Source organism: Phocoena phocoena, chromosome 3 (genome assembly GCF_963924675.1).
Source record: "Phocoena phocoena chromosome 3, mPhoPho1.1, whole genome shotgun sequence".
NCBI lineage: Eukaryota > Metazoa > Chordata > Mammalia > Artiodactyla > Phocoenidae > Phocoena > Phocoena phocoena.
Genome location: NC_089221.1, coordinates 167,739,678 through 167,863,110, shown reverse-complemented (window position 1 = coordinate 167,863,110; position 123,433 = coordinate 167,739,678). Strand labels below are relative to the sequence as shown.

General features: G+C 53.3%; 6 protein-coding genes across 10 annotated transcripts; 5 read left to right on the top strand and 1 right to left on the bottom strand.

Moving 5' to 3' along the window:
- Nucleotides 1-6,063: 6,063 nt before the first annotated feature.
- ARHGEF18 (Rho/Rac guanine nucleotide exchange factor 18) lies at nt 6,064-30,941 on the top strand. Its single transcript, XM_065874555.1, has 19 exons — nt 6,064-6,584; nt 8,108-8,220; nt 8,379-8,519; nt 9,846-10,096; nt 10,830-10,955; nt 12,636-12,753; nt 13,630-13,878; nt 15,149-15,225; nt 16,579-16,757; nt 17,551-17,642; nt 25,623-25,805; nt 26,892-27,029; nt 27,437-27,561; nt 28,305-28,361; nt 28,455-28,502; nt 28,624-29,103; nt 29,472-29,805; nt 30,584-30,700; nt 30,787-30,941. The coding sequence occupies exons 1-19, from the start codon at nt 6,205-6,207 to the stop codon at nt 30,939-30,941; spliced, it is 3,363 nt and encodes a 1,120-aa protein (XP_065730627.1). The 5' UTR covers nt 6,064-6,204.
- A 4,049-nt stretch (nt 30,942-34,990) lies between these two features.
- On the bottom strand, nt 34,991-42,669 carry PEX11G (peroxisomal biogenesis factor 11 gamma). The gene is made up of 5 exons (XM_065875259.1): nt 42,584-42,669; nt 41,031-41,219; nt 38,449-38,627; nt 36,007-36,069; nt 34,991-35,390 (listed from the first exon to the last, which is right to left on the bottom strand). Exons 1-5 carry the CDS (start codon nt 42,641-42,643, stop codon nt 35,084-35,086), a joined length of 798 nt encoding a protein of 265 aa, XP_065731331.1. The 5' UTR covers nt 42,644-42,669; the 3' UTR covers nt 34,991-35,083.
- Nucleotides 42,670-50,630: 7,961 nt separating this feature from the next.
- On the top strand, nt 50,631-55,068 carry SAXO5 (stabilizer of axonemal microtubules 5). Its single transcript, XM_065875349.1, is given in 9 exon segments — nt 50,631-51,205; nt 51,624-51,639; nt 52,236-52,318; nt 52,411-52,515; nt 52,779-52,891; nt 52,973-53,082; nt 53,429-53,630; nt 54,224-54,309; nt 54,841-55,068. Coding segments are annotated over 9 exon segments (1,518 nt in total).
- An 8,378-nt stretch (nt 55,069-63,446) lies between these two features.
- On the top strand, nt 63,447-65,211 carry ZNF358 (zinc finger protein 358). The gene has a single exon (XM_065875425.1). The coding sequence runs from the start codon at nt 63,447-63,449 to the stop codon at nt 65,139-65,141; it is 1,695 nt and encodes a 564-aa protein (XP_065731497.1). The 3' UTR covers nt 65,142-65,211.
- Nucleotides 65,212-66,844: 1,633 nt separating this feature from the next.
- MCOLN1 (mucolipin TRP cation channel 1) lies at nt 66,845-74,702 on the top strand. Of its 2 annotated transcripts, XM_065873272.1 has the most exons (14): nt 66,845-66,983; nt 68,472-68,677; nt 69,220-69,387; nt 69,474-69,639; nt 70,118-70,226; nt 70,471-70,567; nt 70,791-70,890; nt 71,077-71,183; nt 71,288-71,437; nt 71,584-71,685; nt 72,096-72,218; nt 72,597-72,812; nt 74,250-74,380; nt 74,484-74,702. In XM_065873272.1, the coding sequence occupies exons 1-14, from the start codon at nt 66,953-66,955 to the stop codon at nt 74,518-74,520; spliced, it is 1,743 nt and encodes a 580-aa protein (XP_065729344.1). In that variant the 5' UTR covers nt 66,845-66,952; the 3' UTR covers nt 74,521-74,702. The 2 variants fall into 2 exon arrangements, with proteins under 2 accessions (XP_065729344.1, XP_065729345.1); XM_065873273.1 differs by lacking the exon at nt 72,597-72,812.
- A 1,492-nt stretch (nt 74,703-76,194) lies between these two features.
- Nucleotides 76,195-96,882, top strand: PNPLA6 (patatin like phospholipase domain containing 6). Of its 4 annotated transcripts, none has more exons than XM_065874607.1 (33): nt 76,195-76,221; nt 76,558-76,645; nt 76,816-76,898; nt 77,086-77,183; nt 78,951-79,091; nt 79,180-79,339; nt 79,832-79,912; nt 80,134-80,262; nt 80,616-80,696; nt 80,783-80,945; nt 81,290-81,373; nt 81,681-81,790; nt 81,920-82,087; nt 82,174-82,251; nt 86,654-86,859; nt 87,079-87,210; nt 87,305-87,428; nt 87,874-87,987; nt 88,257-88,332; nt 90,051-90,194; nt 90,412-90,475; nt 90,761-90,929; nt 91,131-91,313; nt 91,482-91,600; nt 91,788-91,944; nt 92,233-92,349; nt 92,437-92,506; nt 92,941-93,057; nt 94,629-94,930; nt 95,928-96,044; nt 96,168-96,270; nt 96,375-96,484; nt 96,589-96,882. In XM_065874607.1, the coding sequence occupies exons 1-33, from the start codon at nt 76,195-76,197 to the stop codon at nt 96,658-96,660; spliced, it is 3,987 nt and encodes a 1,328-aa protein (XP_065730679.1). In that variant the 3' UTR covers nt 96,661-96,882. The 4 variants fall into 4 exon arrangements, with proteins under 4 accessions (XP_065730679.1, XP_065730678.1, XP_065730681.1 ...); XM_065874606.1 differs by having other exon boundaries at nt 76,417-76,645; XM_065874609.1 differs by lacking the exon at nt 82,174-82,251 and having other exon boundaries at nt 90,054-90,194.
- The last annotated feature ends 26,551 nt before the right edge of the window (nt 96,883-123,433 follow it).

The following is a 123,433-nucleotide window of genomic DNA, read 5'->3' as shown; positions in this document are numbered from 1 at the left end:
CGCCAAAAATATATATTTGCTACCATATTATCCTTTTGCTATACATGAGGGATTTTTCAACACAGATCTCTAGATCACTCATTATTAAACATTAATTCTCAACGTATAAATCTTCATTCCAGAAGCAATTAACTGTGGGTGGTAGCAGTACAGGTTATTTCTACTTTTATACTGTTTTGTGATTTTTAAGTCTTCTGCACACACAGTCAGGAAGATCCCACAATTCTTTTTTAAGTGGTGTTTGCTGGGTTTGACGTAATTTGGGAGTGGGCGGGGGGCTTGTGTATTTTTTTAATTTCAGGTTCACAAAGAGTATTCTTTCTGGCTCACACTTCTAAGCCCCAATATGCCTTTTTTTTTTCTTTTCATCTTTTTTTTTTTCTCTCTTTGTCCTCTGAGGCATGGGGTTAAGGTTTGGGGTTTGGGGTTTTTTTTTTTCCCCCTCCTGTATTTTTCTTTTTTTTCTTTTTTATGCTGTCTTGCTTTTGTAACATCCAACTGAAGCAGGGCAGAGAAATCAATGAGTTGTCTTGGCATTGATTTAGTCTATTCCCAGGTGGCTGCCAAGCTGGGAACTGTGAACTGAAAACTTCATTTGGTATCAGATTTTCTTAATTGTCTCTCGAACACTCGCCCGCAGCCCGTGCTTGCTAGAACTCTCCAGAGACAGGTGGCACTCGCAGCCTGAGAGAAAAGTCTTCGAAGACACAAAGAATGGGGGCAGGGAGGGGGGCCTAGGACCTCACCAAATATGAGAAAAGGGGCAGCTGTTTCGAAGCCAAGCCTTTGAAACTGCCGGGCGGCTGGTGGTTTTTTCGTTTGTTTTTTTGTTTTTAATATTTATTTATTTATTTGTTTGTTTATTCTGGCTGCTCCGGGTCTTAGTTGCGGCATGCGGACTTCTTAGTTGTGGCATGCGGGATCTTTAGTTGTGGCACGCAGTATCTAGTTCCCCAACCAGGGATCGAACCCAGGCCGCCTGCATTGGGAGCACTGGACCGCCAGGGAAGTCCCCTGCGTGGCCTTTTGCAGAAAACTGCAGGGACCTCTGTGCCCGGGCCCAGCTGCCTCCCAAAGATGTTTCCAGTTACTTTCCCATCGAGCAGCAGGAGGAATCTGCCATTTAGAATATAGAATTCTTTTTTTTAAAATTGAAGTACAGTTGATTGACAGTGTTGTGTTAGTCTCAGGTGTATAGCAAAGTGATTCAGTTATACGTATATATATCTATATGTTCTTTTTCAGATTTTTTTTCCATTACTGGTTATTATAAGATATTGAGTATAGTTCCCTGTGCTATGCAGTAGGTCCTTGTTGGTTAGAATATAAAATTCTTGCTTGGAAGTTGGTGTTCCTAGAAGCCAGTATGCTTCTAGATTATAAAGGACAGTTTAAGCCCAATTAAGATGGTCACTTGATATGTCATAATGAGTTTCCTTGAAAAATGACTTTCAACAGGTTCTTAACTATCAAGTCTTGTTCATGGACTTCCCTCGTGGGTCCTTAGGTTCCCCCAAGGGCTGATGGGGTCGTGCTTGTGTATCAGAGGATTTATAGACTGCAGGTCACTCGGGAGCCTAAGTACGCTAGAAATTAGCCCCTATTAACCTGAACTTTGTGGCGTGGGGTCTGTTGTCCAAGTAAAATCCCAAAGTGGGATCATTGTAGCTGTCACACCAGCTTAGTCATCTGATTTGCTCACAGAGACCACTCTTCAAGAAACCGAGGCAAAACAGGTTTAAAAAATATATATATATCATGAGAACAGGCTGCTGTCTGTGGCTGAGAACGGGTGTGTTTTTTCCTCTGGGCCAAGAACATTTTCCATTTTCACCGTTCACTTCTCATTGTCATTCCTGGCTCTCCTCTGGGTCCCCTCTGTGGTGGACCGGTTGCCGCAGCGGGCCAGGAGCATGCCGATCGATGGCACCTCTCAGCGGTGGGCAGACGGTGCTAATTAAGCTCCGAATCGGGTTCGATGGCTGTGCGCACAGCACAGCCCAGATCCCAGCGACCCCCCACCCACTGTCTGCCCCACCATGGCTGTCTGGTTTAGGAGAACACGAGAGCAGGATAAATACAGATTCCTGTCTGTCTCAGAGCCAGGCGCAGCATGACTAAATCATACTGGGTGTGAAACCTACAAATCACTGGGCTTGTTCTCCTGCAGAAAGGCAGCCCTCCTTCACAGGAGTTTACCCGCTGAGCAGCCTTAACTGAGTTATAAGGGAGCGTGTTTCAGCATCTCATTTCTTCTTTAGATGAGCGCTATTCCATTGTATGGATACAGGATTCTGTCTCTGCAAGTTCACCTACTGGCTAAAATGTATTTGTAACCCTCCAATCAGTACTTGTGGGGTGTTTTCACAGTCACGTGCAGAGACACTTGCGGTGAAAAATGTGAATCACGAAGGCGCACGTTCCCAGCTGAGGTTGAACAGGCCGTGCCCTGCATTCTTGCTTCAGTTCATACTGCAAACACGTGTCCTTTTTGCAGTGTATTTGGTGCCACATGTTTTGCCCTTTTTTTTGGTGGGGAGGGGAGCTTTTTGTTGGTGATTTGGCAAAGGGGCCCCCAAGCATAGCGCTGAAGTGCTGTCTAGTGGTCTTAAGCGCAAGAAGGCTACAGTGGGCCTTACAGAGAAAATCTGTGTTAGACCAGCTTCATTCAGACACACGTTCAATGTCAATGAATCAACAGTATATGTTAACTAACGCGTTTTTCAATAGAAACACACATAAAAACAAGGTTACAGGATGAATGGTTGGCAAAAGTGCAGCCAGAAGCTCCCATAGGAGCCGTGGTTCCGTATTAGCTAATTCAGTCCCTACCACGAATAACAAGAATTGACTGTAACTTTTTATTCCGGAGTGGTTCAAGACTTACAAGAAGTTGTAAAACTAGACTTCCTGTGTACCCTCCACCAGGCATCCCCCACTCCTGACATCTCACGTAACCATAGTCCAGTGGCAAAACCAAGACATTGATACAATGTTATCAGCTCAGGGACAGACCCTATTTGGGTTTTGCTCATTGTTACCTGCATTCTTGTGAGGGAAAGGGGAGTGTATATATCTATGAAATGTTTTCCAGGTGTAGATGTGAGGAACCAGTGCCACAGTCAAGAGGCAGGACTATTCCATCACCCTAAATAAACAATGATTTCTTTTTTAAAAAACGGTGGTAGGGCTTCCCTGGTGGTGCAGTGGTTGAGAATCTGCCTGCTAGTGCAGGGGACACGGGTTCGAGCCCTGGTCTGGGAGGATCCCACATGCCGCGGGGCAACTGGGCCCGTGAGCCACAACTACTGAGCCTGCGCGTCTAGAGCCTGTGCTCCTCAACAAGAGAGGCCGCGATAGTGAGAGGCCCGCGCACCGCGATGAAGAGCGGCCCCCGCTTGCCACAACTAGAGAAAGCCCTCGCACAGGAATGAAGACCCAACACAGCCAAAAATAAATAACTAAACACATGTGGGGTTTTGATTCAGCAAAAAAAAAAAAACAAAAACGGTAAAATAGACATAAACATAAAACTGACCAGTTTAACCAGAGTACAATCCAGTGGCATTAAGTACATTCACAGTGTTGGGCAACCACTACCACCATCCAGCTTCAAAACTCTCTTCATTTTCCCCAATTGATACTCTGTCCATGTTAAACAAAACTCCCCATTCCCCTTCCTCAGCGCCTGGGAACCCCCCATTCTAATTTTTCTCTCTATGAACCTGACTCCTTTTGGGACCTCCTAGAAGTGGAATCCGAGGGTATTTGTCTTTTTTGTGTCTGACTTCTTTCACGGAGCACCATGTCCTCACATTTCGTGCATGTTGTAGCAAGTGTCAGAATTTCGTTCCTTTTTATGGCTAAATAAAATCCCGTGAAACAGTGATTTCTTGGCACGTGTGTTGTGGGAGGCACTGTCCTCTATTCTACTGGGGAGGCAGACAGTGATCAGAATAAGTAAATTATATCATACGTTTAGTTCATCATTCTTTTAGCTGGAATTTTACCCCTTGTACCCTTTTGAGTCCAGTTGTACCTGGGGCCCCTAATCATGACCCCCAAGACATGAAAACCTCAAAGTGTCTTAATCACCCAAGGAAGATCTAATTCCATTTCTCGTAGATTTAGCATTACCAATCATTTTCGAAAAATTCTCTGGAACCAGTGATTCTTAGAGGGTGTTTAGGGTGACTTTTCCTCCCGTGGGCTGTTTGATTAAAGCAGAATCCATCCGACTTCAGGCAGGACCTCGGATCACAGGAACAGTCTGTCAGCCGCGCCAGGATGCCGGGCAAAGTCTTCATTTTAGCATTTGTCCCATATTTGTACCTCCAGATCATAATTGCCTGGGTGGAGTTCACTGGGCGTAGAAATGCCAGGAAGTGCCTGCCCTGGACCGTGGAGGCCTCGATTTATGGTTTTCACCGTTGCAAACGAGTGTTGGTATGTGAACGAACAGCCTTGTCACCTTTGTCTACTATGATAATAGCCGTTGTTAGCTATTTATGATCATGACGTCAGGATGTTTGAGGGCACTGACCAAATGGCATCACATAGTCTCTGTGCTGCTCAGAACCAGAATCCCAACTACTTTCCTTGTGTGACATAGAGAAACTGGTGGGTGGGTGCATCGGGGACCCAGGAGCCGGGTCAGGAAGGCCACTGGACAGATTTCTTCTTTTTTTTTTTTTTTTTTTTTTTTTGGCCATGCTGCTCAGCATGCGGGATCTTAGTTCCCTGACCAGGGATGGAACCCATGTCCTCTGCATTGGGAGCGCGGAGTCTTAACCACTGGACCACCAGGGACGTCCCCAGATTTCTTTTCAAGGTTGCTGTTTGTCTTAGAGCAAAGCTTTCAGATGTGGCTTTCACCCTGAGAATAAATAAATTAGCCAAGCGGCCCGTCACAACTAGGCTCGACTTAAATGGTCAACTTGTCAAATAGGAGGAGGGAAAAAAAAAAAACAGCTTCATTAATGACAGCCTGGCTTTCAAAGAGCTGCATCTTTCCATCGATGGGGAAGGATCAGTGGGTACAATACATCTGAACATTCCAACTCTTTTTTTTCTTTTCAATACATATTTTTTAATTTAAAAAGGTAAAAATTACATTTACGTTCTTTAAACACTTATTCTAATATCACATTATTTTTTAAAATAATTTGACTCTTTGTCTCTTACTTGTGTTCAACATCCTTTCTATTCAATATCCAATCTGATGCTAGATTTCTGTTTTTGTTGTTGTTTGTTTTTGTTATGTGTGTGTATGTATGTGTTTGGTTGTATGTGTCCAAAATCCAGTACAGTCATGTACTTCAAGTATAATTATAATAGATGAATACTTGTCTGTAGATTATGACCTTAATAGAACATACAAATTCTTGCTAGTACCGAGTATGAAAAAAATTGCAGATTTGAATCAGGTAGTCCTGTGAGTGATGTCATGGGCTTTCATTTATCAAATATAAGTGGCACTGGACATTATACATATCTTAATTCTCACTGTCCTTATTTATCAAGGTGAAGATAAGATTGCATACCTTGATATTTATTGAGAGGATCGAATGAATTAACATATAACATATGGGAAGAACATATTCAAGTATATGATCTACTGGAGGTAGTTGGCATCAACAGTAATATCCCAACTCTTAACTAGCAGATGAGGGCAGACAACCCTTCGGGGCTCCTGTTGTGTGTTAGGTTGGTTTATGATCACCTTATAATATAGGATCAGGGCCTCTCATCAACCTTGGGAGTCAAATTCTATCAGAGCAATTAGGAACAGTGGCGCGTGCGGCCAAACACCAGAGACCCCATGGTCTCAGCATCTCAGAATCATCCTGACAGCCGGTCTCAGATTAATTACAATCTGAGATGTGTGTGATGTCGGCACAAGCTCCCAATCCGTGATCTTAAGACTCTTTGCGGTGGATGTAAACCGCTCTTTGCTTTTTACCCCCTACCAAGATGGAGGGGTACAGGGTGGAGGAGTTGTCGTGTTGTTCCTTTTTTACCTGAGGAGAAAATACTGTGCGATTTCCACACTAAACGGTCACAGCGGGGACCAACTTCCTGCCATCCATACCCGAGGCTTCAGCCAATACAGTACGAGAAGCAGCTTTCCATTTCTAGAAGGATCACCCCCGGGGCTATAAAAACGGCAAAGCCTGGCCGGGTCTCGGCGCCCCCAGCGTGACCATGGGGAACGCACACTCCAAGAGCAGCGACGGGGCCAGCTCGCTCCACGGCCGCCCCGAGCTCTCGTTCTACAGCTCTTTTCCCAGGAAGTGGAGCGAGAACGTCTTTCTGGATAACGAGCTGCTGACCTCCAAGATTCTGTCCGTGCTGCGGCCCCAGTCAGAGCGGGGCCTCCGGACGGGCCACCTCCGCTACCCTGCCCACTTCCTCAGCACCAACTCTGTCTTTGCCTCCGTCGCAGCATCCCTGAAGGAGCACCCGAGGGCCACCCTCCTGTCCGATGGCAGCCCGGGCCTGGCCAGGAATGTCGGCATGACGGTCTCGCAGAAGGGGGGTCCACAGCCAGTACCCAGCCCGGCGGGAACGGGGACGAGACTTGGGTGAGTCGGGTAGCCCCTCAGGGGCTGGCGAAGGGAGGGAGCAGAGGTGGCGTTCCTCAGGGACCCCGAGGGTAGCCTCTCCGGAAGAAGACCCTCGGTGGCGGGGGTGGGGGGTGTGTTGGGGAGAGCCCCACCAAGCGGCAAGATTGCTGTTAACACCTGCTTTGGAGATTCACTCCTTTTCCTTTTTCAAAAATGATGTGTTCTGGGGGTCCTCGGCCATTTGGAGCCAGTTTGCTTCCTGCTCTTGAAGGACCCTTGGACAGGGCTCCTCTGTGTCCTCCAGACGAGGCTGGAAGTCCACTGAGGTTGCTGCGAAGTTTGTGTCCTGTTATTCATGGCTTAATCCGATTTTCCTAGGACTTTGAGGTGGTTCTTGTAATATTGCATTCAACAGCGTTCAGGTAGAAAACCTCATGTAAAAAAGAAAAAAAAAATGTCACTGCAGTGATCCTTGGATGAGTCGGTGGGGAAAGGAGCTGATTTTCTTTTTCCTCTAGAAAGGATTCTCCCTCCAATCTCAAGTGGCAATGAGGCTGTGTCCACCCTACTCTGGCCAGAAAGAATTCCAGGGGTTCCTGAGGGCTCCGGTGGCCAGGAAAGGAAGCATATAATGAATGCGCCCTTAGAATGTACTTGAACATTAGATTAAAGTTAGTTTTGATGGCAGGTATAGGGAACAAATAGTGGTTGCCAGTGAGGAGAGGGAAGGGGAGAGGGGCAAGATAGCGGCAGGGGATTAAGAGGCACAAACTACTATGTATAAAATAGATAGGGATTCCCTGGTGGCACAGTGGTTAAGAATCTGCCTGCCAGTGCAGGGGACATGGGTTCGAGCCCTGGTCCGGGAAGATCCCTCATGCTGTGGAGCAACTGAGCCCGTGTGCCGCAACTACTGAGCCTGCGCTCTAGAGCCCATGAGCCACAACTGCTGAGCCCGCGTGCCACAACTACTGAAGCCCTCATGTCTAGAGCCCGTGCTTTGCAACAGAGAAGCCACCACAGTGAGAAGCCCAAGCACTGCAACGAAGAGTAGCCCCTGCTCGCCACAACTAGAGAAAGCCCGTGCGCAGCAACAGACTCAACGCAGCCAAAAACAAATAAATTAAATAAATAAATTTATTTAAAAAAATAAAATAGATAAACTACACGGGTATATTATACAACACGGAATATCACCAGTGTTTTTTAATAAGTGTAAATGGAGTATAACCTTTAAAAATTGTGAATCACTATGTTATACACCTGTAACTAATATAACATTGTACATCAACTGTACTCCCCCCAAAAACAGGCAGTTTTGATGGAAGACCTGATGTCACATTGACAGATAGTCTCCTAATTTTCAGAATGATCTGTGAGTTAAGGCTTACGTTGATAGCCAGAAAGTTCTCAAATAGTATCTAATCAGATTGAGTAATAACGTGAGTTGCCTTTGTAGAATGTGTGTGTGTGTGTGTGTGTGTGTGTGTGTGTGTGTAATGCAGTTTTTTTAAATGAGTGGTTTTATGATTTCCATTTAGACCAGTCACAGGAGAGATGGATGAAACCGACACAGTGTCTCTGAAGTTCAAGCAGGCAGCCGATGACTCTCTTTCACTTACATCTTTGAACGCTGACTCCATCTTTATAGAAGGTACCGTCACCTCGATTCTTTCTCGGGTGTCAGGTGGTCTCCATTCAGTGGGAGGCGCCGGGACCCACATCCGGGCGTCCAGGCGGCACGGGCAGGGGCAGCCCCAAGCCTGCCAAGGCCCCGGGCCCCTGAGCAGCGGCCTCCTATCCTTCCCTCAGACCCCTACACTGCCTCGCTGAGGCGTGAGATCGAAGCAGATGCCCACGAGTTCGAGGCTGAGTCCTGGAGCCTCTCCGTGGACCCCGCATATGTGAAGAAACAGAAGAGGGAGGTGGTGAAAAGGCAGGATGTGCTCTATGGTAAGGAGGCCTGCCACGCCAGCCCTTCACTTCCTACCCCTCCTCCCTCTTCTTCTTGATTTTTTTTTTTAATTTATTAATTCCATCTGGGAGCCAGGGCTCCACTGCTGACCCTCCCTGAGACCGTGTGGCCCACTCCACCTACTGCCCCAGGGTAGCCCTGCCTTCCGGGCCGGGAAGGAGGTGGCCAGACGGGGCTTTGTGAGAACCAGTCCCCAAGGACAGGAATGGCCGAATGCCCAGTCCTGACTCGTCCTTACTTTGCTGGTGACCCCGGGAGAGAAGACCTCCTGGGCCCATCCCAGCCATCCCTGGTGACCACAGACAGGCCCGGGCGTGGTGGAGGTTTTGGAGGCAGGTCCCTCTCGCATGTGACTGTAGCGCTGCTCCGGGGTGGGCGCCCCTTCCCACTGGCTGTTGGAAAACCTGGCCGTGGGCAGCCGCTGTCCTTAGATGGGATGTTGCAGTCACCATGGAAACCACATCTCCCAGGCACCGCCCATCCCTGGGCTGGGTGCCCCCCTTGGGTCCCTCCAGGCCCCCAGCACTGCTCAGTGGTGTCCACTCACCAGTGGACACTCAACTGCCTTCCATGTTTTGCACACTGAGCTCCCTGCCAGGGCCAGAGCAGGTTGGGGTGTGGGTGGAGAGGAGAGCCTGAGCCCAGCCAGGAGTCCTGCCTAGAGTGGGGGGGGGGCAGTGCAGTCCGTCGCTTCCCTCTGGGCAGCCCTGTGTCATGCTGTCTCCGCTGCTGGGCAAGTGCAGAGTCCTTCCAGCCCTGTGGCTGGCGACCCTGGCCCCCGCCGGCGCCACTGACTTCTGTTTCATCTCTAGCAACTTCAAGGCCTTGACTTAAACGGCAGAGGAGCTCCATCACAAAATCGAATCTTTCTTTGCCTTTAACAGTGAATTAAAATCCTCCCTGGAGCTCCACTTTTCCCATCAGTTATAGTCTGGGGCAGGTCTCTGACATGCAGGTTTCACATCCCAGGGAGGGGTGTTGGTCAGAACAGTCTTCTTGTTTCAAAGAACCTAGAAACATCTTCGGTTAATATTAGGCAGGAACCCCTCCTGTGCATTTGAGGTCCCAGCGCACATCGGGTCCTCTCTTTCCTGATATCCTTCCACCCCTCGCTGTCCCCTTAAGCTGGGCCCCCAGCACTGCTGGGTCAGGGAGGACAGGAAGCCTGGCCCCTGGGCTGTGAGACCACCAGGGCGAGGGCTTCGCGGAAACCTGAGAAGCGGCCTGGCCCATCGCGGGACAAGGGAGAACCGAGCCGGGGTGTTGGCCCCACACCACTAAGTCCCGCATCCCTGTCCCTGCAGAGCTGATGCAGACGGAGGCCCACCACGTGCGGACGCTCAAGATCATGCTGAAGGTCTACTCCAGGGCCCTGCGGGAGGAGCTGCAGTTCAGCCCCAAGGCCGTCAGCCTCCTCTTCCCGGGCGCAGACGACCTGCTGGAGGTGCACGGCCACTTCCTTTCTCGGCTGAAGGAGCGCCGTCAGGAGTCCCTGGAGGAGGGCAGTGACCGCAACTACATCGTCCAGAAGATCGGGGACCTCCTGGTACAGCAGGTGGGCGCGGCCAGGGCGGCTCAGGGCCTGGACCAGCCCCTGCCCCGTCTCTTTCCTTCCAATGCAGAAAGAACATGCCCCCCACTTACTGGGAGCCCCAGCCCCCGAGGACTTCAGTCCCGGCCCCTTAACAGCCACGCGTCCTGCCACCAGCCTAGAAACACAGAGACCTAAACGGCGAACGCACTGGTCTAGACACTATCCAGTGGGTGTTCTGGGCTTTTGTTTGGTTGGTTGGCTGGCTTTCATTTTTTTTGGTCTCGACGGCTGTTTGGTTTTTGGACCAGAGCCATCCATGGTAGGGCCGTTGACTCTGAGCTGACTTCTGAGTGGACTTCTGGGCCAAGACCAAGATTGACAGAGGGGACGCAGGACCCCTCGTCTGCCCTCGGAGTGCCTGGAGCATCCCAAGGATTCATGAGAAGAAGACGCCATTCGCTTTTGAATTTTTCTAACATTCTTCCACTTAAATTTCTTTTTCCTTCTCGGATTTCGGGATGTTTTACAAGCACCTGTGACGTGTAGACGTTTTCTCCTTTTCCCTCTCGGTACCTTGTGCCGAGACACCACGTACTGAAGCATTTCTCTGTTTGGGTGCCAGCGAGCCAGACAAGAAAGTGAAATCCCAAGTCAAGTCAATCTGCGTTTTAGCAGAGTCAGGCGAATGAGGTGAAAACATTCCCTGGTGGTTTTTGTGTTTCCTTCTGGTAACGCCTCCACGCCCTCTCTTCAGTTTTCAGGTGAAAACGGGGAGAGAATGAAAGAAAAATACGGCGTCTTCTGTAGCGGCCACAACGAAGCCGTCAGTCACTACAAGTTGCTGTTGCAGCAAAACAAGAAATTTCAGAACTTGATCAAGGTAAAAAAAAAAAAAAAAAAAAAAAGGTATTTATTTTTAATTAAAAACATATCCTCCGGACTTGCCCGGCAGTCCAGTGGTTAAGCATCCACGCTTCCAATGCAGGGGGCACGGATTTGATCCCTGATCAGGGAACTGAGATACTGCGTGCTGTACGGTACGGCCAAAAAATTTTTAAATTAAAAAAAAAAAAGAAGTATCCTCTTTGCAAGGTTGTTCCCCTCCCCCTCCTCCCCCTCCCCCCCCGCCCCCCCCCCCCCCCCCCCGCCGAACTGTAGGCTTTTGGAGAGGTTGGGATTATAAACAACTTGTTATGAGGCAGTGATTTTTCAAGGTTCTGTCTCATTTTTAACCACAAACTCAATTCAGAGCACAGTGGTGAAAGCTCTGGAGAGTCCCCGGGTGTAAAGCAAAGCAGGCCTAGGGTTTTGTTCCTGCCGCAGCAGGGTGGCCCCTGAGATGCCCCTCAATGGATGACCATGGGTCCTCAGACCGTTGAGCGGACACGAGCGTCCTCGCAAGGGGCTGCCCTGCCCCGGGAACCGGCCCTCCAGAGCCACCCGCTCTGCCTCGGATTCTCCAGCAGATGCAAGGCCTGCCTTCTTCTAAGCCTGTGTCCTTTCATCACCTCCTCCCCTGTCTGGTCCCCGTGCATCCCCCGCAGCCCGTGGAATGACCCACACCTGTCTTCTTTCTGCCCAGCAGTGTGCAAGTGCTCAGGGCCCAGGAGCTGAGTCAGTAGTCGGGCAAGACCCCGTCCCCCCGCATCCTGGGAGGCACTCCTGGGTCAAGGCTGCCGGGCGCCTGCACCCCACAACAGCTCCACACCTGCAGCCTGTACCCCAAGGACTCTACCCTGAAGTGATGTCCAGCAACTAAAGGTCTAGAGTTAAGGATGCAGGGTTGTTAAATTTCACCCCAGGGAACTTCCCTGGCGGTCCAGTGGTTAAGACCCCGCGCTTCCACTGCAGGGGGCACGGGTTCCATCCCTGGTCGGGGAACTAAGATCCCGCACGCCACGAGGTGTGGCCAAAAAAAAAAAAATTTTTTTTTAACTTTCACTGCATTATCCTGGCAGTGGATAGATGTGAAAAGGAGAGGGTCGTTTGGGGGCCTGAGTCCAGTGGTTAGGACTTGGCACTTTCACTGCCGCGGGCCCAGGTTCAATCCCTGGTCAGGGAACTAAGATCCCACAAGCCACATGACGTGGCTGGGAAAAAAAAGTGACTTCAGGTGACCACTTCTTAGGCTCTTAGCCAGAAGCGTGCACCAGCAGCCACCAGGGAGCCAGTTCAGAGAGCACCAGCCCAGCCGCGTCTGGAGGGTCCCGACGGCCGTCAGCAGGGTTAGGGTCTGCGCATGTGCGTGTGCACGTGGACAGCTCTCCAGGCGACTCCCACAACCACCCCCCACTCACTCCCCCGGCCCCCGGCTGGTTTCTTCCTAATGGGTTCTGTGGGGGCCCACATTTTATAGCAGGTGAGGCTGCCTCTGCCTTTGTGGCCTTTCTGTATACAGCAGGCAGTCCCTGCTTTCAAGTACCTGCAAAGCGGCCAGGAAAAGGTCCCCATAAGCCGAAAAGGGACCGTGAACTGGATATCACTCGCTATCTGACTGTGAACTGATGTGGCGGGAGATTAGACACCCACGCAGCATGCCTTTGTTTTCTCCATTTCATAGAGAATCGGCAACTTCTCCATCGTGAGGCGGCTCGGCGTGCAGGAGTGTATCCTTCTGGTCACGCAGCGTATAACTAAGTACCCCGTGCTGGTGGAGCGTATTATTCAGAACACGGAAGGTATGGTAGTTCTCCCGTCTTGCCCTTAGGTGCTTGGTGGCGAGGAGGGTCTGTGTCTCCCCACCACCTATTCTAATAGCGGGTTAGATAATCCACTCTGCGATCTGTCCCTGGTTCTCTGGATTCAGCTGGGCTCGGCAGTCACTAACTGAGCTGCCACCTTGCAGAATCCACTGTGCTGGGTGCTAGGGTGCCTGGTCTCGCCTGCCGTTACCCCCCCAGTCCCCGCACAGTCTGGGCTGGAGCAGCCCTCAGTCAGTATTGGAGAGTGGATGAAAAGACAGGCAGTGCCCTTGCTAAGGTCACCCCGGGTGACCCACACAGGCCCAGAGGTGACCTCCGTGTCACGTGCCTGGTGCCGTGGAGGGCAGAGAGGAAGGGCATGTAGCCCAGCCGGGGGTTCCCGGAGGCCAGGGCAGTGCTGACCGCACCTCCCTTACCTCCAGGGGATTTGGGTGGTGGGAGAATGCACAAAGTTCCCCTGCCGTGAAAGCAGAGCCCCTGGAGTGGGAGGAGCCAGCCCTTGGTAATGGCCAGAGGTGGAGGGAGTCTTTTATGGAGAGCTGGAGGGCAGGGGGGAGTCTGTTTACCGAGGAATGGCCGGCGGAGTTATGCAGGGGCCGTTCTTGCCACTTGATTTGCACCTCAGCTTCTGCATTCGACAGAAGCTCTGTCTTGGTGAAAACCAAACGCTGGGCTGTCACGTTTACTTTGGAGAAGCGTTTACATCTCAGGAAATTCGAGTTGGAAGGTGATTCTCGAGGGTCCTCTGAGCAGTGGCCTCGGGACACACCTCCTCGACCCCATAGCCTGTCCGCCTCCATCGTGTTCGTGGACGCAGACCAAGGAAAGCGCTAATTCTGCTGTGTGTGGCAGCTGACTCCGAGGACCACAAAGACCTGACCCAGGCCCTGAACCTCATCAAAGGCATCATCTCGCAAGTGGACGCCAGGGTCAGCGAGTGTGAGAAAGGCCAGCGCCTCAGGGAGATCGCGGGGAAGATGGACCTCAAGTCCTCCAGCAAGCTCAAGAATGGGCTGACCTTCCGCAAGGAGGACATGCTACAGCGGCAGCTCCACCTGGAGGGCACGCTGTGCTGGAAGACCACGTCCGGGCGCCTAAAAGGTAAAGTCCCGCTCCAGTCACCTCTGCTGGATGCCATCCTGGGTTGATGGCACCACCTTGGAGTCTTGGGCACCTTCCTGGATGAGTGAGCACCATTTTGGATTGATGGGCACCAGCTGGCACAGAGCCACTGCAGCCTGGCTGCTTCGCGGCTGAAGGGAGGTTACCTGCTGAGTCAGGTCGAGCACAGAAGTAGAGCAGGAACGAGGTGGAGGTGGTCCTACCAGCACGCTCTGTGTCCGGTGGTTGAGATGGTGTGGTGCACACAGGGAAGGCCACCGGGTGAAGAGGGCACACTGAGTCCTTGACTCCTGAACAGAAAGCCGGGGTATCAGGACACCCCAGATTTAGCAGAGGCCCCAGGGTTCTAAACAACAGTCCCAGGCCCCAGTCAGGGTAGAGGATGCCACCTGGGCCACGGACCTCTGTGGCCCCCAGCGTCCCGGCCGCTGTTCGGGGTGAGCTCCACGCCCTACTTTCAAGATCCGTGGTGTGGTTCCAGACCAGAGAGCGCCCGGGGCTCATCCCTGAGTTTCCTGTGCGTTTCATGAGCCTCTAGAAACATCCTAACCTGTCCACTGGCATCAGCCCCTTTAAAGATCTTTGGGGGGTGTCGCAGGTAGCCACGCAACCACCTAGCACACCCACACGGCTAGGATGTGCTTGTTCTTAATTTGAGCAGGCGAGCAGCCAAAAGATAGTCTACAGTTGAGCACCCCCTGCGTGCCAGGCACCGAGGCGGGTGGCAGAGGCCCCTGCCCACGTGGGGCTCCAGTCGGTGGGCAGAAGGAGAGAAGTAAACACAAAAACAGTGAAAAGCACAGTAAGTGCTTTAGAGGATCCCAGCAGGCTGCAGCGCGAGAGAGTTCCGTGAGGAGAGGTGGTCTCGTTGGGATGGGGTGTCTGAACAAGCTCCCCGAGGAGGAGGTATCTTCGCTTCCCGCAGCGCGAGCGCTCCTGTTGGAAACACAGCTCAGGATGTGCACCCACGTGCACCAGCTCTGCCGGGCGGGTCACCGCACCATGTCCCTACAGGGACAAGGCTCCGAGCCTGCCGCCACCAGGAAGCTCGGGCATGCGGGCACGAGAGTTTTGCTACGGCAGGGAGCAGGACGCGAGCGTCCAGGGGCTCGGCGTTAAAAGCTGAAACCAGGAGGGTGATGGGGTGGGGTCAGGTTGAAGGGCGCCCGCGGGCTGTGGCGCCGGCCTGGGATTCCACGTCTGCCCGGCGGGACCCTGTAAGATGTGTCCTTCTGCGTTCTCCCCTTAGATGTCCTTGCTGTCCTGTTGACGGACGTGCTTCTCCTGCTACAAGAAAAGGATCAAAAATACGTCTTTGCTTCCGTGGTACGTGTCCCGTCCCTTCGCAGAAAGGGCTGCTTGAAAGCTGCCTGCACGGGCTGGGGACGGGGGGACTGAATGGGCTCCTGTCCAGTGGCCTGAGGCGGCTTCAGGGTCATGCCAAAATCTTGCCCAGTTCCGCCCGGGCTCTGTGCTTCCGTGGCCCTTCCCCTCGCAGGCGCCTGGGCCCTCACAGGCCCGGGCAACCTCGCCGGAAGAGCCTGTCCCTCCTTCCCGGGGAGCTAGTGCATCGCTGAGGATGCACACGCAGGCAGCCACTGCCCTGGGAGCTATGACCACGTCGGCCCCACGGCATGCTGGTCCCAGCACAGCCGCGTCACGGGAGCCAAGCTGGCCGGGAGCTCCGTGCGGACGGAGGGCTCGGAGTCAGGCTGGGATTCCGCCCATCCCACCCGGCCCACGTCCACCGGGGACACGGCCTCCGCCCCTGCTCGCCTGGGTGACCCGTGGGTGCCTGCCGTGGGGGGGCTCCGCGAACCCATTTGCCTCTGGGTTCACCTGGAGAGGAAGGTGGCCTTTGTCACTCAACTCCAGAGTCTCGCCCCTTTCCCAGGAACTGAAACTAGCTTCTCAAGAAGTTTCCAGAAATAGGGCACGCTGTCTTGCCCAACGGTGGTCTCACCCTGACGCCAGCCCACCTTGTGTGTGCTGTGTGTTCGCTCACGGGGGTGATGCAACATCTATGACCTGCTGTGCCATCTGCTCCCCATGGCCTCCCCTGCTTGCCCTCTGTGTGTGTGTCTGTGTGTCTGTGTCCTGACTGCCTCTCCTCAGAAAGACACCAGTCCTTTTGGGTCAGACCTCCTGACCTCATGACCTCGCTTTAACTTAATCACCTTTTTAAAGACCCTGTCTCCAAATCCCGTCACATTAGGACCTCGGCATCTGGATTTAGTGGGGCATGGGGGGTGCAGTGTAGCCCATAACAGCCAGTTAGAATTGCGCCTTTTACTGGTCGGTCAGGGCATTGTCTCTTGTCAGGCACCCCACAGATCGGGAATACGGGCTGGTTTGGGCGCACGGCCGGGAGGGAGATGTATTTGTCATCACAGACTGCCTGCCCTTGTATCTTCTGAGCTTACACAGTGTACGTGCGTTAGCAATTATAAAACATTCTCTAAGCACGTTGAACGAGCACATGAAAAGGATGTGAGGGTATCATCGCGGTAGTGGCCGTCTCCCCCAGGTGGCAAAATCTTTCTGCTTTGAATTGTTGGAGGATAAGCAGGGTACACGCCTCCCCCGTTCCCCCCCAAGTCCCCTTCCCCGCCGACTCACGGCTCCACGGCTGTAGGCCAGGTACAGAGTGACCCTCCCCGCCCCGTCCCACCTGTGCAGGACTCCAAGCGCCCCATCATCTCGCTGCAAAAGCTCATCGTGAGGGAGGTGGCCAACGAGGAGAAAGCCATGTTTCTGATCAGCGCCTCCCTGCACGGGCCCGAGATGTACGAGATCTACACCAGCTCCAAGGAGGACAGGAACACCTGGATGGCTCACATCCGAAGGGCCGTGGAGAGGTGAGAGGGGCCTGGGTGGGCCTTCCCTCCACTGACGGCTGTGCCCATGGCTTTGGTGGCTGGCTTAATCAGCAGAGACCTTGGAGCGCCTGCGAGGGTGCCGGGGGTCGCAGGCGGAAGACCCCTTCGCTTTTCCCCTCCCTGTCATTCCACCTCGGTGCTCTGTCCGTCCCCTCATCTAAGGGCAGACAGAAGACGCCATTCAGCCCCTTCCGACAACGGCTAAAAAGGCCCAGATGTCTGTGGCTGGAGGATGCGGGGCCTGCAGCTCTGTATTGGTGGGCTGTCCACCTGACACGGGGGGCTGTCCTTCCTCCTCAGGCCAGGGGACACCTCAGGATCCCAGCCCTGTGGCTTTGAGTGATGCCTGGCTCCTGCCACCGACAGACGGTGGTCCAGCCCCCACCCCCAGCCTGCTGCTCCCTCCCTTTATGCCCAGAAGCTTCTCAAAGCTTTCATCTTCTTCGAGCCCCCTCAGTCCTCAACTTCGGCTCTGCTGGCCTTGCAGCGTCCTGTAGCTGGGAGGTCCCCAGGGAAGGAACTGCTCTGTCTCCTCCACCCCCCACACCCTGCAAGACATTTGAAACCTGTGGCCGGTTACGTCCTGACACTTTGAGACTGGATGCTTGCCGACGGCTGTGTTTCTGTCCTGCACGGTTGACCATTAACAAACTAAATCTCTCAGCACATCAGAGATGCTCTTTGCAGCCGGGCCTGCAGGCAGACCTCAGTGCTGTTTCAGAGGCAGCCAGTCCATGGAGCGTGCTTGCCCATCTGTCCTCTCTCCCTGCAGCTGCCCGGACGAGGAGGAGGGCCCCTACAGCGAGGCCGAGGAGGAGAGGAAGGTGGTTGAGGCCCGCGCCATGAGGCTGAGGGACTTCCAAGGTAAGGGCGGGGTGGGAGGGATGGGGTCAGTGTGACTTCATCTGGTGACTTGGCCCCGAGAGCCCTCCTGGGCCCGGCAGTGGCCTTTCTGTTCTATCCCATAAGAACTGGCCATGGAGCGAACCGCCGCCCAAGTGACCAGGAGTTTGGCTGTGGGCTATCCCATGTCCTGCGGTTCTCTGGGCCATTTGCCCTGGGGTAGCGCTCTTCCCGAAGGCGTGTGGGAAAGGGGAGTGGGGCGCTAGGGTTGCTCCCTCGGTCCTCGCTCAAGAAGGGCTCAATAATTCACATACCTTACCAGTCACCCATATAAAGTGTGCCATGCAGTGGATTTTAGTGTATACCAAAAGGATGTGCAACCATCACAGTCAATTTTAGGCTGTTTTCATTACCCCAGAAAGAAACGCCATCCCCATTAGCAGTCACTCCCGTTCTTTCCCCGTCTCCAGCAGCTGGGAACTTCTGTCCTACTGTCTTTCTGTCTATGAACTTACTTATTCCAGACACCTCGTGTAAATGGGGATAGTTGTCGCTTTGTGACTGTCTTAGTTTACCAAGCGTGATGTTTTCAAGGTTCATCCCTGTGGCAGAATCTCTTTCCTTTGTAAGGCTGAATAATATTCCATTGTATGGATGGGCCACATCGTGCTTATTCTGCTCCCCGGTTTTAACAGATTCCTGTGAGATTTCAGCGAGGTCATTGCCAAGAATCCATCTCAGTACTTTATGGTCTCAGGCAACTCCCCTCCTCTCTCTCACTCACTGTGATATTTATGTTTAACATAGGTAACATTTGAGCAGTAAGCGCATAAAATTAGGCAGTATGTATTTTGTTTCTTTTTGTGGGGAGAGGTGCAAGTTTGAAGGTATTAAGGAATAAAAATGTCCAAAAGAAATCAGAGAAATCCCACTGACCCCTGAAAGTATAACGTTAACATAGTATTCATTTCGTCCTGTTCTAAATTTGTTTTTTAACATCTTCATTGGAGTATAATTGCTTTACAATGTTGTGTTAGTTTCTGCTGTACAACAAAGTGAATCAGCTATACGTATACATATATCCCCATATCCCCTCCCTCTTGCATCTCCCTCCCACCCTCCCTATCCCACCCCTCTAGGTGGTCACAAAGCACCGAGCTAATCTCCCTGTGCTATGCACCTGCTTCCCACTAGCTATCCATTTTACATTTGGTAGTTTTATATATGTCAATGCCACTCTCTGACTTCGTCCCAGCTTACCCTTCCCCCTCCCCGTGTCCTCAAGTCCATTCTGTGCGTCTGCGTCTTTATTCCTGTCCTGCCCCTAGGTTCATCAGAACCTTTTTTTTTTTTTAGATTCCGTATGTATGTGTTAGCATATGGTATTTGTTTTTCTCTTTCTGACTTACTTCACTCTGTACGACAGACTCTAGGTCCATCCACCTCACTACAAATAACTCAATTTCGTTTCTTTTTATGGCTGAGTAATATTCCATTGTATATATGTGCCAATCTTCTTTATCCATTCATCTGTCAATGGACACTTAGGTTGCTTCCATGTCCTGGCTATTGTAAATAGAGCTGCAATGAACATTGTGGTACAGGACTCTTTTTGAATTATGGTTTTCTCAGGGTATATGCCCAGTAGTGGGATTGCAGGGTCGTATGGTAGTTCTATTTTTAGCTTTTTAAGGAACCTCCATACTGTTCTCCATAGTGACTCTATCAATTTACATTCCCATCAACAGTGCAAGAGGGTTCCCTTTTCTCCACACCCTCTCCAGCATTTATTGTTTGTAGATTTTTTGATGATGGCCATTCTGACAGGTGTGAGGTGATACCTCATTGTAGTTTCAATTTGCGTTTCTTTAATGATTAGTGATGTTGAGCATGCTTTCATGTGTTTGTTGGCAGTCTGTATATCTTCTTTGGAGAAATGTCTAATTAGGTCTTCTGCCCATTTTTGGATTGGGTTGTTTGGTTTTTTTTTGATATTGAGCTGCATGAGCTGCTTGTAAACTTTGGAGATTAATCCTTTGTCATTTGCTTCGTTTGCAAATATTTTCTCCCATTCTGAGGGTTGTCTTTTCATCTTGTTTATGGTTTCCTTTGCTGTGCAAAAGCTTTTAAGTTTCATTAGGTCCCATTTGTTTATTTTTGTTTTTGTTTCCATTACTCTAGGAGGTGGGTCAAAAAGGATCTTGCTGTGATTTATGTCATAGAGTGTTCTGCTTATGTTTTCCTCTAAGAGTTTTATAGTGTCTGGCCTTACATTTAGGTCTGTAATCCATTTTGTGTTTATTTTTGTGTATGGTGTTAGGAGGTGTTCTAATTTCATTCTTTTACATGTAGCTGTCCAGTTTTCCCAGCACCACTTATTGAAGAGGCTGTCTTTTCTCCACTGTATATTCTTATCACCCTATCACCTTATCAAAGATAAGGTGACCATTTGTGTGGGGGTTTATCTCTGGGCTTTCTATCCTGTTCCATTGATCTATAGTTCTGTTTTTGTGCCAGTACCATACTGTCTTGATTACTGTAGCTTTGTAGTATAGTCTGAAGTCAGGGAGCCTGATTCCTCTATCTCCATTTTTCTTTCTCAAGATTACTTTGGCTATTCGGGGTATTTTGTGTTTCCGTACAAATTGTGAAATTTTTTGTTCTAGTTCTGTGAAAAATGCCATTGGTAGTTTGATAGGGATTTCATTGACTCTGTAGATTGCTTTGGGTAATATAGTCATTTTCACAGTGTTGATTCTTCCAGTCCAAGAATATGGTGTGTCTCTCCATCTGTTTGTATCATCTTTAATTTCTTTCATCAGTATCGTATAGTTTACTGCAAACAGGCCTTTTGTCTCCTTAGGTAGGTTTATTCCTAGGTATTTTATTCTGTTTGCTGCAGTGGTAAATGGGAGTGTTTCCTTAATTTCTCTTTCGGATTTTTCATCATTAGTGTATAGGAATGCAAGAGATTTCTGTGCATTAATTTTGTATCCTGCTACTTTACCGAATTCATTGATTAGCTCTAGTAGTTTTCTAGTAGCATCTTTAGGACTCTCTATGTATAGTATCATGTCAGTGGCAAACAGTGACAGTTTTACTTTTTCTTTTCGATTTGGATTCTTTTTATTTCTTTTTCTTTGATTGCTGTGGCCAAAACTTCCAAAACTACATTGAATAATCATCATGAAAGTGGGCAACCTTGTCTTGTTCCTGATCTTAGAGGAAATGGTTTCAGTTTTTCACCATTGAGAACGATGTTGGCTGTGGGTTTGTCATATATAGCCTTTATTTTGTTGAGGTAGGTTCCCTCTTTGCCTACTTTATGGAGAGTTTTTATCATAAATGGGTACTGAATTTTGTCGAAAGCTTTCTCTGCATCCATTGAGATAATCATATGGTTTTTCTCCTTCAGTTTGTTAATATGGTGTATCACAATGATTGTTTTGCATATATTGAAGAATCCTTGCATTCCTGGGATAAATCCCACTTGATCATGAGTTAATGTGCTGTTGGATTCTGTTTGCTAGTATTTTGTTGAGGATTTTTGCATCTATGTTCATCAGTGATATTGGCCTATAGTTTTCTTTCTTTGTGACATCTTTGTCTGGTTTTGGTATCAGGGTGATGGTGGCCTCGTAGAATGAGTTGGGGAGTGTTCCTCCCTCTGCTGTATTTTGGAAGAGTTTGAGAAGGATAGGTGTTAGCTCTTCTGTAATTGTTTGATAGAATTCGCCTGTGGAGCCATCTGGTCCTGGGCTTTTGTTTGTTGGAAGATTTTTAATCACAGTTTCAATTTCAGTGCTTGTGATTTGTCTGTTTATATTTTCTATTTCTTCCTGGTTCAGTCTGGAAGGTTGTGCTTTTCTAAGAATTTGTCTGTTTCTTCCAGGTTGTGCATTTTATTTGCATATAGTTGCTTGTAGTAATCTCTCATGATCCTTTGTATTTCTGCAATGTCAGTTGTTTCATGTCCTTTTTCATTTCTAATTCTATTGATTTGAGTCTTCTCTTTTTTCTTGATGAATCTGGCTAACGGTTTGTCAATTTTGTTTATCTTCTCAATGAACCAGGTTTTAGTCTTATTGATCTTTGCTATTGTTTCCTTAATTTCTTTTTCATTTATTTCCTATCTGATCTTTATGATTTCTTTCCTTCTGCTAACTTTGGGGGTTTTTTTGTTCTTCTTTGTCTAATTGCTTTAGGTATAAGGTTAGGTTGTTTATCTGAGATTTTTCTTGTTTCTTGACGTAGGATTGTATTGCTATAAACTTCCCTCTTAGAACTGCTTTTGCTGTGTCCCATAGGTTTTGGGTCATCGTGTTTTCATTGTCATTTGTTTCTAGGTATTTTTTGATTTCCTCTTTGATTTCTTCAGTGATCTCTTGGTTATTATTTTTTTTTCTCTTGGTTATTTAGTAGTGTATTGTTTAGCCTCCATGTGTTTGTATTTTTTTAGAGTTTTTTTCCTGTAATTGATATCTAGTCTCATAGCATTGTGGTTGGAAAAGATACCTAATACAATTTCAATTTTCTTAAATTTACCAAGTCTTGATTTGTGATCCAAGATATGATCTATCCTGGAGAATGTTCCATGAGCACTTGAGAAGAAAGTGTTTTCTGTTGTTTTTGGATGGAATGCCCTATAAATATCAATTAAGTCCATCTTGTCTAATGTTTCATTATTAAAACATCTTGTGTTTCCTTATTTATTTTCATTTTGGATGATCTGTCCATTGGTGAAAGTGGGGTGCTAAAGTCCTCTACTATGATTGTGTTACTGTCAATTTCCCTTTTTATGGCTGTTAGCATTGTCCTTATGTATTGACGTGCTCCTATGTTGGGTGCCTAAATATTTATAATTGTTATATCTTCTTCTTGGATTGATCCCTTGATCATTATGTAGTGTCCTTCTTTGTCTCTTGTAATAGTCCTTATTTTAAAGTCTATTTTGTCTGACATGAGAATTGCTACTCCAGCTTTCTTTTGGTTTCCATTTGTATGGAATATCTTTTTCCATCCCCTCACTTTCAGTCTGTATGTGTCCCTAGGTCTGAAGTGGGTCTCTTCTGGACAGCATATATACAGGTCTTGTTTTTGTATCCATTCAGCCAGTCTGTGTCTTTTGGTTGGCACATTTAATCCATTTACATTTAAGGTGATTATCGATATGTATGTTCCTATTACCATTTTCTTAATTGTTTTGGTTTGTTTTTGTAGGTCTTTTCCTTCTCTTATGTTTCCTGCCTAGAGAAGTTCCTTTAGCATTTGTTGTAAAGCTGGTTTGGTGGCGCTGAATTCTCTTAACTTTTGCTTGTCTGTAAAGGTTTTAATTTCTCCGTCGAACCTGAATGAGATCCTTGTTGGGTAGAGTAATCTTGGTTGCAGGTTTTTCCCTTTCATCACTTTAAATATGTCCTGCCACTCCCTTTTGGCTTGCAGAGTTTCTGCTGAAAGATCAGCTGTTAACCTTATGGGGATTCCCTTGTATGTTGTTGCTTTTCCCTTGCTGCTTTTAATATTTTTTCTTTGTATTTAATTTTTGATAGTTTGATTAATATGTGTCTTGGCATGTTTCTCCTTGGATTTATCCTGTATGGGACTCTCTGTGCTTCCTGGACTTGATTGACTATTTCCTTTCCCATGTTAGGGAAGTTTTCAACTATAATCTCTTCAAATATTTCTCAGCCCCCTTTTTTTTTTTTTTTTTTTTGCGGTACGCGGGCCTCTCACTGCCGTGGCCTCTCCCGTTGCGGAGCACAGGCTCCGGACGCGCAGGCTCAGCGGCCATGGCTCATGGGCCCAGACGCTCCGCGGCATGTGGGACCTTCCCAGAGCGGGGCACGAACCTGCGTCCCCCGCATCGGCAGGTGGACTCTCAACCACTGCGCCACCAGGGAAGCCCTCAGCCCCTTTTTTTTCTCTTCTTCTTCTAGGACCCCTATAATTCGAATGTTGTTGTGTTTAATGTTGTCCCAGAGGTCTCTGAGACTGTCCTCAATTCTTTTCATTCTTTTTTGTTTATTCTGCTGTGTGGTAGTTATTTCCACTATTTTATCTTCCAGGTCACTTATCCGTTCTTCTGCCTCAGTTATTCTGCTATTGAACCCTTCTACAGTATTTTTAATTTCATTTATTGTGTTGTTCATCATTGTTTGTTTGCTCTTTGGTTCTTCTAGGTTCTTGTTAAACGTTTCTTGTATTTTTTCCATTCTATTTCCACGATTTTGGATCATCTTTACTATCATTACTCTGAATTCTTTTTCAAGTAGACTGCCTATTTCCTCTTCATTTGTTTGGTCTGGTGCATTTTTACCTTGCTCCTTCATCTGCTGTGTGTTTCTCTGTCTTCTCATTTTGTTTAACTTACTGTGTTTGAGGTCTCCCTTTCACAGGCTGCAGGTTCGTAGTTCCCGTTGTTTTTGGTGTCTGCCCCCAGTGGGTGAGGTTGGTTCACTGGCTTGTGTAGGCTTCCTGCTGAGGGGACTGGTGCCTACCTGTGTTCTGGTGGGTGGGGCTGGATCTTGTCTTTCTGGTGGGCAGGGCCGCATCTGGTGGTGTGTGTTGGGGTGTCTGGGAACTCAGTATGATCTTAGGCAGCTTCTCTGCTAATGGGTGGCGTTGTGTTCCTGTCTTGCTAGTTGTTCGGCATGGGGCGCCCAGCGCTAGAGCTTGCTGGCCATTGGGTGGAGCGGGGTCTTAGCGTTGAGACGGAAATCTCTGGGAGAGCTCTCGCCAATTGATATTACATGGAGCCGGGAGGTCTCTGGTGGTCCAATGTCCTGAACTCGGCTCTCCCACCTCGGAGGCTCAGGCCTGACACCAGGCTGGAGCACCAAGACCCTGTCAGCCACACGGCAAATAGTGGTAGAAGACCAACATCTAGAAATATGTTTATTTCTAGAAAGTAGAAAGTAGGGGCCCATCCACTCAGCCTCAGGGCTGTTCCAATGTTGTCAGGGCTCCGCCGGTCCCTCAGCGCTGGTTCACCTCCTCCCCAGTGTGTCCCGTTCTAACTCTTATTTCTGTCGGAGGGTAATAAAATACATGCCCTGCACAGATGCATCTCCATGGATACCACAGAATCATACAGGAACGTCTCCTCATCACCCACTCCTGACAAGAGTCTTAGTGAATTAGAAATAGATGTTTCCTTCACCAAGATCTCCTTTATTATCTTGGACCAAAAGCCAATCTCATCCTTTACACTGGACCACCAGGGACACTCCCATCAAAGTCAGGAGCAAGGCAGGGCCCCCCACCCCCCCACTCTCACCATTAGTATCTTCCTCCTGGACGTTCCAGCCAGGGTAGTAAGGGAAGAAGCAGAAGTAAGAGATCATGACTGGTAGGGAGGTGGCAGAATTATTTTTTGTAGGTGACATGATTATCTGCCTAGGAAATCCTGTAGAATCAACTGGAAAACTATTTGAAATGTAAGAGAGCTCAATAATTTAGCTGAACGGGATGTGTATATTTATACTAGCAATCACCAGTGAGAAAGTCTAGTAAAATAAGTCGTAGTCGTGGCAGCAAAAAAGAGGTATAGGGACTTCCCTGGTGGTCCAGTGGTTAAGACTCCATGCTTCCATTGCAGGGGGCCTGGGTTCAACCCCTGGTCAGGGAACTAAGATCCCTCATGCCTCGTGGTGCGGCCAAAAAAAAAAGTATAAAACCCAGAGACTTGTAAGAAGATTAGAAAACTAAGTCTCATAAGGCTCTCAGTTTGTCCCAAACTAATAAAAATCAGCCCGTTATGGTCCTCCCCCATACCCCCACGGTGCTTGATTTTTATAATTGAGGGAAATAAGCTGGAGACAGGGCCACACCCTTGCCTGCTGGTCAGGAATGTTGGACGAAGGGAGAGGTCCAGCTCCGGACAGGGCGTGGATCAGCAGGGTTCCCAGAGGCCCGCCTGGCCCTGTGAGGCATCCTTATACCAGCTCCTGGGGGAAACTACCCCAGAGGAGGCCGAACCCCACACCCATTGCCACTTTGCAGAGCGACTTAACATTAAAGACCAGCAGATCGCCCAGAGCCTCAGCGAGAAGCAGCACATCTACCTGGAGATGGCTGAGATGAGCGGCCTCGAGGACCTAGCCCCGGCTCGGCTCCTCTTCCGGGGAGGGGACCCCCCCGAGAACCTGCAGGGGGAGCTGATTCTCAAGTCGGCCATGAGTGAGAGTAAGTAGCCACCAGCCCTCGCTGAGCGCCGGCCCGCCCTCCCTGTGCTGCCTGGTGGGCTCCTGGGAGACCCCAGGCTGGGCACACAGCCCCGTGGGGCCCACAGGCCACCCTGTCCGGGCACGATTCTGTCTGCCTCTATTCTGCTTAGAGCTGGAAGGTCCTTGGACCCAGTCGGGTGCAGACCCCTCGCTGCAGATTTACAGTACCGTCTCCTATTCACTCAACGAACACTCCCAGTGCTGGACCCGGGGGTCTCAAATTGACTGAGACGGTTCCTCTTTTCTGATGAGTGGGTCACTGATGCTGTCCCCAGAAAAATACACACATACACATTTGGTGGGTTGTTTCAGGGGCTCCTGGCCGCACAGCCACGGGAGGGCACTGGCCGGTAAGCAGCCTGCTTCCAGGAGCTGACAGGGTCCTTGCGGAGCTCCTAGAAACTTCCACGCAGCTGCTGAGCCCCATGCTAGGCCAGGGCATGTGCTCCTGCTGGGCAGTCAGGCAGGAGGGCCAGCACTGTTCTTTCAACGGCAGGCGAGACAGACACAGCCCTGCCCTCCAGAATTTTCCATCGGAGTGAAAAGGCCAGAGGGGTCCCGCTTGGACTGTGCCCCTGCTCAGCCTTGCTCCCTCCGGCCATGCCTCCCATGTCTCCAGTCACCACTGCTCTTGGGCTCCCGAGACCCTCTCACGTCCTGTGCCTTGGCCTAGAATAGTCTCCCCACCTCCTCACCTGGCCAAAGCCCGTCTCCTCGAGCACCTTATGTGACCAGCCCTGCTCCCCCAAGGCCACCTCCTGTGGCCCCTGACCTTCTGTATGACCGTCAGCACACAGGCAGTGGCCACACCGAGTTCCCTCCTAGGCCCAGCGCAGCCCCAGGCTCAGGGCCCAGAGCGCCCCAAGGTCCAGCCTCGTGTAGATACAGACTGGCACACCCTGGTTGCAGTACCTGTGTAGGGGGTGCGCAGAGTCAGAGGGGGTAACTGACACCCTGCGAAGCCGTGGCCCGGGTCCCTGCACCCTGCTCTGATGCCCACGGCAGGGCCGCGGGTGACTTGGTTCCCCTCCATCTCCTTCCACAGTCGAGGACATCCAGAGCCTCATCTGCAGGCGGCTGGGCAGCACCAACGGCCAGGTGGATGACGGGGGTGGCTTCTCGTCCCCAGCTCGGAGGGTGGAGGCCTCCGGGGGCTACGACAGCGCCGGCAGCCTCGGCAAGAGTGAGTGGCGCTGCCTTCTCTCGGGGCTGGGGCTTCTCGGGACCCCAGGAGGTCGGCGGGTGCAGGAGGATGTGCAGTTTCTTAAAACGTTCCCTTCACAAAGCATCCTTGGCAAAGCCCAGGTGTTTGCTGTTCAGCATCTCTGCTGCTGATTCCCCTCAACCTTCTATAAACTCTCCGGGGTCAGGGTTCTGGAACTTTCCAGGGGTGGTGAGTCACATTCTGACAGCAGCACCCAGGCCAGTTCCTGCTGCTGGTCTCTGAACCCCAGATGCCGCCCTTTCTGCCCAGGTTGGAAGGCAGCAGCCCGGCCACGATTCCTACCCAGGCTGGGGGCGGGGTGGGGAACGGGGCATGCAGACCCCTCGGGACCCGCGGCATCTCATGCGCTTGACTTGGGGTTTCAGATGGCAGTTTTCAGAAGAACGTCTGCAGCAGCAACCCCAGCCTCCGAGACTGGCAGGGCGCCGTGGGCAGCCCGGACTCGAGGCTCGGCGACACCCCGGGGGCCTCCGAGGAAGCACCGCAGGCGGTACGCTGCCTCCTTGGGATGTTCCCAAGCTCCATACAGAGTCGGCCCCGGTGCTTTTAATTATCGTCAGTGAGGGTGAACAGCCCGTGCTTGGCTTGTCTGGTTTTTCCATCTCGGGGCAAATAGTGCGCAGCGTCGTGCCGGTTGAGGGGGACTAATAGTTAACGTGTAGATTGACATGTGGCCAGGTGACCCTCCTGGTTCCTCCTGCAGGCCCCGGCAAGGGCGGGGTAGGAGGCAGGGGAGGGGCGGGCTCAGGGCGGCGGCCTCAGCAACAGGTGAGAGCCACCGTGCGGGGACCACGAGCTTTCAGTCTGCACAGGTGTCCTGCCCCCCCCGCCCCCGGCCGGATGCCGAGGTCACTGGCTATTCCCTCTTTGACTCAGAAGGCCCACCCTTGCCAAGCGCTGGGGTCAGAGTTGGAGGCTGGCCGCCTCTGGCCATCTCTGAGGTCTGAGGCCTGGGCTTTTCTGACAACCACCCCCTGCCAGCCCACCCCCGCGGCCAGGCTAAGAGCCTCCCACACGGCGGGCCCAGCCCGCCCGCCGCCCTCGCACCTCCCGGAGGCCACCCTGCACCCACCCTGCGCCCTCCGTTTCCAGACACCAAGGCTGGCACACGTCAGACGATCAGGCGGGGGCCTGTCCCATGCTAAGGGGACGCCTTAGCGATAATACGCGTGTCCCGCTCGAGTTGGATTGGCCCTTAGCAGCTCTCTGAGCCGTGATGCCGTGTTTCCACAGGCGGACGCACCAGGTGCTGAGCCCAGCCCCCGGCTGCCCGCCCTCCTGGAGTCGGAGGTAAGCGCGGGCTCGTGCGTCCCCCCAGGGCCGGCACGCACGCCCGGCGGGGCTTCCTGCAGAGCGCCCACGTCCCTCTCCCCTTCTCAGCAGCTCGTCCGGCGGATCCAGACACTGTCCCAGCTGCTTCTCAGCCTCCAGGTACGCGGCTTTCGGGGAGCGTGGCAGGCTGCACGTGCCCTTCTCCGGGTTGAGGCTGTGGTCTGGGGGAAGGCCGGGCTCTTCCTGAAGCCGGCCGCTCACCGGCCCTCCCCTCCCCCAGGCAGTCATCGCCCAGCAGGACAGCTATGTGGAGACGCAGAGGGCGGCCCTCCAGGAGCGGGAGAAGCAGTTCCGGCTGCAGTCGACGCGCGGGAACCTGCTGCTGGAGCAGGAGCGGCAGCGCAACTTCGAGAAGCAACGGGAGGAGCTGGCGGGCGTGCAGAAGCTGCAGGGCCAGCTGCGGCTGGAGCAGCAGCGCTGGGAGCGCGAGCGTGAGCGCCAGCGCCAGGAGCTGGGCCTGGCCTCGGCGCGGCTGCAGCAGCGCGAGACCGAGGCGCTGCGGCTGCAGGAGCAGCTGAGCCAGGAGCGCGAGGAGCTGGAGCGCCAGCGCCAGGCCTACCAGCACGACCTGGAGCGGCTGCGCGAAGCCCAGCGCGCCGTGGAGCGGGAGCGCGAGCGGCTGGAGCTGCTGCGCAGAGTGAAGAAGCAGAACACGATGCCCGGGGCGGCCGGGGCGCTGCCGCCCGAGGTGCTTGTGGAGGTGAGCGCCGGGGGTGCGCCCTGGGCCCGCGCGTCTGTGAGTTGTGAGTGCATGAGCACATGCGTGGGTGTGTATGTATTTTGGGGGCAGGCGGTAAATGGCAGCTCCGTCGGACCAGTGTCAGTCTCTACCCAGATCTGACCCTCCCAGCTAAGAAGCTTCCGTTAAGCCACCCCTCACCCGGGAGTTGGGCGGGCAGGCAGGCCAGGTCCATCCATCTCCAAAAACCCCGCCCCACCCGGGAGCTGGCAGAGTGCGGGCGAGGCTGGCCCGCAGCGCCATGCAAATCTGCGGGGCGTGGCTCCTTGTCGGGACACGGAAGGGCTGCCAGAAGGAACCAGCGTTGGTGTTTTCTGGCGCTCTTTCAGGCCCAGCCCCCCAGCCACACTCCCAGCTTCAACGGGGAAGGGCTGGAAGGGTCCGCGGCCGTGACTAAAGCGCCACGGCCCCGGGTGAGCTCGCTGCTGTCTGGTGCCGGGCCTGAGTACGCAGAGCGCCCCGAGGTGACCCGCAGGGACAGCACCCCGGCTGAGGGTCGGCCAGCCAAGAGTGACGTGCCTATCCAGCTGCTCAGCGCCACTAACCAGATCCAGAGGCAGGCGGCCGTGCAGCAGCAGATCCCCACCAAGCTGGCCGCCTCCACCAAGGGCGGCAAGGACAAGGGCGGCAAGAGCCGGGGCTCCCACCGTTCAGAGAGCTCAGGTGAGTCGGGGCCTCCTGGCAGCCCCCTCCCTACCTTGCCCAGGGCCCGCCTGGCCCCTCGCTTTTGGAGGGGGCATCGGGAGGAAACCCCAAGGCACAACTGGTGAGGCAGCTGAGGCTGCCCCCTCCCCCCCAACACGTGGAGGTCTTTCATCTCAAAGAGCAAAAAAATGGAAACATCAAACCTCAGCTCTGTTCCCGCCTTGGCCCTCAAACTGGGATCAGGGACAAGGGAACGCCCTGGTGACTCAGAAACGAGCCTTGGAAACCTTTGCGCAGTCAGTCACCCCGGGCGGGAAGTCGGGCAGGAAGTTGCACAGTGATCAATGCTACCGCTCCCCCACCGAACCCCGCCCTGCGCTGGTCCAGGTGCTGCCAGCTCTGCCGGTGTCCTTGCTCCACCGATGGCACGCTCAGCCCTTGCACCAGAGCACCCTGCAGCCAGTTGGCCCTGGTAGGGAAGGCCCAGGGGGAGAGTCCCTGGGACATTCCTGGGGAGCAGGGCCTGTGTCCCAGGACCACTGGGCAGCAGGGTCACAGGGCCTCTCGTCCAAAGGTTGAATGACTCCAGGGCCTTCTGTGGTCGGGCAGAGGTGTCTGCCCTGGGTTTTGTCACTGAATTTGGGGCCTAACATCTGAGTGGGGTCTATTCCTGGGAACGGGCGCTGGGGAAAGTGTGGGCGAGAAGGGGGATGAGGCCCTGGCCCAGGTCCGCAGAGCACTCCTGTGCCTGGAGCGAGGCCGAGCACCCCAGCCGGCACCTTCCTCCCGCTTCCAGCCTCATTTGACCTGAAGCAGCCACTGCTTCTCAACAAGTTCATGGGCAAAGAGGAGAACGCCTCTCGGAGCCGCCGCTCGCTGAGTCCCGTCCTGCGCAGCTCCACACCGCCCCCAGGTGAGCCGGCCTGCACCCCACCCCCACCCCCTGGCACCCACAGTGCCTGGCAGCTCCTGACACCCACAACCCCCTCTCTCTTCCAGACTCCTGCCTCCCAGCCCCATCCCCGGTCCCGGCTGATGTCCCCAACGAGTACTTCACCCTCAAGGCCTGGGGGGCATCCTTCCCACCCGTGGCCCTGTTCTCCACACCACTCGACAAGGAAGAAGCCAGCAAGGAAGATGTCATCTTCTTCTAGGGGGCGTGGCTCAGGGTGCAGACCCCTTCCTGTGCCGCCACCATCCATGCTCTCTGGGGACGCGCCCCGCGGCCCTCTCCCCTTCCCAAGTAGGCCTCTGCCAACCACCACCAGGCCGGGGCAGCGTTGGCCTGCCATCTCGAGGCTCTCTGTAGGATTAGCAGTGGTGCCTGGGCAACTTTGTAAACTTATTTTTTCTAATACAGAAAGGAGAGTTTTTAACGGAAGGTTGAACCAAAGCTAACCCATGGAGCTGTCATCGTAGCACCCCAGTTGGGTAGAGGAGAGATCAACTCCAGGCTGTGTTTGCAAGGTAGTGACCAACTGTGGTGGCTCCACCTAGAGCATGACAACAGGCCAGACCCTGGCCTGAGGAGATGCTGGCCCAGGCTGGGCTCCATGGCCACCAGGAGACCCTGGAACGAGTCATTATGGCACCAGAAGGGGCCCAGTGGTGTTGGCTCTGTCCACAGAATTAGGCAGAATTGACTTCCAGGAGTGGGTTCATGGTGAACCTCCAGGCCAAGACATGAGCCCAGCCAGGGGTGGCACACAGCTCTCCCGGGACAGGGCCACAGGGCTGGGCAGCCAGAGAGGTTGGCTGATGGCTTGCCTGGCGGGTCCTACAGGTGCAGAAACTCGTCCTGAAAGGGGCTGACCTGGAAGGGACTGAGCGTAGCTCATTTTAACGTGGTGGAGGTTTTTAAAACCTGCTCTTGTCAAACTCGGTGCTTTCCCAAGGCGCCTCACCAAGGCAGCGTGGTTCTGTGGGCCTCTCGAACACCAGGTGCCCAGGAAGCCAGGTCCAGAGCTTCAGCCAGGGCTGGCACACACCTGAGGGTCCTCCATCCCCATGAGATGGGCCAGTTGTTCCAGGGCTGCCGGGGGGTAGCCCCTAGGGCTGGTGTCCCGAGCCGATGGGCAGATAGATGCTGGGACAAAGGGCAGTGGGGTGGAACGCTGGAGGGACCCGTGTGGCCTGGGTGGTGACTGTTGCCAGCAAGTGCACAGACGGCCGCCTCGCGGGCACCTCAAGTCCAGTGAGCTGTTGCAGCTTATTGTCAACAAACACCCAGGAGGAGGGAGAAGGCCGCCAGTCCAGCCTCAAGGCGAGGCTGTAGGTGTCGGGGATGGCGTCGCATGTCCATGAACAGTCCCAGGGTGATAACTGGGTCAGACCCACATTCCAGCTCTGGCCAAGTGCAGGCTTGGGTGCCAGGCGGGAGGGTGGGGCATTCCAGCCTTTTCCTGCACCCCAGGCTCCCCAGTGGAACCCACGGCCCGAAGCATTGGCGGGAAGACTGAGTCCTGGCGGAACAGGAGCCCGGGCACCCGGGGCGAGGTGACACAGCCAGCAGTGACAAGGAACTGACGGTGGTTCCGGACCTCTCCAGAGCTGTTTCCTGCCCCTCTGGGGACCTCCCCCCCCTCGCCCTTGCCCGAGAGCCTGCGGCACCAGCGAGCAGCAAACAGCAGCAGCCTCCCTGCCCCAGGACACGTGCCACGTCTGTAATCAGTGTTTGTGTTTTGTACTGAGACGCATCAGAGCACTTTAGAAAAGTTGACTTAAGTTCCTGTCCTGTTGTGAAGAGGACATTGCTGGGCCGCGAGCCCCACCCACAGATCCGCTGTGACGCTGTGACCCTCCCAGAGGATTCCTCGGGCGATCAGCAGCTCGAGGCCGCGTGGATATCAGCAGAGGAGATTTCCGGGTGGTGCCGGCAGCTGGGCAGCACCGTGGGCACAGCTCACCAGGACCCCGGGGTCACTCCCGGGTAGAGTCCAGTCTTATTTGTAAAGTTAGGGGTCGAGCAGATGTTCCTGTTTCTGTGGGATCTGTGCACGTTAACCGTGACCGTGACCTTAGTTCACCTGACAATTATTTTTACAATGATGGCAGCATTTCCTCACTGTGATATATGTCGGAACCGCCCTAGAACTTGAGACCTGATTCTAGCAATAAACGTGTCTGAGATGAGCTGACCGGAGTGGCGGTTCTTTGGAGTTTTGTTTTAGGATCACCTGCCCAAAGGTTGGTGCTGCAGTGTGCTTTCGGGGCGGGGGGGGCGGAGAGGAGAGGAGCCTCGGACCCTCTGCTGAACTAGGAGGCCTGAACACCAGGCCCAGGGCCTGCCTGTGATGCCCTGTCCCTCCCATGTGGGCCCAGGACACCACAGCAGTGCTCTCTGCCGCTGTCACCCCTCCTGCCGGGTGCACTGCTCCCCCTGCCCCGAGGCTGGGGTGGGGAATGTAGGGAGGTGGAGACACCTCCCAGGCAAGTGACAGCACCTTCCCCCCGCTGGGCACCAGCTCAGACCAGTGGTTGGATGGACTGCAGAGAGAGCCCAGGCCAGGTAGCCTGCTCTGTTCCCGGTGAGGAAGCCCCAGACGGCGATTCCATCTTGACAAAGTTGGAGGCAGTGCCAGTGCCAAGGTGGCTACAGTGGCCCCCAGGGGGAGCGCTGATGAAGCCAGGGTGCGGAGAATGCCGCCAGGTCCTCCCGCCCTGGCCGGTCCCCTCCCACTTAGGCCGCCCCTGTGGTCCTGGGGCGTCAGCCTCCCTGCTCCCTGACGGAGCACGCGCTCCCTGAGTCCCGCGCCGGGGCCGGTCCCCTGGAACTGTCTTGCTTCACCCCGACCTGCAGCTGAGCTGCCAGCCCAGGGAAGGGCACGGGGCAGGGCGTGGCCACACGGCAGTTGGAGCCGGCTCCTGGTCACCAGCCCACCCAGCTGTGCCTGAGGCCATCAGCTGCATCCCCGCCCCACTGCCCAGGCGGGCCCAGGCCCGAGGGGGACGCCAGCCTCCAGGGGCACCTGTGACCTGCCGTGTTACACGTCCAGGTGTTCACGTGGTCCCCTGACAAACACGCTGCCTTCCAGGTGTTAACTCACTGAGTCTCCCGACAGGTAGGCAGGTGCCGCTCTGACCCCCACCCTAATGTCGCTGGTGCCTCTGGGTGCTGGGAAGGCAGAGCGTGCCCCCCCCTTTACCAGAGGGAAGAGGGACCCCCTCCCTCCTCCTCCTCCCTCCCCTAGCCCAGAGGGAGCCCCCCCCGTTGGATGGGGCCAGGTGGGGTCCGTGCAGCCACCCCAGCTCTTCCCGGCCACGTACCTTCTTTGTAAAAGAACAAAATGTGGTCGAAATCACATGAGACTTTAGGGGCTGTAAACGCCACCGGTGCGTTGGCTCTCCCCGGTGCTTCTGAGTTGTGAGGGAGAGCGCCATTCCCTCCGCTTTCCCGCCAGGACTCAGATGTGGAGGGTCACAGGCAAGAGCCAGGGGCAGATGTGGGCCACCCACCACCCGCCGAGGCCACATGCGTGTGGCCTCTCAAACGTCAGACTGGAAAACAAGCTCGTCCTGTCCTGCCTGTCGTGCTCTCCACGAGCTGGGAGACAGGAGCCTCGGGCGTCTCCAGAGATGCTCAGAGCCCACGAAATGCTCAGACCAGCCCTGAACGGACAACGGCTGCTCTGGGTCCAAGCGGTGGCTGTGAGATGCTTCGGCCATGACAGGCACCCCGTGATGCCCAGGAGCACGAGACCCGGGCACAGCCTGGTGGAGGCAGCATCCATGGCCGGGGTGCCCGAGCCCGCGGGGAGGGAGGACCGCCCTCCATGGCTGAGGGCCGCTCAGGGTCGGCGGGCCGCGCTTGGCAGCGTCGGAGGAGACCATCGGCCAAGGATGCTCCAAAGGCGGGCGGGGAATTGTGGTTTCCCACTGCGGCTCCAGCCTGCAGGAGGCTGAACCCAGGCCCACAGGGGCACCTGCACACCCTCCCTAAAATAAGGCCCAGGGGCACCCCCGCCCGCCCGGGAGAGAGGGCATGTGAGTGAGCGGACAGGAGGGACCGGGGCGTTGGGAATAAGCTCTCACATCTGGCCTCGCACCAGCACCACCACCTTTAATTGATTCTCATTTCACTTTCTTCAGGCCCACCTGGCGCTCGCCATCCCAACCCGGCTCCCCCGCTCACCTTTTGGGTACAGGACTCCGGCCTGCGGGTGCCTGTTCCACTGCACCGAGTCTCGGGGTCTACCCACTCCGCCCACACACACCCGCCCCTCTGGGGGCTCGTGCCCCAGGCTGCTCTGCGCATCCTCTGGCCGCGCCTCCCCACACCTGGCCTTGATCTGCTCAATTAAAGACCTGGCCCCTCACGGGCGATCGCTGCTCCGTGGGAAGGGCCGCCGTCAGGGTTCCGGCTCCCCGGTCCGTCAGGGGCGGCGTAGGCCTGGCCGCCGGCCCCGACTGCCTGGTACATGCTGAGGAGCGAGGAGATGGTGCCCAGGAGGCCCACCAGCCACGGGGGGAAGCGGCCGGCCCACAGGATGCCCGGGGGCAGCCAGTGCACTGCGTTGGCCAGGTCAGCCAGGTTGCTCAGGAGGGTCAGCGCCTCCGACCGGATCTGGGCCTCCATGTCCCTCCGCTTGCCCTGGGGCAGCCGGCTGTGGGAGCAGAGTAGGGGGGTGCTCAGGGAAGGCCCGGGCGCCCCCCGCCCACCCACAAGGGCAGGGCAAGGAGTACTGGGGAGGGAGGAGGACTGGCAGGGCTGCGTCCAGGTCACACTCGCCAGAGGTTGCCCACGGCGGGAGCGAGAGTCTCAGGTCCACACCTCTGTCCTCCTGAACCCGTGGAGCTGGGCAGGGGTGTGGGCAGCTTCTGGGCCTGTGCTGGGAGTGGCCCTACCCTGTGTTCTCTCCCAGGATGAGATAGTGACTGACCTTGGCCCTCAGCAAACGGACTCCATCTCCCATCATCCTCCCTGATGGGGGCACGGCCGTGAAGGCTCAGCCCTGGAGTCCTGGCTCTGCCACTTCCTGCCTAGGGGGCCTGCAGCTAGCCTCAGTTTCCCCATCTGTAAAAGTGCTACATCCACCCAGAGGCAGCAGCGAGGCCCCTCGATGTGGCACACATCATGCCCCCCCAACAACGGGGCCTGCACTGGGCGGGGCTGATTGCTGGTGACTCTGAGCACCTCCCTGGCTTGGGGAGACCCTCTGGGGTACCCAGCCTGCAGGAAGAAGTCGGCCTGTCTCCTGGGCAAAACCCCGGCCATCGTACCTGGTGAGGGCTGCCAGGGGGCTCCTCAGCCTCTGTCTCAGCTTCAGGACCATCCACAGGGACCTGCAACATCACAGAGGATGGGGTTGGAGAAGCCGGGTGGGGTGCGCAAGGGCCTGAGGGGAGGCTCCCGCCTGCCACTGTGGCCACAGGTACCCTGTAAAGTTTGCCAGCCTCGCCAGTGGGTGGCTCCATCTGTCCTGCGCCCTTCTGGAGCCCCAGAGCAGCCGTGCCTCGGTAGCTCCTGGGGACTCATCCCTAAGGCAGGCCCCCCACCTACTTGGGCTGCAGGTTTGGGAGTGTCCAGTGCTTCTGACCTGGCCAGTCAGGCTCCAGCCCGGCCTCTGTGAACCATTGGCCCCAGGACCACAGCTCCAAAGAACATTGTGCCACGTGCAGGGTTGATGACCCAGCTGGGAAGCCACCCCTCTGTGGATGAGGACACCGAGGCTGGCCCACAGCCGGCCTGGGAAAGCTGTTCCCCTCCCTGCGCCTCGGCTGGCTCACCAGGGAAATGGGGTCCAGATGGGCGCCAGGCCTGTCCCCTCCCCCCACACACACACCCTGGACACTGGCCAGACCTGTCTGAGGTGAAACTAGATGACCTTTTGGGCCCCGAGGGCTGGTGTCTGCAGACTGAGGAAGCGGCCATCAGATGGGCATCCTCTAGAGCTCCCTGGGGACTCTGGGGCCCTGGTGGTGTCCAACCAGGCTGCTCTGCACAGCCCTTGCACCCTGCAGCCTGGGCTGTGGGGCGTGCAGGGACGTGAACGTGCCGAGTCCCGCCAGTTGGAAGGCTGACCTCAGCCGGGCTTCCTGACTCAGAGGTCCGTCCAGGGCCGGATCACATCTTCCCAGCCACTGTGTACCCATCCAGTTGACATGTTCCCTGAGGGGACGGGACAGAGGGCACCACCCGCAGTGAGGTCAGTGGCTCCGCATCAGAGCCACCAGGGGGGACTCAGGCAAAATGATGCTTCCTGGGCCCCCAGACCTGAAGAATCAGAACCTCTGGGAGCCTGGGCCAGGCACCTGCATTTCAACAACCTCCCACATGACTCTCCGGCACCCTGGGGTCTTAGGAACCCCCGGTCATGATGAGCACCCACTAAATGCTTCCCAAGCCCTACACCCTTGCTCACATCACATACAGAGAAATGAGGGGGAAACTAGAAGCTCTAAAACTGAATGGACTAACAGGCAGCGCATATTCATCCTAAAAATGGGACTTTTAGGGCAGTGACAATATTCTGTATGATACGTCACTGGTGGATACATGTCATTATACCTTTGTCCAAACTCACAGGACGGGCAACACAGGGCGTGAACCCTGATGTAAACCATGGACGTGGGGTGATTACGCTGTGCCAGCGTCGGTTCATCGATTGTAACAAATGCCGTGCTCTGGTGCCGTGTGGATGGTAGGGGAGGCTGTGTGTGTGTAGGGGGTACGTACGTGGGAACTCTCTACTTCCGGCCCCGTTCTGCTGTGAACCTAAAACTGCCCCCAAGAAAAAGTCTATTAAAAAAAATTAAGGGAACCAAGGCTGCCCCTTAAGTCTCTTGGGGCCGGAGGTCACAAGGCAGCCTGCGGAGACGCTGCAGCCTCAGAGCAGCCATAGCCCAGCCCAGGCTGCCCAATCACGTGAGGAAGGCCAATGCCCAGAGAGACAGGCCAGCTCCACGACAGCCACTGTGGCTGTGAGGGGAGCTTACATCAAAAAGGAGCCACAGGCCTCCCTGGTGGCGCAGTGGTTAAGAATCCACCTGCCAATGCAGGGGGCACGGGTTCAAGCCCTGGTCCGGGAAGATCCCACAGGCCCCGAGGCAACTAAGCCCGTGCGGCCACAACTGCTGAGCCTGCGCTCTAGAGCCCGCGAGCCACAACTACTGAAGCCTGCGTGCCTAGAGCCCAAGTTCCACAACAAGAGAAGCCACCGCAATGAGAAGCCCACGCACCGCAACGAAGAGTAGCCCCCGCTCGCCGCAACTAGAGAAAGCCCGTGCACAGCAACAAAGACCCAACGCAGCCAAATAAATAAATAGAATTTTTAAAAATCAAAAAACAAAATACAGATGGAGGATGGGGCCACAAGCTGAGGAATGCAGGCAGCCTCTAGAAGCTGGAAAAGGCCAGGAAACAGGTTCCCCCCTGGAGCCTCCAGAAAGGAACTCAGCCCTGCCCACACCTTGATTTTAGCCCAGTGAGACCCATTTTGGACTTCCAACCTCCAGAACTGTTAAGATGATCAATTTGTGTTGCTTGAAGCCGCCGAGTTTGTGGAAATCTGTTTCAGCGGCAATAGGGGACGGATACAGTGAGGTGGTGAGGAGGAAAAGCAGAGGAAGCAAAGACCCCCGCGCCTCCAGCCTGTCTTTCCGTCAGCCTGGGGATCTCGGGTGTTCCCTTCCAGCCCCCTGGCGGGCGGCCCCGCTGCTTACCTAGCAATCCCCAGGAGCAGGGAGAGGCCCCAGAGGGCTGTGCTCAGTGTTAACCACGGCGCAGACTCCACGTGGAGGATTTTGGCGTCGGCAGCCCAGGCGATGTGCTCACAGGGGTAGTAGAGCTGGTCAGCCAGGTTGCCCAGGACAGACACGCAGCGGACAAAGATGGCCTCCTCCTGCAGGACCGGGAGAGATGGGGGCATGGGCCTGGGATCAGACCTACCCACTGCCCACGTTAGGCGCCCAGGCCATGCCACGTGGCAGTCACAGGGCAATGTCCAGGCCTGGCAGGCTGGCCTATAGCTGGCACTGCAGGAGAACAAAGGCCTGATTTCTCAGCAGTGTGGTCAACATTGCCCAGCGGAGTGGCGGGTCTGAACTCAGCCACTCAGTGGAATCCCCCAGGGAGTTTCAAAAACGCCACACCCAGCCCCCAGCCCCAGGGATTCTGCCTCACCAAGGCTGGGGTGGGCCCCAGCACCAGGAAATTTCTTTAAGTTCCCGGGTGATTCCTGTGTAGGACAACTTGGGACACCCTGCATCAGAGGCTTCCTAGCTCCTGTGCGTGGGTGTCTGGTACAGGACCCTGCGAGGGGAGCAGGGGAGGCAGCCCCACAGGGAGCCCTGAGCAGGCAGATGAGGGTGGCCGGGTGGGCTGCCACACACCCGGTGCCAACTTCCAGCAGGCGCTACGCTGCAAGGCTTGGGTCAGCTCCCCCAAAGCAGAAAGGGGTCACCACCCCTGCCAACAGGCAAACTGAGGCTCTTAGAGGAAGCTGCCAGCTACCCCATCTCATACAGGGATGGGCCTCAGGCTGTTGAGCTGCAAATCCCATGCCCTCCAGCCCTGAGTCCTGAACCCCTGCCTGCACCCAGCGACGCAGGGCCAGTGGAGGCTGCCGGAGCCCCTACCCTGGGCTCCGCTTCTCAGGTCCGGCCCCCTCAAGGCCTCCAAGCTGGCCGGGTCGCCAGCCAAGTCCTTCACTTCTCTACCTTTAACCTCGTCATCCTCACTGCCTGCCATACCCTCTGCCTCTTCTCTGTCGTCCCAGGAACCCCGCCCTCCCAGCCAAGGCCCCACCAATGCTCGCTGCTCGCCTCCTTCCTACTGGCCAGCTGTGATCCTGCCTCCCTCTGGGTTCTGAATCCCACTCCAGCTCCGCCATCCTGTCTGGGGCCTTCTGGGGTGTTCTGGCACACTTCACCCCTCCGTGAGGACGGGGCCTCCCACCCCCACCCCAATGTGCTCATTCCACTGGTGTTTCCTGAGAAGCAGCAAGGTCCGGGCCCTACGCTGGGGAGGAGATTCTCACCGGGGCGGGAGGTGGGAGCGGGGGTGGGGACCAACAAAAGAGGTTCTTGTTCTGGCCAAGGGACATAGGAGATGCAGGGAGCCCCCCACCCCTTGCCTGGGGACTCAGGGGAGTCCTCACAGAGGAGATGGGGGGGATGCACAGGAAGCTGAAGAGATGGGTGTCAAAGCAGGAGGAAAGTCCAGGGAAACACTTGAGATTGGGGATGATCAGGCCACGGGCACTGGGGCAGAATGGGGGAGCATTGAGTAAGTGAGTCAGAGAGGAGACCCTTGGAGAGCAGTGAGGAGGGGCAGGGCAGCCCAGGAAGGGGGCATGACTCAGCCGGGCTGGCCCAGGGCAGCTTCTCAGCCCATCCCCTGGGGGGCACAAGATCATACCACCACCCAGATGAGGAACACTGCTCTAAATCCACTGGTGAAATGATGCATTTCTGTTGTAGTAACGGCAAGATGTAACTAATCTACCTGTCCAACAGGGGATCAGTTCAATAAATCACCATCTGGCTATATATGTGTACTATGTGGCCATAATGAAGGAAGAAGCTTCTTTTTTTGTTTTTTGGGTTTTTTTTGTTTATGGCGGCACCACGTGGCTTGCTAGGATCTCAGTTCCCCGACCAGGGATGGAACCTGGGCCCTCGGCAGTGAAGGCATGGAGTCCTAACCGCTGGACTGCCAGGGAATTCCTGGAAGGAGCTTCTTTTGGATTGATACGGAATGACCTCCAAGTTGTACTGTTACGTGAAAAAAGCAAGTGGTAGAAGAGTGTAAATGGCATGCAACTATTGATGTAAGCGATGTGTATTTGCCTGTGCAGGTGCAGGAGATCTCATAAAGGAAACACAAGAAGGTGACAACAGTGGCTGCCTCCGAGGAGGAAAATTGGCGGCCAGAGGGTCAGGAAGGAGAGAGACTTTTTAATCATGTAGTCTTTAGGGATGTGCAAACGTATGAGCTAACTTTTTTAATTAAAATTGAAATGAGAACATCTGATGGTGTCTCCAAAAGAACTAACACTGGGGACTTCCCTGGAGGTCCAGTGATCAAGACTCCACACTTCCAATGCACGGGGCGCAGGTTCCATCCCTGGTCAGGGAGCTAAGATCCCACATGCTGTGCAGTGTGGCCAAAAAAAAAAAAAAAAAAGTAAAATTGAAAAAAGTAATAAACTGCCCACATGATTGCCTTTATAAAGACCAGTCCATAAGACGCTGACTTCCCCGGGGTCCACACCCCCTCCCTTCAGCCCAATGCGCCCTGTTACCTCTGCCCCCAGGCCGTACTGCTTGGTGTAGACGAACATGGCCACGTCATCAAAGAGTCGCAGGACGGTCCTGCAGTGGCTGAGTTGGGAGGACAGTGCCAGCAGGCGTGTCCCCACTTCTGACCTGGCAGGACATTGTTCCACCAGGACCCCGCCCACCAGCTGGCAGCAGTACCCCAGCGTTCGCATCTGTGGGAAACCGGAAGCAGTCAGCATGGCCTTGGGGCAGGACTGAGCTGGATCACCCCTGACCTGGCCGTGGACCCCATAAGATCAAGTGGGAGGACGAGTCTCCATCAACACACTTCCAGTAAAAGCCAAAAGTTGAAAAGGATACTTGTAGGTGGGATAAATGGAGACACATGACATCATTGTCCAAAAGGCACTGGGAAACTAACAGAGTATTGGCTCATGTCACTGAATGGCACAGTCTTTGGAGACATATGTGATGGGGACAAGAAAGAGAACCCCCCCCCATTTCCCACCTCCTGGATCCTCCTTCTCCCAGCATGTAGGAGGGCTAGGTGGAAATGTATTGAATATATTTGCATCTACCTGGCTGCACGAAATTCTGTGGCTGGGCTGTGGATTGGGAAGGTGGCCAGGCCTCAACCCAGTGGACAAAAGGATAATTTGTTTTTATTACTTTAGTGAGAAGGAACCCAGTGGTGATTTGGGAATCAGTGGGTGATTTGGGGCATGGTGAACTGGGTCTGCATCACCACCCTTATATCTTTATATCATCTGCTTTTCAGAAGATACTTTTTCCTGTTGTTTTATATACTATTTTTACTTGTCATTCCTTTTCAGCACCTTTGTAATGGCAAAAACGCTGCAATTTAAATGTCCAGCTTGGGGGCATTTGTTAAAACCTGAACACCCAATCATACGGGATTTGATTGGAACCTGAATGCCCAGCTACTGGTACACTCCCTAGTACAATCTGAATGCCTACCTGTAAAAGACTGACTGGGACAAGCTCAGAGTCTGACCTCAGGGGCCTGGAAGGAACAATCTAAGTACCCAACCAGAGGCGATGTGGTGAGATCCTAAACATCCAGCCATAGGGAAAGCCCTGCAAAATCTTAAGTCCCCGTATGAGATTGTTTGGGACAACTCAGGGACCAACTACAGTGGCCTAGTCCGATCCTACATGTCCAGACATGGATTTGTTTGGCATGGAAATGTCCAGCCAGGTTGAATTGGCCAGAACCACCTAGGTGCCCGACTATAGGGGATTTATCAGGATCCAAATGTCCAGCCAGAGGGGACCCTGCAACATCCTAAATCCTCATACGATATTGTTTGGGACCCAACGACCAGCTACAGTGATCCGGCCGGATCCCAATGCGCAAACGTGAGGATCTGGTTGGTACTGTAAATGTCCAGTCACGATGGGGTGGCCGGAACAACCTACATGTCCACTACTCGGGGACAGGGCCTCTGCCCTGGGGGATCGTGAGTGACCCCGCTCCCTCTCTGGCCTCAGTGTCCGGGTCTCGGGGCTTTGGCCCGACTCCGAGACCTCTGGCCGCGCTCCACCCCAGCCTCACCAGGCGGTCGCGGCCCCTATACGACTCCAGCGCCGACGCCAGACCGCTCAGGGCCACCATGGTGATCCGCCGTGACGTCACCTCGACGTCAGCGCGCCGCGCCAGGGGGCGGGCCCGGCACCAGGCTGCGCGCTCCCGGGAACGTTCTGCGCAGGCGCGGCTGCGACTGTTTGTGGGGCACCTGACCGTTTGTCTGCTGCTGGGAGGGACAGAGTTTGCAGCCTTGGGGCCGCCACGTGTGCGCTCCCCAGGGCCTGTGCACCCAGGTGGATCCTCGGAGTTAGCTATCCGTGTTTTCAAAGGTAACCAACTGCCCACACACAAAAAAATATTCCAAGCAAAAGCACCAACCTGTTTGCCGTGGTCCAAGAAGGGAGTTCTCTAATTTTCCTGCGTCACCCTTTCTGTATTGTCTTCTTGTCTGTAGGGAGCATGGATGGCTGTTGTCATATCATGTACGGCATTCTTAGAAAGTCAAGGAAACTTGGGGGAATTCCCTGGCGGTCCAGTGGTTAGGACGCTGTGCTTCCACTGCAGGGGGCGAAGGTTCAGTCCCTGGGACTAAGATCATGCATGCATGAATGCATAAATAAATAAACTCTTCCCCTTTAAAAAAAAAAAAAGTCAAACGCATAGAACCGTTCTAGAAGAATAGATGAGAATCTGATAACTGGAATTGCACCAGAGAGGATAACTGGGTGGCTGGTATTGACAAATAAAAACGCACACTGTGAGAGCTGTGAGTTTCGGGGGTTTTTTTTGTTTTGTTTTGTTATTTATTTATTTTTGGCTGTGTTGGGTCTTCGTTTCTGCGCGAGGGCTTTCTCTAGTCGCGGCGAGTGGGGGCCACTCTTCATCGCGGTGCACAGGCCTCTCACTCTCCCAGCCTCTCTTGTTGGGGAGCACAGGCTCCAGATGCGCAGGCTCAGTAGTTGTGGCTCACGGGCCTAGTTGCTCCGCGGCATGTGGGATGTTCCCAGACCAGGGCTCGAACCCGTGTCCCCTGCATTGGCAGGCAGATTCTCAACCACTGCGCCACCAGGGCAGCCCCAGTTTCCGTTTTATTGAAGGATTTACTGAGGGCACAGCCTCAGACAGCTCTGAGGAAAAGGTGGGGGGAAGGTCAGTATATGTGTGACTTTGGAGAAGGGTATGTGTAATCACACATCTCAGGAGAAGGTAGCTTCTGGTCACAAGGAACAAATACCGCAGTTAAGGATTTTAGTGCTTTTCTTAGTTTGGAAAGATGCAAGAATCCAGGCTCATAAAAAATTTGTCCTGAAAATATCTATGTAAAGTCCTGCCAGTTTTCCCCGAGCAGAAAGAGCCTCATTCCTGATCTTCGGCCCTGAACTCCTGTCAGGGTTTGATGAAGGTCAATGACTGCAGTTGCCAATGACTCAGTCCTTGTAGAGCCAGACGGTGAGCAACATTCTTTGGTTGTCACTGAGAAGAGATTAAAATGTTCACCTTTGCACTGTTTTGTAGCTTTTGAATTTTGTGCAGTCCCTATGGACTAGCCGGTCAAAAAAATCAAAGACATTTTCTCAAAAAGTTAGCATAGCCTGTTTCCTTTTTTTTTTTTTTGTTAAATTGAGGTGAAATTCACATAACAAAAAGTTCAACATTTTAAGATATACAATTCAGTGACTTCCCTGGTGGCATTGTGGTTAAGACTTTGCACTCCCGGGCCTTCCCTGGTGGTGCAGTGGTTAAGAAGCCGCCTGCCAATGCAGGGGACATGGGTTCGAGCCCTGGCCCGGGAAGATCCCACATGCTGCAGAGCAACTAAACCCGTGCGCCACAACTACTGAGCCTGCGCTTTACAGCCCGCAAGCCACAACTACTGAAGCCCGTGCGCCTAGAGCCCGTGCTCCGCAACAAGAGAAGCCACTGCAATGAGAAGCCTGCGCACCACAACAAAGTGCAGCCCCAGCTCTCAGCAACTAGAGAAAACCCTCGTGCAGCAGCAAAGACCCAATGCAGCCAAAAATTGAATAAATGAATAAATAAATAAATTTATTAAAAATAATTTAAAAAAAGACTCTGCACTCCCAATGCAGGGGGGCCAGTTTCAATCCCTGGTCAGGGAACTAGATCCGATATACGTGCTGCAACTAGGAGTTCACATGCCACAACTAAGGAGCCTGCAAGCCACAACTAAGGAGCCCGCCTGCTGCAACTAAGACCCAGAGCCACCAAATAAAAATAAATAAATAAACATTAAAAAAAAAAGATGTACAATTCAGTGGCATTTAGTACACTCACGTGTTGCACAGACATCCCACCTTTAGAGTTTTAAAACGTTTTCACCACCCTCAAAGGAAACTCTGTCACTCTTTCGAGCAGTCACTATTCCTCCTCTCCCTAACCCCTAGCAACCACCATCTGCTTTCTGTGTCTACGTACTTACCTATTCTGGATATTTCATATAAATAGAATCACACCACATGTGAACATTTGTGTCTGGCTTCTTTCACTGACCCTGTTTTTGAGGTTCATCCACATTGTGCATGTCTCAGTACTTCATTCCTTTTGTGGCTGAATAATATTCCATGCTCTGGCTCTGTCACATTTTGTTTATCTGCTCATCGGTTGATGGACACTTGGGTTGTCTCTACCTTTTGACTCTTGTGAATAGTGCTGCTATGAACGTGGTGTGCGTGTACTCATTCTAGTCCCTGCTTTCAATTCCTTTGGGCATATACCTAGGAGCAGAATTGCTGGATTATAGGGTAACAATGTTTGACTTTTTTTTTTTTTTTTTTTGCAGTACGTGGGCCTCTCACTGTTGTGGCCTCTCCCATTGTGGAGCACAGGCTCCGGACGCACAGGCTCAGCGGCCATGGCTCACGGGCCCAGCCGGTCTGCGGCATGTGGGATCTTCCCGGACCGGGACGCGAACCCGTGTCCCCTGCCTCGGCAGGCGGACTCTCAACCACTGCGCCACCAGGGAAGCCCAATGTTTGATTTTTTGAGAAGCCACCAGATTGTTTTCCACAGTGGCTGCACCATTTTACATTCCCACCAGCAATGCACAAGGGTTCCAATTTCTCCACATTCATGCCAACACGGACTATTCATTTTAATAATACATTTTAACCCAGCATATCCAAAAATATTGTCATGCCAGCATGGGCTCAGTCCGGACTAACGTACGTACGTTTTACCACCTACTCCCCCCACCTCCATCCTCTTCTCATGGTGCATCAGCTTTCTTCTTCCTCTTCCCAGTCAGCTGAGGAAATGCCTCTACATACTTTCCTCCTGTGAAAGATTGCGTCTGCTCTCCTATTTTTCCTGAACCTAAAATAATTAATAGAGGTCAGGGAAAGACAAGCTGGCTTACCAGTAAGGAGACACAGATGGCACATCTCCTACTAGCTGGGAAGTGGTATCTCACCGTGGTTTTGTTTTGCATGTCCCTAATCACTAACGATGTTGACTGATCTCCTTTATAAAAACAAAAATTTCCTCTTGATTTTGACTCCTATTACTCTCCCAGCCTCATTCACTCCTATCCAACCACATTGCCCTTCTCCTGTTCCTTGAAGTTGCAGCCCATACCTGACTCAGGACCTCTGCGTGTGCTGTTCGCTCTGCCTGGAAGGCTCTCCCTCCAGATACCCACATGGCTCCTTCCCTCACCTCCTCCTCATGTTTATTCAAATGTCATCCTCTCATGGGACCTCCCCTGCACACCCTCCTGGGCACTTCCTGCCCACATTTCTTGCTGCCTTATTTTTCTTCTTAGTTGGTAACACTACCTAACATGACTGTCTATGTTGTGGCTTAACCTAGTCATCTAGTTATTTGCCTGGTTGTCTAGTTATTTGTATCTCCTCAACAGAATGTGAACTCCACCAGGGCAGGGCTTTGGATCTGTCTTGGTCACAGCTAGATCCCCACAGCGTGGCACAAAATAGCTTCTCAATAAGCGGTGTTGCCTGTGGGGCTCAGCGCCCTGTCAAAAGCTCACTGTTTCTGCTCCATCCACACTGTCCTGGGAGATCCTATCCACTCCCACGATTTCCCTAGCCACCCCTTTGCTGGCCTCTCCCCCCCATCTCTCTCCAATCCTGCCCTGTCTACTGCTCCCACCTGCTCCCTGGACAGTTCCCCTGCAAATCCTACAAGCCCCCTCACACTCAGCTACTCCCAGACTGACAGCAGCGGCATCTTGCTCTTCTGTACTCCCATCTCGAGGCGACCCATCACCCAGGCACAGCCCTGGATATCACTCTCACCTCTTTACCTCAGTATGCCCCTCCCATGTCCCAAGAGCCACCAAAATATCCCTGGAATCCATCTACTTTTTCCCAGCCCACATCCTCCTCCATAGGCAGCCCCCATTCCCTCTTACCCAGACCCCAAGCCCCAGCCTCCTTCCGAGGGCCTGACTTCCCCAAGACATCCAAGAGACTCTTTAATCCTCACATTCGAGCACAGTCCTCCTTGCTTAAGACTTGGGTGCAGGTGTCTGTGTGCTCCCCAACCCCCTAACTGGGGACACTGCTCCATCAGCAGAAAAAATCCAGGGACTTCCCTGGCGGTCCAGTGGTTAGGACGCCACACTTCCACTGCAGGGGGCGCAGGTTCAATCCCTGGTCGAGGAACTAAGATCCCGCAAGTTGCATGGTACAGCCAAAAAAAAATAAAAACAAAAACTATATACACACACACACAAAAAGCAGAAAAAGTCCAAGCCAAACCCAAGGCCCACAGAGGGAAGGGGGCCCCTTGGGCTGTGGAGCGGCTCCATGAGTGACTGGATCCCTTCTCTTGAGCCTGTATTGTCCCCATGGACCTTGTAAAAACACAAGGCAGGGCTTCCCTGGTGGCGCGGTGGTTGAGAGTCCGCCTGCCGATGCTGGGGAAACGGGTTCGTGCCCCGGTCCGGGAGGATCCCACATGCCGCGGAGCGGCTGGGCCCGTGAGCCATGGCCGCTGAGCCTGTGCTCCACAGCAGGAGAGGCCCACGTACCGCCAAAAAAAAAAAAAAAAAAAAAAAAACACAAGGCATTTCTCTGATGCCTGCCGTGCACCAGGCTCTGTTCTAGGCACCAAGGAAACAGCAGTGAGTCTTGTAGGCAGGGCCCCGCCCTCCCAGTGTCTGCCACCATCTGGTTAGGGCTGAGCTTGACCTTTGGGAAAGAGACAGGAACCGGCCTGGCATTCACAGCTGGCCTTGTGGTTGCTAGGGCCTGGCCTGGCGATCACAGCATTTCACAGAACGCCCGCATTGGACAAGGCCACCCTGTGACCGTGGCTGAACAAGACAAAACAAGCCCACTCCATCATGGTGTCTGAACACAGACAAAACATGAACGTTGTCCAACTCACAACAGCAACCAGACATTTCCTGGCTAATCTAAATGACTTCTGTGTCTTTGCCAATCGCTGCTTTAATCTTACTTCATTCCTTAGACGTCGTGATCCAAATTATTGTTTCTCTGTTAGGGTGTTACCTCTCCCCCTTGCTTCCTGACAGCATCCAGGATCTACACCCTCCTGGGTCCTCCTTTTCCCAGCGGGCAGGGAAAATGTATATTTGCATCAACCTGGCTGGGCCAAAGCCCTCAGCAGAGCCCTGGGCTAGGGAGCAGGTAATGGGACCTCGACCCAGTGGACAAAACAACAACTTTGCTTGAATTTAGTGAAAAGGAACCCACCGAGTACATAAGTCCTGGAGCTCAAATTCAACGTACAGGGACGACAGACCAGAGGGCTGTATTATAAACATTAAACCCGCCAAGAGACCAGATGTTAATTGTTGCAGACACTAGAAAGAAGTGATAGTTATGTGACACCATACAGGTGTTGGCTAAGGCTACAATAGCAACCATGTTGCAATAGAAATGTGTCAGAAATCGGTATGTTGTATACCTTAAACTCACACAGTGTTGTGTCAACTATATGGAAAGGAAAGAAGAAAGAGAGAGAGAGAGGGAGAGAGGAAGGAAGGAAGGGAGGGAGAGAGGGAGGAAAGAAGGGAGAGGAGAGGGAGGGTGGGAGGGAGGGAAGGGAGGGAGGGAGAGAGGGAGGAAAGAAGGGAGAGGAGAGGGAGGGTGGGAGGGAGGGAGAGAGGGAGGAAGGAAGGGAAGATCCCATTCAGTAGGTGATTTAGGGCACCATGAACTGGGACAGGTTCACCACCCTTACATTTTTATTTCATCTGTTTGTTAGTTGTTTTTGGTTTTTTTTTTAAGAAATTGCTTTCTCCTTTAAAAAAATTTTTTGTATTGTGAAATATACATAAAACTGACCATTTTAAACATCTTTAATTGCTCAGTGGCATTAAGTACATTCATACTGTCGTGCAACCATCCCCACCCTCCATCTCCAGAACTTCCTCATCTTCCCAAACTGAAACTCTGTCCCCATTAAGCGTCAACTTCCCATCTCCCCGCACCCCCCTTCCCTGTCCTGATGTTTTTATATATTATTTTTATTTGTCGGAACATCTCAAAAAAAGGAAGTCAAATTCCCAACCGGTAAAAAATCCAACACAGAGCAAAGCCCCGCTTACTGAAACCTCCCAGGAAGCACCTAAGACAAGCAAGCCCAAGTCTGATAGGTCCATAGAGTATGCCCTCCCCGCTGCAACAGGTAACAAGCCCTATGTGTTCAAATACCTGTGTGTTCCTGGTGGTCTTGGGGCTGGAGGTGGAGAGCACAGATGTCTCTAAGGCGACATTGCAGGTATATGAGCCCTGGAGTGGCATTAAGCGGTACAGTGACTCAGACGGTTCGGCCTATCCTGTGCAGAAGAGTGTTCGATAGCAGACAAGGAGGAAAACCTGGGGAAATGGGGATAATGGACATCAGCGGCCTCTGACGTCAAACCCTCCACGCTGAAGTGGTTGCCACGCTAAAACCTTTGATATGTGTTTTCTAAAGCGATTGACATGAGCAAATAGCCGTGAGCTGAAGTGATCCAGGAGGGCCTCCCACACGAGAAGAGGCTAAGCCAGGGGTGCTGGTGGCATCCAAGGGTCTGGTCTCTAAGGTGCAGAGAGAAGAGTGAGGGAAACACCTCAGCTCTGAGCAAAGACCAGAAAGTCGCAGTCGGCTAAGTGGGGTGCTGAGAGCCCGGAGCTAAAAGCCCAGAGAAATGAGTAGAAGGTGTGTCAACCTCAAACAGCTTGAGGACAGAAAGAATAGTCAGGACCTGGGACAACTGCAGAGGGCAGGAAAACCAGTGAGGGGGTGTGTGGCAGAGATGGGACAGTGGCCAGGGTTGGGCAGAGAGACGGAAGTGGGTTCCCAGACATGAAGGAGCGGAGAGCCATGGCCTCGACAACTGACTGAGCGTGAGGAGAGTGGGTTGTGGCAGCAAACTGTCAAATGCAGTGGTTAATTCTACAGCTCTTCCCGTTTCTCTGCACCAGCCTCAGGGCCTTTGCACCTGCTGTTTCCTCTGACCAGAATGCTCTTACCCCCAGATACCCAAATGCCCCGCTGCCCCTCTTTCCAGGTCTTTGCCTATCATCTCGGTGATGCCTTCCCTGACTATTTAAAACTACAACCCTTCCACCCGAAACCCCATCCTTCTACCCTGTGTGACTTTTTTCCCCACAGCACTTATCAGCTTGTAACTGACTCTGCATGTTATGTGATTACATTTATACATTATTGTTTGTCTCCTCTGGGCCCCATTACCATCTCCACAAAAGCAAGGCTCTTGGTCTGTTAATGATGGACCCCCTCTGGGGGCCTAGAACCGTGTCTGGCACACTATAAGTGCCATATGAGTGATGACTTATAGCTCTACTTTCCCTGGGGGCAGGCAGAGGGGCTACACCTGTTTCTTTTTTTGGCCGTGCCAACCGGCTTGCGAGATCTCAGTTTCCTGACCGGGGACTGAACCCGAGCCCTACAATGAAAGCCCGGAGTTCTAACCACTAGGCCACCAGGGAATCCCCTACACCTGTTTCTTATGATATCCAGTGCCTGGCACAGAGAAGGGAGTAAAAGGCAGCATTGACCCCGCGGGCACCTGCTCAGTCCCTTCTCCGCGCCCTCACAGGTGGCGCTGCGTCCCGCAATGGCCGCGGGAGCCCTCCTGCCGCGCCCAATGTCCTGGCTGGAATTCCTCAAGGCCTCGCACTTTGCGCTGGGGCCCGAGCCGCGGCTGCACGTGGACGCCAAGCAGTCCGCGTCGCACCGGGACTTTCCCGCCTACCGGAACGTTACCCGTGGGCCGCTGTGCCAGCCGCCGCCCCGCGCGTCCCTCTTCCAACAGGACGCGCGCTGGGCCGGCCAGGAGCTCCTGTCGGAGACGCACTGCGCGTATGCGCCCGCGTCACCGCTGCTGTCAAGGGAGCGGGAGCGGGAACTGGCACGGGAGCGCACGCTCGCCATGCAGGCCAGCAACCTGCACGCGCACGCGGACTCCCGCGCCCGCACCGGCCTCTCCCCCGCGCGCGCCCACTGCGGCAGGCCGGCGCTTCCGGAGCGCGCCAGCGAGCAGATCCGCGGCGCGCGCCTCATCTTCGACCGCGACTCGGTGCCGTCCCGCGACCGAGCCAAGCGGCCCATCCCGCCCAGCGCGCACCAGGAGTTCTTCTCGCTCCACGACATTTGCCCGAAGCTCCGCGAGCCCTCCTGCCACTTCGGTGAGCGCGCGCCCGGGCACCCTAGGCAATTTACCCAACACAATGGTTCTCATGGCGAGCGGGGATTCTGTGCCCAGCCCAGCGGACATTTGGCAATGCCTGGGGATCATATTTTGGTCTTCACGACTGGGCGTGGGGGTGGGGGGAGAAGGCGGTACCATCAGGGAGCGGCTGGAGGCCAGGGATGCTGCTAAACATCCTACCACGCGCAGGAGAGCTTTCCACAGTAAAGAAATATCCAGCCCCAAATGTCAATAGTGCAGAGGCTGAGACACACTGGAAGCTCCTTGAGCCTCAGTTTCTGCATCCACACAATAGGCATGTCTCCCGAATCTCTCCAGGGTGCTGTGCGGTGGCCCGAAGTCATGAAAGCTGGTTTGGGGTCAGGCAAATCTGCTAAGTGTCCCCCACCACCACCCCAGCCCTGCGACCTTAGTAGTTGTGTGACTCTGAGCAAGTCGATCTCTCCCAGCCTCAGTTCACTCACCTGCAAAGTGAGTGCAACAACAGGGCCCCACTTTATAGTTACTGGTGAAGCCGAAAGAGCCCCGAGTGCAGAATATGCCTGTCAAATACCGCGCACTCAACAAAGGGTCGCTGTCATTCATATGATTTTCCAGTTCTGTGATACAGAGGACCTTCTGGTAGACATCACTAGTCAGAGACCCTGCAAGCTGGGTTCACGGATTGTCAGTTGGCTTTGACTCCACCTGGTTCTGAATTTCTATTATTTCTGGCAGGTTATTTGACCTCTCCGAGCTTCAAGGAGGCTTCAGGTGGGGGGGGGGGAATAATATCGGCCCCCCAAGTGAGATGCAAAGCACTTAACCTAGGTACTGGGCTCAAAACTTGGTAGAGCTATTCTTGTTGTCATTATTATTATTATTAATTATTGGCCACACCATGCGGCTTGCGGGATCTCAGTTCCCCGACCAGGGATTGAACCCGGGTCACAGCAGTGAAAGCCCAGAATCCTAACCACTAGGCCACCAAGGAACACCCTCGTTCTCATTATTTTTTTATTATTTTTGGAGTGGGAGCACAGGAGACAGGATGACAGCACCTCCTACCAGAGACAGTTCCAGGCCCTTCCAGGCCCACTTGCCTTGACGTGTAAGAGGGTAAATTGAGGCTGGGCTGGTGCTGCTGGCGGCGGGGGGAGCAGAGGTGGGCGCTGGGTGGTCTTGCCCTTCCCACCCCTGTCCTCCCACGGGCCTCCTCCAGCATAGAACTGGGAGACTTCAAGATTGGCTATGGGCCCATGTGTGCAGAGCAGAAACAAGCCTACAGGCCCTAGGTTCTGCCCCCAGACAGGTACAAAGGGACCATGGCCTACTACTAAGATGGGGCAAACGGCTCTCAACGACATGTGGGATGTGTCACCTAAGGCTGTAGGGCCAATGCTGTGCCTTTGAATTCTCCATCACCCACAGGCAAGACCCACTATTATGCCACACTTCCCACGATTAGCACCCCACAGCTCGGCCATTAGAAAGCCTGTCCCTCTCTCCTTTTTCCTGGGAGTTGCATGGGCTCAGATCAGATGGGTCCTCCTTCTCCCACCTCCTTATCTGCAGGTATGACAAGGCCCAGGCCTCAGCCCACATCCACGGTGTGAATATTCGACCTGGAGATGGCCTCTTCCACGACAGGACCACCAAGGGTGAACACTTCTATGCCCGGGAGCCAGGTGAGAGCCTGCTTCCTGCCCCGCCCCTCGCTCCCACAGCAGCCTCTCAGAGCTGCTCAGGACCTAATCTGCCACTGGCAGAGCCTTTTGTTCTTCACCACGACCTGACTCCGGAGTCACACATCCTGGAAGGAAATGGGTGCCCTGGTCCGGGCAGCCTCACTACCTCCACGCACTTCTTCCACGGCCAGGTCAGCAGGAAGGGGAAGAAGGCAGCCGGGCTCGTCAGGGAAAAGGGCTTCCCAAGCAGAGTGAATAATAGCAAGTGCAAAGGCCCTGAGGTGGGAGGGAGCTTGACATGCGTGCGGGCATCTCCTGGATCTGTTTGTGTGAAGTGGGGTGAGTCGCTTAACCACTCCAAACCTCAGTGGCTCTGCCTGTAAATTGAGATAACAGTACCAACTCCCAGCGCCATCACGTGGGACCCAGAGAGAGTGTGAGCCGTCCAAGGTCTCACAGCGCCCACTTCTGCCCTCCGTCCTGACCATGGGACATCCCTGACACCGGGAGCTTCCCAGATGCCATGTGGTCCTACAGCCGCTGCCCGCGACCGAGCCACCCAGCCGCCACATGCCTCATAAGAAATTACAGAGTCACATAACCCTAGGGGAGCCGTCGCTGCTCGGACAGTTCTTCCAGACCTCCATGGGCACAGACTATTTACCCCCTGGGATGCAGAAGCCGCCGAAAGCGCTCAACCTCCACTTGCTGCAGAGCAACCTGCCCCAGGGCACAGGCGGTGAGCGCGGGACCCACCTCGGAAGCCCCGCCCTTGGCACAGCTGTGGTCCCGCCCCCGGCCGATCCCACCCCGCCCCCTGCCCGAGTCTGGCTCCGCCTCCTGAAGGGCTAGATCCCACCCCATGAGCCAAGATTACCAACTCTGACCCTGAACAACCCCACTCCTTCGTGATCGTGACTCCCAACGCCCCCCGACACACCCCGTCATGGCCCCACCGCTGCATGACTCCGCCCCTCTGGTCTGGCCCCGCCCCTCTCCATATCCGCCCTCTCCTGACTCTTACCCCTCCTCTTCTGGGACACTCTGGCTCCGCCCCATGACCAGCTAGCCTATTCTTCCTGCCCACCCCTCCCCCCCAGCCCCCGACCCTCGCTAGTCTACCCTTGCCCCGCCCCTGGCGTCCTCAGCCCTATCCTGGCTGCTCCGTCCTCCCTGCCTCATAATCCATCCTCCTCCCCTGACAACTTCAGCACTAGCCCAGGCGTCACCCTTGAACCCTTACCCCATCCTTAGTCTCCCATGTCCCTTCCCCCTGGGCCCTGCCTTTCCTCCCTCAGCCCCTCAGCTCAGCCACCCCTCCCAAATCTCCAGAAACAGATTTTTTTACCATGAACCAGAAGATGCTGAAGCCACACAGAACAGCTCCAGCCTCCATGACTGAGGAGATGCTACAGTGGGTGAGGGAGGGGGAAGGGGTATCTCTCTAACCAGGTAACCCCCGAAATCAGTGTAGAGTTTTCTCAGGAAAACTATAGCATCAACTCAGACTCAGAGTTACTGTCAAGTCCGCTCAGGGTCACTCTAGGGTCACCCCAGGGTCACCCCAGGCTCAGGGTCATCTTAATGTCATCCCAGTCCCAGGTCATCTCTAGCTCAGCCCCAGGGTCATGTCAGGGTCAGCTTCGTATCACCAGCCACAGTTATACTCCAAGCCAGGGGTTAGCTCAGAGTCACCTACGGTTAACCCAGCCCTGAGGTCATTCCAGGGGCCCACCTGCTTTCTCTCCAGCTTCTCGTCCAGCTCCTGGGTCAGCCCAACCTGGGGTTCCCTTTTGCCCACCTCCCCAGGACCCAATCATCAGCCAAACTGCGCTGAGCCGTTCCCCACTCTTTGATGTTCCCAAGGTGGTGCAGGAACTACAGGGTGGCCAGGGTGGGCCAGCCATCCTCCAGGCTGCCCTGCCAGGCTCCCCACCCTGACTCCACAGTGCAAGTATAGCCACTTGGAGCCCCCGCTGGGTAGACAGCGCTTCTTCTCAACCCTAAACAAGGATGAGTTTGCTTTCAAGTACCAGGGCCCAGGAGTGCTGAGATGGGACGACCTCCAGGAGAGTCATGTGCCCCTGGGCTCCCCTCGCCAGTGGGGCTGTGGGGCTGGGAAGGTGGACCCTCGGGCCCCCCAAACCCCTACCTACCCATGCCGCAGCCAGCAATAAACACCACTTTGGCAACATCCCACCGCTTTCCATCAGTCAGCTGTGAAAGAGGATAGGGTGCCTGTGGGGTTGGTGAGAGAACGTACGGGAGAGAATGACTCCATGGAGAAGCCCTGAATTTCTGCAGACCCTGGGTGTCATCCCACTCTGGGCAGGGAGGCCATCTCAGTTTGTGCAAAAGCTTGGTGGTCTGACGCTTGTAAGGTGTTCAGGTGATACCACAAGTTCTTTCTTTCTTTCTTTTATTCTTTTTTTTTTTTTTTTTTGGCTGTGCCACAGGGCTTGTGGGATCTTACTTCCTCAACCAGGGATTGAACCCAGGTCCATGTCAGTGAAAGCGCCGAGTCTTAACCACTGGACCGCTAGGGAATTCTCGCTGCCAAAAGTTCTGAATGGTGTGGGAGGATGGAGTTACAGTGTTGAACGGAGGCAGCGTGGTGAGAGGTTGAGAATGTAGGCTCCTGGGGCTGAATGGACAGAGTGCAAATCCTGACTCCTCCATGTCTTGGAAAGTAGTCTTGGGCAAGTCATTTGACCCCTCTGAGCCTCTATTTGCTCATCTGTAAAATGGCGATAAACAATAGCTCTCTCTCATTAGATTGTTGTAAATGAGAAATGTACACACTGGTTAGTGTGCGTGGCTGGGGGTCAAGAAGGGAGAGCTTCCTTTCCAAGGATGAAGGTAAGGAGGGTGTAGGATGGAGCTCAATCATTGAGAGACTGGGTGAGGCTCAGAGGGGGGCATGAAAGGGTGGACATGCTGAGAATGGCCCAGCAATGTACCCCCCTATTGTGAGCAGAGGCTGGAAGCTGAATGGTTGGTGCACTGGCTGGCTGGGCAGCTGGCCCCCAGATCACAGCTGGGTCCAGGGGCACATCAACAAAAGTCATCAGCATGTGTTCAGGTCCAAGGGGGTAGGTGTTCAGCCAGAGACAGAATGAAAAGGGTGGAAAGGAGGAGTATGGGGTGGAGCCTTGAAGCTGGTAAGTATGTCAAGGACATCAAGTATGTCAAGGACTAGTACCTTGGACAGCACCCCACCTTGAAAGTCTTGGGGTCTGATGAATCACCACCAAGAAGCCAGATCTGTCTGGGACGATAAGATGGGCCTTGGTGGCCATGCCTGGGCCCTGCCTCTGGAGGCTGTTGAGAATCTGGTTTCAGGGAATGAACACGGTTCCCTGACCCTGTAGACAGACCTTTAAAGACCAAGGCCCCCAATCAAATGGGCCACTAAGAGCCAACCTCAAGCCTGGCCAGGAGACCTTTCCCCATGGGCAGCAATCCTGTGAGACCAGCTTGTCACTTCCACAGGAAGGAGAGGAGTCCAGTTTGGGGTCCCACGGGGACAAGATGGACCTTTCGGCTGCAGTCATGGTATCCATGTCGACCATGAGAGGGTCTGCTAGAGGCAGAACACCTCTTCTGCTTGCTTCCACTAATGATGTAGATGACACTCGTCTGAATTACCTCATGATAAAACAAGCTTTCTCAATCTCGGCACTATTGACATTCTGGATAAGATCATTCTTTGCGGTTGGAGGCTGTCTTGTGCATTGTAGGATGCTTGGCATCATCCCTGAACTCTACCCGCTACATGCCAGTAGCACATTCCTTATCCCCCGCCCAGTTGTGACAACCAAAATTGTCTCCAGACATTGCCAAATGTCCCTTGGGGGGAAAAGTCGCCCCTGGTTGAGAACCACTGCAATAAACCCATCCTACAATGATTCCTAGGATAAAATTAGGCTCTCCTGGTAAAGCCGGTCTGCTTGTTGACCAGACTACATGTACAAAAAGCTTTCCCTTTTTGCCTTGCCTTCCAGGAAGCTCAGAAAGCTTGCTTTGATTCCATGTAGCTCCAGTTGCAGGATTATGTGTACTCCTGCCTGGTTCTAGGAATGGTTTAAACAACCGAGACATCAGATGAGAAATAATGGGTAGGAGTTACAAGGAAGCAGATTTCAGCACAACTTGAAGCATTTTCTAACAATGGAACGGACCAGCCCCAGGATGGGTTGCCAGGAAAAAACAGAAACTTTACTCAAGATGTCTTCAGTACAGAAAGACACTACATTATGATGATTCTGGATGTATTCTATGGATTTATGTCTATCCCTCCTATATCCCATTTACCCCCCAGAAAAGGCATTTCATATGAACTACAAAAACTAAAAAGGCTTATGAAATAAGATGAGTAAAATAGGATTGAACATGGGAAAAGAGATTAAATTTTAAAGGGAAACATTTTGTCAATGGTAATCATGCTAAGTAGCAGACTTGTCTTTTTCTGCCCTAGGCAAATGATTTCATGCTCTGACCCTCACTTTCCTCATCTGTAAAATGGGGATGGCAACAGTTCCTCCTTCATGGGGTGGTTACAAGGAGTAAATAAAATGTGCGTGTACCATTCTTTTATATATATATAAATTTATTTATTTTATTTTGGCTGCGTTGGGTCTTCGTTGCTGCGTGCAGGCTTTCTCTAGTTGCAACGAGCGGGGGCTACTCTTCATTGCGGTGTGCAGGCTTCTCATTGCGGTGGCTTCTCTTGTGGAGCACGGACTCTAGGCGCGTGGGCTTCAGTAGTTGTGGCTCGCGGGCTCTAGAGCACAGGCTCAGTAGTTGTGGCGCATGGGCTTAGTTGTTCCACGGCATGTGGGATCTTCCTGGACCAGGGCTCAAACCCGTCTCCCCTGCATTGGCAGGCGGATTCTTAACCACTGCACCAACAGGGAAGCCCGCATATACCATTCTTAAAACAGGGTCTCGCACTTGGATGCAGCTCAATAAACAGTGCCTAAATTTTGTTAATGTCTTGGGTATTTTTGTTGCAAGTGTCAGAAACCCAGCTGTATCTGCTCAAGCAGAAAGGGATTTTATTGACTTAGAAACAAGAAAGTCTGTAATTAGGTCTAACATCAAGCCTGCTAATTCATCAGGCATGCTCTCTCCCTTGCCGCCTCTCAGTCCAAGCAGTGGCAAAAAACAAAAGCAAAAACAATACAAAACAAAACGCAAATCCTAATGATTAAAGCCCCAAAGGAAGGGGTGGAGGTCTTCCCCTCAACTCCTCACGTTAGAATTTAACAACCCTCTGACTGGCCCATTTGAGTCACATGTCCAGCTGTGAACCAATCACTGTGCCCAGAGGGATGGAATGCTGTGATTGGATGCCTGGGTGATTTGGTTCTCCAAACTGCACCAGGATCTTGGAGTCTGGAGCCCAGTCTTGCTGGATCCTGTCTCCTAGCAACAGACCTGTGCCTGCCCAGCCCCACAGCATGTATCTTGCCCCAGGTTACAATCTAGAGGGCAGACAGACTCAGCCAATAGGCTCTTCCCAATGAGGGTAATTGTGCCTAATAGGCAGTGTTCAGTGTTCAATGCGTGAAAGGCTGAGGCATTAAGAGCCCACCGGATCTCTGATAATCCCAATCTTATCTCCCCATCTCAGTACTAACTTCCTCTTTTAGCTTGGGGCAGAGAATTCAGCCGTAGCAATCTCACAAAATTGAGCAGGTGCTAGACTCTGCTTTAAAAAGGTGCTCATAGGGGCTTCCCTGGTGGCGCAGTGGTTAAGAATCCGCCTGCCAAGGCAGGCGACACGGGTTCGAGCCCTGGTCCGGGAAAATCCCACATGCCGCGGGGCAACTAAGCCCGTGCGCCACAACTACTGAGCCTGCGCTCTAAAGTCCGCGAGCCACAACTACTGAAGCCTGCACACCTAGAGCTCGTGCTCCGCAACAAGAGAAGCCACCACAATGAGAAGCCTGTGCACCATGACAGAGTACTGCCCGTGTGTAGCAGTAAAGACCCAGTGTAGCCAAATAAATAAATATAAATAAATGTATAAAAAAAGGAAGACATAGAGGTAGCTTGTGTCTATCTCATAAGACCTTGCCGAAGACTTCATGAAAGCTCCCACATATCCCAACATCCTGATGTTTTCCTCCAAGGCCGCTCGAGCCACAGTCTCAGGTGACACACAGAGTGCGAAGCTAAAACGGGCAATGATTTAATCGGCTGTTTTTCTTCAGCATAACAGATTTCTGGTGTCCTGAGCAAGGCCCTTCTACAGGGCTGCCACATATATCTGGGGAGGTTGTACACTGCACAAATCTTGAAGGCCTATTCACTTTATAATGAATAGATATGTCAAGGTGGCCCTGGCCCTCTCTTTCACCTTTGTTCAGCCAATTTCACATTTTAAGTTATTTCCTTCAATACCCTTCCTTCCCTTTTCTGGAAATCATGTCTAAATTAGTCAAGACTGTCATGACTGCAAGAGACAGAAACCCACTAAACTAGCTCAAATACCCAGGAAATTTGTTGGCTGGAAAGACTGTGGGCTTCCGGCTTCAGGTACGGCTATGTCCAAGAGCTCAACCAATATAGCTAGAGCTGTCTCTCTGTCTCTCACCTCTACATCCTGGTATAGATTGGCTTCAGTCTGCAGACTGTTCTTCCAGACAACTGAGGAAGGTGGGTGCAGGCAGAAGGAAGCCAATAAACAGCTCATGATCCCAAAGGAAGAAAAAGATTCTCCAACCTCATGACTTCGTCCCAGACCTCATTGTGGCCGGGGGGTGGGGTTCTTGGGTTGGTAAGTTTAGATCGCATGGTACTGGGGGGGCACGGGTTAGACACGGGTCCATCTGGAGTAGTGAAGGGGGCTCCACAAAGGGAAAGCGAGGTGCTGAGAGACATACTGGGCAGACTGAAATGACAGCTGTCATTAGAAGTATTATTTGTAATGGGATCATCCAGTAGGATGAAGAACAAGCGACATAATCCAATTGCAGTTTCAAGTCTCTCAGATCTGCTGCTGGCTTCTCCACAGAGAGCTGGAAAGCAGGTCTCAGGCCACAAGTTCAGCCCAGATCTAGAAGGTTCTGGAAGGAAGAGTGAAGTCTCCTGGAGGCCTGATTTGCACGCAAGGGTAGGTGTTGTCCGAATTCGTCAAAGACCATCAGAAGCACGCCTGTAGTAAAAAAAAAATGTTTTTAGCTTGCGCAGCAAGGAAGATCCCGTAGCAGGGAACCATGGGGCATCTCCAGAAGAGTTGGGGGACAGGAGGGCATCTTATAGGATTCAGGCTTGTGCTGGGTAATTTTAAGAAGAGGAGAGTAGAAGCAGCTCTAGCCTGGTGCTGTCAGCAAGCAGGGAGCAGATCGGCGACTGGGACTGGGTATTCTGGTGATTCTTATCTCAGAAGTGGGAGGATGGACATGCGGCCGTCATTGGGAAGAAGCGGCAGTCATCTGAGTTAGTTGCTGGGGGGAGAGGAGGGGGTGTGTATTCATTTTTGTGGTTGCAGAGTGTCCTTGTGTCTATCTCGGCTCAGACGCGGTCACAGAGCGGCCTTGTGTGATCATTGTTTATATTCTGGGATCGTTGTTTATGTTCAGGGAAGAACATCTCACGGCCCAGCTGCCAGCTGCCGGGGCTGTATTTCACTCCCTCCTCACAGGGATCTGTGTCTCCAGGTAAAGTCTGCCCAGAGTGCTTCCCAGATCTGGTCTAGGCTTCAGAGGGAGCATCAGGCACGGGGAGTCCACCAGTGACAGCGGTGCGTGACCAGGGAGGAGAAGGAGGAAACACTCAGTATCCCCAACTCTTTTCCTTGGAGGAGGAGTCTTAGAGGGAAATGCTGGACTGAGCAAAGATACACAAGTTTGTAAATTCTCAGCGTCTTGACTATGCTGATGTGCGTGGCCAGTCTGCAAGACAGAGAGAGAATGTTCGGTGTTTCTTGAAACCAGAGAGAGTCAAGAGACCTGGGCAGGAGGCAGAGACAGGGAGAGAGAAGAGGATAGAGACACAGAGGGACAGAGGCAGAAAAAGTGAGGGCAAGAGAGGCAAAGAGATTGAAATGGAGAGAGACATAGAAATAGAGGGACAGAGCGACAGAGAAGGAACAGAGAGACAGAGGAAGAGGCGGAGAGGGATCGAGAGCGGCTGAGAGAGACGCAGAAGAGCAGAGGCCGCGGCGGGGACAGCGCGGGCGGGGCGCGGCGCAGACAAAGGCGCGGCCGCGCGGCCGGGTGGCCGGGCCGGGACAAAGGCTGGCCCGGGGGGAGGCGGGGGCAGCGATGGCGACGGCCGAGGCGGACGCGGGCGAACTACAAGTCCCAGCAGCTCCCGCTGCGGCCCTCGGCCGGCCCCTCTCGCTCCCTGGGAGCGCTTGGCGGGGCCGCAGGGCCGAGGGGGCCGCCGGCGGGGCTGGCGGGCGGGGGGCTTCCTGCGGGCCCTGGGGGCGCCGGCGGGCGCGGCGGGCCGGGCTGGGGCGAGGGGCGCCGGGTGAGTGTCCCCGTGAGCTGGTCGGGCGGGCGGCGGCCGCGATGGGGCGGGGGTGAGGGGGGCGGGCGGGCAGGGGGCCTCGGCGCGGGGCGCGGCCCTGGGCGACCTCTGTCCACCCCCTTCCCTCGCCTCGCGCGCCGCCAGCCCCGGCCCGGGAGAGCAGAGACGCCGGCGCGATGGGAGGGGGCCGCGCGACCCGCGGGCCTAGCGCGCCGGTTCCGCCGCTGCGGCCCCGGGGGAGGGCCTGGCCCGAGCTGGGCGCCGTCAATCGGGAGGTATGGGGGTGGGGGGAGAACCCCTCACTTGGGGTGGGGGCGGGAGTCCAGGACGCCCGCCTTCCCTGGAGGCGCTCCAGACCCCCCACCCCAGGAACCCAGAAGTGGCCCCAGGTATTGTTCTCCTCACCCTTCAGCCTGGGGTAGGGAGTTCAGGAGGCCCATCTTCAAGAGGGGGATCCAGGGGTTCCCTCCCTCCCCCAGGACCCCAGTTATTGTTCCCCTCACTCTCCAGTCTTGGGGTCCAGAGTTCTGGAAGCCCCTTCCCCAGGAGGTGATCCAGAGTTCCACCTGTCCCCCAGGAACTCAGAGAAGGATCCCAGTTATTTCTCCTCCCAGCGTGGGAATTCAGGAGCGAATCTTAGGGTCCCCCTGCCCCCTGGGAATCCAGGAGGGGACTCGGCACTGTCCCCTGACCCTCCGTCGTGGAATTTAAGGAGGTGAACTAGGAACTCAGCCCTCTCTGTTTGCGTACCCACTCCCAGCTCTGGGGTTGTGGCTCGGGAGGTCCCCCTCCCCAGAAGGAGAGCCAAAGGTCCTCCTGTCTCCCAGGAATGGATCTATTTGTTGTTTTCTCCTCGAGGCCTAGCCACGTGGTGGGCATCACCTCCCCTTCAGGTAATCCTGATTTCCTCCTGCTCCCCTGAAGGGATCCCAGCTTGTTTCTCTGCCCCCCTCCCTACCTCTAGCCATGGAGCTAGAATTCAGGATCTTCCTTCCAGGAGGGGACCAGAGTTCCTGACGCCCATTCCCATACGTCGGTCGTGGGGTCAGTCACTCAGGAATCTCTCCTTCCTAGGAGATGGCCCAGGGTCCCTCCAGTAACCCAAGAGGAGCCCCAGGTATTATTTTGCCCACCCCAGCTAGGGTTAGAATTCAGGATCTTCTATCTACTTGGGCAAACAGGTACACCGACACCTGTCCCTACCCTCCCGGCTGATGGATCCATGGGTCTCCCTGCTCCCTCCAGGGGTCCCACATATTATATCCCCGCACTCACTCTAGCTTTAGAAATCTGCATTCAGGATCTTCTATCTAGGATAGAATACAGGTGTTTGGACTCAGTCCTACCCCAGAATTGTAAGGTTTGGAATTCACGTTGTCTCTTCCCCAGGAAGCAAGCCAGGGGTCTTTCTGCGCTCCCCCATTGAGGAGTATCAGTTGTTGTTTGCCCCTGCCCCACTTTTCCCCCAGACAGAGGCTTCAGAGGTCAGGATGCTTCTTCTCTAGGAGGTGAGCCAGGGGTCGCCCTCCCCACTAGGAACCCCCAAACATGCCACCCCCAACTATGGGACTGGAATTCAGGCCATGTACTTAGCAGAAAGCACGAGAACCCAGACACCCGCCCCTCTTCCCCATGAAGGGGCCATGGTCAAGGGGATAGGTGTCTAGACTCTCTCTCCTCCACAGGACCCAAGCTGCCCACCAGAGGAGGAGCCCAGGATGGAGAGAGGGGCAGAGCCATGGAGCTGGGTACTGGAGACCTCTAGTGCTGGGTCCCACGACTTCTATCCAGGTGTGGGGCTGAGAAGGGAGTCCCCCCCTCCCCATGCCCCCCCAGGGTCCCTGTTCTCCCTGCCCTGGCAGGGGCGAGTGCAAAATCTCCCTGCAGTACAAGACAAGAGAATGATCCATGTGTGTGCCCCGGAGTGGGATCTGGGGCATGGTCTGCCCCCCTCTCCCTTCCCTGCTCAGGCTCCAAAAGAGACCCCCCGGTTCCCCAGAACCTACCTCCACTCACCTTCTGCCCTCACCCCGTAGATCCTGCCCCGGAAGCAGCCAGCACTTCCACACCCGGGATGCGGCGTTCGGTCCTAGTCAGGAACCCAGGCCACAAAGGCCCGAGGCCCAATTATGAAGAGCTTGACTCCGACTCAGAAGACCTAGACCCCAAGAGTGAAGAGCTGGACCCAGTTTCTGAAAACGCAGAGCCTGAGCCGGAAGACCTCAACACTGTCTCTGAAGATGTGGACCCCAGCTATGAAGAGCTGGAGCCTGTCTCCGAGGATCTGGATCCCGATGTGGAAGCTCCGAGCTCCATCTCGGGGATCCGTGACTCGGATCCCCAAGATCTCGACCCCATGTCTTCAAGTTTTGACGACCCAGACGTCATCGGCCCCGTCCCCCTGGTTCTCGACCCTAACAGCGACACCCTCAGTCCCGCTGCCACCCCAGACCTGGACCCCCTCTCGTCCGACCTCACTGCCACCCCCGAGGTCCTGGCCGCCGGCCCCGCGGTGCTCCCTGCACCTGCCAGCCCGCCCCGGCCCTTCTCCTGCCCGGATTGCGGGCGAGCCTTCCGCCGCAGCTCGGGTCTGAGCCAGCACCGCCGCACCCACAGCGGCGAGAAGCCTTACCGCTGCCCCGACTGCGGCAAGTCGTTCAGCCACGGCGCCACGCTGGCCCAGCACCGCGGCATCCACACGGGCGCGCGGCCCTACCAGTGCGCGGCGTGCGGCAAGGCCTTTGGCTGGCGCTCCACGCTGCTCAAGCACCGCAGCAGCCACAGCGGCGAGAAGCCGCACCACTGCCCCGTGTGCGGCAAAGCCTTCGGGCACGGTTCGCTGCTGGCGCAGCACCTGCGCACGCACGGCGGCCCGCGGCCGCACAAGTGCCCGGTGTGCGCCAAGGGCTTCGGGCAGGGCTCGGCGCTGCTGAAGCACCTGCGCACGCACACGGGTGAGCGGCCGTACCCGTGCCCGCAGTGCGGCAAGGCCTTCGGCCAGAGCTCCGCGCTGCTGCAGCACCAGCGCACACACACGGCCGAGCGCCCCTACCGCTGTCCCCACTGCGGCAAGGCCTTCGGCCAGAGTTCCAACCTGCAGCACCACCTGCGCATCCACACCGGCGAGCGGCCCTACGCCTGCCCGCACTGCTCCAAGGCCTTTGGGCAGAGTTCGGCGCTGCTGCAGCACCTGCACGTGCATTCGGGCGAGCGCCCCTACCGCTGCCAGCTCTGCGGCAAGGCCTTCGGCCAAGCCTCCAGCCTCACCAAGCACAAGCGAGTGCATGAGGGCGCGGCCGCTGCAGCTGCTGCGGCCGCCGCCGGTTTGGGCCTCAGCCCCGCTTCGATGTTGAGGCCGGGGCAGGTCTCCCTTCTGGGTCCTGATGCTGTCTCTGTGCTGGGTTCAGGCCTGGGCCTCAGCCCCGGCCCCAGCTCTGGCCTTGACCCTGACCCTGGCTCTGCGCTGGGCTCCCCCCCCAATCCCAGCCCCAAACCCATCCCTGGCTCTGGATCTACCCCCACCCCTGATTCTGTCAAAGCTTCTGACCCTGAGCCTGGGCACAATGCCAATTCCGACCTTGTGGCCAGCCCTGATCACAGGTCTGGTCCCAGCCCCGACCCGGATCCCGTGCCCAGCCCTGACCCCGGCTCTGAGTCCCACCCTGACCCCGGCTCTCCCACCCGTGACACTGTCGGCGCAGTCCTCCCTACCGGCGAGAGCCCCGAGTGGGTGCAGGAGCAAGGGGCACTGCTGGGGCCTGATGGCTGAAGGGCATGCTGGCACCCACAGGGGCCTGGGAAAGTTGTGTGTTGTGCAGTTAGTAAAATCCTCCCACTGCCTCCTGGCTCTGTGTTGTGGTTCTCCTGTTGCTGTTTTTCCTCTGACGCACAGCCTCTTCTTCTGGAGATGGGAGGGTATGGCCGGAGCCAAACAGACAAATAGAACGTCAATGTCCTGGCTCCTCCCACAATACCCTCCAGGCTTCCTAGCTTCCCCCACAAGGGCTCACACTGGTCCATCCCAGCAGTCGCCACTCCCTGCTCCCCCAGACCTGGCCACCCCAGTCAGGGGCAGACTTATCCTGTGGGTGATCTAACTCCCTTCCTTTTGGAGTTGGCTTTCCCAGGAATGGTGGGATTTCTGGCATGTTGACCGTCTAGTAGGCTGATGGTGGAGGCTGATAGGAAACCATGTGGGCGGCCCTGCCCCGTCTGCTCTCCTAACTTACCCCTTGCCCTTCAAAGCCCACATTGCAGGTACACCACGGGACAAAGGAGGTCACTCATTTATGCATCCAACAAACATCTGTTGATTGCTTGGGTCTCAGCAGGGAACAAGGTAAGTATGGCCTTGGCCCTCACACAGCTCAGAGACCAAGTTTAGAAACATTTAAAAAGTAATTACAGAGTATGTTACATTCAACAAGAAGCATAACAAGACTTCTGATTTAGATGGCAGACAGCCTTCCCAAGGAAGGACTTTATAATCCCAATAACCTCTAATTTAATCATCAGTACTGTTTGCCCAGGCTTGTGCTATGCTCTAGCATTTTCTCATTTAATTCTCTCGGCAGCTCCATGAGGCAGGTAACTATGAATGTTCCCATTTTGCAGATGAGGACGCTGAGGCACGTGGAGTTCAAGGGACTTTTTGGAAGACCCAGAAGTGGTGGTTGGGAGCGCCCAGATTTAAACCCAAATTGTCTGCCCTCCAGAGCCTAAGTTCTTAACCTTTATGCTCTAGGGCAAGATTGTGCAAAGGCCCTGGGGCCGTTGAGAGATGAGCTAGGGGAGGAGTTAGGTGGGGCCAGAACAGAAGGCCCTGGTAGACTGAAGAGGGGAGTTTGCTTGTCATCCCAGGGAAATGGGAAGCTACCAACAGGTTCTGACTGATATGAATTATTTTTTGAAGATGCTTCTGGCTGCTGGATGGCGAGTGGAATGGAGGGGATCCGGAATGGGAGCCCAAGATCAGGGAAGTTGTTGCAGTGGTCCAGGCCATAGGGAATCCTGGGAGACTATGGGTTTATAGCCATAGGAGTGGGGAAAAGTGGTCCTATTTGCGATGTAATTAGGAAATGAAGTAGGATTTCATGACAGTTCGGATGAGGGGGAGTTGAGAGTAACGCAGAGTCTCTGGGAGGATGGAGCGGGGCAGCCTTGAGATAGGATCATCATCCGACACCGCGGAGGGAAAGGGGTCAAACAGTGGACATGGAAGTCAAGAGGTTAGCACCGGACGGGGGCAGGACGGAGCCAGGACGGAGCCAGCAGCCAGCCCATCCCCCAGCACATTTCCGCCCGTCGGCGCTAGGACCTTGGGACCGCCTAAGGGCAAGTCGCCAGCTGAGGCACGCATGCGTGCTGCTCGGGCAGGGGTCGTCGTGGCGCAGGGGGAGGGACCGGATCCCGTCACCTGCCTCCAGGGCCGCGCTGGTCACGTGACTGGGGCTCGAGTCAGCTGACGCGGGAGGGTTTGAAGCTACACCGCGAGGGAGCGAGGCCGCAGTGACAGCAGCGGGTGTTTAGACGCCGGTTGCGCCGCCGCGCCCGCCGGCGTTCGGCGCTCCCCTCCCCGGCATGGCAGTGCCCGTAGGCCCGCGCGGCTCAGGTGAGGGCGCGGGCGGCCCCGCAAGTCCCAGGACGCGTGCGGCGGACGGGCGGGCGGCTTCTCCGACCTGGGGCGGCGGAGCTCCCGGTTTCCCTTTCCTCAACTCTGATGCTGACCTCTCAGCGTCCCCTTGGCGTAGATATGGGCAGACGACTCCTAGAACCTGGGCGGCGGATGGGCATCAGCTTCTCCGACCTCGGAGTGGCGGGACTCCGACCGCCCTTCCTGAACCCAGGCTCTGCTCTGAGTACCTCAATTCAGGCAGCTGGCGGATCGCCAGCTTTTCCGACTCAGGCGGCGAGGGTCCCAGGATTTGCATTCTGAGCCTAGATTCGGATTGTTCAGCTTTGCTGGAACTCCGACAGCGGGCCCCAGCTTCTCCAACCCGCACGTCAGATTCCCAGGCTTTCCTTCCACAAACCAGGAGGCAGATGTTCAGCTTCTCTAAACTTAGGCAGGAGTGCTGGGGGCGGGGTTGCCACCTTAAGCGCAGGCGCCTAACTCAATTTCAGATCTCCAAACACAAGGAAGCTCAGTCGCCTCTCACAGGGCAGCATGGAGGAATGCCCTTTGTGTTGATCTTCCCTTCTTAAGCTAGCTGCAGACACCTGAAAGATGTCCTGGCTGGTAGAGTCTGGGATGGATTAGCTGTGATCCCAGCCAGGGAGGCAGCCTCCCTTCTGGCTTCCCATGCAGCTATCTTGTAAACAACCGCGACAGCATCTGAGCTCCAAAGGGACCAGGGGCTGGCCCTCCCTGCAGGACAGGTTCTGACAGTGCCTACATTTCATCCTGGTGGCCATGCCAGGCAGGGGGCCAGCCAGACCCTGGAAGGAAGCGGGGTTCTCCCAGTGGGGATGGTGGGTTGTGTCAGGAACAGTTCAGGGCTGCTGTGACCAGCTATGACCCGAGCCGTTGCTGAAAACTTGGGCTTTCATCTTGGACTGGTCAGGATTGAAAGGAATAAGTGGTCCTTAGAGTAGCCTCTATTCAGGAGTTCCCTGGGGGTCCAGTGGTTAGGACTCAGCGCTTTCACTGTTGTGGCTCGGTTCAATCCCTGGTCAGGGAACTAAGATCCCACATGCCACACGGCACAGCCAAAAAAAAAAAAAACCAAAACCAAACCAAAAAAATAGAATAGGCTCTATTCATTGAGGAATTATTGAGACTCAGAGACCGACTGCTTTGTAAGTGCCAAATCCTTAGCTTCTTGGTGAGAGATTTTATTGCCCCATTTTGCAGATGAGGTAGCTGAGGCTCAGGGAAGCTGAGTGCCCTGGAGCAGGGGCAGGAATCAACTCAGGCCCTTTTGAGTGACTTGAAACCGCTGAGCCAGCACTGCTGCATATATCTCTAAAATGTTACGGATTTTCTGGTTTCCCTTAGATCTCTCAGAGTTCTTTCTTGGCTGGAGCTTGGGACCTGCCTCCCCTATTGGCAGGTGAACCTGCCTAGGCCTGGTCCCCACTGCCCTCTCCCATCCCACAGAGACTGAGCGCCTCCTGACACCCAAACCTGGGTATGGGACCCAGGTGGGGCCTTCCCCAGCCCCTTCCACCCCTCCAGAAGAGGAGGATCTCCGCCGTCGTCTCAAGTACTTCTTCATGAGCCCCTGTGATAAATTTCGGGCCAAGGGCCGCAAGCCCTTTAAGCTCATGCTGCAGGTGGTGAAGATCCTGGTGGTCACAGTGCAGGTGAGACCTTCAGGGCCCCCACCCCCACCCCGCAGAATGCCACCTGTGGTTGCTGCTTTCCTCGAAGGAGAATCTTGGAGTCAGAGCTTAGTCCTGACCCCACAGTCCCATATCATTATAGCGACAGTGGCACTAATCCGTCAGGAAGCCCTCTCGGGTCTGCACGGGAGCAGCTCCTTTAAGCTTCGTAAATGCCCTCTGAGGCCCTAGCCACTGCTCTTGCCCCTTTCTATAGCTAGGACAGCTGAGGCTCAGAGAGGTTAAGGGACTTGTCCAAAGTCACATAGCAGCTGAGCCTTGGAAGGTGGCACTCGGACCCTGGCAGTGTGGTGCTGTGCTGACTCTCGAACATTCATCCGGTAAACATTTCATGAACGTTAGTTGTTGCCACGAGTTCTATGAGTGGCCACTCTGTGCTGTGCCTTGGGGACGTATGGTGGTCATGCCCTCACGGGGTGGGCCTTCTCTTTACTCTGCCTCCGCTCATGTGCCGTGGGAGACCCCATGCCGGCAGTGCCAATCCTCCCCATCCCTCCCGCCAGCTCATCCTGTTTGGGCTCAGCAACCAGCTGGTGGTGACATTCCGGGAGGAGAACACCATCGCCTTCCGGCACCTCTTCCTGCTGGGCTACTCGGACGGGGCGGATGACACGTTTGCGGCCTACACCCGGGAGCAGCTGTACCAGGCCATCTTCCACGCCGTGGACCAGGTGTGGGCGACCAGGAGCAGGTGGGCAGGTGGGCCCGCCCGGGAGAACAGGCGGGGCTCACTGACCCTCCCCTCCTTTGCCCACAGTACCTGATGCTCCCCGACGTGTCCCTGGGTCGGTATGCTTACGTGCGGGGCGGGGGCGGGCCCTGGGCCAACGGCTCGGCCCTGGCCCTCTGCCAGTGCTACTACCACCGGGGCCACGTGGACCCAGCCAATGACACCTTTGACATCGACCCCATGGTCATCACTGGTGAGTGGGCTGGGCAGGGCTCAGCTGTCGGGATTTAAAAAAAAAAAAAAAAACAACAAACATAGAAGCAATGTTGTAACAAATTGAATAAAGACTTTAAAAATGGTCCACATCAAAAAAAAAAAATCGTTAAAATCCACTCTGCATCCTGCCCATCCGCGAGATGGGGTGGTCACGATCGTTAATAATTTGACGATTAGCAGAATGCTTGGCACGCGGAAAGAGCTGAGTGTTATGTTTCACTATCATTCATCCCCTAAACATTTGGGGGCCCACTGAGCGCCAGGCACTAGGGTCTGTGTAGGGAGTGAGACAGACAGACCAGGCCTGACCCTAGGGGGAGACAGCAGGAACAAACGACAAATGTCGAAGTATGAAGGGGGAAGGAAAGCAGGGACGGGGTCTGTCGGGGACTCTGGGGAGACCTGCCTGTGCCTCCCCTGTCCCCAGTGTCCCTTCCCTGACTCCCTGTCTTCAGACTGTATCCGGGTGGACCCTCCCGAGAGACCCCCTGTGCCCCCCAGTGATGAGCTCTCCCTCTTGGATGGCAGCACCAGTTACAAGAACCTCACGCTCAAATTCCACAAGTACTGCCCCATCAAGGGGGCCGAGGAGGGGGGAGGCAGGGCTCCAGGCATCTTCAGGGGTGGGGGTGGTGGGCGGGGCAGCCGCTTCCCCACAGGCGGGGGCAGGGGCGGGCCATGCCGATGTGGCCACGTGAGCACTTCCTCTGCCAGCTGCAGAGTCAGCGTGGGGCAGGGGTGCTGGCACTCCGGGGCAGGAGGGATGGGCAGAGCCCCCTCGCCCTCACCCAAGCCTCCCCCCGCCCAGGCTGATCAACGTCACCATCCACTTCCAGCTGAAGACCATCAACCTCCAGAGCCTGATCAACAATGAAATCCCAGACTGCTACACGTTCAGCATCCAGGTGAGCGCGCAGCGCCTGGGGTGTGGGGCGAGGGACCGGCCAGTGACGGGGTGGCATGGTGGGCAGGGGACTTCTGAGTCCTGGGGCTGGGGACCCTCGGCCAGGGGCAGCGTGGGGGTGATGGGGGAGGCTGGGGCTGGAGAGACCATCCGTCCTGCGCCTCTGGGGGCCTAGGTCTGCTGAGGTTTACTCTGTCCCATTCCGTCCCGCCACACCCCCGCAGATCACATTTGACAATAAGGCACACAGTGGGCGTATCCCCATCAGCCTGGAGACCCAGGCCCACATCCAGGAGTGTAAGCACCCCAGCGTCTTCGGCCATGGTGAGCCCCCAAGCCCCCCGACTAGCGCTGACCGGGGGCCCCAACCTGCCCAGGAATTCCCCAAGCCCCAGACCAGCACGGACCAAACTCCCGACTTACCCAGAGAAACCCATGAGCCTGATGACCAGCCCAAACCCGCCCTGAGGCCGCCTCACTCCTGGCCCTGCCTTCGGCCCCTCCGCACAGGAGACAACAGCTTCCGGCTCCTCTTTGACGTGGTCGTGATCCTGACTTGTGCCTTCTCCTTCCTGCTGTGCGCCCGCTCGCTGCTGCGAGGCTTCCTGCTGCAGAACGTGAGAGCCGCCCCCAGCCTTCCCCAGCTCTGGGACCGTCAAGGCCCGGGTGGCAAGCCTCCCATGTCCGGACCGGCCCTCACCCCGCCCACCTCCCCCTGCAGGAGTTTGTCAGGTTCATGTGGCGGCAGCGGGGACAGGTCATCAGCCTGTGGGAGCGGCTGGAATTTGTCAACGGCTGGTACATCCTGCTGGTCACCAGCGACGTGCTCACCATCTCAGGCACCATCATGAAGATTGGCATCGAAGCCAAGGTGGGTCCTGCCCACGCCCTGCCCCCGAGCCCCGGGGTCTCCTTCCAGACCCTGGACCCCTCTCCCACCCCTGCTGATGCCTGCCCGGGGCCCCATCCCCAGGGAAGGGCCAGGCTGGATGGGGTTGACGCTGCTTCTGCTCCTAGAACCTGGCAAGCTATGACGTCTGCAGCATCCTCCTGGGCACCTCGACGCTGCTCGTCTGGGTCGGTGTCATCCGCTACCTGACCTTCTTCCACAAGTACAACGTAAGCCTCCGACGTGCAGGCGGGGCCCTCCCAGGGGCGGCCACGTGTCCTTTAATTGCCACCCCCACCCCCAGATAAATTCGTACACGTATTGCCACCACCAGCCCCTGCAGATGACCCGCCAGGAGCCTCTTCCCCATACCTGCCCACACCAGGCACACCTGTCATTCCACCTGGGCAGGGCTCACGTGAGCCTGCTCTTTCATACTCCTCCCCCGAGCTGAGTCCAGCCAGGGGGTGCCCTCGGGCCTACTCAGCACCACCCTGCCTTGTCGATGGTCATCCCGGTTTCTGTGGTCACCCCATCATGCCCTTGGGCAGGCTTCACGGCCCACCTGGCTTGTGGTCCCACCCCCATTGCTGACACACACCCCCACCCTCCCCCGACCCCAACCCCCACCCCTCCGCAGATCCTTATTGCCACGCTGCGGGTGGCCCTGCCCAGCGTCATGCGCTTCTGTTGCTGTGTGGCCGTCATCTACCTGGGCTATTGCTTCTGCGGCTGGATTGTGTTGGGACCCTACCATGTGAAGGTAGGGGCTGGCCGGGACCTGTGGGTGGCACTTGTGACCCACAGATGAGGGATCCCTGGCTCCCCATCTTACTTCCCAAGTCCCCTGACTCCTGGTCTATCTACTGTTGACTTGGTGACACTGAATGACCCACCTTGACCCCCGGTTCCTTACCAGCAAGTTTGCAGCAGTTCTACCCACCATCCCCTCTGATCCCCGGTGACCCTAGCCTTGACTCTATGACGTTGTCATTATTCAGTGACCGCCCCCCCCCAGTGGCTCTATCGTGACTACTGGTACTCTGTACGCTGTCCCCTCTGACCCCACAAAGCCCCCAACCCCGGCCCCCAGCCGTGCCCACAACTCCCTCTGACCCCTGACCCCCCTGCCCACCGGCAGTTCCGCTCGCTGTCCATGGTGTCCGAGTGCCTTTTCTCGCTCATCAACGGGGATGACATGTTCGTGACGTTCGCGGCGATGCAGGCGCAGCAGGGCCGCAGCAGCCTGGTCTGGCTGTTCTCCCAGCTCTACCTGTACTCCTTCATCAGCCTGTTCATCTACATGGTGCTCAGCCTCTTCATCGCACTCATCACTGGCGCCTACGACACCATCAAGGTCAGCTGCCGGCCCACCCGCCCCCTGGCCGGCCTGCCTTCCCCCTGCCTCCCCGTGGGGCTGTGCATGCATGCGTCCACGCACGGCCCCAGACTCGGGCTCTGAGTCCCTCGTGGTTGGCCACGGCGGGGTGCGCAGAGGAGGACCCAGGGAGAGAATGTGGGAGATGCTACGAGGCCAAAGGAGAGGGTGGCTCGGAACTGGGGGGCCCGGGAGGGACCCATACCGTCCCGGTCACAGCTGCCACACTCTCAGTTTTATCAAGGTGTGGGGCTCGGGCCAGGTAGGGTTCCTGCGTCTGCTTTCACCGACAGGGAAACTAAGCCATAGAATTTCAGTGACTCGCCCAAGGTCAGCTACCAAGCACGTGGTGGAACCCAGCTCAATCTACGACTGTCTCATTCCGGAAGCCCCGCTCCCAACCCCTCTGTCCTGTGGGTCTGGGGAAGGGTGGTTGTCCTGCAGGCTGCAAGGGTCAGAGCAGAACATGGGCGTGGCAGGTAGACAGGATCTTTTAGCAAACACGTGTGACAGCCTACTGTGTGCCAAGCCTGGTGCTGGGTGCCCGGCATCTGAGGAAACATACATGGTCTGTCCAAGACTGATGGGCAGGATGAATGATGCACAAACGGGAGTATAACAGCCAACTGATGAGAGGTGTAAAGGAAGTATGGAAGGTTACAGAGAGGCCCCTGCTTTAGACTTGTATCGGGCTGAGTCCAGGAAAGTTTCTAGAATGTGCTGTCCAATAGTAGTCTCTAGTATGAAAATGAAATACAATTCCAAATTCAGTTCCTCACTCACACCATCCACAGAGCAAGCGCCCAAAAGCCAATGTGGCTAGTAGCTACCAGATTTGGACAGCATAGATATCACACCTCTCCATCATCTCAGGAAGTTCTGGACCGATGAGACAGGAGCCCAAGAGAGAGCACCAGGGAGAAGGAACAGCCAAAGCAAAGACCTAGAGCCAGAAAGGACTTGGAGAGGAGATAATTGGCCCTGTGAGGTTGGGAGAGATGAAGACAAGGCTAAAAGCCAGAACATTCACAGCTGCGGGGAATGCAGATGTTTGCACCCCGCCCGCTCGCTCGCCGCCCCCACAAGTGGGTGGTTGTCAAGCACCCAGATGGGGTCAGGCACGGCTCGAGGCGCTGGAGCCACAGCGGAGGGCACCAACTGACCAAGATTCAGGGTGTGCACACATTCAGTGGTCAGGGAATGTCTCCGGGTGAAGCAAACCACGAGGAACAGCAGGTGGAGGGCACAGCACGGTGCAGAGGCCCAGAGGTGGGAGCCTGGTTGGTCCACAAGGACCGGTGAGAAGATCCAGATGACTGGAGAGAAGGGGGGAGGAGGGGGAGGGGAGGGCGCATCTCAAGGGCCTCGGAAGTCAGAGGCCACTTTCATGCCGGGCTGCGGGGCATCTCTCCCCAGCATCCAGGCGGAGCGGGCGGAGAGGAGAGCGAGCTCCAGGCCTACATCGCGCAGTGCCAAGACAGCCCCACCTCCGGCAAATTCCGCCGTGGGAGCGGCTCCGTCTGCAGCCTCCTCTGCTGCTGCGGCAGGTTGGAGGCCGGGTTGACTTGGGTTTGGGATTGGCTGGGGGAAGGGAAGCGGGCCTGAGGGAACTGATGCCTTCCGCCTCCGCTGACACCGACCCTCCTCCAGGGACGCTTCGGAGGAGCATTCGTTGCTGGTGAATTGACTCGGACCCGGACCGTCATAGGACATTAGCCCCCGGACTGCGGAGACCCATGCTTATTTATTTTAGCCTTCGCTTTTTAAGGACCGGCTCCTTGTCGCGCCCTGGGAGGGCCTGGGCTAGTCGGGTCGGACATTGGAGTGGGACAGGGAGGGTTAGAGTGGGTGGTAAATAAACGGGAAAATTAACTTGCTCTCATTTCTAGCGGGAGGGGTATTCCCTGCGCCAACTGGTCTCCGGTCCCTTTAAAGCGTCGCCACACTCAGTGTGGCTGGCTCCGCGCGACCTTCCAAGCATGGCGGGGGGCGGGGCTGTGCCGCACCCAGAGGTGAATAACTTAAAGGGGCCGCGCCTGCGGCGCTGGGCAGAACGCTAACGGAGTTGGCGCAGAGTGGACCCCGGCTGCGGCCCTTTGGGTGAGTCCGGGTTTTCTTCGCCCCGTCCCTTCGCGGGTTGTTAGCGAGCCCTCGGCTTTCCCAAGGTGTGTCTTCCGCCGATTCCCGGTAGCTCTCGACTTTCTGACTCTCCCATCCCCCCCCCCCACCCCGCCAGCCTCCGGCAGGTGTTTTCGCACCGGCAGCCAGGTGCACCCTCGGGTGGAAGGGGACTAGTCCCCCGTGAATTTTACAGGTAATGTCTCAAGGACCCAGTGACTCCCCCAGATTTCCATTAATACTCGAATGGCGCCAGAAACAGCCTCAGCCTCCCAGAAAAGTCTCAGTAATATTCCAGCATTCCTCAGTATCATGCTCGGACGACTGCAGGGACGTGCCCAACCAGCTCCCGGTTTTCCCAGTAATAGTCCTATAGTCCTCAGAATTTCTCGGTAACTTCCTAGTGAGCCCCCACCCACCCACCCGTAATTCCAGCGTCCCTGGTTACGTCTCCCAGCAATGGCGCCAGCATCGTTCCTGGAATCCCAGTGGTGCTCCGCACCATCAGAGACCCCATAACTTTACTATTACGTGACAGTAAATCTCCAGCATCACCCAGTAACACTTTGCGAGCCCACCCCACTCCGTGCGTCCCAGGATGCTACTGAGACCTCGGCATTGCACCACGACCCCTTGTGAAGGCGCTCCCGGCTGCACTCCCGCGTGCCCCAGTCTCTGTCTCCCCGGGGCCAGGCTTGGACCGGGAGCCAGGCATCTCCCCGGCCCCATGACTCGGGCCCAGTTTTCGTGGGGTGCGGGCATCCAGTCTTCGCAGGGGGTGCTGGGGTGCGACCTGGGGATCGATAGATCAGGATTGATCAATCCTTCAGAGACTAGGGAGGGGGCCACCTGCTGGAGAGAGCCGTGCCCCTTCAGGGACTTGTTCGCTGGCTGCTAACAGTGGGTGCCCTGCCGGCTGCCCTTTGGCCCCAGGGTGGGTCTGGATAAGTGGGGCATCAGGTCGGCCTGGTGCGTAGGTAAGGGGAGCCTGGTGGGGACCCGGGGACCCACCTTACTCCTTAGCTCGGGCCCCGAGGTCAATTTGCCCCACCCCTCTGCTCCGCAGCGCCCCTTCAGTCGCCCACAGGCCTGCGGAGAAGCCGCCCCGGCAGTGGGTACGAAGTGGGCAGGGCTTGCAGCAGGGGAGGGGCGGGCCCAGAGTGATGACTTGCCCGGGTTCGTCCTGCTTCTTACTCCACAGGAGTCTGAACTACCACACCTGCCGCCCAGGCTGAAACAACTGATGGAGGCGCCGCTGCAAACCGGAATGGTAAGGGTTGGGGGTTCGTGTGGCGCCGCGGGGACTACAATTCCCGACGTGCTCAGCACGCATTATCGCGGCCCCGCGAGAACCAGTCTGCGTCTGTTCAGGCGGAACTACGTTTCCCGGTGTGCACTGCGGGCCGCCGAGCCTCCAGAAAGCGTTGCTCCCCGGGGGAGGGAGCAGCGCTGGCCCATTTTGCAGATGGGGGCGTCGAGGCCCGGGCCGACTGCGATCTCGGGGGCGGCCTTGGCTCCGTGGGATGAGGTCCCGGACGTCCCGGCCCCCGGGGAAGGCTTGGCGGAGCGGGTATGCGATGCGCAGTCAGTGCCGTTCGTCCCGCAGGTGCTGGGCGTGATGATCGGGGCTGGAGTCGCGGTGCTGGTCACGGCCGTGCTCATCCTCCTGCTGGTGCGGAGGCTTCGAGTGCCGAGTGAGGACCCGGAGGGCCTTCTGGGGGTGCTGAGGGATGGGAAGCTGAAATGTCCGGGCCCCTGGGGCAGTAGAGATGGGATTTGCTGGAGCCTGCACTCAGCGTCCCCATCTCTGGCCGTGCGGAGTGTGCGTAGAGGTCAGATTGCCCCTCTCCGCACATACCCCCAGAAACTCCAGCCCCGGATGGCCCGCGGTATCGATTCCGGAAGAGAGATAAAGTGCTTTTCTATGGCCGGAAGATTATGCGGAAGGTGAGTCTGGGACCCCCTGGGGCTCCCACTGGCCACACAGAGATCCTGCCCTTTCCCTAATTATACTTCTTAGTAAGCCGGCCGCCCTCCTTGATCAAGGGCCTCTGGATCTGCCCCCCTCTTCCCTAGGGTCTGAACTGGCAGTTGACGCATTCCTCCCACCCCACCCCACCCTTAATCCTCCCAGGTATCACAATCCACTTCTTCGCTGGTGGACGCCTCCGTCTCCACCACTTCCCGGCCACGCATGAAGAAGAAACTTAAGATGCTCAACATTGCTAAGAAGTAAGGCTGTGCTAGGTGTACTTGGGGCTGTCCAGGGCTTTTTGAGTGATCATCCCACACCGAAGGGTGTATCTCGGGCTTCTTTGAACCCCACGGACTGTCTTAGGAGTCCTGCCATGTCAGTGGGACTATTTCAGAGCTCTCCCCAACCAGACAGGCTGTCTGTATCACCTGAAGGCTCTCTCAGTGATGTTCCCTGCCACAGGGGCATCCGTGAGTTACTTAATCCCCAGGCACTACCTCGGATGTCTTGTCATACCCTTAGGGGTCAAATCTGGGGTCTCCCCACACGAGAGGGTTTATTCCAGAGTCTCACTGGCATTCTCGCAGGTCTCTCTGGGACCTGCAGGAGGGGCTATCTCTGGCTTTTGTCCCCTAGGGGTTATCTCAGCACTCTCTCTGCATCAGAAAGCATCTCTCTATGTCACCTCCCTTGGATTTTCCCCAAACTACACAGAGGCTGTGTTAGGGGGTTCTGTTCCCTAGGAGTCATCTGAAGAATCGTTGGGCACTAGAGACACGGGAAGGGCATGTCAGGGCGTGTCATCAGCAAAGGGCTCCCTCAGGGTCTCTGAGAAAGGCTCTCTCAGGGATCTTTCCAAGTTGGGAGCTGGCTCTGGGGTCTCCTGACATCACAGACTCTATTTTGAAGGTCTGTCTCAAGTGTTTCTTCACACTGAGGGGCCATTCCAGGGGTGTCCATGGTCAACAGGTGTGCTATCCCATGGCTTTCTATGACTTGAGTAGAAGGGCTATCTCTAGATCTTCCACAATTAGTTGAGGCTCTGTCCACCTCCTGGGAGCGGTTTCAGTGTCTGCACACCCTTGAGGAGCTACCCTGATGTTGCCATGGCCTCGAGAGAGCTACCTCAGCTCTCTGTGACCTGGGCGAGGGCTAGCCCAAGGATCTTCCTGATCAGAAGAGGAGCTGTTTCTGGATTTCTCTGCAATGTGGAGTTTAACTCAGTTTAAGCTCATTCTAGAGGGTCTATCTTGAGCATTTTGTGAGTAGTGGAAGGACTGTCTTCAGTAGCAACTGTGACTTCCAGGGAGGAGCTCTCCTAGGTCCATGGTTAGCAGAGGGGCTGTATCCGGATTCTCTGCACATAACCAGGGCTATCTCAAGAGTCTCTGTGACCATCAGAGAGGCTATCTGAGGGTTGTCTGAGACTGGGGAGGAAGGGTTATCTCAGGGATTTTTACAAGGATCAGAGAGGCTTTATCTGGGGTCTCCTGATATAATGGAAGCTACCCCAAGGCTCTGCCTACATGACGGAGGCTACGTGATGGAGGCGTGCAATATGTGGGGTCCCATGATGAACAGAGGTGCTTTTCTGGGTTCTGCCCATATCTTGGAAGCTGTGTCAGGGGTCTGCTTAATGAGAGGGTTCATCTAGGGAGCCTGTGACTAGTGAAGGGTGACCTCAGGGTTTTATTTCAGGGGTCAGCAACTTTTCTCTTTTGTCGGCCACATCTGGGGCTTTGCAGGCTGCGCGCAACGCTGCTGCAACTGCTGCAACGACTCAACTCTGCTGTTGTAGCATTAAAGTAGCCTCAGACAACATGTAAATGAATGAATGTATTAATAGCTCGTGCCAATAAAGCTTTATTTACAAAAGGAGGTGGCTGGCCTAATTTGGCCAGTGGGCCAGAGTTTGCTGAGCCCTGCTCTGGTGACCCCGGGGAAGGGCTCTGTGGGGGGTCTCAGGTCTTCCTGAGTCCCCTCCCTGCTTTTCACCCCGCCTCGCTCCCCCCTCCTCCCACCAGGATCCTGCGCATCCAGAAAGAGGCGCCAACGCTGCAGCGGAAGGAGCCCCCGCCTGCCGTGCTGGAGGCTGACCTGACCGAGGGCGACCTGGCCAACTCCCACCTGCCCTCCGAGGTGCTCTACATGCTCAAGAACGTCCGGTCAGTGTCAAGGTGCAGGCGGGGGGCTGCAGAGCTGGGGCTGACCTGACCTCCTGCATCTCTCCATTCCCCGGTCCCTATCCAACAGGGTGCTGGGCCACTTTGAGAAGCCGCTCTTCCTGGAGCTGTGCCGGCACATGGTCTTCCAGCGGCTCAGCCAGGGTGACTACGTCTTCCGGCCAGGCCAGCCCGATGCCAGCATCTACGTGGTGCAGGATGGGCTGCTGGAGCTCTGTCTGCCGGCTCCTGTGAGTGGGCTCCCCCTCCGGGGGGCACCACAGTGAGATGGGCGGCAGGGATGAGCAGTGGTGCAGCGGTCACCGGGGACAGGCAGTGCTTTTGGTCAGCGGGGTTGGTGGGCTTTTTTTTTTTTTTTTTAATTTTGGCAATGCCGCGAGGCGCAGCTTGTGGGATCTTAGTTCCCCCACCAGGGATTGAATCCGGGCCACGGCAGCGAAAGCGCCAAATCCTAACCACTAGACCACCAGGGAACTCCCAGGGTTGGTGGTCTTATGAGATGTGCAGGCAGGAGTTGGGAACGGGTGTCCAAGGGCATCTGGGGTGGTCTGCACAGTCACCGGTTATGGTTAGTGATGCTGGTCGGAAGGTTCAGTGGGGTCCGGGTGTCAGTGATCACCGAGGGTGAATGAGGACCAGTGGCGTGGTCAGGGGGCAGGACGTGGGCTGGCAGGGCAGGGGCAGCCCTGGTCAGTGCCCGCCTCCCCCACCCCGTGTCTCAGGATGGGAAGGAGTGTGTGGTGAAGGAAGTGGTTCCTGGGGACAGTGTCAACAGCCTTCTGAGCATCCTGGATGTCATCACCGTGAGTGACCAGTACGGAGGGGGCTGGGGAGGCTGGGTGGGAGGCCACACCCACCAGGCTGGGTTGGGGAGGGTCACCCCCAGGGCCCCCATCTCTGATGCGTCCCTGATGTTGCCGGTGGTCCCTCAAGGCAGTGGCATCAGGAGGGGTCGGGGGGGAGCAGGAAGGGGGGCTCTCACAGCCCCTGACCTTGATTCTCCTTGTGCCCCCGGCACCCCCAGGGTCACCAGCACCCCCAGCGTACTGTGTCCGCTCGGGCGGCCCGAGACTCCACGGTGCTGCGGCTTCCAGTCGAGGCCTTCTCAGCCGTCTTCACCAAGTATCCCGAGAGCTTGGTGCGGGTAGTGCAGGTCAGCGGGCCATCCACTTCCTTTCATAACCCCCCACCCATCACAGGCTCCTGGGGGCTGGGACCCAGCAGCCAACAGGCACTGAAGCTGTGCTTATCGGCCCTGAGCAGCCGGACCTCCCTGACTCCTCCCATGAGCTGCCTCCACCCCGTGTCCCCAGGTTTCTGCCGCCTGATTGTCGGTTTCTCCCTGGCTCCTAGGGCCCTGCCCAGCCCCTTCCTGCTCCGACCTTGATCTCCTGGCCTTAGCTGCATCTCCATCTCCCCACCCACGGCCCCACCCCCTTAGTGCTAAGTCCTGTGGCTAACCCTCTTTCTCCCTGGCCCCCTCCTCTGACGACCATGCCCCCGAAGATCATCATGGTAAGGCTGCAGCGGGTCACCTTCCTGGCACTTCACAACTACCTGGGTCTGACCAATGAGCTCTTCAGCCACGTGAGTTACGTGGAGAGCACCAGGGGCCGGAGGGGTGCGCGGCGTGTGCCTCCCCAGACGTGCCACAGGATCCCCTCTGCCTCCAGGAGATCCAGCCCCTGCGCCTCTTCCCCAGCCCGGGCCTCCCAGCCCGCACCAGCCCCGTGCGTGGCTCCAAGCGGATAGGCAGCACCTCTGCTTCTGAGGAGGCGAGGGAGACGCCTGGCCGGCCGCCTGACCCCACCGGGGCCCCGCTGCCTGGAACTGCAGGTACCCAAGATGACCCCTGCCTGACCCCCAGGAACCGTAGGCTGGCCCAGCCCACTCCCGAGAAGCCCAGGCTCTGCCCCTCAATGCGTGTCTCAGTTCCTCAGATACTTCCACCTGAGCTGCCCAGCCCCGCCGGGACCCGCTTAGCTAGGTACCCAGGTGTGACTCCTGTTGGGATCCCCCAGGACCCCTGGCCTCAGTCCCCTGGGCCCACTGGAATCGCTCTTCCTAGTTCCCCAGTCCCCAGGGACTCTGAGCTGACCTTTCCCCAGGCCCCCTTCAGCTCCCCACCCCCAGTCCTGGGCGCTCCGAGGGGCAGGAGCCTGAACACATGTCTCCCCCAGGGGATCCAGTGAAGCCCACATCCCTGGAAGCCCCCTCGGCCCCCTTGCTGAGTCGCTGCATCTCGATGCCAGTGGACATCTCAGGTTTGGGGCACCAGGTGGAGTTGGGGGAGGCCATCGAATTTCTGGGTTGGATGCAGGCCTGCCAGTCTTGATTTTTCTCATCCGTGAAATGGGAATATCGGCAGCACTTACTCATGTCTTTTTGTTGTGGGTAATCGTTGAGATGGTGCCCTCCCAGCTGTGGTGAGAAGGGTCGCAAGGGCCAGAGCAGCGATCGATTAGTCATGTCTGTGTAGCCGTGGCCTCGGGTACATAGGTAGTGCTTGCTTAGACCCCAGTTATGGTCACTCTCATCTTTATTGCATTTATTGCCCCCTGCCCACTGCAGGCTTGCAGGGCGGCCCTCGCTCGGACTTCGACATGGCATATGAGCGGGGCCGGATCTCCGTGTCCCTGCAGGAAGAGGCCTCGTGGGGTCCCCAGGCAGCCCCGGCCCGGGTAAGGCTCTTCCGTCTTCCCCCACCCCACCCCAGTCCCCTCCTGGGACCCTGGTCTGGCCACAGGTGGAGTCCCCCGAGGAGGAAGGTCGGGTGGGAGCAGGGAGATCACAGGCCTTGCCCCACACAGACCCCTACTCAGGAGCCCCGGGAGCAGCCAGCCGGCGCCTGTGAATACAGCTACTGTGAGGATGAGTCGGCCACTGGCGGGTGCCCCTTCGGGCCCTACCAGGGCCGCCAGACAAGCAGCATCTTTGAGGCGGCAAAGCGAGAGCTGGCCAAGCTGATGCGGATTGAGGTGGGCAGCCGAGAGTGTCTGGGGGACCAGGTTGGGGGTGGGAGGCCTGGCTGGGCCAGTCTCAGCCCCCTTTCCTTCCTCCCCAGGACCCGTCCCTTTTGAATAGCCGAGTCTTGCTGCATCACACCAAAGCCGGCACCATCATTGCCCGCCAGGGGGACCAGGTGAGGCTGAGCGCTGAACCCTGGTCATGCAGCCCTGACCCAAGACCTCTCTCTCTGATCTCTGATCCTTGCTTTTTCACCTTAGATGTAGACCTCCCAGTATATGATTTCCAACCCCTGATCTTTGGATCCTATGACTCTGACTCACAGCCCTCCCTCCCCATGTCCTCTGGACATACTGACCTTTCTCCTCTAACCCCTGAACCTTTTACACTAGGACTTCCACCCCTAGATTTCTCTTCCCTGTCCTGGCATTTCCTGCAACTTCCATTTTCTGACCTTTCAACTCTACAACGTACTCTGATGCTCTGTCTGCTTCTCATTCCTGGGTCCCTGCTGGGATGGGGGCACTCAGTAAACGGGTGCAGGTCAGAATCTGGACCTGGAGGCTGGGAACTAGCCCCACGAGCTGGACTTCAGTGCCTCCTGGTGACACACAGGTGTGGGAAACTGTGCATCCCACCAATCCGTCCGTTCTCCAGGCGGGGAAACTGAGACCCGTTGTGACGTCACAGGCCAGGAGCACAGAGGAGGAGGGTTAGGGAGGAAGCCAAAGGTGAAATCCAGACTCTGCCCTGACTCCCTGTGTGACCTTGGGTGAATCACCTAGAAACTTGTCATCTTCCTCGCCTGCAGGATGAGCGTCATAGCTATCTGCTAGAATCGTTGCGAGGATGAAACAGGAAATACTCAGTTCGCAGCTACTAGGGTTTGCAAGGGTGACAGGCCAGGGGAGGGTTGGAGCAGCAGCTCCCAGTCGGGGGTGACAGTAGGGGTGACATGACTTAGGCGTTGAGACCACAGCACTGCCCCAGGCTCAAGGGAGGAGCCCTGGGCTTGCGGGAGGGGCTGGGGGTGGCCCAGCTATTAGCTGGCTGGGTGGTTATTGTTTTTAATTTTTATCGGAGTATGGCTGATTTAAGGGTGGTTGTTATATCACAGGATCAGTTGCCTGAGTGGCCACGTCGAGCTGCTCATTGCAGGGTGGGCTCCTTTCTGCAGAGGAAGTGTTGTGCCAGCTCTTTGAGGTACTTGAGGGACTGGCTGAGAAAGTGTGGTCACACCGTGGCCCTTGCAGGGGCCCCGGGGCCCTGCTTATCTGGGAGCCTCTGCTGGGCTCAACACAGCCCGGCCCCAGCCCCAGCCCGGCCTGCTAACACACCAGGCTCCTCGGGGTCTTCAGGACTTTGTTAGGGACAAAGCTGGTCTGCTGTGCCCCCCTCTGAAACTTTACACCAGTAGTTTGCAACGTCATTGTCAACGACATTTGGCAACGTCAAGACATTTTTGATTGACTTGGGAGGGTGCCACTGTCTTCTAACGGGTTAGAGACCAGGGATGCAAGACTGCATGGGCCAGTCCCCCTACAACAGAATTATCCAGTTCAAAATGTCAGTGTTGCCAAGATTGAGAAACCCCGCTTTCCACACACATTTCCCAAAGCATATTTCATGGAACAGCCATATCACAGCCATATCACATGTGTGCAACATGTTGGAGAAACACAGGTTATTTTACCCCTTCATGGCAGCTCCCAGTGAGCATTATTAGCATATTCAAGGCTCTGAGAAGTCCTGCAGTGAAAAACAACATGCTTCCCAGTCTGAGGACAAATGGCAGCCTGCTATTAGTCACTCCCATTTATATCCCAAACCCAGTCTGGGAATTCTATCTTGGAAGGTTCCAGCATGTGTGTATGTCTCCTGGGCCTCTCCCAGGGATCCTTGCAGTGTTTTGGCACTCATTTGGGGCTTTGTGGGGTGTCAGAGAGTGGTTTGTGTAATGAATGAGGAAGGAATCTTTCTGTCTCTGGGCAGTTTCTTTTTTTTTTTTTTTCTGGGCAGTTTCAGTTCCTTATTTGAAAGGGTGGGACAGAGAGGTGTCCAGCTGGGCAGGCTAACCAGAGGGGAGAGGGGCGTTTGCTGTGTCCCAGGGTTGTTGCAGAGGCAAGAAACACCAGTGGGGCCCCCTGCCTTTGGGAAGCTCACAGTTCTGACAGACAGTACAGTCAAAGGATTACACAAATTGTTACTACATCATATGTGCTTAGTGCTACAAAGGAGATGTTCTCAGCTCCACAACGTCTGGTTTAGTCAGGGCAGTGTCTCTGTGGAAGTGACCTCCAGAGAAGGAGGAAGGATGAGGACGAATTAACTAGGTGCAAGGGGAAGGAAAGAGCATTCTATGCAGAGGGGACAGTTTGTGCAAATGTCCTGTGGTAGAGCTATTCCACCTGTAGGAAACAAAAGGAAGTCAACAGCGATGGAGTGGAACAAGGGAACCGGGAGCAAAGGGGATTTTTTTTTTTTTTTTTTTTTTTTTTTTAATGCACTGCACGGCTCGCAGGATCTCAGTTCCCTGACCAGTGACTGAAGCCAGGCTCTGGGCTCCAGCAGTGAAAGTGGCAAATCCTAACCTCTAGATCACCAGGGAACTTCCCAAAGGGGATTCTTTTGGCGGGGGGGGGGGGGGGGTGATAGTTTTAGAGACGTAATTCATGCATTATACAATTCACCCACTTAAAGAGTACAATTCACTGGTTTTTAGTATATTCACATAGTTGTGTAACCATCACCACTGTGCATTTTTAGAGCATCACCTTAAAAAGAAACACCATACCCTTAAGCCATCAGTCTCCTACCTCCTAAACAGCCCCAGTCCTAAGCAACTACTAATCTTACGTTTCTATGGATTTGCCCATTCTGGACATTTCATATAAATGGAATCATACAATACGTGGCCCCGTGTGTCTGGGCTTCTTTCACTTAGTATGCTGTTTTCAAGGTTCGTGCATGTTGTGGCATGTGTCAATGCCTCATTCTATTAGGGCTGACTACTGTTCCATTGTATGAATGGACCACGTTTTGCTTCTTAATTCATCAGTTGACGGACATTGAGTTATTTCTACCTTTTGGCTAGTAGGCATAATGCGGCTATGAACGTTTATGTGCAGATGTCTTTGTGGACACGTTTTCATTTCTGTTGGGTAGATACCTAGGAGTTGAGTTGCTGGGTCATATGGCAACTCTTATTTTTTTTCTTTTTTTTTTTTTTTGGCTGCGTTGGGTCTTTCTCTAGTTCCGGTGAGCGGGGGCTACTCTTCGTTGAGGTGCGCGGGCTTCTTATTGCGGTGGCTTCTCTTGTTGCGGAGCACGGGCTCTAGGCACACGGGCTTCACTCGTTGCGGCGTGTGGGCTCAGTAGCTGTGGCTCGCGGGCTCTAGAGCGCAGGCTCAGTAGTTGTGGTGCACGGGCTTAGTTGCTCCGTGCCATATGGGATCTTCCCAGACCAGGGTTCGAACCTGTGTCCCCTGCATTGGCAGGTGGATTCTCAATCACTGTGCCACCAGAGAAGTCCCGGCAACTCTATTTTTAATTCTTTGAGGACTTTTTAAATTTTTGCCAGATTGTTTCCCAGTGGCTGTACCATTTTACAGTCCTACCAGCAGCGTGTAAGGATTCCAGTTTCTTACATCCTCTCTAACACTTTTTGATTCAAGCCATCCTAGTGGGTGTGAAGTGGCATCTCACTGTGGTTTTGATTTGCATTTCCCTAATGATTCATGATGTTGAGCTTCCTGGCCATTCAAAAATCTTCTTTGGAGAAATCTCTATTCAGAGCCTTTGCCCATTTTTTAAAAAAAATTATTTATTTTATTTATTTATTTTTGGCCGCAGTGGGGTCTTCCTTGCTGCACGCGGGCTGTCTCTAGTTGCGGAGAGCGGGGACTACTCCTCATTGCAGTGCGTGGGCTTCTCATTGCAGTGGCTTCTCTTGTTGTGGAGCATTGGCTCTAGGCGCGGGCTTCAGTAGCTGTAGCACGCGGGCTCAGTAGTGGGGCTCGCAGGCTGTAGAGCACAGGCTCAGTAGTTGTGGCGCACGGGCTTTGTTGCTCGGTGGCCTGTGGGATCTTACCGGACCAGGGCTCGAACCCCTGTCCCCTGCATTGGCAGGCGGATTTTTAACCACTGCGCCACCAGGGAAGTCCCATCTTCTAAGAGTTTTATAGTTTAAGCTCTCAGATTCATGTCTTTGATCCATTTTAATATGGCATAAGGTGAGAATCCAACTTTATTCTTTTCCATGTAGCTATGCAGTTGCCCAGCGCAAGCAAAGAGGCTCTAAGCTCAGCCGTGCTCCTGTGTAGCCAGTCTTCGTTGGCTCTTGCTGGCTGTGTTGAAAAGAATTCATGGGCCTTAATCTAGGTTGAGTTGGGCGATCCATTAGCAATGTCTGCTCTGGTGCTGAGTGGGAATATAGATACATATGCTGCTCAGCTCAGTGCTATGGAAAGCCTTCACTCTCCAACTTTTCCTTCCTTAACCTTTCCTCTGGAGTGCACTGACCTGAGTTGTGGGTGAGGTGGTGCCCCTGTGCCCATCTCCTGGCCCTTGCCCTACAGGATGTGAGCCTGCACTTCGTGCTCTGGGGCTGCCTGCACGTCTACCAGCGCATGATCGACAAGGCCGAAGACGTGTGCCTGTTCGTGGTGCAGCCCGGGGAGCTGGTGGGACAGCTGGCCGTGCTTACCGGCGAGCCCCTCATCTTCACGCTGCGGGCCCAGCGTGATTGCACCTTCCTGCGGATCTCCAAGTCTGACTTCTATGAGTATGACTGGGCCCGACATTGGGGTGGGGGTGGCGCTCAGACAGCCCTGACCAACTCTGTTCTTCCCTGCACGAGGCCATCCCTCTGAACAGCCAACAGTTTTCCAGGGAAGCTTTGAGCCCTTCTTGTCCCACCTCCAGGCCTTCACCCACCCTCTCTACTCCCTAAGGGCTGTTCTAGGGCACCCCCGGCCCACGCACCCCTGCCCTTCGCCTACAGGATCATGCGTGCACAGCCCAGTGTAGTGCTGAGCGCTGCGCAGACCGTGGCCGCGAGGATGTCGCCCTTCGTGCGCCAGATGGACTTCGCCATCGACTGGACAGCGGTAGAGGCGGGACGCGCACTGTACAGGTGCAGGCCCTGCCCCCACCTCTCCCCTCAGGCCCTGCCCACGAGGACCCCTACCCTGTCTGACCCGCCCCGCCCACCCCCACCCCCACCCCAGGCAGGGCGACCGCTCCGACTGCACCTACATCGTGCTCAATGGGCGGCTGCGAAGTGTCATCCAGCGTGGCAACGGCAAGAAGGAGTTGGTGGGCGAGTACGGCCGCGGGGATCTCATAGGAGTGGTGAGCTCGGCCCCACCCACTGACCTCTAACCTCTCCCAGTCCAGTTTCCCCCCACGCCCAACATACACTTCATCCCAGGTAACCCGTTGGGGGTGGAGAGCGCTCCCTCCCCAACCTATGACCTCGTGCAATCCACTTTCCCCAGCTCCTTTCCATGGGGCGGGGCCATGGGGGCAACCTCATCAGGGTGGAGTCTGATCTGAATCAGTCTCCAGACCTCTCTCCATCAGAAGAGGGGACCCCCGCCCCTGTGGATCCCTGTCCTCTCCCTTTCCTCAGAGCCCCGAGATGGGTAGTGAGGCTTGGTTCTCTCCACCCCCATCTGGGGGTTGTGGTGGGGTGGGGGGGACTCGGTAGGACCTCCTCTCTGCACCCACGGTCGTCCTCTCCCTTACCTATCAAGCTCCTGGCTCCGCAGCCCTGGTCAGGCACGCTGTCCCCTAGGTGGAGGCGCTGACCAGGCAGCCACGTGCCACGACGGTGCACGCGGTGCGCGACACAGAGCTGGCCAAACTCCCCGAGGGCACCCTGGGCCACATCAAACGTCGATACCCGCAGGTGCAGCTCGCTGGGTTGTGGGCTGTTCTCCTAACGGGGGCTGGACAGATAGGAGTGGGGGCGGGTACCCAGAGAAGGCAGGGCCTAATGTGTGGAGAGAGGGGTTAGATGTGGGTGGAGACCTAGGAAGGAGGTGAAGCCTCCAGTGAGGGCGGGGCTCATGGGGTGGGGCTCAGGTAACAGGGACCCAGGCGCCCTGGTAGAGGAGGAAAAGGTGGTGCAGAATTGCTCCTCCAGTCTCACTCGACCGCCGGCCTCCAACGCCCCAGGTCGTCACCCGCCTCATCCACCTGCTGAGCCAGAAAATTCTGGGGAATCTGCAGCAGCTGCAAGGACCCTTCCCAGGTGAGAGCTGGCCAGCGCCCGGGAATGCTAAGGGATCTAGTCCAACGCCCAGAACGAGCTAGGAGAGGGAGCCATTGAACCCAGGGCATGCTGGGAAGTGGAGTCCTGCGTATAACCTGCTCTGGGCGGGGCTTCAAGTGGGAAGTGGGAATCCGAGTTCCGGTGCATGCTGTGGGCTGCAGTTCTGGTTCTTGGGCATGCTGGGAAACGGAGTCCTGGACCCAGGGCCGGCTTGTTACCAGTATCAGTGGTGCTGACAGGAGGAGTCTTTAGGGCAAGCTTGGTTCTGGGTGTCAGGGTTGGCTGGAGGATGGAGTCCATATACTAGGAAGGGGAAACCTAAAGTGTGCTGGTAAATGTAGTCTGTGGGGTGGTGTTTGGGGCCCAGGGCATGTTGGAAAGTGGCTTCATAGGTTACCAGCCTGGTGGGAGATGTGGTTCCTGGTCCCGGTGAATGCTGGGAGATGGCCCCTGTCCCAGTGCATGCTGGGGGTGGGGGTGGTGTGGTTCCCTTCCCAGGGCATGCTGGGAGATGTGGCTTCCGTCAGCTAGGATACACTGGGAAATTGAGTCAGATTCGAGATGTGCAGAAATATGGACCTGAGGTTCTATGTTATGGTGACCTGACCCTGGACCAGCCTGGCAACCTCTACTCTCCTTTTCCCCCCAGGGGCTTCTGCCCCATCAGCCCTGACACCTGGATCCTGAGGGTAGGGGCGGGGATGAGCCGTGGCCAAGAACTGCCCCTATGCCCAGGGTCTTCCCCCATAGACTTTTGCCCCAGTCTCGCACCAAGTACACAAATACATGTTCTCTCCCACCCGGCTGCCAGGACCGCCCTTGGTGTGATTCTGGGGCAGATATGGGGGCAGGGACTTTAAAATCTCAGACCTCTGGGAACCTGGAGAACGCACGAGACAGACAAAGCCCCTAGAAGGGTTTACAGCTTCAGAAGCAAGATAGAGTTTTTAAGATACAAAGAAAGAGTACAATGTCGGATAATGTACTGTGAAGAAAACAAAATAGGGTCTTGATGGGGTATGACTAGAGGAGGGAGGGAGGCTTTTCTGAGATCAGTGAGCTGACACGTGACAAATGAGATGGGGCCGGACGCTGACAGAACTCTGAAGGCTCTGCACACAGGGTTTGGCGGTGTTGAAACACTTCAAGGAGGAAAGTGAGTGAGGGCGGGGTGGAGGCAAGTCATGCAGGGACTAGGAGCCGTCGAAAGGCATTTGATCTTGTTCAGACTGTTATAGGAAGAACTGGAGGAGAGGAGGCTGGGAGAAGTCCGGTCAAGAGATGGGGGTTGATGGCTTGGTCTAAAGTGTAAGTAGAGAAGCTGAGAAGCAATCAGTGCGTCAAAAGTATATTTATTTCCGTCTAGTTTTGTGTTCAAGTCCCTTTAGTGGACAGAGGCCCCAAGGCCAGAATGGGGTAGGGGCACAGATCAGTCCACACAGGTGGAGTGGAAAACAGAAATGGTTATACAGTTGTGTAATGGATGCCACTGAGGAGATTGGGCCCAAACTGAAGGTCAGATAGGCAGGTCTTATCAAGAACAGTGGTTGAGGCTGTGAAGCTAGGATTGAGGCCATGACCTTCACTACGGCATCACTAAGCCTCAGCTAGGGAACAGGGATTTCTGAGAAGGCAGAGGAGAGCTGACCTTTCCAGACACAGGACTGCACAGCAAATACCATCCTTTGGGGTCTCAGCAGGTTCGGGCCTAGGTGTTCCCCCTCACTCGGAGCTCACCAACCCAGCCAGCAACCTGGCAACGGTGGCAGTGCTGCCCGTGTGTGCCGAGGTGCCCATGGTGGCCTTCATGCTGGAGCTGCAGCATGCTTTGCAAGCCATTGGTCAGTCGTGGGCGAGGGCAGGCTTTCCGTCTACATGGGGCAAGGCGCATGTGGGTGGGGGCATTGGCCAATGAATGGAGACGCCTGGGTGGGCCAGAGGTGGGGCTGGGGGGCTGGAACAGGGCTGTGGGAACGGAGTGGGTGGTATTGTCTTATAGGAGGGTCCTCCAGCTCCGTTGACCTGGGTTCCTAAACACCCTTCCTCACCCATCCCCAGGCCCCACACTTCTCCTCAACAGTGACATCATCCGGGCACGCCTGGGGGCCTCTGCGCTGGACAGGTGTGTGTTGGGGGTGCAGGAGGTTAGGGTGGGGCGCGAGGGATAAGCTCAAAGCATAGGATTCTTTCAGATCTCATTTGAGGTCTAGGCTGTGAAACAAGGAGCATGCGCCCCCCATTCCTCTGGTCACTGGGGAGACAGTGTAGTGGATCCGCCCCTGGAGGATGCAGGCGTGTGGGGCTTGGAGGTCCAGGTCCCCCTCCCCAGAGCAATGGAGCTACATGGTCCCTGAGGGCAGGGACCCCTGACCAGCCCCAGGATGACGCTCCCCCGCCCCCATCCTAGCATCCAAGAATTCCGGCTGTCAGGGTGGCTGGCCCAGCAGGAGGACACGCACCGCATCGTGCTCTACCAGACGGACGCATCGCTGACGCCCTGGACCGTGCGCTGCCTGCGCCAGGCCGACTGCATCCTCATCGTGGGCCTTGGCGACCAGGAGCCCACGCTTGGCCAGGTCCGGAGACCATTCACAGTGACCCCATCCCTGGGATCCCGCCCCCTGCCCTCCGGTGCCTGCGCCGGGCCACGCGCGCCCTCACCGGTGGGGCTAGGCGAGCAGGAACTGCGGGGCCAGGTGTGGGAGGGGCAGGGAGGAAACCACGGGTGAGAGTGACTTCCGTGCTTCCCCTTTCTCCCCCCACCCCCACCCCCAAAGCTGGAGCAGATGCTGGAGAACACGGCGGTGCGAGCCCTCAAGCAGCTGGTCCTGCTGCACCGCGAGGAGGGCCCGGGTCCCACGCGCACAGTGGAGTGGCTCAACATGCGCAGCTGGTGCTCGGGGCACCTGCATCTGCGCTGTCCGCGCCGCCTCTTCTCGCGCCGCAGCCCCGCCAAGCTGGTGAGGGGCCCTGCAGGGAACTGGTCGGCTCTCAGGACCTTTCAGGGGCGTGGCTACTGGAGGGGCGCGGCCTAGAGACCAGCGGGGCCGGGGCAGTGCCTTGGAGGTCCAGACGCCGCCTCCTACACCCGCATCCTCATGGGCCGCGTCTCTCTCCTTTCACATCAGCACGAGCTCTACGAGAAGGTTTTCTCGAGGCGCGCTGACCGGCACAGCGACTTCTCCCGCCTGGCGCGGGTGCTCACAGGCAACACCATCGCCTTGGTGCTGGGCGGGGGCGGGGCCAGGTGAGGGGCGGGGTCAACGCTGACAGGGGCGGGGCCAGGGGTCCTGAGGGGTAGAGCTGATTCCCTGGGCGCGATCCCATAGGGGCGGGCCGGCACCACCTTCCTAGCAGGTGAGGGAGAAGGGATAAGATTCCTGCGGGTGGGGTTTAGGGGATCTCCAGAGGGTCACTGGGTCTCCACCTTGCAGAGGCTGCTCACACATCGGAGTGCTGAAGGCATTAGAGGAGGCGGGGGTCCCTGTCGACCTGGTGGGCGGCACGTCCATCGGCTCCTTCATTGGGGCCCTGTACGCCGAGGAGCGGAGCGCCAGCCGCACTAAGCAGCGGGCCCGGGAGTGGGCCAAGGTGTGTGTTGCGGGGAGGGGGTCCCCCCACCCCAGGAGCACCCTGAAACCTCACCCTAGACGGGCTTCTGGGTTTCTCCTGCCCCTCCCCGTCTTAATTTGTGAACCCCACCTGGATCCTTTATAGAGATACCTCCAGGACCTTGGATGACCACCCCCCCTGTGACTTTCTGGCTGGTGACCCTAGTCTCCAGCTCCCAGCTGGAGAAGTCAGGCCCCTTAGGGACTGCCTAGTCAGTGACCCCCAAGTGACTCCTGTTTGACCCCCCGCTGGCCCATTGCCCCCTAGAGCATGACTTCAGTTCTGGAGCCCGTGCTGGACCTCACCTACCCCGTCACCTCCATGTTCACGGGGTCGGCCTTCAACCGCAGCATCCACCGTGTCTTCCAGGACAAGCAGATCGAGGTGCACTCTTCCCCCATGCCTGCCCCTCCCCTGCCCCTCCCCACAGGAGTCCCCACTCCTCCTGGACCGCAATCCCTGTCCCTGTAGGACCTGTGGCTGCCGTACTTCAACGTGACCACGGACATCACCTCCTCAGCCATGCGTGTCCACAAAGATGGTGGGTACCCCAGCCAGCCCCACCAAAACCACTGTAGCCATGTGGGGAATGGGTGCAGGGGAGGGGCAGCCGAGCATCTGGGACATTGTTAACATGAGTGACCATCCCTCCTGGCCTGAGTGCTGAGCACTAATCGTCACCCACTGATGCCCCAGAGGCCCCAGGTGTGTCTGTCCTCGCGGGCAGAAGGCCGAGAGACTAGTTGGGCACCTCACCCCCTCACACCAGTCCCCACAGGCTGCGTATGGCGCTACATCTGGGCCACTGCCTCCTACTGCCCCTACCTGCCCCCGCCTTGCGACCCCAGGGACGGGCACCTACTGGTGGACGGGTGCTACGTCAACAGTGTGCGGGGTCAGCGAGCCCACCGGGCTGGCCGGGCCTCCAAGTGTGTCTGAGTGTGCGTGTCTGTGTCTGTGTGTCCCGCCGGGCAGGCTCCCTGTGGCGGTACGTGCGTGCCAGCATGACACTCTCGGGATACCTGCCGCCACTGTGTGACCCCAAGGATGGGCACCTCCTCATGGACGGCGGCTACATCAACAACCTGCCAGGCAAGTAGCCATCTGATTGTCCCCGTGCACAGACACGCGGGCAAGCTCGTAGCAGGCATGTGTGTGTGCAGGTGAAGGATGCGCCCATGTGCTGTATTTGACACGCACACACACAGGGCAAGCGTGGACACACGCAGGTGGGTGGGGCAGCTCCACGATGAGCTTTCTTTCACACCCACTCACTTGAAGCATGCAGATGAGAGGCAGGGGGGTTGCAACTTAAAATACACCCAGTGGCGTGCAAACACAAGTAGACACCTACGCTGGCTACACAGGCGCTTGAGGTCCCATAGATCAGGGATCCGCACACTGCACCCCACAAGCCAAATCTGGCCCCCTGCCTGATTTTGTAAATAAAGTTTTATTGGCACACAGCCACACCTAACCGTTTATCCTTTGTGGCTATGTCTGCAGCAGAGTTGAGAAGCTGCAACAGAGACCATATGGCCTGCAAAACCAAGATTCTTTTTTCTCTGGCCTTTTACAGACAGCTTGCCAACTCCTGCATAGGCGTTCTGTACAGATACTTGCACTCACACAACCTCATGCGCGTGAGCAAGTGTGTACAAACTCACAGGTGGACGGACACACTTGGACGCACAAAGAAACATACTTAGACATTGATCTAGGGACACGGGAAAGGAATCCAAGCAGTCCTGGGTGTGTGTGCAGAGGCATAGCACACCCAGAGGTGGATGTGTTCACAAACATACAGACGGGACATGCACATACCTGATAGGGGTGCGTACAGCACACACAGAGACACAGACAAGCTTGTGAGGGACACGGGCAAAGTCTTCTGGAGACTTAGGTGTCTTTGGGGACTGGACCTGGCTACAGGATCCTGTCCATGTCCCCCCAGGCACCCCCAGACCCACTCAGGGGCCCTCAGTGGGGCACCCAGACCCACAGCTACAGCACCCTCCTCACCGCGCCATCACCCCACCCTTCACCCCATCCGTCCCGCTGCCTGAATCTCCTTGATCCGGCTCTTTGCTCTGTGTCCCTTGTCTCAGTCTCAAGATCCCTCTTTCCGCCCGGATTCTCTCTGCTTCCATATCTCTGGTCCCTTATATCTCTCTCTCCCACGAATCTCTGTTGCTGTCTCTGGTCCCCTGCATTTCTCTCCCCGCGGCTCTGTCTCCCGATGTCTTTATTCCTACATCTTGCTGCGTCTCTGATCCTCCGTCTGTTTGCATGACTCTGATCCCTTCATCTCTGCCTCCTGGTGTCCTTACTATAATCTGTCTCTCCGTGTTACTCTCCTTCCATATCTCTCTCCCCCATGTGTCTGACCTTGGGTCTCTTTCCCCAGTGACTTTATTCCTCTGCCTCCATCTTCTCCATTCCTCTGGTCCTGGTTCCCCAGACCTAAAAGCTCCAACACCCGTCCCCTCCTCCACATCATCGGCCTCTACAGCCATACCCTTTGCACGCCTACGTGTTGTTCGCATGGTTGTTTTTTTTTTTTTTTTGCGTGACCATGTGCATGATGGTGTTTGCGGGGCTGCGTTGAACTTCCCTGCCTCAGTCCCGGTGGAGAACAGCCCCCTGACCCCCATGCCCCACAGCGGACATTGCTCGCAGCATGGGTGCCAAGACGGTCATTGCCATCGACGTGGGAAGCCAGGATGAAACGGACCTTAGCACCTACGGGGACAGCCTCTCTGGCTGGTGGCTGCTGTGGAAGCGGCTGAACCCCTGGGCAGACAAGATCAAGGTTCCAGACATGGCCGAGATCCAGTCTCGCCTGGCCTATGTGTCCTGCGTGCGGCAGCTGGAGGTCGTGAAGTCCAGCTCGTACTGCGAGTACCTGCGCCCACCCATTGACTGCTTCAAGACCATGGACTTCGGGAAGTTCGACCAGATCTATGTGAGCGGGTGGGAGCCACTTGGTGCCAGTGTGGTGGGCCGGCAGAGCTTTAATACTGAAAGCCCAGAGCAACACGAAGGGAAGGATTCTAGGGCTGCATTTGGGATCCATGGGGAATAGAACGGTAATCAATTAGTGATGTCTGCCGTGGGTGTGGCAAGGGGAGGTACGTGTGTATGTGCGAACTAAGTTTCTTAGTATGTGCCAGTGGCACTGCCTGAAGCACGCTGTAGAGATTTCTAATGCCGTTTCTGTGTAGGTGGGAATGAGAACCACGAAAAATTAGTAACGTCCGATGCCAAGTCTGGGATACACTGGATGGAGCACTGTATAATGTGCCACTGACCCAGAAAAATGTGTCATAGCCCATGCCAACTGAAAATGATCAGTAGCTGGGACTTCCCTGGTGGTCCGGTGGTTAGGACTCCATGCTTCCCCTGCAGGGGTCATGGGTTCGATCCCTGGTCAGGGAACTAAGATCCCGCATGCCGCACGGTGTGGCCAAAAAGAGAAAGAAAGAAAGAAAAGAATGTGATCAGTAGCTGCTGCCCAGAGCCCTGAGTAAAAATGTCTGATTCCCTTTCTGGGCTCACTGGGAAGGCATGCCATGCTGGATTAGTGATGTCTGTTATGGGCATGGGAGATGATGATATTTACGGGTATACCGCATATTTGCAGACCTTGAAATAAGCCTGCACGCCGCCATCTCGAATCATTTGGTACTTGGCACACTGCATGGGGCTGAGTGGGAAAGCATGTGCAAAGAGTGATTGGTAATGTCTGGCAGGGGCACAGGATAGGGGACATGGGGGTGAGTGTGCTACGTGTGGCCGACTCTGAAATCAGTGTAGTCTCAAATGCCATCTCCGCCAGAGCATCAAGCTTTTGAGGGGCCAGGGCAGGGGCAGGCAGGGTGGGGATAAGCAGAGAAGATGAGGCAGAGAAGAACACCCCCAGGGATTGCAGACATGGCCCCAGCCCCCCTCGTTTCCTGCAGGATGTGGGCTACCAGTACGGGAAGGCCGTGTTTGGGGGCTGGAGCCGGGGCGACATCATTGAAAAGATGCTCACGGACCGACGGTCTGCAGATCTTAATGAGAGCCGCCGTGCAGACGTAAGCCTGCGCCCTCCTTCTCCGGCGGGGCCACTCTGACGACACATCCCCCGTCCCCAGTCCCCTCTAGGTCTCCCCCAGACCTCAGACGACCCCGAGAGCCTCACCCACTCCTCTCCGCAGGTGCTTGCCTTCCCCAGCTCCGGCTTCACCGACTTGGCGGAGATCGTGTCCCGGATCGAGCCCCCCACGAGCTATGTTTCTGTTTCCGACGGCTGCGCAGATGGTGAGGGGGCTGAGGGCATCCCCAGGATCCCGGGGTCGGTGTACTGGTGGCTGGAGAGGTCAGCCCAGCCCGAGCGCCCTCAACTTCACCCACTGCCATTCCAGGGGAGGAGTCGGACTGCCTGACTGAGTACGAGGAGGATGTGGGGCCAGACTGCTCGCGGGACGAAGGGGGCTCTCCAGAGGGCGCGAGCCCCAGCACTGCCTCCGAGATGGTGAGAGTGGGCGGTTCGGGCCCCCCACAAGGTGGGGAGACCCGGCTGACTGCGCCGGTGTCACGGGCTGTGTGTCACGTGCGGGGTCGCCCCTATCCCTGCAGGAGGAGGGGAAGCCGATCCTCCGGCACCGGAGCTGTCTGCCGCAGGACGCCCCCAGATCTGCGGATGCCTGAGGACCTCGAGAGGGGTCCCCCCTTGGGCTGGACTAGGGGTGGGCCCTCTGGAGGCGGCTCACTGCCCCTCTGCCTGCTGCTATGCCTGTGACCCCCCCGGGGTCCCCCTTGACCCCCAGCCCCCAGGGTCCACACACTGGACTGGCTTGTCCCCCGGGAGAGGGCCAGCACTGCACTGATGACCCTTGATCAGTCACACCAATAAACCTGCCCCTCTCGGAAGCGGCCGTATGTCATCTTTGGGTTCAGGGGGCACCTCGCCCCACCTTCCATGCTCAGGATGGCCTGGGCTGGGGCCGGAAACGGCCTTGAGCTTGTCACCATGACCTGTGCTCCCAGCCTCGGGCTGAGCTTCCTCCACTGGGAGTGGCCATCCCCAAATTCACCTGTAGGCCCACACACATATAGGTATGTATATATATGGCATAAAATTTATCACTTTACCCCTTTTGAAGTGTACGGTTCAGTGGCACCAGATAGGTTCACATTGTGCAACCCTCCATCCCCAGAAGTGTCTCACCTTCCCAAACTGAGACTCGCTCCCTACTCCCCTCCCCCAGCCCCCGGCCCCCACCACTCTACTTTCTGTCCCTAGGAATTTGACTTGTCTGTGGACCTCACGTGAGTGGAATCATATATTATTTGTCCTTTTGTGTCTGGCTTATTTCACTGAGCAGAACGTCCTCAAGGTTTCTCCGTGTTGTAGCAGGTGTCAGAATTTCCTTCCTTTTTAAAGGCTACATAGTATTCCCTCGTATGGATGGACCACATTGTATTTATCCATTTACCCGTCAGTGGACGTTTGGGTTGCTTCCACGTTGGGGCTGTTGTGAATTGTGCTGCTCTGAAAACAGGTGTACGAATACCCCTGACTTCCAATCCTTTAGGTAGATACCCAGAAGTGGATTGACTGGACATCTGGTAATTCTATGTTCAACTTTTTGAGGAAGTACTAAACTCTTTTCCACAGCAGCTACACCACTTTATGTTCCCACCTGCAATGCACGTGGGTAGTTTTCAAGCAAAGGAGAGAACGGTCAGATCTGTTTCTGGAAGTGGATGGATTGGAGGAGGCGGAGGCAGGGGGCCAGAGACCAGGGAGAGATGACAAGGCCGAAATTAGGACAGTGGACACAGAGACGGTGGGGAGGGGACAACACCCAAGAAATGTGTACAAGAAAATTTGGCAGAACTTAGAGATGAATGCTCAGTGGGAGCTCGGGGCAGGGGATGCCAAGGAGGATGAAGGGACCTTGGCATAGGTGACCAGGGAGGGGCATCTTTTTTAAAAAATTTACATCTATTTATTTTCAATTAAAAAAAGTATTTTTGGCCATGCCGCACGGCTTGTGGGATCTTAGTTCCCCAACCAGGGATCGAACCCAGACCCCTGCAGTGAAAGCACGGAGTCCTAACCACTGAACTGCCAGGGAATTCCCTTTTCTTTTTTTTAAAAATTGAAGTATAGTTGGTTTACAATGTTGTGTTATTTTCAGGTGTACAGCAAAGTGATTCAGTTATACACACACACACACACACACATATATATATGTATATACATATATTCTTTTTCAGACTCTTTTCCCTTATAGATTACTACAAGATATTGAGTAGAGTTCCTTGTGCTATACAGTAGGTCCTTGTTGACTATCTGTTTTATATATAACAGTGTATATGTTAATCCTAACCTCCTAATTTATCCCTCCCCACCTTTCCCCTTTGGTAACCATACATTTCTTTTCTATGTCCGTGGAGTCTGTTTCTGTTTTGCAAATAAGCTCATTTGTACCATTTTTTTTAGATTCCGCATATAAGTGATATCATATGATATTTGTCTTTCTCTGTCTGCCTTACTTCACTTAGTATGATAATCTCTAGGTCCATCCATGTTACTGAAAATGGCTTTATTTCATTCTTTTTTATGGCTGAGTAATATTCCATTGTGTATATATATCACATCATCTTTATCCATTCATCTGTCGATGGACATTTAGGTTGTTTCTATATCTTGGCTATTGTAAATAGTGCTGCTGTGAACATTGGGGTGCATGTATCTTTTTGAATTACGGTTTTCTCCAGATACATGCCCAAGAGTGGGATTGCTGGATCATATGGTAGTTCTGTTTTTAGTTTCTTAAGGAATCTCCATACCGTTCTCCATGGTGGGTGCACCAATTCACATTCCCACCAGCCGTATAGGGGGTTCCTTCTTCCACAGGGAAGGGCATCTTGACTGAGATGAGGGTGAGGGGAAAGGACCAGGAGAAGGGGACACTGATGCTGGGCTCTGCTTTGAGCATGTTGAGTTTGGGGAGCCAGAGGAACAATCCAGGGGAGACAGCAGGGGCTCTGGACATTTGGGATGGGAACTGAAGAGAGATTTGTGCCGGGAACATGTCTGGAGGTGTCAGGACAGCGGTGGAGACTGGTGCCGTGTGGATGGGTGAAGTTGTCCAGAGAGGATGAGACAGTCAAGAACAGCCCTGCGGCCCATGTGTGTCCTGACTCTAGATGGTCCTCTGAAGTCCCCTCCTCACCTCGAAATAGCTCGTGATTTGAACCAGCTGGGATGGGTCTAGCATCCTAATTCTGGTGCCTCTGTGGCTTTGGGGGGTGCTACTCTTCTGGGGGGCTCAGGTTAGGCCGGAGATGGGGTGCAGCTTCCCAGAGTCCCCAGGTATCTGGCTTTGCTGGGGCTGCCATAACAAAGTACCCCAGACTGATGGGCTTAAACAACAGACATCTCTCACAGTTTTGGAGAATTAGAAGTCAGAGACCAAGGTGTCAGCAGAGTTGGTTCCTTCTGAACCTTCTCTCCTTGGCTTGTAGATGGCTGTCTTCTCCCTGTGTCCTCACATGGTTCCCCTCTGTGTGTGTCTGTGTCCTGATCTCTTCTTATAGGGACACCAGTCACTTGAATTAGGGCCCACCCCACTGACCTCATTTTAACTGAATTGCCTCTTTAAAGGTCCTTTCTCTTAAAACACTCACATTCTGAGTTACCGGGGTGTTTAGTCCATTCAAGCTGCTATAGCAAAGTACCATAGGAACTTCCCTGGCGGTCCAGTGGTAAAGAATCCGCCTTCCAGTGTAGGGGATGAGGGTTCGATCCCTGGTCGGGGAACTAAGATCCCACATGCCGCGGGGCAACTAAGCCCGTTCCACAACTAGAGAGATAAGACCCTCATACCACAACTAGAGAGAAGCCCGCACACCGCAGTGAAGAGCCCGTGCGCCTCAATGAAAAATCCCACATACCACAACGAAGACCCAACGCAGCCAAAAAAAGTCTAGAGTTGTACAACCATCACTGCAATCAAGTTTTAGAACATTTTCATCACCCCCCCAAATTCCCTCAAGCTCATTGCAGCCGCTTCTCTCTCCCCCAACCCTGCCACACCTGCCACCTACCCTGCTTTCCTCTACAAATTTGTCTTTTGCAGGGGTATTTCATATAAGCAGAATCATATAACATATAATCTTTTATATCTGGCTTCTATCACTTAGCAACTTGTTTTTGAGGTTCATCCATATTGCAACATGGATCAGTACCTTGTTCCTTCTTACTGTAAAGTAATATAAACAACGGAAATTTATTTCTTGCACTTCTGCAGGCCAGAAGTCCAAGATGAGGGTTCTGGAGAAGGCCCTTTTCTGGGTTACAGACTGCTGACTTGGTGGAAAGAGGACAGGCAGGAGAGCTCTCTGGGGTCTCTCTTATAAGGGCACTAATCCCATTCATGAGGGCTCCACTGTCATGACCTAATTCCCTCCCAAATGCCCCATCTGATACCATCACATTTGGGGTTACAATTTCAGTGTATGAACTGGATTGTGGGGGGACACAAACCTTCAGTTCACTGCATGGGTATTAGAACATCAACGTAAGAATTCAGAAGGGAGGGGGCCACAGTTCAATCCATAACACCAGGGAAGATATTTTCAGCATGGTGAGGCAGTGAAGGACATAGGCCTGGAGTCAGACCACCTGGCTCGAATTCCCATTTCTTCCAATTCCTAGATTTGAGAGGAAGAGACCTGGCTTTTCCAAGCTTTGGCTCCTTCATGAGTTCCCTACTGTTTCTGTAACTGATTACCATAAACTTGGTGCCTTAAACCAACATGCATTTATTATCTTACAATTCTGGAGGTCAGAAGTCTGAAATGGGTTCCACTGGGCTGAAACCAAGGTGTCAGCTGGGCTGAGGTCCTTTCAGGAGGCTCTGAGGGAGAACCTGTTTCCTGGCCTTTTCCAGCTTCGAGAGGCCCCTTGCATTTCTTGGCTTGTGGCCCCTTCCTCCACCTTCAAAGCCAGCAATGGCTGGCTGAATCTTTCTCATCCTGCATCAATCTGACCTCTGCCTCCATTACCCCATCTCCCTCTCTGACTCTGACCTTCCTGCTTCCATCGTGTAAGGATCTCGTGACAGCATTGGGCTCCCCCTGGGTAATCCAGGATCATCTCCCATCTCAAGATCATATCTGCAAAGCCCCTTTTCTATGATTAGGTTGTTTGTGGATATTGAGCTGTATGAGTTGTTTGTATATTTTGGAGATTAATCCCTTGTCGGTTGCATCGTTTGCAAGTATGTTCTCCCATTCTGTAGGTTGTCTTTTCATTTTGTTTATGGTTCCCTTTGCTGTGCAAAAGCTTTTAAGTTTAATTAGGTCCCATTTCCTTATTTTAATTTTTATTTCCATTATCCTAGGAGAGTGGTCCAAAAAGACACTGCTGTGATTTATGTCATAGAGTGTCCTCCCTATGTTTTCCTCTAGGAAGTTTATAGTATCCAGTCTTACATTTAGGTCTTTAATCCATCGTGAGTTTATTTTTGTGTATGGTGTTAGGGAATGTTCTAATTTCATTCTTTTTTTTTTTTTTGCGGTACGCGGGCCTCTCACTGTTGTGGCCTCTCCCGTTGCGGAGCACAGGCTCCGGACGCGCAGGCTCAGCGGCCATGGCTCACGGGCCCAGCCGCTCCGCGGCATGTGGGATCCTCCCGGACCGGGGCACGAACCCGTGTCCCCTGCATCGGCAGGCGGACTCTCAACCACTGCGCCACCAGGGAAGCCCTAATTTCATTCTTTTACATGTAGCTGTTGAGTTTTCCCAGCACCACTTACTGAAGAGACTGTCTTTTCTCCATTGTATATTCTTGCCTCCTTTGTCGTAGATTAATTGACCATAGGTGCGTGGGTTAAAGCCCATTTTCTATGTAAGGTGACACATTCACAGGTTCCAGGGATTAGTACACATACCTCTTTGGAGGGGAGGAGACATTATTTTGCCAATCGCAGCTCCCTCCCAAGTTCAGGGGCTGAGCCAGTAGGAGCCTCTCCATGAATTACGCTTGTTACTAGGATGATCAGCTGGTCATGACTGATGTTCTGACTATTTCTACCTGGAACTTCAGCACCTCGAGGGTAGGTCTCCATTGTTGAATCAATGGCTGCTTCCTTCTGGAGAAACAAGTCTCAGGATGTCAGCACCACGGACAGCGAGGGCGCTATCCAAGGTACTGCTGAAGCCCACCCCTCTCTACCTCCCCCTCCGAGCCCCCAACATCCCTGCCCCTTCCACATTCTGGGGGGCACATTAAGCTGAAAGTTCAGCCCAACTGTGCCCCCTGTTGACGTCTCCACCCTAACTGCCTCCCACTCCACCCTCACTTGCCCCTCAATTCCATTAGCGTTTCTTCTGTTGCTCAACTCTCCATAGATTCCTGCTTTGGAGCCCTTTGCTCTTTGTTCTGTGTAGCTGAAATGTTTGTTCTCAAATACGCCGCCTTCAGATTGTCTGAAGCTACGGTTTAAAGCATTTCTCCCACTACCACTGCCCCGTTTTCTTGCCTTTTATTTTTTATTATTTTTTAAATTTTTATTTATTTATTTTTGGCTGCTTTGGGTCTTCGTTGCTGCGTGCAGGCTTTCTCTAGCTGTGGTGAGTGGGGGCTACTCTTCGTTGCGGTGCGCGGGCTTCTCATTGCGGTGGCATCTCTTGTTGCAGAGCACGGGCTCTAGGCGCGCGGACTTCAGTAGTTGTAGCACACAGGCTCAGTAGTTGTAGCTTGTGGACTCTAGAGCACAGCCTCAGTAGTTGTGTTGCACGGGTTTAGTTGCTCCGCGGCGTGTGGGATCTTCCCGGACCAGGGCTCGAACCCGTGTCCCCTGCATTGGCAGGCGGGTTCTTAACCACTGTGCCACCACGGAAGCCCCTTTCTTGCCTTTTAATCATGCTCACTAACCACAGTTGTTTCACTTGTTTATCATCTGTCTCTTTGAGACAGGACCAAATATAAGCGCCGGCACTGGAAGAACCTTTGTGTAGAAGAGCTTCTGGCCCATAGTAGGTGCTCGGTAATGTTTGTCAAATGAGGTCAAGCTCTGAAGGTAAAGCAAAGATACCTGTGATGTCTCCCACTCTCTAGGAATCTCGAGACCTCCCACCCTGAAGCCACATAATGTCCTCTTTCCCTTAAGCACATATGAGCACCACCAATAGCAATAACAGTAATAATTCATTTTTGGAGAGATTGCCATATATCAGGCCTCATGCTGATGCATGCATATTCTCTCTCTGAATTCTCACGATAGTTCTATGGAGGACATATTATTATTATTATCCCATTTCATAGAAGAGATAACTGAGGCTCAAAGAAGGGGTTAAGTTACACAGTAGCTAAGAGATGCAGCCAGGATTCATATTCATTAGCCTACCCACCACCCTATGCTATCTCCCTGGGAAGTGGATTTATTGAGGTTTCCATGCTAGGCTGCATTCCTGTGGACAGCACTTGATCCTCAGGAAAGAAGTCTTCCATGGATCTAGAAGGAGCCTCCTGGTCACCCAGCATCAATGTCTCCTACCTTCTCTCACTGATGCTGGGAAGGCTGGGACCCCTGGCACCTTGGAGTTGGAATGGAGCTTGTTATGGGATGAATTGCATCCCCCCAAATTCATATATTGAAATCCTCATCTCCAGTACCTCAGAATGGGACTTTATTTGGAGATAGGGTCTCTAAGAGATAATAAAGTTAAAAGGAGGTAATTCAGATGGGTCCTAATCCACTATGACTGGTGTCCTAATAAAAGGGGGAATTTGAATCCAGACACACATAGAGGGACAGCGATGTGGAGACACAGGGAGAACATCATCTACAAGGCCAAGGAACACCTGAGACTTTAAGAAGCTAGGAAAGAGGCACAGAACAGATTCTCCCTCACAGCCCTCAGAAGGCACCAACCCTCTTAACACTTTGATCTTGGACTTCTAGCCTCCAGAACTTCTAGCCTCCAGAGACAAGAAAAGTTGTTGTTTAAACTACCCAGTCTGTGGTCCTTTGCTATGGCAGCCATATTAAACTAATAGAGAGCCCTTGGCTGGACCCAGGTACCATGATGTAGATGGGTTGGTGTATCAGTCAGGATAATTTAGATTATGCTAACCTGTGGGCCTAAAACAATACAAAATTAATTTCTCACTCCCAGGACATATCCATCACAGGTCACCTGGGGATTCTTTCCCATGTGCCACACTCCATGACCCAGGTGATGAAGCAGCAACTATCTGGAATGTTTCAGGTCACCATAGCTGAGGAAACTCTCTGGCGGGCCTCACACCAGCAGTTAAATACTCTGGCCCGGGAATGACACAGCATTTCTGCTCACTTCTTTTTGGTCAGGACGAGTCACAGGGTCCTACCCAACCAAGAAGGGGCAGGACGGAACAGCCCTACCATGTTCTCTCAGAAGAGAGAGCATTGGAAACATTTGGTGAACATTCATGACTAACAGAGTTAGTTGGGCTTTCACTGGAGCTTCAGACTATTTCTCTCTGAGATTTAGCTAATGCTAAGAAATCTTGGGGTTCCAGTGAGGGCCTGGGTTCTGGGTTGAGGGTCTGCCCTGCAGCCCACAGGAGCTGGACAAGAGTGGAGTCAGAGGAAGCTGATGGAGCCAGGCTCACAAGAGGGGTGTGTGTGTGTGTGTGTGTGTGTGTGTGTTTGTGTGTGTATGTGTGTTTCTGGCCAGGTCTCTGGAAATGGCCATACAGAGATCAGACAGGGAAGTGACAGCAATGTTGGACCCCAAGACATCTGGGAAGCTGAGTTAAAAGACCTCTTATACATAGAGTTAAAATATGACCCAGGGCTTCCCTGGTGGCGCAGTGGTTGAGAGTCCGCCTGCCGATGCAGGGGACATGGGTTCATGCCCCAGTCCGGGAAGATCCCACATGCCGCGGAGCCGCTGGGCCCGTGAGCTATGGGCGCTGAGCCTGCGCGTCCGGAGCCTGTGCTCCGCAATGGGAGAGGCTGCAACAGTGAGAGGCCCACGTACCGCAAAAAAAAAAATAATGACCCAGCAATACCACTCCTATGAAAATATATGTCCACCAAAATTTTGTACATGAAATTTCATAGCAGCACTCTTCCTAATAGCCAATCAGATGTCCATCAACTGATGAGGGGATGAACAGATTGTGGCATATCCATACAATGGAATATTATTTGGACCTAAAAAATAATGAAGTACTGATACATGTTACAATGTGGATGAAACTTGAAAACATTATGCTAAATGAAAGAAGCCAGATACAAAAAGCCACATACTGTATTATCCCATTTGTATGACTGCTTCCATTAATATGAAATATCTAGAACAGGCAAATCCCTAGAGAAAGACAGATTAGTGGTTGTCAGGGGCTGGTAGGAGGGGGAAATGTGGAATGATTGCTGAAGAACACAGGGTTTCTTTCTGGGGTAAAGGAAATGTCCTCTCTTTATCAAGGTATAATTGACAAAATTGTAAGATATTTAAAGTGTCCAATGTGGTGATTTGATAATGGACACAGTGGGAAAGGATGCCTCCCCAACTAGTTCATTAATATATCCATCACCTCACATGTTTACCTTTCCCTGTCTCTCCCTCTCTCTCTCTGTGAGAACACTTAAATTCTACTCTCTTAGTCAATTTCAATTATGCAATACAGTGTTATTAACTGTAGTCACCATGTTATACATTAAATCCTCAGAACTTAATTGTCTTCTAACTGAAAGCTTGCACTCTTTACCAACCTCTCCCTATTTCTCCCACCCCCAGCCTTTGGCAACCTCTTTTCTTCTCTCAGTTTCTATGAGTTCTACTTTTTTTTTTTTATGCTTTGTGGCTATTTTATTTATTTATTTATTTATTTATTTATTTGGCTGTGTTGGGTCTTCGTTTCTGTACGAGGGCTTTCTCTAGTTGCAGTGAGCGGGGGCCACTCTTCATCGCGGTGCGCAGGCCTCTCACTGTCGCGGCCTCTCTTGCTGCGGAGCACAGGCTCCAGATGCGCAGGCTCAGTAGTTGTGGCTCACGGGCCCAGTTGCTCCGCAGCATGTGGGATCCTCCCAGACCAGGGCTCGAACCCGTGTCCCCTGCATTGGCAGGCAGACTCTCAACCACTGCGCCACCAGGGAAGCCCTATGAGTTCTTTTTTCTTTTAGATTCCATGTACAAATGATTGCAATATTTGTCTTTCTCTGGCTTATTTCACTTAGCAGAATGCCCTCCAGGTTCATCCGTGTTGTTGCAAATGACAGAATTTCATTCTTGGGACTTCCCTGGTGGTCCAGTGGTTAAGAATCTGCTTTCCAATGCAGGGGACACGGGTTCGATCCCTGGTCGGGGAACTATGATCACACATGCTTCGGGGCAACTAAGCAACTTCTGAACCTTTGCACTCTGGAGCCCACACGCCACAACTAGAGAGAAGCCCACGTGCCGCAACGAAGATCCCACGTGCCGCAACTAAGACCCGATGCAACCAAATTAAAAATATACATACTATTATATATTTAATTTTTTCATTCTTTTTATTTTTTAATTTTTTAAAGATTTTTTTTGATGTGGACCATTTTTTAAAGTCTTTACTGAATTTATTACAATATTGCTTCTGTTTTATGTTTTGGTTTTCTGGCCCCAGGGCATGTGGGATCTTAGTTCCCCGACCAGGGATCAAACCCACACCCCCTGCATTGGAAGGCGAAGTCTGAACCACTGGACCGCCAGGGAAGTTCCCTCATTCTTCTTCTTTTCTTTTTTTTTTTTTTTGCGGTACGCGGGCCTCTCACTGTTGTGGCCTCTCCCGTTGCGGAGCACAGGCTCCGGACGCGCAGGCTCAGCGGCCATGGCTCACGGGCCCAGCCGCTCCGCGGCATGTGGGATCCTCCCGGACCGGGGCACGAACCCGCGTCCCCTGCATCGGCAGGCGGACTCCCAACCACTGCGCCACCAGGGAAGCCCCTCCCTCATTCTTTTTAAAGGCTGATAATATTCCATCACATATACAGTGGAATGAATATATATATATATATATATATATATATATATATATATATACACATCACAGTTTCTTTATCCATTCATCCATCAAGGAACACTTAGGTCGTCTTCATATGTCGGCTATTGTGAATAATGCTGCTATGAAATAGGAGTGCAAATATCTCTTCTAGATAAGGATTTCATTTCCTTCGGATGTATATCCAGAAGTGGGATCACTGGACCATATGATAGTTCTGTTTTTAATTTCCTGTGGAAACTTTATACTGTTTTCCATAGTGGCTGTACCGATTTACATTCGCACCAGCAGTGCACAAGGTTTCCCGTTTCTCCGCATTCTGTGATGGAAATGTTTTCAGACTGACAGTATGATGGCTGCACAACTCTGGCAATACACTAAAACCCCCTGAATTGTACACTTTCAATTGGTGAATTGTATGATATGTGAATTAGATCCACAGACAGGGCAGGGGCCCTTTGGGAGCAGAGGACTTGGTGATTAAAAACAGGGGCCTGGGGGGAATTCCCTGGTGGTCCAGTGGTTAGGACTCTGCACTTCCACTGTAGGGGGCACGGATTCCATCCCTGGTTAGGGAATTAAGATCCCACAAGCTGTGTGGTGCAACCAAAAAGCAAAACAAACACACAAAAAACAGGGACCTGGACATTTCTCCAAGTGGGGTGGGGAGCTGCCCCTTGCCAGCTGGGTGACTCATTTCTCACCTGTGTCTTCTACATAATTTTAGTCCCCAAATCAAACGGTTGCTTTGTGATTTAAGTTGAATGGAACAGAGCTCCTTACAGGAGGACGCACATGTGTACGTACACACACACACACACACACACACACACACACACACACACCCCTTCTTGGATCAACTCATCTCTTTGCCACCAGGGGGCGGTCCTGCTATAGTGTTTGGCCTATGGGTGGGGTTAAGTGTGGAGTCCCAAGCTAACTGCCTCCTTATTTTTGTACTTTAAGGTAAACAACATTTATTGGGCGGGGGCAGGACGGTGCTTTTTCTCACTATAAAATGATTACCAGTGTGCTTAGTATAAAATTTTAAAACAGATAAAGCATAAAAATAAAGGTAATATATGTTCGTTTGGAAATATATACTCATGATATATGCTTATTAGAACATTCGGAAAACATGGAGTATAAAAAAGGAGCATAAGTCATCTGAATTCTATCGCCCAGAGGTGAACACTGCTAATAGTTTCTTCTCTTTTCCCAGTTTCTTCCTCTATGTTCAGTTTAAGTGTCCCAGTTTTGCTTTTATTGAAACTCAGAGCCATGAATGAAAAGACAGACAGATTTGATGATACGGAAACACGCTGAACAAAGACAAAAGGGCCAACAAAGCAGCAGCCTGGAAGGAAATACTTGCAATATAAATGATAGGCAAAAGGGCAACAATTGCTAATGTTTTATGAACTGCTCACTGCATACTGGATACTGTTCTAGGTGCTTTATATACACAACGTAATTTAATCCTCAACCCTGTGAGAGGGATACTATTATTATCTCTATTTCACAGATGAGAAACAGAGAGGTTAAGTGACTTTCCCAAGGTCACACAGCCAGTAAACAGCTGAGCTTGATTCAAAGCAGCTTGGCTGTGGGGTCCATACTCCTAACCCCTACATCATCTGGACTGTGTAAGCAGGCTAGAAATATAAATAGCAGAAAAAAGAAAAAGAAGACAGCAACATGCTCTGTCTCACTAGTCATCAGACAGATTTTAGTCCTCATTCTTTAACTTGGCAAACATTAAAAATATTGCAGGCGTCAGGTCTTATGGAGAATTGGATGAATAATAATCACTGCCACACTGTCAGGAGGGGGAAATGTAAATTATTGCAAATTTTTTGGAAGGGAATTTGACTGTGGTCGAACAAAATATTTAAGGCACATCACCTTTGTTCTGGCCACTCTACAGCCAACAACTGATCCCATGAATATACGTTCCCAAGTGTGCTCATCGAAGACTTGCTTGCAATGATGCCATTGCTTGTAAAAGCAAAACATGGAAAACAGTCTTGATGACTGACACTAGGGGCATAGTTAGACAAATCAGGGCACGGCAGACTGTGGGAACGCAGCACAGTCATTAAAAAGAATGAGACAGGGGCTTCCCTGGTGGCGCAGTGGTTGAGGGTCCGCCTGCCGATGCAGGGGACGCGGGTTCGTGCCCCGGTCCGGGAGGATCCCACATGCCGCGGAGCGGCTGGGCCCGTGAGCCATGGCCGCTGAGCCTGCGCGTCCGGAGCCTGTGCTCTGCAACAGGAGAGGCCACAACAGTGAGAGGCCCGCGTACCGCAAAAAAAAAAAAAAAAAAAAAAAAAAGAATGAGACAGACCTATATTACTGACATGGAAAAACTCCCTGTGTATATTACTGGTATATTGCTCAGTGGGAAAAAAAAAACACATAACATTGTATACAGTCTGATTGCATTTATATTAAAGAACACGAATGATACACAAGTATATACATGCATAAGACGCCCTGGGAATCTATTCCAAACAATTGACAGTAGTTCCCTCTTTGGAAGAAGTGGCAGGGTGACAGTTAAAGGGGGAACTTCTGTATCTTCACTTTTTGTATTGTTTGACCCTTTTTACAATGAGATTGTACTATTTCAATAATTTTTAAAGCCCCCAGAAAATAACTTGTTAAATATTCCTCTAAAACAGGACTACCCCTCCTCTCCCCTGCCAACATGGCTGCAAAATTATTTAACCAGTTCTTTCCTGCTGGGCATTTAAGTTGGTTCTAACTTTTCACTGTTACAAATGAAATTGGGATGAATATCCTTGTATGTTCATCTTTCTTTGCCTCTGTGATGATTTCTTTACGCTACTCCCAATTCATTAGTGAAGAAATAAATAGGCAACACGTATTTATTGTTTCTTTGCTTATGCTCTTAGGGAAAATAATGCCAGATGTGGAAATACTGGATTAAAAATAAGTGGTTGGGGAATTCCCTGGCAGTCCAGTGGTTAGGACTCCGTGCTTTCACTGCTGAGGATACAGGTTCAACCCTGGTCAGGCGAACTAAGTTCCCACAACCTGTGCTGTGCAACCAAAAACATAAAGAAAAAATTTAAAAATAATAAAAAATAAGTGGTTTTGTTAAAGTTCTTGATGCATTTTGCCAAGTGGCCTTGGAAGAAATGATCCTCACCGCCAGCAGTGGAGGAAAAATTTCACTCCGTAGAACACTTAAAGACATAGGACAGGATCACAATTTTACAATATCCACTGATGCAACTGAAAACCGAATAGCTCACATCCACGTAGTGTATTGTGTGCCAGGCTCTGTTTTAAGCCTTTCATAAATCACTTTTTGATTTATTCCTTGCAACAATCTGACTTTGCCTCTTATTTTAAACTGAGCACAGGAGGACAGAGTGACTTGGTCAGCGGTCTGAGTTTTTGAGGAAGAAGCCCAGAGTTGAACGTTGAACCTCTAACCAGAATGGCTTAAGGCTCTGTGTTCATGCCTTTTCTAATATCAGTGCAATCTTAACTTTTTTTGCAAATGGTAAGTTAGTAACTATTTTCAGCTTTACGGACCATAGTTTACGTCATGACTACTCCACTCTGCCCTTGTAACTCGAAAGCAATAAGACAAGATGTCTATGAGTGCACGTGCCTAGGCTCCGATAGAACTTATTTGTGGACACATGAAATTTGAATTTCCTATAATGTTCAGGTATTGTCAAATAGTCTTCTTTGTTTTATTTTTTATTTTTATTTTTATTTTTGCGGTACGCGGGCCTCTCACTGTTGTGGCCTCTCCCGTTGCGGAGCACAGGCTCCGGACGCGCAGGCTCAGCGGCCATGGCTCACGGGCACAGCCACTACGCGGCATGTGGGATCCTCCCGGACCGGGGCACGAACCCATGTCCCCTGCATCGGCAGGCGGACTCTCAACCACTGCGCGACCAGGGAAGCCCGACCCTGTTTTATTTTTATTTTTATTTATTTATTTATTTATTTTGAACGGCGGCGCACCCTGCAGGATCTTAGTTGCCTGACCGGGGATCGAACCCAGGCTCAGAGAAGTGAAAGCACGGATTCCTAACCACTGGACCGCCAGGGAGTTCCCAATGCCTACCCCTGTTTTAGATGTTCACGTAAATCAAAGATATTAACCCATTGTAATTAATGTTGCAAATATTTTATACCAACTTATTTTATGGCTTTTTTTTTTTTTTTTTTTTGCCATGCCACACAGCATGTAGGATTTTAATTCCCAGACCAGGGATCGAACCCGCGCCCCCTGCAGTGGAAGTACGGAGTCTTAACCACTGGACTGCCAGGGAAGTCCCTTATGGCTTCATTTTTTTACTCTTAATTCTTTTATTGATCTGAAACTTATTTTGTTGCATGATGTATGGTAAAGTTTGAACTAAATTTCTTTCCCAAATGGTAAACCAGTTGTCTAAGTTACATCTATCGAATATTCCATCCTTTCCCCACCAATTTGAAATGCCATCTTTATTATGAATTATTATTGAATATTTTAAAAATAAATTATGCTACATTTTAAATTTTTATTTAATTTATTTATTTTGGCTGCGTTTGGTCTTCGTTGCTGCGCGTGGGCTTTCTCTAGTTGTCGCGAGCGGGGGCTACTCTTTGTTGCGGTGCGCGGGCTTCTCATTGTGGTGACTTCTCGTTGTGGAGCATGGGCTCTAGGCGCGCGGGCTTCAGTAGCTGTGACACGCGAGCTCTAGAGCTCAGGCTCAGTAGTTGTGGCGCACGGGCTTAGCTGCTCCGCGGCATGTGGGATCTTCCTGCTCGAACCCGTGTCTCCTGCATTGGCAGGCGGATTCTTAACCACTGCGCCACCAGAGAAGCCCTATGCTACATTTTGTAGATAAGAAGAGAGATATATAGGCAGTTTAAAACTAGAGTCTATTCTTTTCTGTTAATGTTTATTTATTCTTATAATAGTACCACACTATTTACATTGTTGTCATTTTATAGTAGGTTTCATTCTTCTTTTCCAAAATTTTATTGTGATATTCTTGCCTATTTATTCTCCCAGATATATTCTAGGTCAGTCTTCAAGGTCTTTTCCCAAGTGGCTTCCCCCAAGCCCACTGGAATGTTTATTTGTAAGTTTTTTAAACCTATAAGTCAATGCAGAGAATGTCAGCAACTCAGCAACCTTATAACATAAAGTCCCCCATTCAGGATAGGTTTTAGTTCTCCATTTAATTCAAGCCTCTTGAGTTATATCTCACTTGTCCTGCACATTTCTTGTTGGTTTTATCTTAATTTTAATATTATTGTGAATGACTGTATATTTTTATAAGTTGATCATCGCTGGCATTTAGGAAAGCTATTGAAGGGAGGAGATATGGGGATATATGTATATGTATAGCTGGTTCACTTTGTTATAAAGCAGAAACTAACACACTATTGTAAAGCAATTACACTCCAATAAAGATGTTAAAAAAACACAACACAGGCATTTGGGTGATGTAATAATGAACTCCCAATCTGCTCACATTAATCCCTTGGAATAAATTATGGAGAAATCTGGATGACAGTCTTTCTAAAATGTATTACATGGAGTTAACTTTAATAAATTTATATAGCATTAATCCAGGTATGCCTGGAAGGCATTTAAATTTTTTTTTAATTTAAAAAAAGAAAAGCCATTGTTTCATATTTTTATTTTGTAACTGGCCACATTCATTAGTTCTAATAATTTTCAGTTAGTTGTCTAAGTAGACAATCATGTCGGTGATGGATTGTCTCTGTTTCCTATTAATCGCAGGTCATTTCTGATTTCTGCCTTGTTGCGTTGGCTAGCATTGTTAGAAATAAAGCTGAACAATACCGGTGATACTGGCCATCTTCGTTTCTTGTAAATTTTTGTGAGAACTCACCTTGAGCATGGTGTTGGCTTTGATTTCAGAGTTTTTATCAGGAAAGAGTGTTAAATTGACTGACCCTCTGTAATGCACATTGACAGCTATGGTAGGTAAGCTGGGCTATTGAGATGATGATTGCCATATGATCTTTCCTTTTCAATTTCTTGATATGACATATTACGTTGATTTTCTAATGCCGAACCAGCCTTGCACTGCTGAGATAAACCCCACTTGATCGTGATGTGTTTTCTTTTTAATGTATTGCTGGACTCTATTTGCTAATATTTTTTAAGAGTTGTCTGTGTCCATATTCATGAAAGATATTGGTCTGTGAGATTTTTTTTTTCTTGTAATATCCTTATCTGGTTATGGTGTCAGGATAATGCTACCCTCATAGAATTAACAGGGAAGCATTCCCTCCTCTTCATTTTCTGTAAGAGTTTGTTTAAAATCAGTATTATTTTCTTTCCTTCACTTTTGTAGAATTCACTGGTGAAGCAATCTGGGCATGAAGTTTTCTTTATGGGAAGGTATTTAATCACAAATTCTATTTTTTAGTAGACACAGGCCTATTTAGGTTATCTATTTCTTCTTTTTTTGTATACGCACATATATATACATGTACAGGAAATATTTTTATTGTTAGTTTTACAAAAACAGGGTCATATTATTCACACTTTTCTGCATATTGCTTTTCTTTTTTTTAATTTTATTTATTTTTTTATACAGCAGGTTCTTATGAGTCATCAATTTTATACACATCACTGTATACATGTCAGTCCCAATCTCCCAATTCATCACACCCCCACCCCCACCCCCTGCTGCTTCCCCCCTTGGTGTCCATACGTTTGTTCTCTACACCTGTTTCTCTGTTTCTGCCCTGCCAACCGGTTCATCTGTACCATTTTTCTAGGTTCCACATACATGCGTTAATATACAATATTTGTTTTTCTCTTTCTGACTTACTTCACTCTGTATGACAGTCTCTAGATTCACCCACGTCTCTACAAATGACCCAGTTTCATTCCTTTTTATGGCTGAGTATTATTCCATTATATATATGTGCCACATCTTCTTTATCCATTCGTCTGTCGATGGGCATTTAGGTTGCTTCTATGACCTGGCTATTGTAAATAGCGCAGCAGTGAACACTGGGGTGCATGTGTCTTTTTGAATTATGGTTTTCTCTGGGTATATGCCCAGTAGTGGGATTGCTGGGTCATATGGTAGTTCTATTTTTAGTTCTTTAAGGAACCTCCATACTGTTCTCCATAGTGGCTGTATCAATTTACATTCCCACCAACAGTGCGAGAGGGTTCCCTTTTCTCCACACCCTCTCCAGCATTTGTTGTTTGTAGATTTCCTGATGATGCCCATTCTGACCGGTATGAGGGTCCTTTCTCTCTCTCTCCTCCTTCTGGGACCTGTATAATGCGAATGTTGTTGCGTTTAATGTTGTCCCAGGGGTCTCTTAGGCTGTCTTCATTTCTTTTCATTCTTTTTTCTTTATTCTGTTCCGCAGCAGTGAATTCCACCATTCTGTCTTCCAGGTCACTTATCCGTTCTTCTGCCTCAGTTATTCTGCTATTGATTCCTTCTAGTGTATTTTTCATTTCAGTCATTGTATTGTTCATCTCTGTTTGTTTGTTCTTTAATTCTTCTAGGTCTTTGTTAAACATTTCTTGCATCTTCTCTATCTTTGCCTCCATTCTGTTTCCGAGGACCTGGATCATCTTCACCATCATTATTCTGAATTCTTTTTCTGGAAGGTTGCCTATCTCCACTTCATTTAGTTGTTTTTCTGGGGTTTTATCTTGTTCCTTCATCTGATACATAGCCCTCTGCCTTTTCATCTTGTCTGTCTTTCTGTGAATGTGGTTTTTGTTCCACAGGCTGAAGGACTGTAGTTCTTCTTGCTTCTGCTGTCTGCCCTCTGGTGGATGAGGCTCTCTAAGAGGCTTGTGCAAGTTTCCTGATGGGAGGGACTGGTGGTGGGTAGAGCTGACTGTTGCTCTGGTGGGCAGAGCTCAGTAAAACTTTAATCCACTTGTCTGCTATGGGTGAGGCTGGGTTCCCTCCCTGTTGGTTGTTTGGCCTGAGGTGACCCAACACTGGAGCCTACCTGGGATCTTTGTGGGACTAATGGCAGACTCTGGGAGGGCTCACTCCAAGGAGTACTTCCCAGAACTTCTGCTGCCAGTGTCCTTGTCCTCACAGTGAGACACGGCCACCCCCCACCTCTGCAGGAGACCCTCCAACACTAGCAGGTAGGTCTGGTTCAGTCTCCCGTGAGGTCACTGCTCCTTCCCCTGGGTCCCGATGCGCACACTGCTTTGTGTGTGCCCTCCAAGAGCGGAGTCTCTGTTTCCCCCAGTCCTGTAGAAGTCCTGCAATCAAATCCCGCTAGCCTTCAAAATCTGATTCTCTAGGAATTCCTCCTCCCATTGCCGGACAGCCAGGTTTGGAAGCCTGACATGGGGATCAGAACCTTTACTCCAGTGGGTGGACTTCTGTGGTATAAGTGTTCTCCAGTTTGTGGGTCACCCACCCAGCAGTTATGGGATTTGATTTTACTGTGATTGCGCCCCCTACCGTCTCACTGTGGCTTCTCCTTTGTCTGTGGATGTGGGGTATCATTTTTGGTGAGTTCCAGCGTCTTCCTGAGGATGACTGTCCAGCAATTAGTTGTGATTCTGGTGTTCTTGCAAGAGGGAGTGAGAGCACGTCCTTCTACTCCACCATCTTGAACCAATCTCCCCTATCTGTTTCTTCTTAAGTAAGCTTTGGTAGTTTTGCATTTCAAGGAATTTGTTTATGCCATGTAAACTGTCAAATTTATCAACATAAATCTGTTCATAAAAATACCCTCATTATCCTTTTAGTGTCTGAAGGGCCTATAGTGATATCCCCTCTTTTATGACAGTGTGAAAGTACTTTACAAACCTCTGCTTCTATCACATTTGCTATTGTCCCGCTGCCAAAACAAGTCGCACGGCTAAATCATTACTTCAATAATCTGCCACACGGTTCCTCTTTGTGGTAAGTTTCTGCCCCTAAGGAACAGATTTGTTCATATTACTGGTTGAGTGATTTTGCGTGACCAGTTTTATTTATATAGGTGTAACACGATTATTGGTCATACATCAAGACTGCTTGTGGTATGGTCTACCTGTCCACACTGCACCCCGCGTCTCTTCCTCTCAGAGTACTCACTGCAACTGTAATTAATGAAATGTGTCTGCAGCTATTCAGTGTCTGTTCCCACTAGAACATAAGCTCCACAAAGACAGAGACTATGTCTGTCTTTGTCTGGCTTGAATCCCCAGCTTCTAGGGCCGCGTAGATGCTCTTTAATTGATATATTCTAAATGAAAACCTACAATGCTACACATGACTCACACCTTGACAATTATTTTCATGTCTTGGATACATAATTTAATGGGGAAGCTGAGAAGCCAGGGGAGGGGGGCAGTGAAACTGATTCCACAAGCATGAATTGAAGACCTACTATATGCATGATTCTGCTAAAGGAATGACTCTGTGGCCAGCAGAGGTAGAAGGGGCTGCTTCTCTCAGAAGTGAGCTCCCTGTTCATGGAAAGAATCAAGGATAGGCTGGATGAGAGGAGACAGAGATGCTCTGTGTGTGTGGGGGGGGTTGTTTGAGCTCTGGGTGAAGACTTGTACTAGCCAATGTTTTGAGTTCCTTTCGTGTCTAATATTCTTTTTTGTTTTCCCCAGAGTTTTTTTATCTTCCAGTTTTGTTGAGGTATAACTGACACACAGCACTGTCTAAGTTGAAGCTGTAGAGCATAATGACTTGACTTGACTAACATACATCATGAAATGATGACCACGTAAGTTTGGTGAACATCCATCATCTCATATTGATACAAAATTAAAGAAATAGAAAATTTTTTTCCTAGAACTCTCAGGACTTATTCTTAATAACTTAATAACTCTTAATAACCCTCTTAATAACTCTCATATGTAACATACAGCAGTGGTAATTACATTTCTCATGTTGTACGTTACATGAGGTACAGAACTTTGCACCTCTTTGGTTTCTAATAGTCTACAGTTCTGCTGCAGGGATTAAGTTTGGGGAATGATAGGAAGTGGAAAAGGAGTATAAGGGAGGATGCTAGGAGGAGGAAGGATGGAACTGTGGGGGGAGAACAGCTTTGGAGAGAGCAGAGCATAGGCATGGATGGTGGCTGGGGAATTTTAGGTGAAGTTTCCACTCTCTCTCATCTCGCTTCTTCATCTGACTTCCTCCCTTGGGCCTCCCCACACAGATACCCTTGAGACCACTTTCCCCAAGGTCACCATTGATTGCTACGTCCTTGTATCTACTTGTGACTGCTCACTGCTTCTCCCGTGGGCCCTCCAAGCCAGCCCTGAACACTGGGGATCCCTCTCACCTTCCAGAAGCTCTCACCTGCTTTGTCCTCAGGCTGTGTCTCATTTTTCTTTGGGGCTTCAATTTCTCTGACTCCACAGGGTATCCCCAGCCCTGACCATGACTCTTGAGGGGCTCGCACGCCATGGGATCATAGCAGATGGGGCCATCACAAGACCCCAAAGTTTGTGTGATTTGCTTTTTCCAGTGTGTCCCTTAGCTGTGCCCTTGGAGTTGAAAAGGGTGGGTGGGCACAGCAATGAATTCAGAGGATGATAACAGAACCTTCATTTCTGTTGAATCCCCACAGTCTTCAGCAATGTCCAAAGAGCAATCAGAGCCCCCTTCTCTCTCTCTCTCTTCCTCCTTCCCCTACCATCACCTTAGACTTTGCTTTTCTAACCTGCGAAGTCACTTCCTCCCTTCTGTCTGCCCACAGACCTCCTCCTACCAGAGGAGGGAAAGAGAGAAAGGAATGAAGTGGATAGAAAATTTCTTCCCATCAAGGACATGCAGAGGACAGAAGCCACACTTGAGATAATCTCTTTCCCTTGACCTACATCAGTAACGAGTATCTGCATGAGTGTGTGTGTGTGTGCGTGTGTGTGTGTGTGCGTACAGATACTTGCATTCATGAGTGTGATTGTGTGGGTATTATTGGGTATTTTTTTAAAAATTATTGGAGTAGAGTTGATTTACAATGTTGTGTTAGTTTCAGGTTACAACATAGTGATTCAGTTATACATATACATCCATTCATTCTTTTTCAGATTCTTTCCCTGTATAGGTTATTACAGATTTTTTTTTTTTTTTTTTTTGTTTTGGCTGTACTGCATGTGGAATCTTAGTTCCCCAACCAGGGATCAAACCCGCAACCCCTGCATTGGAAGCACGGAGTTGTAACCACTGAACCACCAGGGAATTCCCTATTACAGAATATTGAGTAGAGTTCCCTGTCTATTTTATATATAGTAGTGTGTGTTTGTTGATCCCAAGCTCCTGATTTATCCTCCCCTCCCCTCATGTTTCCCATTAGGTATATTTTAAATGTCCAAGTATGTATTTTGGGATATTTACTTAGTATTTCTATATGTGTCCCATTGCATGTGTTTATTATAGACTAATTTTTAGAGCAGTTTAAGTTCACAGCAAAATTGAGCATAAAATACAGAATCCCCACACACCCCCTCCCACTCCCATGCATAGCCTCCCCCGTTCTCAACATCTCCCACCAGACAGTACATTTGTAATGACTGACGAGCCTACACTAACACATCAACATCACCCAGAGTCCATAGTTGACATTAGGGTTCACTCTTGGTGTTGTACATTCTATGGGTTTGGACAAATGTATAATGGCATGTATCTGCCATTATAATATCACACAGGGTGTTTTCACTGCCCTAAAAATCCTCTGCTCTGCCTCCTCACCCCTCCTTCCCCCGCTAACCCCTGGCAACCACTGATCCTTTTACTGTCTCCATAGCTTTGCTTTTTCAAGAATGCCCTAAAGTTGGAATCATACAGTCTGTATCACACAGCCTTTTCAGACTGGCTTCTTTCACTTAGTCATGTGCATTTTTCAAAGTTCCTCCATCTCTTCTCATGGCCTGATAGCTCATTCCTTTTTAGCACCAAATAAGATTCCATTGTCTGAATGTCCCACAGTTTATTTATCCTGCTGAAGGGCATTTTAGTGATTTTCAAACCCTGTTGTGGGACTTGCCTGGTGGTGGAGTGGTTAAGACTCCGTGCTCCCAATGCAGGGGGCACCAGGTTTGATCCCTGGTCAGGGAACTAGATCCTACATGCATGCCACAACCAAGGAGCATGCCTGTCGCAACCAAATTAAAAAAAAAAAAGCTCTGCTGTGTTTTTGTGTGAGGAACAAAACGGGCCAAATTATCCCTTTGAGACTATTTTACATTCGTGGAAGCACATGGGGCATCACCCATCGTGATCTGTAAAAGATTATGAACTTCTGCCCTCCTTACATCCCTCTGGGACCTGAAACTCAATCTGTCCAAGACGAGACTCATCATCATCCCCTCCCTCATCCAACCCGGCCTCTCATCCCATGTCCCCATCTCAGCCCATGACTCCACTGTCTACCTAGTTGTGAAAGATAGAGATCTGGGCATCTTCCAAAACTCCTTCCCCCCCCAACCCCCATCAATCAGCAAGTCCTGTCAATTCTCTCTCTCTTTTTTTTTTTTTTTGGCCTGGCCGCAGGCAGGATCTTAGTTCCCGACTAGGGATTGAACCCGGGCCCTCGGCAGTGAAAGCACCAAGTCCTAACCACTGGACCGCCGGGAATTCCCCAATTCTTTTTTTTTTTTTTTGCGGTAGGCGGGCCTCTCACTGTTGTGGCCTCTCCCGTTGCGGAGCACAGGCTCCGGACGCGCAGGCTCAGCGGCCATGGCTCACGGGCCCAGCCGCTCCGCGGCATGTGGGATCTCCCCGGACCGGGGCACGAACCCGTGTGCCCTGCATCGGCAGGCGGACTCTCAACCACTGTGCCACCAGGGAATTCCCCAATTCTTTCTCTTAAACACATTCTGAATCCTTGCTTTCTCTCTGGTCCCAAAGCCAAACCCTAGGATTGGCTTCCTAAGCCACGCACGCTTCTGTGGTCCACCTGGCACGGGTAGAATTGTTTTGGAGATCCCAAGCCCCTCAAAGGCAGCCTTGAGTCTCACAGGCATGCCTAGGTCTTTCTGGACTAAGTTTCCAGATTTGACCTCATCACCTGCACACCTGCATGGTTTTCAATGGGAGAGTGATTAATTCAGGCTGCCGGGGACATTTGGCAATGTCTGGAGACATTTCTAGTTGTCACAATCGGAGGGTGGCTGCTTCTGGCATCTAGTGTGTAGCGGTCAGGGATGCTGCTAAACATCCTGCAACACACAGCACAGCTCCCCACAGCAAAGAATGATCTGTCCCGAAATGTCAATAGAGCCGAGGGTGAGGAACACTGTCCTAGAACCACTCAGATCAATCCACAGACCAGCGCTGGTCCCATCCAGCTGATTACCCATCCAGATAAGAGAGTACAGAAGATAATAAGCGTTTAGAAACTTTCTAATAACTTGGCCTCATCATTTATGGACTATTGGGGCTTGTGATTTGCATGTTTTATACATTCCTTATTTTTTAACCATTTTTTATTTTTTTAAGATTTGTTTTTTATGTGGACCATTTTTAAAGTCTTTATTGAATTTTGTTACAATATTGCTTCTGAGGGCTTCCCTGGTGACGCAGTGGTTGGGAGTCCGCCTGCCGATGCAGGGGACGCGGGTTCGTGCCCCGGTCCGGGAGGATCCCACATTCCGCGGAGTGGCTGGGCCCGTAAGCCATGGCCGCTGGGCCTGCGTGTCCGGAGCCTGTGCTCCGCAGCGGGGGAAGCCGCAGCGGTGGGAGGCCCGTGTACCGCAAAAAAAAAAAAAAACAATATTGCTTCTGTTTTATGTTTTGGTTTTTTGGCCATGAGCCATGTGGGATCTTAGCTCCCCGACCAGGGATTAAACCCTCACCCCCTGCATTGGAAGGTGAAGTCTTAACCACTGGACCACCAGGGAAGTCCCCTTGAACCATTTTTTAAATTGAAGTATAATTTACAGTGTTGTGTTAGTTTCATGTGTATAGCAAAGTGATCCAGTTATACATATATACATACATATACATATATGTGTGTATATATGTATATTCTTTTTCAGATTTCTTTTCCGTGTAAATTCTTTTTTTAATTAATAGACTTTATTCTAGAACAAATTTAAATTTACAGAAAAATTGAGCAAATAGTACAGTTTCCATATAGTCTCTCCCCCAACACACACACATGGTTTCCCCTATTAGTAACATCTTACACTAGTCTGGGACTAGTGAACCAATATCAATACATTATTATTAACTAAAGTTCACACGTTATTCATATTCCTTCGATTTTCCCCGAATGTCTTCTTTCTGGTCCAGGATTGCACATGACGTTTAGCTGACACGTCTCCTTAGGTTTCTCTTGGCTGCAACAGTTTCTTGAGCTTCCCTCGTCTTTGATGACCTTGACAGTTTTGAGGATTATGGTCGGTATACAGGGGGATGCCTCCCAACTGGAATTGTTCTGGATATTTCCCTCATGTTTAGACTAGGGTTATGGGTTTGGGGGGAGAAGGATCACAGAGGTAAAGTGCCATTTTCCTCACAGCATCTCAAGAGTACATATTATCAACCTAATTATGACTTTGCTGTTGACCTTAATCACCCAGCCAGCTGATGTAGTGTTTTAGCAGTTTTCTCCACTGAAAAGTTATTCTTCCCCCCCAATCCCGCCCTCTTCACACACTGTTCCTTTGGGGAGGAAATCACTGTGTGCACTTCTAACCATCCCTCAGGGTGAGGCACCTACATAAATTATCTGGAAACCTTCCATACCTGTCCTACATTTGTTACTGTATTCGATTATTTCTTTGTATCGGTGCAAACTAATGGACATTTATTTTTATTCCTGGAGTTATAATCCAATACTATATGAATGTTTTTGTTCACATGGCTCTGGCTTTGGCCATTGGGAACTCTTTCAGTTGGCCCTTGTGGACCCGTAATATACCCCCATCCTTGATCCTTGTCAGCTGATCCTTGGTTTCTGGTACTATGCGTTTCTTTTTCTTATTTGGCCTCACCGCGCGGCTTGCGGGATCTTAGCTCCCGACCAGGGATCGAACACATGCCCTCTGCAGTGGAAGCATGGAGTCCTAATTACGGGACCGCCAGGGAAGTTCCATGCATGCCCTTTTCAATCTTATTTTCCCATTGAAACTCATTTTTATTGCATTTTAGGGATTGGGGGAAAAAAATTGGTCTGCACTGGCAAGAATTTGAGAAGCACTCCAAAACCTTCCAGCATCTTCCTCTATGTCCTTCACTCACACCCAGCTACAATGACCCATCCCGAGCACCAAGCTTCTGCCTGCCCCAGAGCCTTTGCCCTGGCAGCTCTCTCTGCCTGGAACGCTCTCCCTCCAACTGTTCCAGGTCATCATTCCTGTCTCTGCCCATCTCCCTCTCCTCAAAGAAGCCTCCCGGGCTTCCCTGGTGGCACAGTGGTTGAGAGTCCGCCTGACGATGCAGGGGACACGGGTTCGTGCCCCGGTCCGGGAAGATCCCACATGCCGCGGAGCGGCTGGGCCCGTGAGCCATGGCCGCTGAGCCTGCGCGTCCGGAGCCCGTGTTCCGCAATGGGAGAGGCCACAACGGTAAGAGGCCCGTGTACCGCAAAAAAAAAAAAAGAAGCCTCCCTATTCCAAACTAAAGCAGCCGCACCCTGGTTATCTCCAGTACACTCGCTTTGTTTTGTTACGATCCCAATAGTTTGTCCCTTTCTGAAATGATGTCTTTGATGTATTTGTTTATTGCCTCTAAATGGGAGTGTCATGAGGACAGGCACAGCCCTGGGCATGCACAATAGTGTTTTGGTTTTTAAAAACATTATTTTGAAATATTTTAGAAATGTTTCCCTGAGGTCCCTGGGGGTCTGATAATAATCTCCCTCTACTCTGGCCAACCTTCAGAGGGGCCACCATGTGAGGAGGACAGAAACAGTGGCCATACCTGAATCCCATCACCACAGCTTGCTTTGGGCTAGAGGCACAGAGAGGGGACCCCAACCCTCCTCCTCTGCTCTGAGATCCCCACAACTACAGGCCTCACCCAACCCCATTTGAGGGTCATAGATATTTAGAGAAGGTGGGCCAGCCTCAGGATGGAAGTTTCAGCGGGTGGAACTTGGATCCAGGTGACTTGGGCTCAAAGCCTCCTTCCATTCTCCTTGCCATGTGACTTCCGGGCTCTTGGCCTCAGTTCTTCTGTCTATAAAATGGGTATAATACTCACTATGCTGGGGTGGCGGTGAGGATGAGATGAGATTGTGCTGGGCATATAATACTCTCGAAAATTGTTACCTGTTAGCATGATCCCCGAAGTGCACACACGTGCAGAATTTTGCAGATGACTTTTTTTGGGTTCATACAGTTCCCTAAACCTAGTCCTGAACCCTTGACCTATAAAGCCTCTAAGTCGTCCCCACCCCCAGCTTAATAAAACCAGGGTCCATCGAATGACTTAGGAGGCTTGAGAGCCAGGCCCCGGGTGAAC

Coding starts and splice junctions, on each gene's coding strand:
- ARHGEF18 (XM_065874555.1), top strand. CDS start 6,205: ATGGGGAACGCACACTCCAAGAGCAGCGACGGGGCCAGCTCGCTCCAC. Junction 15,226..16,578: donor AATACGTCTTTGCTTCCGTG/GTACGTGTCCCG, acceptor CCACCTGTGCAG/GACTCCAAGCGCCCCATCAT. Junction 27,562..28,304: donor CCGAGGAAGCACCGCAGGCG/GTACGCTGCCTC, acceptor GTGTTTCCACAG/GCGGACGCACCAGGTGCTGA.
- PEX11G (XM_065875259.1), bottom strand. CDS start 42,643: ATGGTGGCCCTGAGCGGTCTGGCGTCGGCGCTGGAGTCGTATAGGGGC. Junction 41,220..42,583: donor ATAGGGGCCGCGACCGCCTG/GTGAGGCTGGGG, acceptor GGTTTCCCACAG/ATGCGAACGCTGGGGTACTG. Junction 36,070..38,448: donor CTGCTCCTGGGGATTGCTAG/GTAAGCAGCGGG, acceptor GTGATGTTGCAG/GTCCCTGTGGATGGTCCTGA.
- ZNF358 (XM_065875425.1), top strand. CDS start 63,447: ATGCGGCGTTCGGTCCTAGTCAGGAACCCAGGCCACAAAGGCCCGAGG.
- MCOLN1 (XM_065873272.1), top strand. CDS start 66,953: ATGGCAGTGCCCGTAGGCCCGCGCGGCTCAG. Junction 69,388..69,473: donor TCTTCCACGCCGTGGACCAG/GTGTGGGCGACC, acceptor CTTTGCCCACAG/TACCTGATGCTCCCCGACGT. Junction 70,891..71,076: donor CCCCAGCGTCTTCGGCCATG/GTGAGCCCCCAA, acceptor CCCTCCGCACAG/GAGACAACAGCTTCCGGCTC.
- PNPLA6 (XM_065874606.1), top strand. CDS start 76,195: ATGGAGGCGCCGCTGCAAACCGGAATG. Junction 92,350..92,436: donor TCCAGGACAAGCAGATCGAG/GTGCACTCTTCC, acceptor CTGTCCCTGTAG/GACCTGTGGCTGCCGTACTT. Junction 96,045..96,167: donor ATGAGAGCCGCCGTGCAGAC/GTAAGCCTGCGC, acceptor TCCTCTCCGCAG/GTGCTTGCCTTCCCCAGCTC.